The sequence below is a fragment of the Dicentrarchus labrax genome, unplaced genomic scaffold, assembly GCF_905237075.1.
Source record: "Dicentrarchus labrax unplaced genomic scaffold, dlabrax2021, whole genome shotgun sequence".
Taxonomy (NCBI): domain Eukaryota; kingdom Metazoa; phylum Chordata; class Actinopteri; family Moronidae; genus Dicentrarchus; species Dicentrarchus labrax.
This window is the reverse complement of record NW_026136701.1, coordinates 23,711,559-23,855,737: the sequence shown is the minus strand read 5'-3', so window position 1 is coordinate 23,855,737 and position 144,179 is coordinate 23,711,559. Positions and strand designations below refer to the sequence as shown.

Genomic DNA, 144,179 nt, shown 5'->3' with positions numbered 1-144,179 from the left:
ATAGGTACATACACAAATTAATAATATTGATAATGGAAGCTACCAATCCAAAATTTAAAAGCTGCACTAATCAGTATCTACCCGTACCAATATAAACCCAGTATTACAGCAAAGCGTTTAATACACACGCCAACACACTGTGGCAGTTTCACGTGTTGCTTCATCTAGGCATGGCAGTGTTTCAACATGTGGTCATTCTGCAGTCAAGTTAGCAATAAATATGCAACGTCTGGTTACATTTTCAAAATAAAGCTGGCTGAAGTTCCAGTTTGCTTAGTTTTACCAAAAACTACTTGGTTAAGTTTTCGGAAAAGTTTGAGCCATACATCTATCCAAATAAACACTGGACATTCACCCAGGAGACTGGTGTTTGTGTTTGTACCTGTCAACTCAACGTTTACTTTGGTTTCATATCAGACTCAGACTTAGGCAAGGCAAAACATGATGCTGATATGGTATCTAGGTATCTAGTGGATTGGTGGGTTTGTGACATGCTTTGGAGTGAGACTGGGCTGTATTAACAATGGGTCAAACGTAAAAAACGTCACTCCCAGGAACACAACCACAAAGAACCATCCCCCAACTTTGCATTTCCCTCAGCAATGCATTTAACCTCCTTAAGCTCATTGTAAAGTTGCAGACCATAAAACCAAAACAGTTTTTATCGCTCTCAGCTCATTTTGAGCAGCAGCCAAAAGCAGTTTTCAGTGAAAAAGCTAAGATAAACTCCTTCCAGGCTAACTGCCCAGCTGCAAATGACAGACAGACAAAGTTAGTAACTACCTGGTTGAACACAGCGGATCATTTAGCAGATGAAGAGTCAGCTATTTCCCTCAGAAGTTGGTGGAGACCAAAATAGATTGAATATTGGGCTTATATTTGATGGATTGCAAGACACACAACAAAAAATCAATGCTATTGTTGCTCTGTGTATGATAAGCATTTTAAAGTCCCTGCTATATGTTCACCATATCAACTTACACAGTTCTCTTGTTGATGCTGAATAAATGTTCCAAATAATGTTCGCTCGTCTAGTACCAAAGAGATTCTTGAGCTTTAAGAATTTCTAGTAAACCGATATGCAGTATATTTATACAGTAGATGATAATCAATTGAGCTATACTGTAGGCCAAATAACAGCTATATGATGTGAATCTGCAGTAGCAAGAATAATAATGGACATATGAACAGGAAATGCTGTGAATGAGATACAAATACTGTGCATGATCGCACTGTGGTTTCTGGTAAAAACCCTACCCCGTTGAACTCTAAGCAACCACAGTTCAAGACATTTGAAACTATAATGTTATTTCCTTGTGTGATTATAAAATGTATAACAATGGTTTCTATAGAAAATGGGTGTAATAAAAATCCTGGAAAGACATTTTGAAAGCTGAGACAATGCACTTCAGAAATTCAAAACAGCTGTGAAGTGACCACAACTTGGACAGACATACTGTACATTGTAACTGACACACAGATACACACAGTTGACTCCCTCCCAGCACACAATTGCACACATTGTCTGTCGTGATGGCAAAAATAAATATGCCTGCAGGAATGAATGCAGACAGCAGCACAATTACTGTACAGTATGTATGACAGATTATGCTTTAAAACATGACATGGGGGGTTCACACAAACACATACACAGACAAACACACACACACACACACACACACATACATACACACAACAGCTGTCAGCAGTACACTGAAACCCTGTGTGTACAGTACATGTTTGTGTGTGTGTTTTCCCCTTGACATCTCCATAAGGAAAGTGAACACGGCTGCCTCCCAGCAGATTCTCTGCACCACATAAAGATGTCATCAGACAGACGCTGTAAATAATTCTGGTGAAGCTCTTCCTTTCAGTGATGATGAATGAGGCCGATTCAGGACCGATACCATAACTGTACAGTCACATGACACGATTTGCATGTTTCATTTATCTATGGTTAAAGTAAAATGTAGACTCAATTTCATGTTCGAAATGTAGTTAATGGAAGTTAATTTGGTCTTCTGTCTATTTTGAGCACATTGTCTAATTCCCTAACATCAGATAATGCTGCAGTAAATCTTGCACATGGAGCCAAAGTCGGTGAAGAAAGGAAAGAAACAGACAAAACAAATCTTGAAAAAGACAACTTCTGCATCTTTTTTTACTGTCACCTGAGCTGTGACAGCTATCATTCACTCAACCACATCCACTCCGCAGGGTGCAGCCCACAGCAACGCAGCAGTAGATGTCTGTACAATCACAAACACACTCCGTTTCTATAACAGGAGCATTAGTCACTGTCAGGTAAGACCTCTGCCAAGCCACACAGAGGGGCTGCAGATGCCTGGTTGGACTTTGTGTATGAATGTGTTGCAGGTACCTGCAGGAAGTTTTCATTGTACTGCTCTATGCTTAAGACATCGTCATCTCAGGTTTCACGGGCTTGAGCCACCATAGATGGAGCCACTTTTGGCTTTGTTGAGACTTTCCAAGCACTTTATTTTTTATTGCAACACAGTTTGGGTATAAAGACATGTCACCTTTGTCACCTTCTACCACTTTGTACCAAGAAAGTAATGTGTTTCGTTTCACTAGCAGGATTTCTTTAGAATTTAAAGATAATGCTTTATTTAATTTTGGCATTTTATGCATTTATCTCTTTATTTGAACTCTTATGGTTCGTTATCTCTGTCTTAACCCCTTTGACACAGTGGTGCCCTGGCAATGCAGTATTTTACAGGTTCTATATTTTCCTACAGTTCCTCAAACTGAACAGAAATTCATATTTACTTAAATGGAGAAGCTCTTTGAAGGAAATTGATCTAAAAATGTAAATATTGTTATAAACTCTTCACAAGAAACAAAACTCAAGTAACTGTCTAATTAAATCAGTATCTACTATGTACATTCAATTCAATTCAATTCAATTTTATTTGTATAGCGCCAATTCATAACAGAAGTTATCTCAGGACACTTTTCAAATAGAGCAGGTCTAGACCGAACTCTTTAACATTAATTACAGAGACCCAACAGTACCACCATGAGCAAGCACTTGGCGACAAGGGCAAGGAAAACTGCCTGTTAAAAGGCAGAAACCTAGGACAGATCCTCCGGCTCTAGGTGGGTGGTCGTCTGTCTCGACCAGTTGGGGTGAGAGAGAGAGAGAGAGAGAGAGAGAGAGAGAGAGAGAGAGAGAGAGAGAGAGGACGACAGACAGACAGGTGCACAGCAACAACAGTATTGGCAATGGCAGTCAAGCAGGACCATGGCAGGAGGCTCCACCAGGATCCATGAGAACCTGCGAGACGAGAAAGCACAAGAACTCCGGGAAGAAGTGGAGTTAGTAACATGCATTAAAGGGACATGAATGAGTGCAGAAAGAGAGAGGAAGAGAGTAGCTCAGTGCACCATGGGAAATCCCCCGATAGTCTAGGCCTATAGCAGCATAACTAAGGGATGGTTCAGGACTCACCTGATCCAGCCCTAACTATAAGCTTTATCAAAGAGGAATGTCTTAAGCCTACTCTTGAAAGTGGTGAGGGTGTCTGCCTCCCGAACCACAACTGGAAGCCGGTTCCACAGGAGAGGAGCTTGGTAACTGAAGGCTCTGGCTCCTGTTCTACTTTTAGAGACTATAGGAACCACAAGTAGCCCAGCATTCAGAGAACGTAGTGTTCTAGTGGGGTAATAGGGTACTATGAGCTCTTTAAGATATGAAGGGGCCTGACCACAAGAGCTTTATAGGTGAGGAGGAGTATTTTAAATTCAATTCTACATTTTATAGGGAGCCAATGCAGAGTAGCTAGTACAGGAGAGATGTGATCTCTTTTTCTAGTTCCTGTCAGTACTCGTGCTGCAGCGTTCTGAATTAATTGGAGCGTTTTAATGGACTTATTGGGGCAACCTGATAATAAAGAGTTGCAGTAATCCAGCCTTGAAGTAACAAATGCATGGATTAGTTTTTCTGCATCTGTCTGTGATAGTATGTGTCTAATTTTTCTAATATTACGTAAATGAAAGAAGGCAGTCCTAGAGGTCTGCTTTATGTGGGAGTTAAATGACAAATCCTGATCAAAGAGAACTCCAAGATTCCTGACAGTGGTGCTAGAGGCCAAGTTAATGCCATCTAGAGTGACTATATCTTTAGACAATGAGTCTCTAAGGTTTTTGGGGCCAAGAACAAGAATTTCGGTTTTTCTGAGTTTAACATCAGAAAATTGCAGGTCATCCAGGATTTTATGTCCTTAAGACATGTTTGTAATTTAGATAATTGATTAATTTCATTGGGTTTGATTGATAGATATAACTGCGTATCATCTGCATAACAGTGAAAGTTAATGGAGTGATTCCTAATAATGTTGCCTAAAGGGAGCATATATAAAGTAAATAGTATTGGTCCAAGTACAGAACCTTGTGGAACTCCATGACTAACTTTAGTATTTATGGAGGATTCATCGTTAACATGTACAAACTGAGTACGATCTGATAAGTATGACTTAAACCAGGTTAGGGCAGTTCCTTTAATGCCAATTTGATGCTCAAGTCTCTGTAAAAGAATATCATGGTCAATGGTGTCAAATGCAGCACTAAGATCTAATAATACAAGTACAGAGACAAGTCCATTGTCAGAAGCAGTCAGAAGGTCATTATTAACTTTAACCAGAGCTGTCTCTGTGCTATGATGAACTCTAAATCCTGACTGAAAATCCTCAAATAAACTATTGTTATGTAGAAAGTCACACAACTCTTTGGCGACTACTTTCTCCAGAATCTTAGAGAGGAACGGGAGGTTAGAAATCGGTCTATAGTTGGCTAAAACCCCTGGGTCAAGAGTAGACTTTTTAAGAAGGGGTTTAATTACAGCTACTTTAAAGGACTGTGGTACATATCCTGATAATAAAGAAAGATTAATCATATCCAGTAAAGAAGTGCCAATTAAGGGAACAACTTCTTTAAGCAGCCTAGTTGGGATCGGGTCTAACAGACAGGTTGATGGCTTCGATGAAGAAATGATTGAAGTTAACTGATGAAGATCGATAGCAGAAAAACAGTCTAAATATACATCTAAGTTTACATTGACAGAAGTCCCTGAACTTGGAGAGCCACTGATAACTGTTGATGGCAGTTGGTGATTAATTTTTCTCTAATAGTAATAATTTTATTATAGAAGAAGCTCATGAAGTCATTGCTACTTAAGTTTATGGGGATATGTGGCTCGATAGAGCTGTGACTCTCTGTCAGCCTGGCTACAGTGCTGAAGAGGAACCTAGGGTTGTTCTTATTTTCTTCTATTAGTGCTGAGTAATAGGCTCCTCTGGCATTACGGAGGGCCTTTCTATAAATCTTAAGATCATCTTGCCAATTTGAGCGATATTCTGATAATTTGGAAGAGCGCCATTTCCTTTCAGATTTCCTAGCTATTTGCTTTAACTGGCGGGTTTGGTGGTTATACCAAGGTGCTAGTCTCCTATGTTTTAATAATTTCCTTTTATAGGAGCGATAGAGTCTAATGTTGATCGTAGTGAGCCTGTAGCACTATCGACAAGATTATCAATTTCAGAGGGACTAAAGTTGTTATAGGACTCTGTTAAATTCAGACATGGCATTGAATTAAACACTGAAGGAATCTCCTCCTTAAATTTAGCTACAGCACTGTCAGATAAACATCTGCTGTAGGAAGTTTTGCCTAATGGCTTATAATCTAATAGTATGAATTCAAAAGTTACTAAATAATGGTCAGATAGGAAAGGATTATGTGGGAAGACTATTAAATGTTCAATATCAATGCCATATGATAAAACAAGGTCAAGAGTGTGATTAAAACAATGAGTTGGTTTATTTACACTCTGACAGAAGCCAATTGAGTCTATTAATGATATAAATGCATTACTAAGGCTGTCATTGTCAACATCCACATGAATATTAAAATCACCTACAATAATTACTTTATCTGATTTAAGGACTAAGCTTGATAGAAACTCTGAAAATTCAGATATAAAGTCAGAGTACGGTCCAGGAGCGCGGTACACTATAACAAATAGAACTGGCTGCAGTGTTTTCCAGTTTGGGTGAGAAAGACTAAGAACAAGGCTTTCAAATGAATTATAATTTAGTTTAGGTTTAGGGTCCATTAAAACGCTCGAATCATATATAGCTGCTACTCCACCTCCTCGGCCTGTGCCTCGAGGAATGTGAGTATTAATATGACTGGGGGGTGGATTCATTTAGGCTAACATACTCCTCGTGGGACAACCAGGTCTCAGTAAGACAAAGTAAATCAATATCATAATCTGATATTAATTCATTCACTAGAACAGCTTTAGAGGACAGAGACCTGATATTTAACAGCCCACATTTCATTCTCTTATTTTGTGCTACTGAGGAGTTGGTTTTAATTTTTATTAGATTTTTATGTTGAACTCCTCTTGTTTTTATTTCTTTAAATAGTTTAGGTGGTCGGGGGACAGACACAGTCTCTATGGGGTTTTGGGTGGGTGACTGTTCTAAAGAAAGCGCAGAGGAGTGTGAAGACAGCAGCTCTGCTTCCTGGTCCTAACTCTGGACTGTCAGGTTTTAGAAATAAACTTCGCCATATTTCTAGATAAGAGAGCCGCTCCATCCAAAGTGGGATGGATGCCGTCTCTCCTAATCAGACCAGGTTTTCCCCAAAAGGCTTCCAGTTATCAATGAAGCCCACATCGTTTGCTGGACACCACCTCGACAGCCAGCGGTGGAATGACGACATGCGGCTATACATGTCATCACTGGTCACATTGGGGAGGGGTCCAGAGAAAACTACGGTGTCCGACATTGTCTTAGCATAGTTACACACCGACTCCACATTAATCTTAGTGACCTCCGATTGGCGTAAACGGGTGTCGTTACCGCCGACGTGGATAACAATCTTACTGTATTTACGTTTATCTTTAGCCAGCAGTTTTAAATTTGATTCAATGTCGCCCGCTCTGGCCCCAGGGATGCATTTAACTATGGCCGCTGGCTTCGCTAACTTCACGTTTCTGACTATGGAGCTGCCAATAACCAGAGTTGGTTCCTCAGCGGGTGTGTCGCTGAGAGGGAAAATGTATTAGAAACGTGAAGCGGTTGGTGGTGACCTGTGGGCTTCGCCGTTCTAGTCTTCCTTCGCTCAGTCACCCAGCCTCCCTGTCTTCCCGGCTGCTCGGGAACTACCGGGGGATCTACAGAGCTAACAGAAGCTACCTTCGGTCGGACCGCACCGGCTACCGGGGGCTGGCTAACTATAGCGGCTAAAGATTGGCTCTTATAGTGCATAAGTAGCACATTTCAGACCTAAAAAATGAAATCAAGACCAGGAACAGATCTTATGGACATTTGATGAAAAGTTAAGCCTTAAGCCAGGGAACAATTGATTTGTTTTTGGTAAAGCAAACCAAAAATTTAAGTCATGAGGATAGTTTGAAAATCGCTGCAGTCACATTATGAATTCTACAGAATTTATTTTTATTATCATTATGCGGTCAAGGTAAATCTCCTAAAACGCTGCGCATTTAGAATTTTTTTTGTTAGACCATGGAGTTTGAAAGACATCTGCATTTACCAGGCACAGAGGATCTGAGTTTGTAAGGATTTCCATTAAAAACTCGTCCCTGATATCACCAAGGTTATTTTCTTAGGCTCGACAAACCTCCTCCAGAACCAAAGAAGCCATGCAACTGTTTCCATAGGCTGACTACTCCTCTGACTCTGATCTGTAAAATCAGTTCCCCTTTAATAAACTAATTGAGTGAACAATCCATGTTTCCCACTTCCTCAACAGCTGCCCTTGAACAGAGCATATAGCTGTTAAACTTTCTGTTGAGTTTCACAATGATCAGTATTAGACTGCAGCTGGTTTGGGCAGCTCAGGTGTGGAAAGTACGCAACTGCACTGAGCTGAGGCTAAGTGCTGCTGAAAATAAGCACACATTTCATGCTGAGAAAGACCTGGATAAACAAAAGGTTAAATTAAACTCATTAACAGTGGTGTCCCCGCGACTGCAACTGTCGTCATGGGTTTGACATTCAGATTACAGTTACAGAGGCCTCCATTTCACACCACACTCACACATGGTATGACGCTGGGGAATGTACAGCACTGTGCATGTCTGAATGAATAAAAATAGCTGGGACCACTTTAGACAAATAGGAATTTTTTTTTTTTATAGTCTCCAATTTTAACTGCATCTGTTTAAAAACTATTCTGGCTCTTTGTCCAGCCCAAACAAAACTCAAAATATCCATCAGCATGTATGTTTTATATGCAAAGTAGTTGCTATGGCTTTGTCCATATACATCCATTTAACCTATATGTTTATCCAGAAAAGTTTGCGTAGAAAGTGCTAATTTGTAATAACACCTACTACATATCTATAGTACCAAATTTTAACCATGGGAATACATGATACTGCACACCCTGTCACCGAAGTTCCATACTTAGCCCACATGATTATACCATTGAAAAACTGGTATAAAAATCTGAGTTAGGCTACAGCTACATCACACATGGCCACAGGTTTGAACCAAAACGTTTGATATAATATTGAGACTAATACACTTCAGATATTTTTACCTGTAGTGTTGTTGTATTATTGTATTGTTTCCAAATGAGTTTTGAGTCTAAACTGAATTGCAGTATTTTAATCATCTGACCAGGACATATACACCCCCCTAATGTTAAGTAATTACATAATTCACCACCATCACTTGCTTGTTCTTTACTAAGTTGCCTTGTGTCAAAACTCCACATTCAATCCAAAACCCAAGTGCATAAACTGATGAGTCATACCTCTTTCAAACAGCAGACAGAATATCACTAGTTCCTCTCTAATCATTTTTTCCCCTTCATTTGCCTTCTCCCTGGGTGTCCACAGAGTTTGTTGGTTGACTGGTCTGCAAAAGGGTCAAGTCTGTTGAACTAGAGCGCTGTTCTGAGCCAACATAAGCAGGCTCTTTCCTCCCAGACCCTCCTTAGCAAATTGGCCCTCAGCAGAAGGCGTTCATGCTCTGGCTGCATGCTGCCCTCCTGCTAGCATCCTTAGCTTTAGCATGTGCAGCCAAGAGAAACTGTCGCCATTTAGGTCTAAGAATAAGACATATGTGAACTTGAAATGGGTTGATTTCCTGTGCAAACACACGGCCCATTATTTGGGTTTCAAGCTGTAAGGTTGCCAGCTTGTGTGCTGGTCCAATAGAAAACAGAACAGCTATGTGGAGCACAGATGGCACAGCATATGGGTGAGTTTAAGTATGAAATGACCAAAAAAAAAATAATAAATCATATCCCATTTGTCCAAACCCTATTATTCAACAAACAGAACAAATGGAGTATGAATCCACTTTTTTCTGTGTGACTCATTTTGGGTACCACATGTTACGGTATGCTGTGCTGAAAAACAGCACAATTGTAGCAACTGTTCATGATGCCCTGAAATCTCCTACAATTTTTTGTTTCAGGTTATTTTCCTATAGCAAAATGAGAGAACTGGGTGTCCAGGATTCCATGAGTGAGTCTTTATTTTCTACACACAGTATTTCCAAGACTTCAATGCTTATACTTTGCAACTGTTTCAAGTGTCAGATAGCTTCATTTGAGAAACATAATGAAAAAACTTCCATATAAGACATCAGGGACCACTGAATGGTTTAAGAAAGCAAATGATGTGATTTACATGCACTGGCCTTCACAGTCACCTCAACCCAACTGAACATCCATTGGAGACTTTGGAGTGATAGATGTTAGACAGCGCTTTCCATCATCATCAAAACACCAAATGAGGGAAAATCTTTTGTAATAATGCTTTTCATCCCAGCAATAATGTTTAAAGAGTTTGGAGATTGCCGCCTATAAAACCCATAATAAAACATTCAGCTGTTTATGTCAGTTCATTTTCATATTCTGGTTCAGTTTTCGATGAATTCAGCAAATCTGGTGCAGTGTTCTGTTTCCAAATGCAACAAGAATTGTGAATTTGCTACAGTTCTCTTTCTCCATGATTAATGGAGAAACTTTACAGTGGTAGACAACTCAATGACTGTTATATTCACCACAGTTGGATCGTACGATCCTTTTAATTTAAAATATAGTCCTCCCAAACCCCAGTGATGTTGAAAAACTGCTTTGCCTCCTGACATTTTGGAGATTTTCAACAGTAGTGATGTTTTGTGGTTAAAAGTAATAAAAATCTATGTTGCAACCTCTTGAAATGATGAGCCTAATTCAAAACATGCTCTTTTCTTTGAATTTTACAGGCTGCAGAGGAGTTGAATAGCAGAAATGTATGTATGCAGATAGTGAGACCACAGAATGAACAGGAAAATGCCACAACGGCAGCGTGAGGCTGGTGGCTGAAAACGGATAGGTGGCTTCTTATCTTGGTGCGTGAAGCTATTTGATCTTACCTCAAAGCTCCCAAACCACTTCAAGTAAAGACATTTCAGATTGCATTAAAGAGATGTGAGTACCCATGTACCCCCTCAATCGCTTTATTGATGTTTCAGAGTCAGACTGTGATATCGAACACATGCCAGAATTCTACACAGGATTTTAGCTGGTTTTTATTTTACATCGAGGGGCATTTTTACAAAAGTCAGTCTGCTATTGAAAACTTAAAAACCTGACAAAAGCTGTGACTTTTTATATGTATTAGCAGCTCTATTGCTTATGAAACATAATTTTTTGGTCATTGAAAGTTGTGTTAATTGATTTTTGCAAGAATAGTGATACTGTTAGAATTAGCACAAGCAATGATCCATCGAAGCCACAGACTGACATTATCACTCGTAAATTTATATTCCTATATATATAGTATATTTCTTGACTATCTGGAAGTGTTCCTTAGATGAGAACTAGATATTTGTTATTGCAGTTTAGTGAACTAGATTCTGTGATTTTGTCATTGTTGAAGCATAATATGCACCTTCCTATTTAAAGCACCCTTATCCAGATTTGATGTCTTAGTGGCATCTTATGTCCCAGTCACGCTTGTCGTTTAAAGGACCAGTTCAATTGTTGCGCTGATCAGGGATCAGATTAGTGCTACAACAGCTTGATGCGCGCTTTGCATGAACATATGTTTTGGAAACGCTGGAACCGCTTTCTTTCAACCTTACAGCTTGAAACCCAATGACAGCTGATTTTACCTTCATTTCAGTGTCCCTTAAGCTTGAAATATTGCAAGAGAGAGACCCTGTGAGGGGTAATTTCTAGGACAGCTGAATAATAGTTACATTTCAAAGGAATAAAGATTATGAATGTGTCTTAGAGCGAACGATGCATTTCCACTTTTTTGACTTCCAGCTAAAATGCATTAGCTTTGAGCCTTTTTTGAAATAGTTCTTTGTTGCGTATTGGCTGTCCAATCAGACTTTATTTGTATAGCACTTTCTTACAAGCAAAATCTGCCTGGTTGATTGTGTCTAAGACGCATAAAGTGACAAGATGTAAATTGGGTCTTGGTTCTATAATGTTGTTCAGACTAATGCTGGATCACAGAAGATACATTAGTAGATGTTTAACAATTTGCATTGTTATGCATTAGAAATAAAAAGTATGTCAAAGTATAAAAACCCAAAAATGAAAATCTCAATATTTGCCACTCTGCCTCGCTCTTTCCTTTTGACTTTCTATCACTCTCCCTGCCTCTCTACCCCCCCAAGACTGGAGGTTTTTTATGCCCAGGCAGATGGCTTCAAACACCAGGTATCCCCCATGGGAGCCTCACGAGGAGGTCCTGGACACTCCAGGCCTGCCTGAACGGCAGGGTGGGGCATGTGCAAAAGAACGGACCAAATGGATTTATACATAACTCAGATTCCAGCCTTAATGCACAGAGTGGCTCAAAGCAAATGGAACGCAGCGTGAGGGGGAGTGCTGGGGGAGCCAGGGACAGCGAGTGGGCGAAGGAAAGACGGGGAAAAGGGAGAGGGGCAGATACCAGGAGAGCACATTTCTCACAGATCTCACTACATTTGTGTGATAAGAAAGGAAATAACGGCTTCAGATGAGGGAAATTGCAAAGGGACACGTATCACCTTCCCTTTACATTGTGAGAGGCGGATCACAGGAAGCACAGAGCAAAAGGAATGAGAGGCAGTTCTCGCAAGGATGTGAGGAGACGTCTTGAAATGTACTCCGGATAACCTGCCTCAGAAGTGTATTTGTATAAAATCCTATTGAACATTAACACTTTTTTCATACTTGAAGAGAACAAATTTAAGTTAACATCAACACTTGTTTCTACATTGTGAATCAATTTTATTTACCGGGTGAGATAACTGCAGGAAGGTGACACTGATGCAGACACAAACTGACAGTTCATGGAGTTTCCAAGTAAATTCTGACATACATGCTACAGAGCAAACAGGCCCTGAGGCAGAGGAAGTGTGTAGAAAGACCACCCTGCGACTGCGAGTTAACAGGCTTGATCCCTGCAATCGTCATGTGCGCTCATCATTCCTCAGGACAATACCAGTGGGTTTGCATATTTTTAGCCTGTTGCCTTGTGGTTTACAGTGCTGCAAATCTAAGCCTATCTCAAGTTTTAGAATGTTTTTACTTCAATGTAGAAAATGTTTTTGAATTCAGTGTGCCATGAATATTCAAATCAACTTAAAATTAGTTTGAGTTATTCAGAACATGACTGAATGTTCTGAATGTCTCTAAGGTCTCAAGCAACTGAATCTAACTCAGTCATATTTATGTCATGGTAACGCTGTGTGAAGCAACTGTCCTTGATAATGGAATCAAAATCAAACTTTTGAGAATCAACACTGTGCCCATGCACTGTTATCAGAAACGCACTAAAAAATGGAATCAATGTTAAAGGATGAGGTTTCACCTGTCACTCGTTTACTTTGGTTGTTGTTGATGAGAGCCATGAGATTCAACCATACAGTGCAGAAGCTTTAGGAGGCCAAAAGTTGCGTAGAGCTGCAGAGCTGGTGTAAATTCTCAGCGGGTTCAACACAACAAGTTACAGCTTCACATTCCAGTTTTATTGAATTCAGTGAACAGGGGAAGTGAAGCAATGTCTGATTTTACTGTAGCCCACTCCTCATCTGTTCTTGAGGCTGGAGACTACATAACACAACAGAATTTCTGACTCAAATCTCGGCAAGTTGCATTGTGTTTAATGTAGGAGACCGGCTTTGAATGCATGGAATAAAAAAAATTTAAAAATCTCTCTGGTTTGTTGCATCAATTTTAATACTTTTAAGTTTTAAACACTCCATTGTGAGTCTGACAATGTTACAAAAGTGCAGTGCTTGAGAACTGGGGGGTGGCCGGTTCAAGTCCAGCATGGGCCACAGTATGGAGATGGCGAGGTGCTAGTTCTCCTCCTGGGCACTGTCGAGGTGCCCTTGAGCAAAGCAAACCCCTAACTGCTCAGGGGGTGCCAGCCCCATCACTCTAACATCTCTGCATGTCTGAGTTTGTGTGTGAATTGTATAATGGAGTAAAAGAGAAATATTTACCATTTAATTATAAAGTTTTATTTCTTATTCTCTTAAACTCAACAGCTTCAACAGTACACTTGTCGATCTACCCAGCTGATAAAAAAACTCATAAAAATGGGACGAAAGAGGTGAAGATCTAACATTTCTCAGTCCCATTGTTTGTAGCACACTGTGAAACAGAATGTTTTTTTTCCTTTTATTTAAAGTCCAAATTTGTCATTAGGCTGATAAAACAGGCTGAAAAATGATCAGTTTAACATGTCTTTCATTATGAATGAAACCCCAGATGACACCGAAAAGGCACTCTATATTTGCGAAGTAGTATGCAGTGGTGATAAATTTCACTCTTCGCCTTGCTTCCACTGTTTCAACAAATCGCTCCCTCTTTAAAAGTTAGGCCAACCAATTGCCTCACATAGATCTGTCTCCTCTAGCTCTTGCCTCCACCCCGGTGCCTCAGCGCTCGTTTCACAGCCACAGCTGTGCAAAAGCAAATTTATTATCAGCCTTAGTATTTCTGACAGGCTATCCGGCAGACGCTCGGGGTCCTTGAAGTGCAGAAAGGCCTTCCCATCGCTGCGCTCCCCTGCCTCCCAGCAGGTCTGCGAAGTGAATTTACTGCCACTGTCGAAACTTCTGTCAGTTCTCAAAGGAAGAGAGGAGACAGAGAGAGAGCGAGCGAGAGCAATATGGGACTTTTTTTTTTTTCCTTCCACAGATGCCCGGACATGCAGTCTCTCCAACCCAGAGGGCCTTTGAAATCAGCTTGCTCGTTAATAGTTGTCTCATGGAGGTTCCGAGAGAGGAACGCTTGACAGAATCTGAATGGAGACACCAAAGCTCACTTTTGTCAAGTAGCCTACTGAAATTCTCATTTTCACCTTCTCACCGTAGCATAAATAACTGTTTCCTGCTGCATTTCCTTGCCAGTGCCCCCCTCCATCCGCCCTTTAGTTTATGTTGCAAATTCAAGTCAAGTCAAGATGGAGTGAGCGTATCTTCAGTCGCTGATGAGAAACACAGTCTGTTGCACTACAAATTAAATGTTCCATGTTTGACTTATGATGCAGTTTTAAGAAAGCACACAGATTTATTATCTTTCTGTTCCAAGTATGATAATGTGTACTGTTCCGTTGTGTCTTTCATTTAGTTAGTGTAAAATGTAATGATGAACAACTGGTAATCCAATTGTGTATCATAAAACTTTATGTTTAGGACATGATAAATCAAATTTAGCATTTTCTCCTGATGTGTCCTGTTTGCTCACAATAGAATGGATGTTTTAGTATTTTAGTGAACACATGATACTGGTATTAGGGCCATCTAGGACTGCAACTAATGATTGTCTGATTATTTTGTTGATTTTTCAATTAATCATCATCATTCTGTAATTAATAGTGAAAGATGCCCAATGCCCAGTCTCCCTTGTGCCCAAAGTTACATCTTCAAATTGCTAATTTTATCTGACTAACAGCAAAAACCTAAAGATTCCATTTAATAAGATAAAAACTGTAAAAAGCAGGAAATGTTCTCGTTTGATAAACTGGAACCAACACATATTAGGCATTTTTGCACAACTTAAACTAACCCTACTGTCCATTAATTGTCAGTCCACTAATAGTATAAGACTAGATTAATGTATCTACCTGACAATGTATGTACAGTTCTTCATGTACCTCAGTCCTAATTAAACAGACCAACAGGATGCTTTTATAATGAATCTACTCAGCCACAGAGCAGTGCTGCTGCTCTGCTCTGAGGAGGGCAGGACACCCTGGGGTGAAAACAACCCTGTACTTTAAAAACAACTCAAAAACGTGAAGCCATTCATCCTTGAGCTTGCACTCTCAGAGCCACATACCTTCACGTCCCGTCTCAAAGGCATCCAAACATAAAGGCGGAGACAGAGAGACGGGGCAGCACTAACAAAGGGCCCCTGAGAAGCCTCGCCTTTCACACAGGCCAATATAAAACCACCAGGTTCCCAGTCCAAGAAGAGAAAATAAATAAATACCCTCTCCACCTCCTCACCTCAGCCCATATTTTGTTTCAATTGCTTATTATCTACATAATCATCCCAGGGCGATAGCAATATGTTCTTGCATCTGTTCTTCCTTCAATTAAAGCTGAAGTGAATGGTAAACTCGCAAATAAAGTCTATTATTTATTATTATTATTTATTTGCTCCTTACACAAATGTATACATTTTTTGGCAATTTTAATCAACTATTACAGCACAATGTATATTTACATTATCTATAATCTTCAATTTAAGCAGGTTTTTTCAACAACTTCACTGGAAATTGGTAGCAGGCCAAACAGATATACATGGTGCCATGTCCTTATCTTTCAACCTCAATTTTTTGGGGTGGGGTTTTGTTCTTGCAACAATTTTTTAATTACATTTCACTTCCACATGCTATATTTTATGCTGCTTTAATGTGCAGTCACCAGAATGTGGTACAGTAGCCAAGTCCATTGGCGCGTCCTCATGAACATGGGCTAGAGGCTTGGTGACGTAGTAGCTTGTTGGTGTTCTAGCCCTGCAAGTACAAACTTCATCCAAGTAGTTTGACTCTTAAATTAATTGCAAAATGTTGCGGTTTTAGCTGTTCTTCTAGTTCCTCAAACGGCCACTTGAGGCTGGCTACAGAAGTGAGTCAATTTCCATAAAGGTCCCATATTAAAATGCCCAACTTAACAGCAGAAATACACGTGTTTACAGCCTGGTACATAAAACGATTTTGGTCTCTACAGCTAAATTCTCCGTTCATGGCAACTTAACAAGGCTTAAAGTTATGCACACAAGGGCATGGACGCTCTGAATGAAAGGTGGGAGTCGTCACAGGTGGCTGTTTTCAGTAACCAGGATACATTCAGCCCGCCTCAGCTCCACCCATGATCCACGTCTTTGCCCATTTGAGCCGGCAGATTATGGACAGCCGAGACGGCAACGGCCATAGCCGACCACACTTTGAGCTTCACAGCTCCTCAGAAACCATCACAGAGACTATGTCCATTTTTTTTATTATACAGTTATGAACTGACACTAAGAGCTACTCCATCTTGGCCCATTTCCACATAACTTTTTAAAATTTTAAGTTAACTATTCCTCCACAGGAAAAAAAAAAAGCATTAGCCTACTTTGTGTGAATCGTGTGAATGTCTCAATCGCCGCTTGATGATTCACAAAGTTATTTCTTACTTACTTTCTGTTAAACTTATTCAACAGCTCTGGTTATGTGTCCTTTAAATACCACAAATAGGATAACAAAGCGTGGTGGGGATGGGGGAGAGATGCCTTGAGGCGACCTTGAGAATTCACAACAGCCAGAGCCCATTCACCATCAGTAACACTCCACCGACCCCGTTCACAATGCCAAGGTCAGCAATAAAACTCTTGATATTAAAAGCTTGGACAAAGGGGACTTTACGGGGTTGCAATTTATGGTCATTTTTGAAGTGAGCTCTCAGACGCTGTTGTTACTTGTGAAGGGCGGGTGCTTTCATCACTTGAAGTGGAAAAAAAAAAACTTTGCAAAAGACACATTTGTCATTTCAATGAGTGTTTTAATAGTAGTCCAAGGGGAAAAACACATGTAGCATCTGGTAAACAGTAGATAAAACATTTGTAGTTCCTCACCCAGGATTAAGAAAGTTAATACCAAGATTTGATAAATTCATGAATTATTTTATTAATTTTTTGGCTTTCTGCTGGTGCCGTTTCTAAATGCATCTTTCAGGCAGTCAACATTAAAATAAGCTTGAAAGGCTTGATCACTACACAAGAATACATTTTGATTCATTGCCAGTAAGTGTTCCAAACCTACCAAACATACTGTAGTCTCACATCAGCAGTTTGCTCAGTAGTTATTGGTTTGGAACAGTGAAAGGCAGACGTCTGCAGGCATGAAGACTGTAGAAATGCAGTGTAATGCAGAAATATGAGGTTTGAAGTGTGGCATCCTTTCTCGTCTCCCCTGTCTTCAAAACACATTTAACAGCTATTTTACCATATTTTTCCAGTGTCGACTCGCTCGCTTACTTTGGCTGTGCTTCCCTGCGCTAATTTCCCCAGCAGATGTTCAATTTCAGCTACGTAGAGGAGGAAATGTGAAAGAAATACTGATCTGTCATAACTCTGAAACAGGAGGTGAGAGTACTGTAGCCAGTGTAGAGCTCCTACTTCATATTTCATGCCTCCTACTGTGCTAATGCTGCACTTTTCCGTCATGCACCATGAGGAAGTGTTTTAACAATTTCAATTCTTTCTCCCCTTTTTTTTGAAAAAGGTTTGCTCTTATTTTGAGCAGGGGCTAACACGGAATGGTGTATGTGACTCAGAAGAATTATTTCAATTTTATGCACAAATGGGATGCAAGTATGCATGAAAAGAAAAAAAAAATGTCTGCGAAATTAACATTTGTCTAGGAAACGTTTTTGAAGCCCCCAGATTTAAGAAAAGATAAACTGTGTCTCAATTCCAAAAAGTTATGTAATCAGTAAACTGCACATTCGATTAGGACGAGAGAGGAAAAATTCGAAATGCTTGTGAGTTATGAAGTTTCCCTTTTGTTTACATTTTTATCCTGGATTGTGTCTATGATGGAAAAAACACAAGCAAATAATATGCTTGTAAAAGAGACTTTGCATGTGATGTCACCCAAAATATGCAATGTCCAAATTTGCACAAGTTTTCCAGTCAACCACAAGGATTTGTGTGACTGCTGTTGCTCTTTATCAGCTTAGAAATAAACGATTCAACAAATGTTGGAATCTTTGCTCTGCTACTTATCGTTTGTTTCTTTAAAACCTCAAACATAAAGGCGCAGCCTGCTGTGCTGATACCTGCTGCCAAAGGAGAGCCAACCTAAAATGACCTGCCTTTGTAACTTTGTGATTGTCCTCCTTTACAGGTGTTTTGAGTTATTGTGTAGACCTCTGCTCAGGTTGAAGTTACTTGAGGTCACCAACGACCATGTTTTCTTTTGCTAATGTGTGTGTGTGTGTGTGTGTGTGTGTGTGTGTGTGTGTGTGTATTATTCTCAGTGGCCCTGTCATGTGTCCTTCAGCTCAGAAATGACTACATTTAGACCTATTCTGTTACAACAATGAGAAAGTCATAAAAGCTTTTGTAACTTTATTGTGACTTACTTGCATATCTCACTTTTCAATAAAAAAAAGGTTAGTTTCATTAACTGACTTTCAGCTAATCCATTCATTTCAAATACACCTTTAAATTATTCTTCTAACATTTCCTTAAAGTAATTCAAAGGTCTGGCACAGCTGTGATCCACCCACACAGGTGCTTTCATTTATGGCGCCCGATTAGACCTTTCCTCAGGAGCATGTGAGCCTGTAGACTGGGCTGGACTGTAATCACTTTTACTTGTTTTTATACAATTTAACAAAAGCGGGCTAGTCGTGTTTCTTTTTCATGTTAGCTCGGAGATGTCACAAAATGATCTGTCCCTTTATGACATCAAGAAAGACATCCAAGCTGTATCTAATTTCCAGGTTGGATTATTGTAATGCAGTTTTTACTCACATATCTCTTCAATAAGCTCAAACATTGAACTCATATTTCTCAATGTTTAATGCCATTACACTTTGCCAGTTTGTTAACTAGTTTTAGAATAAATGTAAAACTTCCTCTAAAATGAATATCTAACAGAAGAGAATCAAGATCAATCAAGAACACGCCCACACTGAAGAAGGAGAGGTCTGATGATCGGGCATCACAAGTGAAAACACCTGTGTGAGTGACGAAGGCCAAGTGAGGCCTTTCATTGATCTCACAATGAGCTTCTCCATTTATTTACTGACTTATTTCACTTTGAGTCTTTGGGATGTCTTATCATTTTGTATAACCTGTGTAGATTCAACAATGTTTTTCTTCAATTTTGGGGTTGATCAAATGCAATAAAATCCTGTTTGTGTCATTTCTTTAGAATTAACTACTTTGCTCCTGTTTGTGTGACCACTTCTAAGGTCTGACAGCTCAAACAAGCCACATTCATGCACCTTAATGCCTCAAATAATGGAAACTCTGTACACACCCTGCACACAAAAGTGCTTCAGATGGCAAAGCTGAGGGAAGACAAACAAACAAACATGCAGTTCAGCATGGGGGAACCCTCACCGCGTAGACTACACCTTTACTTACAGCCTGTCAAAGCTGTCGGTCTCCTCCCCTTGACCCGGACCCTCCCCAGGCCTTGCTGCTGGAACAAAGCCCCCACTGTGTGTGCCTGCTCTGGGGAGTCAGCCTGGGAGAACGCTAGGCCGCCTCCACCAGGGCTACGATTGAGGCCACTTGGGCAAGCTGAGGTTAGGAGGGAGGTGGGGGGGTGAGGGGTTCGGCGTTTGTCGGGGGGGCGGGATGACGGATGGGGTGTGTGTGGGAACCATGCCCCGGCCCGCCTGTCCACTTGTGAAAAGGGCCAGTGCGCTGCCAATTTGCAATGCAGATCTCCCTCCTTGCAGGCTCACTTTGGGAAAAGGCGCATCAATGGTTGGCATAAAGCAGGCCTCCGCTGATGGCAAATGTCATTCCCATTTTGATTCTTGACCCCCTTTTTTCCAAACTCGGCCTGCTCCTCAAAAAAAAAGAAAAACCCTCCCCCCTTATTGTGTGCTGCAGTCACAACCCGCGCTCCGCTTCTGGATTGCCACATTCGATTCCAAGGAGAAAAAAAGAAAACAAAGTTCAGAGCTCCCTTTCACATCGGGGGCAGTAATTGTCATTCACATTGAGATGGTGTGAAATACGTCAGGATAAGAATGAGAGAAAGGAGCATTGGAAATTCCCTCCTCTGTTCGATGAGAAGCGAGCGTTGTTAACTATCGCGGTCATTATCGTTACACTCTAATTTGTCACTAAGCCATTTAACTCCGGCAGCTAAATAAATAGATAAATAACAAAGCCAGGCCTGCTGTAACTGGTGGCCGTGGCACTGTGGAGGGGAGAGAAAAGGCCTTTCACATAACTTGTCCACTGAAACGCAAATAAGGACAAACTGGGAATGAGCGAAAGCCTAAATGTTCCTCCTCCATGGAATTCTAAATCCTTTCAGGTTCTCAGAGACACAAAGAAGTGGTTGCACATACAGATGAATAAATTGTTAAGTTTAGTGTCCGCCAGCTTGCACTTCTAGAAGAAAAAAAAAAAAGTTCAATTAAGCCAGAAGGAAGAGACACATTTTAGGACATGTGAACGTTTAATGATAAACTATGTATATTTGACCACAAGCTCCCATTTAGACCTTTATCAACTCTGGTTTTCACCATCTGAATTTGGTTGAACATTCAAGGTCTGGCTTCAAATCTACAGAAATGTTTCTGAATTCCATCAAACTTCAGTGAGGAGAGCCAAAACAAAAGCAGGTGGCAATGAGCTTTATGATAGTGGTAAAATCCCAATTTCACAAATAATATTAAACACTGCTCATTGGAGTTTTTAAAGAGCTTTAACATACATATCATTTTCATCCAAAATACTAATTATGGCATTTCAGCTACAAGATCCCCCATTGAATCTTCAGAAAATAAAATGTGAGTATAGTGCAGCCATTATCACAAAATAATTGATCAACTTGTACTGTTTTGGTCTGAGATTGATGCAGTGTGTCATGATGCCAGTTTTGAGTGCAGATGGTGTTAAAGAGGAACGGCGAGCAAAATTTGGGACGCCACAGAGCTTGTAGTCTTTTGTTTCATGGTGATACATGCTGCTGTGTCACAAGGCCCAACATTTCCAAAATAATGGGAACAAATTCACATATTTCATAAAACTTAGAATAAATGAAGAAATAACCTACCACCACTGCAGGGTCGTAATGGCTATACTGTATACTTTATATACCTAAATGGATACAGATTTGTTTGCTTAGTTATATTAAGGTCTGTGTCAACACTTTCTGTCATTGTTTCTTCAGAGTAGTTTAATTTCAGTGTCTAAGTTATCCTTGGAAACCAGAGTTTTCCCAAGGATCCATTACAGTGCATGGCTGTAGCCCAGTTTGTTTTCCTTTCAAAGTTTGGATGAAGTCCTCGCTGAGCCCCCCAAGATGAGGTCAACATACAACATAATCAATGAAAAAAATGTCTAGAGCAGTCAGTGGCCTTCGTACTCACAGCGTAATCAGGAATTCACTTATTGCTGTATTCTTCTGAGATGCATACTATGTGTACATTTCAAAAGAGAGGTCAGCTCTCACGGCCAGCAGCGGATCGGGATTCAAAACCACGTCAGCTGCTCTGTGAGTTGAACCTGAACCTGTACATCATAAAGCGACCCAGCTTCCCTGCTGTCACAAAATCAGACGTGACAGGATGTTAAAAGTGATGTACAACTTCAGTTTATGAAAGAGATTTGATCTCCGATGGGCGACATGACTGATTTTGTTCATTTATTCTCTTCTTGCCTCAACTAGGTCAAAATCATAACACATTTGTAATGAAAAATGAGTTTAGCCGCAAACAAAGTTTAAGTAAACATACCAAAAATTTCAGTAAACTGTTCTTTTATATAACAAACATTATTATAACTTTTAGTTTTAATGAGTTGAGGAAGGTTTGTTACCAAGCAGAAACTAAGCTTAATGTGCCTCATAGCTCCAAAAGCCAAAAAGACCTTTTTCATGATTCAGTAGCAGAAATAAAGTGTCTGTGAACTCTGCGAGAAGGCAGAAGGATCTATTTTCACCTCTTAGAAGTGCCATCATTTGGAAGGTGGAAGAACACGCTCTAAATCGCATCCCGGTGAGCTGTGTCGCGGCTTGAATGTCATCACCGCCAACAACCCAGCATGGCTCTTCAAAACTCCCCTCGCTGCCTCCTGTTACAGACTCCGCTCGGCACCATTTGGCTTCCACATCATCATATTCTTTTCAAGTGTTTGTATTTGGCTCAGTTTGTCTAGGTTACACTTTGGGTGCTTTGAAGCACTTAGGGAATAGATGAATATGTTTTTCCCCTCATCATTTGGCATCTTTGGCAAGAGTGAAAATATGGTAAGTATGCAGGATGTCAATAATTTAGTAGACCCCTCGCTAAGAGCTTTAGCTTTAGCTATCATCCGGACGTGTCTTATGTTTTGATCTGAACCTTTTTGTAATTGCTCTCAAATCGTAACTTATTCTTCTTCACTGTGAAGTTTTGCCTTCCCGGTCCTGTCAAAAAAAATGCACTCCCATTTTCATCTTGTGGAAATATGTGTGTGCTATTAGTGAAACCAGATTATTGAGATATTGGCCGCAGCTAATTTGTGAGTTGCGACCATGTCAAAAATGCTTAGACAGTAAATAACTCCGAACCGCAGATAATAAGCCCTAAGTTCCTTCTTACAGCAACACTACTGTCTGAGCTGCTTAACTCAATTACTGCAACATATTTCTGCAGTTCTCCCCCATCACTTCCCCCCGGGACCATCCAGGGTTGGACGTTCACTGACATGCATGTAATCTGGAACTTGTGCAAAGGGATCATGTGAGTGTTTGAATATGAGGTGGAACGAATGTAAATTGTGGCGAAATGGGGGAGAAGAGGGGAGTGGAGATGACTTATTTCTTGTGAACGTTTTCTTAAAGAGTTTTTAAGAGGCTAAGTTACTTTTTGTTCCACTGCAAGGTAATGGAACAACGATGGCCTCAAGATGCTTTCGGGAGGCAGTCTGAGCTGTGCTGTCAAGCTGTGGCGGGGGGGAGTAACATAATGGACCTTTGTGACCTCTGTAATAGGCGCATCACTCCAGAGTCAGTAGGACACCAATAAAAACATCAGTCACACACAGGAGGTCAAAGAGGAACCGCAACAGGCCAGCTCATTTTTACCAGAACAGACAAGAGAAAACATCATTGTAATGGAAAGTACAATTTTAATAATCGTTTTCACCAAATGAAAAAGGTTCAACATCGTAATACTGTCAGTTTGAAGACTGATTTAATGATTTCATGATCTTTTCCACAGTTCTCTCGAGTTATTTTAAAAAACGCAATTGCCCATTTCTTAAAGGTTCGAAGACAGACATACAGCGTATAACCAACAGTTTGTGTCTGAGTTTTTATCATGCGCCAGATTACATCAGTGGCCTCGTGCAATGCTGTAATAATGAAATATTTCATTGAGCTGGCATGGCTACTATAAAAACCAACATATTTTTACAGTGATTGACTTCGATATATTAGTTTGCTTTGGTGCCAGACTCCAGTCAGCCCTGAAGGGTCTGTTTAAACATTGTCATTTGATGCCAGATTCAAATGAATGGTATACCTGTGATTTCTTGAATTTAAGACACAAAAACATGGAGTTGCGCCGGGTACACATAAACCAGAGCAGAAGGTACAGGACAACAATTTAAAAAAGTGGTTGTGGTTTCCAATCTGTTGGTCCCCAAACGGAAGTTAGTCCAAAGTTAGCATTCTTGTCCAATAAAAAGCCCCCAAGAACTGTGCAGGACTGTGCAGCAAATCTGGCATAGTGGCCACAGTCAGAATTGCAGGTCACCTGAAGTGAAAGAAAAGCAATGACAGAAAATTAAATACAAATCCCTCTCTGTGAGTCTAAAAAAGCCATAATAATTTATTTTAATTTTTTTTAGTTCATTGGCCCAAATATCTGAAATTCTTCACTTTTTTGACATATGAAGAGTGAGCAACGTTGACTGGAATTAACTAGGTGCGATCTTTGAAAAATGGTTTCTATTTCTCACAATACATCAGTGGCTATCCATGTTCAAAGACTCAATGCTAGACTTTCATTCTTTTCACTAGCTGTGGCCCATGGCGTCTGTAAGCTGTTGCCAGTTAGCTGACCATTCAATTGATGCATGGTTGAGATACAGTCAAGATAAAGCTACTATAACTAAATGGTTAAAGTATGGGTAAAGAACAAAAATCACTTGGTTAAGATTCAAGAAAGATCATATTTGTGGTAAATATAATGAAAATGTCAACGTTCTCCAATAGTTTGTGACAGGATATGAACCTAGGACACCAGCACTTAAGCCAGATAACTAGATCTATCCACATACACATAGACATATGTACACAACACTTCCCAACACAACACTAAACTTACTGTAACTCACTAATGCAGATAGCTGCACATGAACGTAATTCTTATGAGACAAGGTTGGAGCGGGGGCTGCTTTGCGGGCACAGTTCTGCGTGTGTATGTGACTGGTGTGGATGGCGTGTCCCAGTGTTGGCTGAGTGTGCTCACAGGAAACGAGGAGTACCCCAGGGCTCCGTTCTGGGCCTGGCTCAGACTCCAGAAGGGGAGGGGGGAACTCTCCAAGTCTGGAAAAACAATTCCCAGAGAGCTGCAAACAGCCAAAAGCAATACGGCCACAAGGAAACTTTGGCCACTCTCCAAAGCTAACAATTAAAATGAGCAATGTGTTAAAACCATACAAGAAGTGGCAAAGTCCCATTAATTTACGACAATGCGGTTGGTTTTCAAGGAGAGTGAGTGATATATCTTTAAAAAGACACAATAGTTACAAAACCCAATGTGGGCCATAGGTAGCAGCAGATACAGAGAACCTTGCATACCCTCGATATCCCAACTCAGCAGTTTAGCTGATGGAAAACTTCACACATCTTTGTTTGATTGCCTCTATGCAGTATAATTTAAACATCACAGGTCCTTCTTGAAACATCATTTCCACAGGAAGAATAAGATTATCATAGGAACACAGTGTCACCTCTGACACTCAAGCATTTCTTGAAAGTCTCAGAAGGAGTTGAATAATATTGATTATGCAGAAGGGTTTAGGATTAGTGTAGTTTTGATGAACAGTACTGCCAAACAAATGGACTCGGTGAACTGAAACTGGCATCAAAAAATGTCCATGCATGATGCATGAGGAGTAAAAGGATGGGGACGAAGCAGAGTGTTTGAAGAAAAGGGTAGGGTCCAACTGCATCAAAATAAATCATCTCCTGGGATTATTTACATAATTTAAGCATATTTATTTCCGAATCACAGCTCAATTCAAAGAAACTAAATCTATAGGTGCTTGTGAATAAAATGCAATGATTATTTTAAGCAACATAAAAACCCAATCCGCAATTGATATTCTGCACTCTTTGATCCCATCATTGCATTATGTTAGCTACACAGTCTGCATTCATTGTGTTTAACAGTTGAAGCTAGGTTGGTGAGACAACAACAATCAACAGGCAATGTCACTGGAAATCTAAAAGAAAACAAGCATCAGCATCATTTGGTTATTTTGTAGTGGAATCAAAGCTAAACTTCCAAAGGATTTTCTAATTACTTTTGCAAGTAAGTCATTTTTTTATTTCTAGTATTTGCTTGCATAGGAAGCTAATTTCAAGTTGCTTGCTGTCATTAAAGTGCTTTACTTTGTGGTACTCAGCTCTGTAAATCAGTTACGTATGCTATATAAGTCAATTCATTATTGTTAAATTAATTATTGTGGCTTTTAGTTGTGGATGGAGTTTTTAGATTTATTTGTATTTGTGTTGATCAATATTGTATTGATAGAGGAATGTGTGCCACCTTTGTGCACTGAGCACTGGTTGCTTGTAATGTTGGTAATTTAGAAGGTTTAACTTCTATTAGTTGCTTTTTTTAGACTTCTAAAGTAATGTGCTAATGCTAATATTCTAGAGTAATATGCTCAAAATGTAAATTAAAGTATTGACCATCTCAACTCAAGCAGCTGAATTATGTGCCTCTGTTTTCTTGTCTGAATGCTTAATATGCTGGTGTGATGTTAAGGCACCTCTAATATTAAGTTCAGAAAGGCTAAATGCACCAAGTCACCTATAGCGCCATCCTGTCTCAGAGAAGTTGAAATAAAAAACCCAAACCTGTTTTGTGACAGGCTGTTAGAAAAGTTGGCTGATAGACAACAAAAGTGGTGTCAATCAGTTGATGCAAAAGTGACTTCATGTGCCAAATCAACCCACCGCTCTACAGAAAACCCTCCCTTTAACCCGTGGCAGCGTTTTCTGAAACCGTTTGAACCCAGCCAGGTTTTATAAGAGAAAAATAACACTGTGGAAGAACTTTTTCATGACTGATATTGATGATTATTTTCTTTATTTTATTCATTTTGAAATCACACCACAAGTTAAAATAAATGGGCTTGACATGCTCATTGCATCCAGACTTGGCCAGTGATTAAAGGTATGACTTATTGTATTATGAAATACCCAAATGATTGTTTGTGGCTTAGCCAAAGAGCAGATTTACTTCAATAAACTTAATAGTTTGTGCTAATCTGGTGATCTAGCCATTTACCCTTACTTTACCCTTACCTGATAACAACTTCATGAAGAAACACTCAAATGACAAAAAAAAACATCACCTAGTAATTGAAATAGGAGTTTCCAAACTTTTAACATATGTTTGAAATAAATACAAAATCTTATTGCACAGTAAAATGTGGATCTCCCCATCTGGCTCTCCCCCCAGTCATTGCCTTTGCATGGGAAATATATCTGGAACAGCAACGTCTGCTTTTCACAGGTACAATTGAAAAAAGAAAAATGTATTTAGATGACTCATATTATTTGTGTTTATCTCAGTGCCGTTAGACCAGCAACTCCTGCAGCAGTCAAATGTAGTATTACAACTTACAGCCTTGGTAGCATACTGCACTCCATCCACCTGTGCAGACAGATTTTAGATCAATCCTGAACCTCACAGTCAGATACACACACATTTTTGATGCTTTATTTGTATCCACTGACACACATACACACACACACACACACACACACACACACACACACAAAGGCACATGCAACATCTGTCTGGCTCCCTAGGCAAGCAGCAGCCCAACCAGACATGCCCAATGAAATATGCATGACACGCATGTGATATGTCAAAAAAAACCACCATCTACTTCGCCTCATCCTCCAGCGGCTCAGCTGTTCATTCATTATACATGGCTGCTCCATGCACCTCCACTTTGTGCATATTACTGTTTCTACCCATACCTACTGCATCTGCCCTGCATGTATCACACACTGCTGACCAGAAAATCACCAGAATTTATGCTCAGGACATGTTATGTAAATAAACACTGGACCTTCCCTCAAACTGTAAAATATATAACAAAGTAATAATTTAACCTATACAGTTCAAGAAAGCTTCTACATTTAGAGTTGTACATTTAAAAGGCAGTGTCAGGTCGGGCACACAGGAAGGCACCAAAGCGGCAGCAATAACGATTTATATTGGAGTCAGTTCAAGAAAAATGGAGATGTCTTCAACAGAAAAATGTATCAAATTAAATCAAAGATTCTCCCTGCTTCCAGTCTTTGTGGTAAGCTAAGCTAACCCTGCTTGCTCTTAATAAGGGGTACAGATATGAGAGTGGTATTGATCCTCTTATCTAACTCTCAGTGGGAAAGTGAATAAGCGTATTTCCCCAAAAAGTCAAACTACTGTGATACTCTTTCAACCAAACCGTAGCCACAGAGGATCAGAAGACATATTAGAGGTTGTTTTTGGAGGAGTCATATGGGTTATCTGGCAAGACACCAACAAACAACCTAATTTGCCATTTAGGCACAAGGACTTGGTGAAATTACTGATTGACTGCATCGTATAAAGCCATAAGGCCACCACGGATAACAGACAAAGACAGGCAGCTGGGGCTCAAAATTCATCAATCATCAAGGAAACCTAAAGAAGACATCACAACAGCACCCGCACTGACCTCAAGGAAGTGGGTGCAGAAACGTCACCGCAATGAGCAGAGAGCAACGAAAATAAACACACACACTCTCTCTCTCTCTCTCTCTCTCTCTCTCTCTCTCTCTCTCACACACACACACACACACAGATCTGACAGATGTGCCCAATGTGGCACAAGTAGAAGTCCACTCCCTCCAGCTTTTCTTCCTTCACTGAGGCAGTGGAAGAAAAGTATGGAGACAGTATGAGATATGACAGGGTTTATTCCCAGGCCTCATTTGTTTGCTGCTCATGTTAACATCAGCTGGTGCAGGGAATTATTTGACTCAGAGCCAAAGCCTCGGTGACTCGCTCAGCTCTCTCAGACACAAACATCTCTCCCCCTCTCCCTCCCTTCCCTTTTTTTTTGTAATTTGAGTGTTGAAAGTAGATGTGACTTCTTCCAGATGTGTCAGCCATTTGCTTAAATGAAGTGAGCCCAAAGTCAGACAGGTAACTCATTTGTCACCATTCTAGACATTCATCTTTAAGCTACTTAGTTCTGTACTTAGCATCTCGTTTTTAATATTTCTCCGTCACCTAAAGAGAAAATGACCATTTTGTGTCAAAATATTTGACAGGAAAATCTCAGAATGAGAAATATTTCAGCCCCACTCCGACAGGTGTTACATTTGAGTTACAACTCAGAGCTGCAAGCGTTGCATCATGTTTTGAATGTAATGATTAATACAAGTGGGACAGAAGCAGGAATTTTTCATGTTTTTTTTGCTTTTGCTATAAAAAGGTGGATATCTTCCTCAGACCTCCTGGAAAATTAGTTTTGGGGCTTGTGTGATAGCTTTTGCGTGCTTGTCTGCACCTTTCATTGTCAGTGTGTGTGTGTGTGTGTGTGTGTGTGTGTGTGTGTGTGTGTGTGTGTGTGTGTGTATAATAATATATATATATATATATATATGTTTGTCTGTTAGAGTCCATTGGTGGTCGCTCAAGCAGGAAACATCCTCCAGATCTGACAGATACATAGTGAGAAATAGGAAGTAAAATGCAGATCCTTGTAGTTACAAACAAACCCCCCCCTAACTTTTTCATGATGCACGTGCACTGAGAATATCAAAGGAGAGCCTGAACATCACTCAAGAGCCAATAACACATGGGGATAAACTAGGGTCAAAGGTTGCAGGAAGCAGAGGTCCAATCATAATCCTCTCATAAATATACACACCCGATGATGGACGCATACCTCAGCGCAATCCTGACATCTGCGTGGGGTCACTGGGAGGGGGTCTGTATCTGTGGAGGTACATTGCCCAAAATGTATGTTAAAAATGTATAAAAGAAGAGATTACAAATGTGTGTGTTGCTACCTGTGGGTGCAAATAGTAATATCACCTGTTCTGGAGTTTTTTTTCACCTATTAAAGTCTATATAGAAAATTATTATTATCATGTTGTGTCAAATAAAAATACATTGTCCACACTGGACACCATATTGGATAAATCTGCAGCTTTTGATTCAGTGGAACACTTTTGTCGTCTGCAAGCCCTCTTTGATTTTCACAGATAAATCATGCATAAAATACCTTTTAAGTATTACTTTTAACTTTCAACACACTGCATAATTAACACATGGGTTAAAAGTCCTTGTAAAGTGCCACCCAGTATAAGTATCCAGCTCGCTCCTCTGGTCTGTCTGCACATTCATCCATCATGTTATCATGTGCCGACCGTGGATAAGGCAGCTTTTGGCCAAAGCTGATCCTGTCATCGCCATAGGGTTGGGGTCCAAGATAACCGCCGCGTGGTCCAGCTGTTACCAGCACTCAGTGAACCCACAATGGTTTGCTTGTGTTCGGAGCGGAGTGGGAGAATTGTGCTTGCAACATTTAAGCCCTTCCTCGAGACCTGGGATTGCGTCAGTGGTGCACAGCTGTGCCGCAGAGAGCTGATGGACTCTGTGTGTAATAACAGGTTTCAGGGAGAGAGTGGGTCGGAGGTGTGTATTTGTGTATATGTTTTCTTCTATTTTTCGACAGAAATTTTATTTATTTGGACAAAATGTTCTTTACAATGATAAAGGGAAATCTTTAAAGTGAGGGTTCTAGAGTTAGGACTGACAGTGGTACTGACATGACAGCGGGGTATGGTGGGAACTTTTCAGGAAATAAAATCATATTGCCATTCAGATTCTTTCAAATGTGTTGTACCATGTTTTTATTATTGCCCTTGTAGTTTTGGTAGCGCAACGGAGTGATTTGTCATATTGGCCAATGAAATGTCAGCACTGTAGCACACGTCATCAGCTATTGCACACATGGAAAATATGGCTTCAAAGAAATGTCCAGAGTTGGAGAGAAATTGCTGCTGCCCTCAAACAACCTGGTGAGCAAAATGTCAGCCGCCTGACTGAGACTGACTGAGATCAATAATGCAACTGGCAAACATCCCCATCTCTCCCTCTTTCTGTGCATGTGTGCATGCGGATGGAATAACAGAGAACACTGCTGCAACATAACAATCATGTATCCTGATTTTCATACAAGCATATGCTGTGACTTCTCCATCTTGTTATGTGCAGGGTGTCAGGGGGAGTTTGACTCCTCTTAATATCAGCTCCCCTGAAAACATGATTTGTGAAATTTTGGGGGGGCTCTAAAATACTGACAATATGCTATTTTTGTATGTATATTCTTCATTATCAGGGAGAATGCATTAAACAGGGGGGGCAAAAGTACACACTCTTCATTAGGACATTTCTGCCAGCTGTTCTCTCATCTGTTAAAATATTGATAATTCCTCTCAAATGCATTACAACTAACAAGTAACAAGTCAGTTTTGAAAATGCTTGGAGTAGAAAGTACATATGTGTGTAAAAAGGTAAGTATTTGTGCTTTATTACTTTTTATTATCATCTCTGGCATAAAATTAGGCTATTATTGATGTATGATTGATGCATGGAGGTTATTCATCACTCCAGTAATTCACTTTAATACTATAATGCATGTTATCCCTGGCAATACCATCCAAGTGTGCTGACAACAATACAAACTTTCCCACTCAGTCTGTAACCAAATTGCCATTGTTTATTTCATTGTTTTGTGGTCAGCATACACATAATAAGAAAACAAGGAAGCTTACTTACAAATTTTGGAATTACCAAAAACTCAGCAAAGCCAATCAACTCTGAGAAACCAGAGGTGTCTTCTCCCGCAAATTATGACAATTGACACTGACGCTACACTTGCTGGGACTGCTGTCAGCACTAACCCCCCCCAGGAACAGGAACAGCCGAAGGAAGAAGCTGGACATGGTTGTAACAAGTGCATCACTCTGCACATTGTCACATTCTGTGAAAAAAAGTGGGTTCCCCCGAAAAAGCTGCACACACTGGTCATGTGTGGCCATGAGACATGAGTTAGGTAGAGTTTAGAATAAGATTGAATTGGTTAGATTGATTAGATGTTTGGCTTTTGTCCAAAATTACTTCTGGATGGACGCCACATTTATACACTGTAACTGTCTAGATAAAGGACACTTCACGATGTGGACAGGTGTACAGTAGGTGGGGATCAAACCGCCGACAGTATGATAATGCCCATTCTACTACCAAGCACAGCCAATGAAATGGTGAACTGTACCTTTTTTAATGACTCTGCAGAGTGTGCAAAGCGGTTCAGAGAGCAGGAGACACTCCTTAGTTTTCTTTATATGCGAATGTGTCATAGTGTACATGTCTAAGGGACAAGAGGTTTTGGCTGCACACCCAGGAGCGCCTTACGTCACTCTTGCACCTGGAGATTTTATAAGTTGTGTAGAGGAAAAACCTTTTGTTACATGCAAGAGTGGACAGTGGCCACTGTTAGGTGTTACATAGCTGGGCCCTTTGAAACGATGACTCAGGAGCCTAAAGGAGGTCTCAGTCATCAACTGCATCATAAACCTTCGACTCTCAGAAGCTTGCTCTAATTTATGTCCAAATACAAAAGATTTACAGTGGGTTGATGAATTTAAGAGAATACAGTGGTGCATGTGTGTGGAGATGTGTGTGTGTGTGTGTGTGTGTGTGTGTGTGTGTGTGTGGGGGTGTGTGTGTAAATCTGCAAGTATGTGTCATTTTCTATAGTGTTTGCGGGACACATGGAGAGCATGCAGTTTAGTCCATGTGTGTGTTAGTGTTATGACAAAATTGAGTGTCAAGCAGGAAAAATTTGATTAGTGAGCCGGAGAGATACCAGGAGCTGATTTAACTCATTTCTAAATAGGAACAGCGAAGTTAAATACATCTCTCTCACGGCATTTCAACGTTAACTTTCTGATTTCACACCCACCAATCTAGCAGCAGAAATGGGACTTTGCCTCCGGACACGGCGGTGAGATGAAATGGACAGATATTCCTAAGTGGATAACAAACCAACGCCATGTCTAATCAAACCTTCACTCAGTGTAAAAAAAGAAAAAACTCACGAACCGTGACATTCGAACAAATGGGTTAATTACTTTTTAAAAAGCTGGCACTTAGACACATTTGTTTCTTTGTAAGTGCGAGTCGTAAAGTTCCCGTCAAGGGTTGCTGGGGCCATAAGATTCACTCTAAATGTAAATAAGTGGTGTTTTAAACATCTGTTAGCCACACGCTTGTTAGAGCAGGAGATAAACCGGGTAGCCTGTTCTCCACGGGGTCAAGTCCCTAATTAACCCAAAACGACTTCGTCATTTTCTCATTCGATTATGGCAAATAATTCAGTGCTGCAACACAGAGAGATAAATACGAGTTACTTAAGTCTCCTCTGCTTCTGCCTCATCCTCACATGGCTGATGTATGACAGATAGTGGTGGATATAGGTGGTGTGGAGATAAAACTGCTCATTAAGAGTTTAAAGTAAAACTAAACAAGTTGATCAGAGATAAGGGGTTACTTTCCTCCTGCAGTGACACCTCAGGCTCAGTGTTGTGTAGGAGAACAACAGGAATGATGGGATGGAGGGAGATTGAAGGTCATGGGCTGCAGAGTGGAAGAAGAGCGGTGAAGGAGAATTGTGAGGAAGCGCAGAAGGAAGAGGAGATAGGTGTGGAGAAGGAAATACACGATTCAAATCTACGATAGCGCAGGTATGGGGATGTACAGTTTTTTGCCTTAACCTGCTGAGACACCATTCCTCCACCTGGGGGGAACAATCTAAATTGCATCAGAGAAGCGGTAGCACCATCGAAGTGGAAATCCTGATCGAACGCCAAGATAAGAAAAATGGGAAAGTTTGATAAGGTGGAGTAGATTATGTAATGTCCTGCTACTCCTTACAACTCAGATAAGTGTGCATGCGTTTAACCTTCATTCATCTCTGAGAGGAAGTATGTGGAAGACATGGGAAGTCAGGGAGGAGACTGCAAAGTGAAAAGAGAGGAGGAAGAAGAAAAACAGCAGTATGAAAAGGAAAACAGGGACACTGAAGGCTTGTTAAGTTTCTGGCTGCACAAATAGAGATGTTAGGGCAAAGACACTAAACAGTATTTTGTAAGGAAGGACACCGCTGTGGTGTTGTCAAACTCAGCCAAACAGAGATCCCCTTTAGGGAGACAGCCCTTTGCCACAGGTGCTGGAGGATCGCTAAGACGATCGCTGGCTGACCAAAAAACAACAGCAAAAATCGGCTTGTAAAAGTATTCACTTTCTATGACAGAAGCGTAGTTGCAGCTCTCATCACCATAAGAGGACCTGATTTTTCTGTAAAGTTATGCTTGATGTCTTCTTTACAAAAGGGATACAAAAACTTTCTAGAGAATAAATTTGAAAATCTGTTAAAACCAACAGGGGCATAGCACAAAAATGACCCTGTACATCATCATGCTCTATGAATCCCTCCCAACATCCACAGCTATTCATTCTAGTATATATTTGGACCCTCCTCACATGAGGGTACTCAGTCTCCTTGACCTCTCCAGTGGTTTTATCTTGATTCAGATTATGTTCTGACTCAATGAATTCCAAAGCATTCCGATGCATGCCACCCACGTTTGGATGTCATTGTTCTTATTTGCTCAGACACCACAAATTAACCAAAGAAATACTCCACAGTTCACTTCCTAAGTGCTGTTCAGTCCTTATTCAGCTATAAAAGAGGGGAGGGGAGGAGGAAGGCACGCTGCTGGCTTCCTGCAGGGACGTCTTACAAGGTGCAAGAAACCTCCCGTGTCCGCCCACGGTTCGTCCCTCTGATGGGAAGTCCTGCCGAGAAGCCATTGACCCTGAACAGAGCAGAAAAGCAAAGCCCGGAAGAGAGAGCAAGATGGGTTAGGGAGGAAACTGCGAAAGGATTGAAGAGTGAGGAAGAGGATGTTAAGATATGAATCAGCTGTTTCTGTCTTCTGGGATAAAGTGAACAAATATTTTTTTAGAAAGCCACACATTTCCCCACATTACCGTTCTGTATTATTGCACGGTACTGTAAATCAAATTAACAACTGAGTGTGAGTTGATGGCATGTGTGAAGAACAATTTAGATAGGCATGTTAGTAAAGACTAACTAAAGTTATTGTGCTCATTACTCTGGATTCAAGTGCATAAAAATGACACACAGTGGACTGTTGGTGCATGATTCCAGGAGTTCCACAACATTTAAACAAGAAGATTCCTGAAAGTAGTTGATTTACATTGTAAACAAGTTGAACTTCAGTAACCTTATCCATTAGAAGTATTTATGTATGTCAGGATTAAAACGGATGCCTTTTAATATAATCGCTCAGTAACAAGGACACTGCATTAGAACATCATACCCACAGAGAGCGACAGTGTGTAGGAGTTCATCATGACTAGCTGTGATGAATTATAGCAGCAGCAATTCTGTAATTCCCTCTCTGTCTCTCTCTCACACACACATACACACACACACACAGCCACACTTGTGTGTGATGAGCTGTTCAGTGGACTTTCCTCTCAGCGGGGTTCCCCTCTCCCTCGGCACTGAGCCGACACACGCCGCAGAGCGCTGACAGCAACACGCTGATGTCTGTGTCACGGCTCCCTTCCTTCTGCTTCCTGCTTCATCCCGCCTGCAGCAGACCTCCAACACGCTGCAGGTCTTTATCAATATGTGTTCTTCTGCTTCTGTTTTTCCGTTATGCATTTGATTTATGTAATGCATGATGCTAAAGCAGTGACAATGGATGCTCTTTAGGTTATCTTTAGAAAATCTTTTGGATTGGTCCTTTTTTTTTGTCTCTTTAGTGTTGTATCTAATTCCTGATCACTTCCATATGGTGTAATGGGAGGGTGGAGAAACAAATCTTACTTCCAAAACAAGCTGGCAGCATTGTATATTCAGAGTGAAGAGGTGGTCAGTTGCAGAAAAACATTTTGTATGTGGAGTCTTTGCAGCCTTCAGACCCCCACATCAAAAAGCACAGCCTCTCCATACTGTAGATACTGTACTCACAGGTACAGTAGGTGCACTCACAAAACAACCATTTCATCACGGCAACTGCAGCAACGGTGCCTCTTTTGGACACTATCCAACATCTAATTTGTTCTTGTGCATTCTGCAAAATGCTGGTGAATCCACAAAACATGTCACTTCTTGTGATGTGTGTTTATCTCGTGAAAGCTGCAGAGCGCTTGTCTGGCATCGGCAGAATAATTCACAAATGCAAGAGCAAATGACACATCATTCGTCTGGTTCCCAGGCTAGCAGAACACACTGACTGAAAGAAATCTAAAGTTAGAATTAACTGGCTTCAGTTTGATTGGCTGTGGATGTAAATACAGTGGTGGCACAGGGTGTGTCTGTATCAAAATGTGGGTTTTTTTGTTTGTTTTCTTTTATCAGAGACCTAAAAAACAACCCAAAACAGTTGCAAAATAATGCAGAACATTTGGATTATTCTGAAAGCCTTTGGTTATGCATGACTGTCTCAGAGTTTTTGTGTAAATATAACAGAGTATAAACTAGGTTGCATTTATTTTTTAACACCTGACTTTTTCCACAATTCTTTAAACATGTAACAATCCAGCTGCTGCATGTGGCACCGGGACAATCACTGATACAGGCAGAGAAACACATGGTATGGCGTGTACATACTGCATAATGTAGGCTATATCTATGAGAATCAACATTCAATAAAACAACAAACATATACAGACAGACGGATAAGCCCTCAGGTGATCATACACCCCTGCCTCCAGGTGGATGCGGCTTTAGCATCTGTTTAAACAAGGATAGCCACCGTGAGAGATTGGGATTTCATGCTCAGCTTCACTAAATCCTTTTAAAGATGCTGCAGCTCCGGCTAGCTTCCCCACAGAGAAGACATGGCTTCAGCGTAAGCAGCGAGGTCGTTCCTCTGTTCTGACAGGACAAACGCAGAGCATCCAGCGGCTCATTAGACAGCAGTGCCCCGAGGGCTCAGCTCCACCTCTCAGACGAGACGGAGGAAAGACACTTAACCACATGTGGACTGAGTCTCTGAGGTGTGTGTGTGTGTGTGTGTGTGTGTGTGTGTGTGTGTGTGGAGAGAGCGAGAGAGAGAGATGGAGAGATGGAGAGACAAACAAAGGGAGAGACATTGAAGAAGACAGTGAGAAAGAGAGAGAGAAATAGAGATGTAGAAAGGAAAGGGGCTGGACAGAGCACACACACACACACAGTCTCAGCAGAGAGAAAGTTCCCACACAACAACCCCTCCCACAATCCTCCCACAGGACAGGGCAAGACTGAAATAAAGGAGCATGTGAGTGTGTCTACATACTATGTGTGCATATGCATGAATATAGAACTAGATAGGGTACGTAAACGTGTCAAATTGTGTGCTTATTTGTATGTTTGTCCTATTATATGTGGGTGGATATACATCTCTACAGTATGAACAATGTGTGGCTTCATTTGTGTGTCTGTTTTACTGAATATATCTTATGTAAAGCCAAAGTAATCCTGTGTCACGGGGGCAACTTTTAAACTCTGAGCTAAGGGGGGGGGACTGACATGCTTGGCAAGCACATTTATCATACAGACTTCCAGAGAGCAAGTAAGTTGTTCAGGGTCTTAAATCAAACAATAAGAATGACCTGGTCAACTGACGGATTATAGTTGGTGTGTGGAGGTAGATTTATAGAAGTAGATTTTCTTTAGATTATAGAATTTTCTATAACCTTTGTAAATAGGTTGCTCTTTAGAGGGTCAACACACTCCCAGCTCATTAGATACCGTAGCTGTCCCTCTGCTTTAAAATGTGACGATGTAGGTCATGGGGCCGAACAGCTGTCTCCTGGGTTAAAATCTTGTGTTTATTTGAGCCATCCGTCCACTGCACCACCTCTGTATGCAGACTTTTGCTGCTAGTTAATTAATGATGCTCGAGTTACACCTACAGCGTCATATTTTGAGGCAGAGATCAAGCTGCCATATTTGACGACTCGCGAGTGAGAGCGGGTTGGTTTGAGGATCATATATGTGCTTTGAATGGTAACTTGTGTCTGATATTCCCATAAAAACTTCAATGACCTCATTCAAAATTCTTAAAATTACATGGACTTGTTTTTTGTTTTGTTGATGACAGAATCCATGAATATGCAAATACGTTTTGGTTTCAAAACTGGACACAAGATGTCTCGTATAGTTTATTGAAAAATTCCACCATCAGTGAATGTGCACTGGAGGTTCCAAGTCTACACTTCACATGTGTAAGTTTCCTATTGGGCCGCAAATGGCTTTCAGACTTGAAGTCATGCTCATATGTCCGCATTATTCTGAAATGTAAGGTGATCACAGAGAAACGTTCCCCCTTCCTGCACATACATTATCCTGCACAGTGAATGTCAAACATCCAAGTAACAATAAGCAAGGCTAATGAGGCTTATAAATATCTCTGGACTTATGAGATCATTGTCGGCGATTTTGCAAATCAGTGATGAGAACTGCTTTATGGCAATAATTGCATGAACAGGTTTCTTTCATCGATGTGATAAAGTACCTTGGATGGTCTGTTTTTTTTTACCTGGATTAGCCAAAAAAAAGGCATTCTCATTTGCTTATTCTATCTGTGATGGATTCCAGAATCTATACAATACTGTACAATACCGTTATTGGGATGTAAATGTACAACCCTGAAATGTAACAGATTTCATCCACACCCGCCCCTAGATCTCATATGTAGCTGTCCGTAGCCACTAACGTTTAAACAGGCAGATACTCTGGTCAATGTGAGTGTGTGCTGTTCAGAGTTGGTTGTGTAGTTTGCTGCAGCTGGCTCGTCCTCACCCAACACGTAATCTCCTCGTCTGTCTTCAGTCCTTCAGTGAAGCTGTAGCTAACTTCCCTAATCAGCAAATGGACTAATAATCCCCAATTTGCTGTTCCACCCCAGCTGCATTTAGTCCCTTTCAATGCTAACGAGGCGCAAACAAAGAGGAGAATTAGTCAGACAGCACAATACACACCAAAAGATGTAAACACGCACACACTGCCTCTGTATGTGTGGTAATGGTTATTACAAAGACATACACTGTTCTGTGTATGTCTGTGTGTGTGCTAGATAACTGGTTGCTTAATGAAATTTGTAATGCAAACTGTAACAACAGTCTCATTCAGTCTCAACTAACGGTGCGCTTTTACAGGCCATTCTGATTTATTCATAGCCAAACAAATACACTGAAACTCTTCCACTCCAGAGACAACGTATAGCCTGAAGAGGGAAAATTCCATAATTCAATTTAGCATCCTTCTCTTTAAAGAAAACATCCAGCCTTCAGCCACACGAATCACAGGTTTACAAAAGAAGCAATGAAAACACAAAACTTGTTTTGCTGACACACATTTTAAACTTTGCACTCATGGGCAACTTCAGCAGGTATGTGTGGGGAATTGTTCTGTGTGAATGTAAAATTACAAGATGATCTTTGACATACAGTTCGGAGGATGGTTTTCAGACCGGTGTACAGTACTATGTGTTTCCTGTCAATAATTTAGATGGACTTAAATACATAAATTGATGGATGTGTGTGTGCGTGTGTGCGTGTGTGTGCGTGTGTGACACTGTGCTTCTTATTGAACTACATGTATTTGATAACTTATATCACTTTGCGTATTCAGATTAATATTACAAAATATAGTCAACAAATAAGTAATGATGTATTATTATAGATACAGATCAAACGTTTTATATTTCATATATTCAAATGCTGCAACACTGAAGTGATGAACACATCATGCATCCATGATTATAATCCAATAACACAATATATATAATTTTGAAATGATGCCATTCTGCATAATGGGCACTTTTACTTTTGGTACTTTAAAGCATCAAAAAGGAGCTTCAGTTTTTTTGTTGACTCTGGCGGCCCCTGTGGACAAAAGAGGTAGTGTTTTTACAGCCTTGTTTCATTGATTTCAAGTGGAATCCGAGCAGGTGGCAGGCATTAAGAATAAGTACATAGAAATAGCCAGTCTTCTGGTCTCATTTGCTTATGTTGTTCATAGAGAGGCCTCAGTATTAAATTCAGACTGTAACATAACCTGTTTGGGTGCAAACTACAGGCAAGCCAGGGGGAGTTTGGCTGCTCTTAATAAGACATGAAAAGATGATTTGTGAAATTTGGGGGAATTTCTAGAATATCAACAATATGCTTTTGTTGCCATGCATTTAAATTTTTCTATATCTTCATCATGATGGATCATGTGTAAAATTAGCCTATTATTGATGTATGATTCATGCATTAGGGTGATTTATTACTAATTCACTTTAGTAAATATATTTATTCTTGCCATCACCATTGAAGTCTGATGGCGCAATATCACTGACTTCACTCACTTTAACTCATTATTAACATTATTTATTTCAGCCCCCCACCCACCATAAAAACAGCAAGCTCCCCCAAAAGCCACTTTGTTTTTAAGTATGTGCAAGAATGTTTTTCTACACTGTGGTATTAGTACTTTTACTTTAGTAAGGGATCTGAGTACTTCTTCAACCAAAGAAAAAGAGTGTTTGCTGAATCAACAACAGCCCGACGCTTTGTGCTGTGACGCCCTATGGGTTCATCTTCTTCCTCTGTGGTGGTTTTTTTGGTACAGTATTGGGGAAAAGAAAACAGAAATGAGGGGAAAAGGTGACAGGAGGAACAGCGGCTACCTGTTTCAATCATGTTTCACTCACTTTTTCTGTGGTTAACTTGGAACAGAGCATGCAGAGACACTCTCAGGTGTATCTATACTTTTATTAAATCCTATAAAATAAGTTAGCATGAAATTGCTCTCATTTGGCCGGACAGCCAGCTGTAAGACAAACCTTCAACCTGAGCAAAAAGCTGATTATTGGAAGTGTCTTACGGTGCAGTGAGACAATTTGACTAAAAATATCATGCAGCGAGGCAGATAAGTCGGGATACGAGATAAGAATTCTTGCCAAGTTTGTCTTTTTGTCACGGCTGAGAATGATTATTATTATTGAATGGCTTTGTTTTCCCGCGTTCCCTGTGTCACTTCCGACCTCTAACCAGCTCCACCTGCCAAGTCAAATCTATTTAAAGGTTGTTTCAGTTTATCGTGACAAATGAAGGCCATATCTTTACCATCAGTGTTTGTCTACCTCCCTCTTTCCAAATTCAGTTTTCCTTTCTCTCTCTCTCTCTCTGTCCCTTTCTTCTTTCCCCCTAACCCTTTCCTTATGTTTTCTGTCCGATTAATTGCCTACACTCCTCACCTTCACTCTTCATTTCCATTCATCATTCATCATTCATCATTTGCAGGTTATGTCATATAGGCTATAAGCACCTTTTGCCCTTTGCCTCCTTCACCTCTGTCTATTTCTCTGCTTTTCCAGTTTTTCACTCACCTTCATCCCTCTGTACACCCCTCCAATTCTAGCTTTTCTTTTTCTTCCTCCTCCCATCTCTCTTCTCTCCTCTTTGTTCAAGGTCAGTGGCTTCTCTGTGGGATTTCCCATCATACACATGGAGTGAGGCTGGAAGCAGGAGGCTGGAGATCCTGATTGGCTCTCCCTGACCTCATGGTGTTGCCCTCTCAGCAGCCCACTTCTCCTTCACTCCTTCTTCCCCTCCTCACCTCCCCACCTTCTGCCTTTCTCCTCCACCACTTCTTGTACCCATTTACCTTCTCATATCTTGTTTTATCTTTTTGTCATCTTTTCTCCTTTTCCTCTCTTCTTCTCTGCACTGACCTCACTCACTTCCTCCTTTCTCCTCTGCCCTCATCCCTTCACCTCTCCTTTTCTCTGTACACTTCATAACTTCTCTCCTTTCTCACTTCATCCCGTCTTGTTCCTGTTTTCACCTCTCATTTTAGCCTCCATTTCTCCTTCCTTTGCCCCTTTCTTTTCCATCCTCTCCACTGCCAGAACAGTGCATTGTAGGTGAATTGGACCTCCACAGAGTGTTCAACCCAAACCAGCTAATTCATTAATTCTGTTACAGGAGAAGCTGTGGTTTATTCTGTATGTGTAAATGGCAGTCTGTGACTGGCGTGGTTTTGTAATGTGGTGGATTTCATTTCTGTAACTGGGTGGCCATGAATTGAGCTTTGGCTGGAATAAGGTTTTCCAGACAGTGATGTCTGTTTTTAGTTTAATTTAGGTTTGATTTTAAAATGAGACACTGGTGCATTCAGAGTTATTGCATGCACAAACTGTTACTACAGACAGAGGTCCACTTAAGACAGATTGTTATTATTTTATTTGTTTTCATGCATTTAATTTTTTAATTTACGTTCATATAATGCTTACTACTGCAGCATCTTGTTGTGTGTGTGTTTGTGAGAGAAGTGTGTGAGTGTGTGTGGGCTGGAAAGGAGGGATATTTAAGGAAGGGTAGTAGGCACAACAGCCTGAGATGATGCAAAGCCTTTTGTAGTTTTTGATGGTCTCTGTCTTTTTTTAAATGTTATATATTTAAAATATTCCTTCTGTGATAATTTTTGGAAAACGTTTGAATCTGTTTTGGATTTCAGAATAATGTGGGGTTTTTTTTTATGTGTGACAAAGTAAATTCTGCATCGCAAATTCTTTATATCAAACTTTGGGATTTCTTTAAAGGTGTTTTCAACCAGAAAAACCTTCAATAAAGTGTGATCTACAGTAAGTAATTGAGCACCTGATCTTGTGCAAAATTGCATTGATTATTTTTATTTATTGCTAAAAAGATTTTCACTTTATTATGCTTTATAATATAGTCCTGCAGGTGTCTGCTTAGTGCAGCCACAGCATTCCACTGTTTGGACACACAAAACTAGGGGAGTGTCCTCACAAATACGCAGCCTCACCCAATACGATGTCTTTTCGAAAAAAATCTCCGTAAACACGGTGTCGTTTCCAGAAATATCTGCGTCCACACGGATTCACTGAAACAGTCCCAAAACGTTGTAGTACATATGCCAGGCCTGTATGTGGCGCTGTGACACCGCCACACCAATACACTAAAACTGGAAGAGAATCCATGGAGCATGCGCTTTTTACAAACAAATAGTAGTAGTCCGCCATTGTTGTTGTTGTTATGACGCGTCTAGTGGCGGCGGCTGAGGTTAAAGGCTAAAGGCATAAAGGGGCTAAAGGGGCTAATACATCATCGTTTCGGGAAAAATCCGTTTTCGGCGTCCAGATGACTCCGGGCAATCTGCCGTTTTCGGATTTTCCCACTCTGGGACCTGTTTCCAAAAAATATGCTGTATCCGTCTGGACGCGAGGCTGATACGATAAAGTATTTATCCGGATTATTTGTGAGGACAGACCCTAGGTGTCTTGCTGTCTTTATTATTTGTGAAACTGTCCAACTATACTAAATACATTTCTATGTTTCTGATACATGTATTCATGCATCTTGTATATTGTATTTTAGAGGATAAGAGTAATTTAGTGATAACATTTTTGTGATAAAGTGAAACACATGGACATTTGTGTAATTTAGGGGGATGTAAAATGTTGTTTTATAGCTCAGCTGATTACAAATATGCTTAAACAGGAAATCTCTGCATGTAGGCTACCAGAGAATATATGAAACTGCTTCTAGACCCACAAATCAAGTCATTTTCTGCCTCAGGTGCTGACCGACCAGGTGACCCACAGTGGAAGACCACACAACATCACAGCTGAGCGGGGCCAGAAATGTGGCCAGTGAGCCTTTGGCTTCCCCTCCATTCTGTAAACAGAAATTTGTCTCTGTTTCCAAAGTAAACTGCCTCTCTCTAACTTTCACTGCTGTTGAGATGCCTTGAACTTTTAGTGACTTGCAACTATGTCACAGATAAAACATGTACTAGATTGGATTTTTTTGTCAACCTTTAACATTTTTGTGCAAAAAGTTAATAAATAATAAACAATGCAATAAAAATAAGATTTGCTCTAAATGCATTTCATAAAAGTAACACACACTGCAAAGAAAATGCATGTTATAAGCCTGTTTGCAAAGCACATATTGAGCCACGATTTACACAAAGACAGGTAGGGAAATTGCATCACTGTTTATCTTTACAGTGTTGGCCAAAAAAAGATATGTAATTATTCAGGCGAGCCACACACGTAGAATTTGTCATTCTGGTTTGTGGCAATTTGGCAAACACGTTTTATTTCAACGCACAATTATCCTTAAACAAAATACAAGATAGGAAAAAAAGTAATAACACCGTGAAAGCTTTTTTGCAATCCTCTAAATTTGACCTTTCATTGAATTTCATGTTTGTTTTCATATACAACAAAGAGGCAGGATCTTTCTTTCTCTGAAAACCTTGGCTGAAGAAAGGTGACGGTTGCCACGAGACATTTATAAACACAGAAAACAATTGCAGCGTTCAAAAACCTCACTGTGATAAAGTCATGGACAAATGATCCTGTGTTCCTGTGTTACTGAGAAACATAAATTGAGTAACACTGGACTTTTTCTTGTTTTTTTTTTTCTAGGACCACGGTGGTGCCCATGTTTTGTCTTGTTTTTACAGGCCAGGATTTGAGGAATGACCACTTGGGTTAAAAAATAAAGTAAAACAATGACAGAAGTTGTGCCGGTCACTTGTATTTGTCATATTGTAGATGAATATTCAGTGAGATGCTGAAGACCCATTCGACCAAAACCCCATCCCTGTGTATGAACAGGTATAGTGGGTTTTTGTGTGTCTGTCTGGTTTATTCAGACCCCCTTCAAATGATCATAAACCCTCATATTTACCCACATTCTCTCAAATCTCTGGTGCCTGCATGCTGTCTGTCTATACTACAGAGTCTCTATTCATCATGTCTGGGAATATATGATTAAAAGGACTCAGTAGCAATTTGCAGCTTAATTATTTAGAAACACACCTACACTTTTTAAAATGATACACTTTTTGCAGCACACAAGTGTGCCTGGTTTGGGAGAAAACATTTCTGTAACTAGCATGTGACAATTCAAAGGAATTTAATTTAGTTCTTTAAAAAACGCTTTTAAAAGAGTGTAACTCTGAAAGCCTGTACCACAAATAGTTACTGCTCAGTATATGAGGATTCTCACATAAAACTGTTTCAAAAACTAAACCATAAACAAGATTAGTGTTACCTGGGGATTTATTCTGTGATTTGGAATACTTCTCCAATATCTCAACCCTGAGAGAACCAAATGTGAATCAAAGCTAACCTCCCAAAATATACCGTGAATTATGACATGGGAAGTTGGTATGAGTCATTAAATCTCTATTCTATATTTTGGAACTAAGTCCGTGTTGCAGGTCTGCAGTTTCCACTCTGACAGCAACACTTTGGCTCGGTTTGTCTTGCAAGGTAGCCAGATGCCAGGGCTAGCGAGTCATATTTTTGGCAGCAGGACAGCAGCAGACAGCTGGCTGACAGTGGCACTCTGAGATGTTAACCTGCCCAGACACTTCCCTTCACCCCAGGCTTATAACACAACCACTGAGCCCAGCCGCAGGGGGAGACTCACACACATCCTTGAAAGAACACATTGAAAACAAACTAAAAAGTAGATTAGATATAGTGTATTTCACACATGCAATACACTTGTGTCATTTCTTCTTTTCCTTCAGTTGTAAGACGCATGTATTGACCCAAATATCAGTTTGAATATACATTTTATACATAGCTATTATTTCTCTGATCTCTGTACTTGGCTTTTACCTGTTTGTTTACTTATTTATTTATTTATTGGTCATCTACAAGTCGAAGCTGATTTTACTCTGAACTCGGTGAACATCACTCAGGATAAGTGTCAGCTAACTGTCTCACATGTAATGTAAAACATTTCCACCACTGACAGGTTTCTTTTGAGAGAGATTGTAAGGCATCAACTCCAGACTTGCAAACATTAATTTAACCAAGCAATTAATGGCAACCTGTGATAGACAGGCGGGCAGACAGATACAGTCAGGCAGGCAGCCAGAAAGACAAGCAGGAACACAGACAGACAGACAGACAGACAGACAGACAGACAGACAGACAGACAGACAAGCAGGAATACAGACAGGCAGAAAGACAGACAGGTTCCACATTCTCTCCTGGCAGCTCTGTTGGCTACATAACATAGCCTGGAGCAGGGCTTTGTGCTTGTGTGTGTGAATGTTGCATCCATAGAGCACTGTGTTATGTGCTTTAGGAACTCTGCTATTTGGTGTGTACCCACATTTTGATCATTTATGGATGTGTTAACTGACCTCCTCAATAGAACTATACATTTATGTTAAGTGACAAACCCCTCTAGTGGTCACCTAAACATGTAACGTTATTATAGGGTGGTAAAGGAGAATTTAGAGTGAATGTATCGGTGAAATGACCACGATCGATCCCTAACCTTAACCACGTGGACATTACCATGACCATGACAATGAAGCTCCCCTAACCTTATAACAAAGTGCTTATTTCAACCCAAACCACGATCTGTCCCTAACCGTAACCAGGTTGTTTTTGTGTAAACCATAACCATAGTATTGTCACATCATAAAATTATTTTTCAACTGTAATTTGTAATTAATTATTTTTTTTAATGAACAGACACATAGTAGCGTTCTTGAAGACATGAACAAACAACGTATTTTGGCATTTTATTTGGAGGACTAATAATGGATTAATAATAAATAATAGAAAATGTACCATCTCACATACGTAACTTCTGCAGTAACTATACAATCTACAAAATAATGTAAGTGATTGTAAATCTATATATATGCATTTTATTTCATTGCTTATCATCCACCTCTCGATTTGCTACCAAATGTAAACCATGCTGATATGTGGGATGATAATCTGGCTGAAGGTTAGGGACAGAGTTTACTGCTGAAGTTGAGATATTGTGGATTCAATATTTTACAATTGAGCTAATTTAAGACTAAGAGTGAGGAGCTGAATTGGTTGGGGCATGTTATCATATGCACCACTGAAAGAATATGGTCTAGAAAATCCTGTTAGAGTGATAGATCCACAAGTTTGAACACTCATCAGATGACTGTGATTTTACAACTCTGGAAAGTTTTCATGGTAACAGTCATTTTATCTTTTGTTGTGATGATTGCCAGCTACAACAGTAGAAATACCAAGGTCATGTTATAATCCATCAGAAATATGTGCCTGCTTGTATTCGGTTGGCCAATGCAGTGGAACAATGCAACAATTTTGGTCAGAGCTCAACCATAACCATACCAAGAAATATCAAAGTATTAGTATATTCTGGGTACAGCATCTTCCTTTAAGCCTCAGATAATCCAGTCAGCTGTTGGCTTTCTTCCATTGCTGTGACTTGTTGTCCTGCATGCCACAGATGGATCAGCCCAAGCTGTCTTGAATGCCAAAGCTGTGGCAGTCATTGGAGGTGCTAAAACTTTACCTGTCAAGGCAAGACATACATTCTCATTTGATGATGACATTACATCAGGTTAATGTAGAATTACAAACAGAATTGAAAAAGAATTTGTAGACTTTACAGTTCCAATGTCAGAAGTCTGAATTTGGATATTTAAAAATCAACTAATTGTGCATTACAATGACAAGCAGTACAGGGAACACTATTGTGTTTAACATTGGTGGCTAAGCTGTTCGAAAGGTGCAATTTCCCTAAAGTTTATGACCCTGTGGTTCAGCTTCATCTAAGGCTTGTTGGGTAACGGTTGTTGGCTAACGCAGGTTATCTTGGGTAGACTGAGCCAAGGATCCTTAGGGTGTTGTCACTATGATAGAAGAAAGAACAGAAAATGCTGTTTGAAAAGGTCAAACGCAATAAAAACAACGTTGCATGCAACTTTGGATCAAACACACATGCAATACCACAATCACAGAGTTTTGAAGAGACCTTGTAAAGAAATCGTGTTTATTCTTAAAATGCTGCAGTAAAGTAAAATAGCAAAGTGATGCATGTGGAAAGTTATTATTCAGATAGCTTTCAGATTCAGATAGCAAACTATGTGGCGAAGGAGAAGACCAAAGCTGAGGCTGATTTTGACTTAGCAAAGGCTAAACAGAGTGCCCAATTATTCTTCATAATCCAGAGAAAAACCCAGCATACAGTATAGCACACACTATCTGACTGACAGGTGATCTCTGGGTAGTGCAGTGGGAAAAAAAAACACTGCCGTTTAATCACAGTTTAAGTATCAGTTTGACTATCAGTCTTTTAGCATTTCTTTTAAGGCAGACATAGAATGAATATTAAGATTGAATCCTTTAAGTACTGTACACAGAAAGTGATTCTTACTTCCTCCTGGCTGGATTAAAGGAGGTTTGGTATCTAATATTAGCAGTGAACCATCTATTTATGGGTTTTATCACATCCGCTATTCTGCCAGTACAAACAGACATCGTGCTCTGAGAGTGTTTGGCTTTGTTTTAGCATCATTGTCAATGTACGTCTAACAACTGCCAATTTTCTAATTTCGAGCACAGTCTCCATCACAAAAGCCACCTCTTCTGAGCTGGAGTTGAAGCAGCGATGCAAATATTTTTTATTTTGGCCCTTTTTCCTACAATCCTTCACTCTGCTAACTGAGTTATTGAATGGGACTGCCATTAGTCATGATTCTGTTGGAAAATACACGTTGATGTTAAAAAAACATGGACAAAAGCTGATTAAGATAAGATGATGGCTGGCTCTTGATAGTGGATTTGGTGGTCTTCATTTGTTCATATAACTGACCAAGTCTCTGGTCTACAGCTCTGGAGCAAACCAGAACAAATGCACATCCAAGATGAATACAGTATGTCATCCAGTCTCTCCTGTACCCGGAGTGTGCAGGTGGAGCAGAAAGACACATGTGGAGACTCCAGATCAAATGTCTCCTACTTCCTTCCTCCTCCACTCTCAGTGTGAGAAGACTCCACTTGGCCTCCCCTGACAGGCCAAGGTAGCCAAAACCAAATATATTACCCTTCCGCATATTGTTTAGTTTACAGTGTGACTGATCTGGTTATTAAGTTTCGGTCAGTCAACTGGCTGACATTGTAGAATCACAGGGGGATAAGGGTTTAATTTTCACAAAATCATCATCTTCTCGCACTGAGCTTGTTCGGGTATAGATGAACATTTTAGCATCTCCAGTTCCCTTGCCTCAAAGTCAATGGGTTCTTGAATGGCTTTTGGTTAGATGCCTGACATAAGGTCTGGTTAAAACAGGAACTTCTTCCCTTTTTTTAAAGGTATTTTTTGTAAATTGAGATATTGTGAATATAACCATCTGTACAGTACCGTGTTAAACATTAATGTTTTCTGCACTCTTTTGAGAAATGTTCATAGTATTTACCGAGTCATGCCTGTCCAAGATTGTAACAGTAAACATCCATTGAAACTGAAAAAAAGAGACTTCACCAAAACCATTTACCATTAAGAAAATAAAATATATCACTGACCAATTGCACAACTGAGTCATTGGCAAGACAATTGTTATGTTTGTGAAGACATTATAAAACCAATAAAATACAGAAATATTCATGGTTCCACTATATATATATATTGCCAAGGGGCCATTTGTATAGATGCTTGCTTCAATGTACCCCTACAGGCTTTGGGGTCAATCATACAAATGGCGAAGAGGCAAAGACCATCGCTGTGAGCAGGATTTGAACCTACGTGGGGAGTCCCCATTGGATTTCAAATCCAACGCCTTAACCACTCGGCCATCACAGCTACACATAAAAGCTGTCTTCCTCCATCACGCCTCAAGAGAGCAAACATTTGTAGCGGCAAAAAAGCAACTTAACAGTTAATGGCAACGCTTTTATCTGATGTTCTCATCCAGAGCCACTGCTGAGCAGGGAGGAGGGTGGGTGTGTGTGTGTGTGTGTGTGTGTGTGTGTGTGTGTGTGTGTGTGTGTGTGTGTGTGTGTGTGTGTGTGTGTTGGTGAAGGACACTTTGTCAAGACAGATGGCTGATAAAAATGAAGCTCAGAACTTCCAGTTCCAGAACAGCCTCTAATGTTGCATTTGCAAAATACCAAGAGTGTAACAAAGATGTTCTTTGTGCAGTAATTGTTACACATTTTCAAGAAAATTTTAAAGCAAAATATGATTATGCAGTACAAGGATTTAATTCAGAATGTAGGATTCACTCTATTCACTCATTTTATTCCTGTTTATATCAGTGTTGCTAACAAGATACAAGGTGAAAGTAACATAATTTCCGTGCTGTTGGAAGTGTTTGGTGTTTGAGCTAAGAGCAGCATAACAAATGCAAATGTTGCATGTCCGTCATTCTTGTCCATTATTACTGTCACAAGGATGGACAGCGCAGGTAGCAGGTTTCTCATTTCCTATCCAAAGCATTATTTGGGTCCACTTGTCATTATGTGAATCACCCGCTATGGCCTTCACATTTACCTCCTCCGGAGTTCCAGAAACAAGGAAGCTTTTTGTAACGGTCATTTGTAACGCTTTTGGAAGGCAGCGGCAAAACATGTTGTCCTGCTGATAGTAAAGTCGGCAACAAATGTTCAGCTTTGGCTGGATGGACTTTGTGATACATTACCAAGACCGTTGGTGTGGATATTCTCTTTTAACTTGTCACCCATCTGTATCTCTGTATCAAATTCACAGAGATTAAACTGGTATTCATTTTCTCATCTAACTCTCAGAAAGCAAATAAGCTATTCTTTCGAGATATAATAATGGGACTTTATTGTTTGGTTTGTGTGTGGGGGTTTTCCAATAAATTCTACTGCTGGGTTCTTATTTCTTTCACTCAAAGGGAACTTTTGGTTTTACCAATGTTTTGCTACATTTCAGTGTTGATGAATCACGCTGACAATGGAGGTTCATCACTCTGACTAAGGGTTAAATATAATTCTGACATTATGCTTTAAACTCCATGTGGTCAACACCAATAAACTCTTTGTAGAGATATTTATTCTATATCCATACTTATATTCTTATATATTTGTTTTGTCAACAGATCCTGTATGAATATTCAAATACTTACTTACATTACAAAATCATGTAGCTTTCATTGATCCATATCACGTATCATTGTTGAACTCCCTCAGAAGCCGATTGCAGATTGGAAACTTCTTCATTACTGCACAAAATGGCTTTCCCCACATCTGTTTTACAGCTGAGCTCGCCCCTTTGCAGCCACTGAGCTCCCTCTTTAATAGTTTGTCACTGGAAAATTCATAAATTAATATCTTTGCAGCAGAGATCGAGTTTGTTCTGTTTAGCAGAAAGCAGTCCGGCTGGTTAGCTGAATCCCTCGGAGGTGAAACGTCTCTGGAAATTTGGTCCATGTCAAACCTGAGCCTTGGAATTCTGGGAAATGCATTTAGCACTACTCCCACAGTAACAGAGTGAATTTCTGAGTATTAGAGTCCATCCCTGCAGTCAGTCACCAACTCCCTTCTGCGCATGGGAGACCGTTATTTGCCCTGTAATTACATTAAGCACAGACTCTCCCAGAATATTAGCTGAAATGGAGAGGAATCTGGAGCACTCTCGCACGGCCACCCCAGCATTGTCTATACTTGTGAACGCCGTGTTTGTTTTCAATTGTATTTTCTCTAAACCAAAAACACTGGAGCTTCTCAAGGAAGAAGAGGAATGGCCACAGCAGGCTGTGGGATCTCTGCTGCTGCAGATACAGATGTTTATCCGATCAACTAAACACAGATATAAGGTTTCAGGGAAGGGAGAGGGAGGAAGACACATCGTCAGCAGTGAGGTGAACTGCACAGAAGGGTTGCGAGCTTCATTCTAAATGTTTAATTCTAAAGTACAACATCCCATAATACCCCACACAAAATAATTTCTTAAAACTGAATAGTATTAAAGTTATGAGCCATCATAGTATCTTCATGTTTTCATGTAGTCATCATGATTTTAAATCACATGGTTTTTTTAAAAAAATACTGACAGCTCAATTTCATTTATATAACATCCTGGAAGAAAACCACATGCACCTGCAGTGATTTAGTGCTCAATAAAAAAGTAGGTAAACCTTATATTCAGGAAATGTATCATTACCAAAAAGTGAATGAACTTCGGTTGCAAGAACTATACTGAATTGGCAAGGAAAAACTCTATAATCTGTCACAGTGCATTGTAATGGCATTATTAAGATTTAGCCAACAAGTTCTCTAAATAACATAATGAAATACATTATTTTGTCCATGCCCCAGCAGACAGCGTTTTACACACCTATTGACAGGAAAAATGGGAAAGATCATGGTTTGCAAGTACTATGTTATGGTTAGGGTACCTTCGTCATCATGGTTGCAATAATAAAGATATACTTAAGGTTATGGAAAGATCGTGGTCACGCTTAAACAACTTTGACCTGTGAATGAATAGCAGTCTCCAGTGTTAAAATCCAACCCCGGCTGGCTCCTTAGGGGCCGATCACACAGAGACGCACTGCTACAGTCGTGGCCGCTTAAAAAAACGTCTTGCGAAGAGCGTTGGGGAAAAGACAGCTGGTTCGCCTGTGCATGGGACCTGAATGCCCTACTGGGCGATTGTATATTATTCATTTATTACCAAGACATCAAATCAGGAAGAAAGTGATCAGGTAAAACCGGCCTTTTGCTTGAGTTGATTGGCTGTTTGGGTCAATTGTGACATTGACGGTGTGACTCCGCAACACACAGCGCAAGAAAGAAGAAGCTTTGTAGACAAAGGTTTTGCAGGTGTTGCGTTTCTAGCAGTGCATCTTGGTTGCTCACCTGACTTCCTCTTTTGCTTCAGTCATAATTACCATGGCCACCAGGGGGGTGTGCCACTTATCATATTGGGGCATTCTCCGTAAAACATACATTATCTGGATAATGACATCTGATCACAGGCCTTTGGTAGTGGTAAGTGTTTTCATTGTATCAATTGTGCTGATAATTAGGTAATTTTGCCTTGCGAAATATGACTGCATTTTGAGTGGATGGACTGCAACACCTTGCTTATCAGTCTTTGATTAGTTTCAATCACATGTTGCTCTTCTGCATTGTGAATCATTAACAAAGCAAATAATAAATTCAAGAAAATATTTAAAGACTGTACTTGTTGAGTGCAAACAGGTTTGCTTCTGTTAGGAAATGACTACACCTGCTGGTTTTGACACACCAATTAAACAAGGTGGAGGTGGAACAAGGTGACTCCTTCTTAGATCACAAGCGGGGCTTGATTACCTTCCTGTAAATGGGCAGGGTCATTGTAAGAGAGAAATGTTGTGAAAACCAACAAAACCTGAGAGCTGGACAGGATTTATCTGAAAGGAATACATTTATTTAAGCAGAGGAGGATGTTACTCAGCAGAATGTCATGAAAATACCGAGAATTAATGACTCAACATCTGCAATCCAGTACTGATGGATTTAGTTTCATTTCATTTCAAAACTGTTGTCCATTCTTTTCCAGAGTGACTGACCTCAAAAATATAACAAATGACTCAAGTAGACAGAATTATACCACTCATACAAACTTTACCCTCTATGTTTTTACGTAACTTTAGGTGATGATTAAAGGAAAGTAAGGTGGTGTTTTGGAAACGCACACTGCGTAGCACACAGACACAAGCGTCTGTCTGGGACTTAATCCATATTTGCACAGAGAGCGCTTTTCACATGTCACTCCCATATAATTACACTACTAAGTGTTTCAGAGGGAGACAGGGGAGGAGATCTGGGTGGTCTCTTTACTTCCTCACTCCCTCCAGCACATCGACCGGAGACCTGTGATTCACCGTCATTAGCATTCCACCACACAAAAAACTATCAGGATGTGAGAGAGGAGCAGCCACAACGTCTCCATGTCTGACCCCAAAATTAACTGTTTAATATGATTATAACGAGGTCATCAGTTTCATTTGGGTTGTTTACTTTTTAATAGGACTTTATGGAATTATCTTGCGTAAAAGAGATTATAGGATTCACAGCATGGTTTGGATTTGTTGGAAACATACCAAGAATTCAGAAGAAATCAAACATTTGGATTTTGGTGAAAGTGGACCTGATAAATAGTTTTTAATGTTGTGTTTACCCATGAAGTCAGAAAATTGGTCTTTCTAATTTACAGTGTCTACGCACCTATGTTAAAGGTCTGGTGTGTAACATTCAGGAGGATCTTATTGACAGAAATGGAATATAACATGCATGACTATGTTTTCATTAAAGTATAATAACCTAAAAAAATAAGAATTGTTATGTTTTTGTTAAATTAGAATCAGCCCTTTCTATATACAGACGCAACGGGTCGCCTTCCATGGAGGCCACCATGTTTCTACAATGGCCCAGAACGGACAAACCAAACACTGACTCTTGATAGAAGCATTTTTCACACATTTCGTGGCCACTGTGTTTCCTCATTTGTGTTTGGAAGAGGAGGGTGAAGCGAGGGAGTTGCAATCTGCAACTACACTGATCACTTGATCCTACACTGGAGCTTTAAGAAGGGGTTAAATCATGTTACAGATAACTCTTTCATTGACTTGCAGGTATGTTGCAGGTCTTTACTACACACTGAATTATAGTAATTTAAATGCTGTTGAAATTAAGCCAGCTAGATGTAGTTATCCCAGCAAGTGCACACTGGGAGGAGAGCCTCATACATTTGTTGCTCAGTTCAGCCACTAAGTACAACTGTGATGGAGACACATGCAATCAATTTGCTATTTTACAAGCTTACATCCTGTCAGGTTTGGGATATGTTTATGCTGGATTGAGAAGTGGATGTTTCCCTACTTATTCACCTACCAGGATGGATCACAGTTCAGGTGATGAGAATACAATGTCAGTCTCTTCCTGCTGCGCAGACAGACATCCAGCACTGACAGAGGTTGCAACACAAACTCCCAGCAGAGACACAGACATCCTCCTCATGACCTCTTCCCGCTGCTCGCCAAAAGGTGCTCGCTGTTAACACTGCGACAGCCTTGTCAATCAGAATAAATGCCAAATAAATACTATGCACAGTAGTTCTGCATACCAGGTCACTGTCGGGACAATTATTCCCTTGTTGAGTTCGTCAAGTACGAGAAGCCAAGTCCAGTCACACAAAATTAATGTTGGCTTCATGCAAATCTTTCTACCTCAGCTCCTGTTTCCTGTTGTGGCACTTATCTGTCATCTGTGATCATTTATGACTTGATGCTTTGACTGTGTACTTGGACTCTTTTGCTGCATGTCCAGTGAATGATCTGGCATTTTAAGTTCTGTGTCACTCATTATTAAGTTGCTCTGGAAAAGAGCATCAGCTTGATTCCTCACATGCAATGCAAAATGTAGGCTTGGCTACCTAGCTCAGATGCTTTAGCCTGGAGCCATATTGACTCCTGCCTGACTACCGGTCAGCATGGCCGCAGGCACTATTCACGCCAGCTCATGCCTGAGCCTGCACAGAGACATCAGACTACAAAGTCAGGCTCACTTCTGATTGGATGAGACCAGGGCCAGAAACTCAGACGAGGTCCCCAGGGACCCACAAGGCTATGTTGTAGTGCCTTACTCATGCTCTCAATAACCCTATCTACTGCTGTTTCTGAATACTGATTTCATATTGATTGATTCAATTCCACAGCTGCAGCCCTAGATGACTGTGACAGTTTGGCCTTAAAGCAATGTACATGTAACATACAAAAATATACCTGAGACATTACAGATTTGCACATTCATAAACAAATAAAGTGGAGAAACAGACTGTGAAGTATACCATACAAAGTAAATTATTCACTTAATTGAAAGTAATTGTTGGGACGCTTGACTGAGGCTAGTGCCAATTCTGTGCGAGGAGGACGCTTGTCAACATGAATCCATTAGTTTGACTATCCCCGTACATCACACAGCTGAAACCGCAAAACATTACTCCGTTGAGCAGGAGTCGAACCAGCGACCTACGTATTTGGCACTGCTCTATTACTTCTACAGTCGTCTGCTCTACCAACTCCACCATCAAATGGATTCACACACTCTTTATTGTGGACAGCACAAAACAACAATAATCCTGTGTGTAGAGAATAAACCTGGGTAAAGTTAGTGATAGTAATTATGAGATGACAGTAAAATTGGAATTTAATTCTTAAACTTGAACTGAGAAACATAATATTATATATTATATACATGAAAATGCTGCCAATAACACTTTTATACCCAATATACAGGTGATCCCCTGATATACAGCAGTATTATCCAGCAGGGTCTAGTTCAGTTCTGTATTTAAACATAGTTCCTTGAAGGACCAGTGTGTGGGATTTAGTGGCAACTAGCAGTGAAGTTTCAGATTGCAACTGTCTGAACCGCTGGCGTCTGTATGTGCCAACCTGGGTATGAGAATGGGCTGTGAAGGGTGTAGGAGAAACTCCGGTGGCCTCGGAACTAGTGGAAAATGCAAAAGGCCCAGTGTTTAGTTTGTCTATTCTGTTTCATTCTGTAGAAACATGGCGGTCCACCATGTTGTCTGTGGATAAAAATGGCTCATTCTAAAACACAACGATTCCTATATTCAAGTGATTATACACTGATAAAAACATACATATGAATATTTATTCCTTTTTTTCCAGTAGATCTGCCTAAATGTTACACACTGGACCTTAACTACTTACATGCCTGGCTGTAGTAATGACGCAATGTCACATCGACAGTGTGGAAATGCTCTGTCAGGTGGATGCCTGCCAATACGAATGAATCAGCATGTCTTATTTGTTTTACACCGCCTCTGTGATGTCAGAGCGACACCCAATAAAGCTTCCTCCATCTCTCCTGCATCGAACCAGCATCCTAGAGATCCCAACGCTGCTCTTCTACAGTCTACCAACTGAACTACTGACGAGGTTTACTTGAGTTGAGTCAACAGTCGCACTGTGCTGAGAGAAGATGCACCTGTCTCCGATGGTGTGTGCGTAAAGCAGTTGTTGAAGTGCTGTTCCTGCAGCGCTGGGACAGTTTAATCTCGAGATTTCCTTTTCTTTAGTTAAGAAAAAAGACGATGTTAACTCGCTTTTCCAGAAAGATACAAAAAGACCTTGTAAATAATATTATATTCATGTACCAGCTCATCCTTCTGATATTCATACATACATTCTTCTCTTATCTCATCATTTACCATAGGTCCTTTTCATTGTTATTGTTTAATATTGACTATTGAGTTCTAGTATCCACAGTAAAAGCTAACTGTACATCCCTTCGATAGCTCAGTTGGTAGAGCGGAGGACTGTAGGAGACTAGTGCTGACATCCTTAGGTCGCTGGTTCAACTCCGGCTCGAAGGAGGAAGGTTTTGTCAGTGACTGCATTAAGGAAAATACACAATTCAAACTAAACTGAGGACAATAATACAACACCAACACAGTCGGTCTAGTTTTAATTATGTATTTTTGGTAACGCAGTGACTGACACTATGGAAATGTATTAGACAAAACCTTCCTCCTTCGAGCCGGAATTGAACCAGCGACCTAAGGATGTCAGCACTAGTCACCTACAGTCCTCCGCTCTACCAACTGAGCTATCGAAGGGATATATGTCAAGCTTTTACTGTGGATACTACAACTCAATGCACAGAACAAAATTATATTACATTTTAATCCAATATGGGAAGTAATATCAGCCTGCCAATGACTCTAGTCATACAAATGCATACTGTTCATAACAAGACACACAGAAACATCTTAAATCAGAAAGTTGAGCTACAGAAGGAAGGAGTACCACATCAATACACAGTTTAAGTTTTATCAATTGAAGAATGAAATGAAATTTTCATTTCATAGAATTGTGTAAGCATCAAAAAACATGGACTCTTGTGTTTTTATTGTAAGTACAGGGTGAGGGCGAAACTTAAATTTAAAAGGTTGAAATTAACTTGCAAAGTGTTGTCTTAACTGACAGTGAGAGAAAGCTGATACATGACCAAGAAAGTTTATATTTGGAGGACATTTAAGTGCAGAACAGTCCTCTCATGCTGCTTTTGAGTCTGGACTTTTGAAAAACCTCTGGCTTGGTCTGTTCTTTATTCATGTCCTTTGCCCTCTGTTGCAGCGTGCTTGAGCAAAGCCACCGTGTCTTGACTTGACTTGACTTACCCTCCGAATGAATCGTGGCCCAGCTGTTGACTAATAGTCCACATTCACCACTAAAAAAACACCATGTCACCACTCCCTGTGTCCAGAGTGTGGGTGGTGGGTGCAGGGAGGGGCTGGCTGAGTAAATAGGATGGGGGTTGGGGGCAAAGCAGGAGTTGTAGCATTGTATTGTTTGACTGACAGTGGGACAGCGAGGGGGAACGGGTGGTCCCAGCCCAGAGACAATGCCTGAGAACACGCTGCCTCTCAGCTAAGCCCCCTTTGTGTGGCAGGGTGGGAAACCCCTTACAAATAGCCATCACTAGCATGATTCATGCCTTTATCATGACTTGGGAATATGCTCGGTGAAAACATGGCTTGGTCGGGTATGTCATATTGTTGTGCTCTGTCACAAGTACTAAGGAGGATGTTGAAGCTTCCAGCAGTGTTGCAGAGAAAAAAGTACAGGCCGAAAAAAAATCCCCTTCTACGAAACAAAAGCAGCATTCTGTAATTTACAGATGTTTGCTTGTATTAAAGAATAAAATCTGTCAAGGGAAAGTTCTGTTTTTTTTAAACTAGCATAAAAATCACTGTGCTGCTAGAAATCACTATCTGGGACTAGTGAAAAAAGCAATAAAACCTTAAATTAAAGTGCTTGACGTGAGATTATTATAGATTTTATCCTCCTAAAACAAGATATTATGACTTCTATGAATTGCTCTTTTCACTGCGTAGAAGGGGTTTGTGGATGTTTTAAATGGAGGTCATCGACTTAGTTTATAGGGGAAATAGTTTGAGAAGGATGCAGAAGAGTGTGCTGAGAACATTTATGTCAACAAATACAGAAATATAGAAAAGTTATTAATGACCCAGGATAGAAAATTAAACCTTTCCTACAAAGAAATATCATATTCAGCTGCTCAGTATAAGAATATTAGCAATCAAGAATTCTTTTAACCATATTTTGGTAACTTCCCTTAAGAGCACCGATGAGAGAACAATATAGAAATGGCATTCACGATTGTTTTTCAACATACAGATTTAAATGTCTTTGGACAAACACAGTTTAGTATCTTTAAATGCTGCACAAAATACCTTCACTCTCATTGACCTAACATCCATACTTTCAAACTGTCTCTTTCTATTCAAATGGTCAGGGCAGGATCGTTATAGCTTTGTCGTAAAAGCTCTAACAAACACACTGCTCATCTATTTTTTTGTTAACTTCACCTAAGAGGACTAACAATGTGAAACTCAATCCAGGCTTTAGGAGGAACACCTCCTGAAGCCAAGGCTGTTTATTCAGAAGCTTAGAATTGTATTCAGCGAGGAGCTGCGAGGAGGGGGAAAAACACGTCACAGTATCTGCTTACATTCGGCCCAATTAACAAAACAATGGTGCAGGGATTTGCAAAGAATCAAGTCTGCCTATTTGTCAGCATACATCTGTTAATTATTTGTGTAAATTAGGTCCCAAACAATAATTATCACCTAGAATTAGGTCAGGTGAAGAGGAGAAGGAACTGTCATTAATTGTGTTTAAAGTGCTGACAACACCAATTAGCTGCTAGATTCGTCCCTGCTGCCGCCCAAAGACCGCTGTCCCTGTTGTGCAGATGAAACTCATTACGCTCCCTCCAATACACACAGTGCCCAGTCATACTGGTTCAGCTAGTCGGCCATTCAGCTCCAGCACACAGAAACACACAGGGCTGTAATATAATCTGACGTGAGGTCATGAAATTTGTGGGCAAATCGTTCTCAGTGTGGAAAATGATACAGAGGGACTGACGCTGATTGTAAGCCTGTGAGAAAACAGAATAAGCACATGACCACTGAGAGTGCAAATGAAGTAGCATTTGGAAAGCCAGTGTGTGTTCTTAAGTAGCCAAAGGCCCTGCTGAAGTGTCCTTGAGCAAGACAGGCAACATTGTAGCTGCTCAGTCAGTGAATGCTGCTCAGATAAGATGGTAGAAAGGAGAAAAAAGTACACACACACACACACACACACACACACACACATACATTGATCTCAACAACAACAGGTGCAGATTAAGATCCTAACCATGAGGAAGAAAGGGCAGTTCACTCAAAGCACCCCCAGTGTTTAGGTGCTAATAAACTTGCACACCTTGGCAGCAGATAAGAGCGTGCAGACTCTCCCTGATTCATCATGCTCCGATGGGACTGCCAGTGAAATGCCCGCAGTGTAACATACAGTAAACCCGGCTGATCTAAACAACTTTCAGCCCAAGTTGCTGCGAGAGAACTAGCCCAGTTAAAACCAAAACAGAAAAAATGAGTTGAGAAAAGCTAACAAGCTGAGCTGGTTTGGGGGGTAATTCCATAATGCACATAGTCATTATATCCATTGTTAGTGTAAAAATATTGACCAGCAGCTTTAAAGTCATCATGTAAAGCGCAGCTTTAACCTTTTTCTTTGCTGGGCTAACATTGGAATGCCTTGCTGAAAGACACTGCAACAATCAGACCTGAAGGAGGAGACAGTTTTTCCTGCTGACTTTCTACACCCAGATTTTCCCAACCAGTCTGCAAGTTTGAACTTGTGACTTGAACCTGTAACCTTTATCGTTATGAATGTCAGTTTTATTTACTGCTTTGCTTCCCAAGCACAAATTACTTGATTTTTTTCATTTCAAACTAGTTATATCAGCATACTGCATGTTCTATGACTATTTTATTTCATACTGTTCTTTACTTCTGGTGAAACTGGCTAGTTTTCTTAAACACACTGATGAGTTAAAGCTAAGTACCTCAGGTGAATCATAACTTTGATAACTGTAATTTTCCTAATTGCATCATATGTATGAGTCAGATTTCTTGATGAAATCTATGATGAAACTTTGTCCAACTCTTTTTTTTTTTCATATCACTAGCCAGCAGAGTTGATGCTTATGACCAAGAGGTCCTCAGTTCAATCCCCAGACTGGCAGGATAAATTTGGATGGGGGAAGTAAAGAAGCAGCGCTTGCCCCTGCCTCATTACCACCAGGTACCCCTAAGCAAGGCCCTTAACCCAAATTACTTGAGTGCAGATTAGACTGTGGTTGTACTGGGCAGCTTCCAGGTATGAATGTTTGTAACTGTAAATGGAATCAGCGCATTTCTGCAAAAGAGAGGCTTCCTCTCAGTGAACCTTCCCTGAATACATCATAAAAAATTAAGGTTTTGTGTCAAGAAAACAAGTTTCAAGTTTCCAAAACCTCAATCCAAGTGAATATTGATTTGATCATTTTCAGGTCAAAAGACCATACTATGCACATTAAAGTTACATATGATTATTATCATTATTTGAAGTACATCCTATTACATGTTAAAATATCGTCAATTGAATGTTGTTAATCAACAGTCATATGTAACCTGAACATCTAAATAACGCTCTCTGTCTCCAAACAACAAATGTTAGCACATTTTTCATCTTCATCAACATCTTTAGACCTGTGAGTCACTAAATCAGGACAAGATAGTCCATCCAGAACATGAGCTGTAAATTTAGTTTGCATATGCTGAATTTAAAACAGATTACTTGTTGTATGACCTTCATCTTCTTCCGCAGTCGAGGAACCACCCAGTGCTAAGCTTCCTCTTAGTGAGCAAGGCAGCTCTTAGCCAAAACGTTTGAAGGTTCTTTCAGCAGGACAGATAAGATTTTGCACATTTTGCATAAAGGCATGAGTTTATGGCCATGTTTACTTTGATCCTAGCAGTTGGTTGAACATTAAAAACAATGAACTATAGATGATTCAACATTTGGATTAATATCCAAAAACCTCTAACAATGCAATACAGAATCCATTCTTCTGTGTGATAATAGAGTAAAAAGTGGAAGGGAAATCCATACAATTATACATGCATAATACCTACAGGCATATCAGTTATTGAGCTACACTAAAAAAAACCAAAAATAATTAAAACAATGGGCTAAATTGGATATCACTCCATTGTACCGATGCAGCTAATTCAACAAATTAACAAATGAGCCCAAACACGGCACAATACTGTGAACCGAGTTAATTTTCATTAAATGATAACACATTCCAGCCAATTCAGGTTTTTTTATTTGCGTATTCATAAATTCCGGGCACGGGCGCATGAACCTCAACCTTTGTTAATATGAATATATTGTGAGACATTTGCATAATCCACTTCATAATCCACTGCAGCACTCGGCGGTAACAAAGATAAGGAGGGGTAGCCACTGTTTCTCCTGGGAACGCTACACAGATAAACGGAGAAAAAGAGACCCACTTTCTGCTCCTATTATGAGATAAAAAAAAGAGGAAGGCTTTGCAAAGTTTTCACTTTCCAATGCATTTCCCTTTTAGAGACAGATGGTGGTGGAATATCATTATTTGTCTGGGGTTTTTTTATTTCACAGACACTGAAATTTACTGAATTTCCTCAGAGAAGAGGTGCATGGGTTATTTATGTATCCGCCACAGACGCAGCATGCTGATTTTATTACCCCGCTGCTGCTTCACCGAGACACTGAAATATGTTTCTTGCAGAAAATGTTTTTCACACAAAAACTGAAAAACTCTGCAGCAGGAGGAATCACAGGGCGACAAATGAGCAAACAGAAAGCAAACTCCCTGCTCGTCCTCAACATCACTAATGAGAACCCTTTTAGTTTCAATGTGGATAGAAAAGTGTGTGGCTGCACCTGTGTGTGTGTGTGTGTGTGTGTGTGTGTGTGTGTGTGTGTGTGTGTGTGTGTGTGTGTGTGTGTGTGTGTGTGACTTTGTGTGTGCCGTGACTGAGGCAGTGAAAAGCTCTCTTAAGTCCCCCAATCTTTCCAAATTGGCCTCTGGGATGACGCCACCACACAACTACATCCATCCCCGCTGTGCTGCATGCATTCCTGGTGGTTGTGTGTGTGTGTGTGTGTGTGTCTTTGCATGTGTGTGTGTGTTTGGACAATGGCAACACTTCCTTTTTGGCCTAATAGGCAGGGAGCCCCAGCCATTGTGGCCTGATTAGGGCTCCCATTCAAGCTCTCTGGGATTTCTAATTGCGAGGCCTTGTGCGGCGAACTCCCCCTCACTTCCCACCCCGCTACACTCCCCTCACGACTACTGTAAGACTTAATGAGACACAATTACTGCCCCCTAGGAGTCCTACAGCGAGCCAATCACAAAGAGAGACAAAGACCCCCAGTGAATGGCCACTCAGCGGAAAAAGAGACAGAAAGAGGGAGCAGGAGGGAGGGGAGAATCACAAGCCCTCATTGTCCAGAGAAAGCTCAGAGAGAAGCCTTTTTTTGGAGAAATATAAATGTTTTTATTTAATGCCGGCTCATAATTAGGCCCCTGAGAGGGAAAGGGAGAGCCAAAGGAGTGGAGAGGGCGGGGAGTTCAATAGGGAAAAAGGGCTGTAGTTACAAAAGACGAAGAATGACATGTTAGACGTGCGGAGGAGGAGGAGGTAGCGGAGGAGGGAGGGAAAAGGAGAAAAGAAGAGGGGACAAATAGATACTGAGGTGAAAAAACACAGAGGCAAAAAAAGAGAACAAAACCAAGTGGAAAAACTTGACAGGACTTTCTTCTTTTCTTGTTTTTTTTTTTTTTTTTGCATTCTAAGCCTATTTGGCGTGGGAAATGGCCTGACATTGAATGATGTGTGCCAGGCAGAGTGAAAAGCCGGGACAGACACTGTGTTTCGTAGGTTTGGCACTTCACGTTTGGCTCAAGAGGTGAAATATTCCTCGATTTGAGGAGCTTTTCTGCCAAAACTGTGTGGGAAGCAATATAACGGGGACTACAAGAGTTTGGATTCAGAAGGAGCAGCAATAAAAGACGAGAAAGGCACAGTTTGCAGACAGCTCTTGACTGTATGGGAACATTTACTGTATTATTCCTCTAGAACAGTAGTTGAGCTGTCATGTCTGGGGATTTTGAAGCATTTGCATTGATAGGGGAGTTTTTTGCAAAAGCTATGATGTTCGCAGACAAGGAATATCTGAAACAACAGATATCACTGACCGAACAGACCACATGTCAGTCAGTTCTCTTGAGAAATGCTGCATTCTTGGCTAAATTCACTGTGCAGAACAATACTCACCCAGCAGGAGAGACGGCAGGTGTGACCTGACACACACAAAAAAGAATAGATCATGGAAATAAAAGGCCTTTAAAGATGTCTGAATTGATTTTCTCAAGATGCACTTGTGGACAGAAAGCACTGCACACAACATTCTCAGACTGTCTGGAAGGAACAAACTGGACAATCGTTGTCTTTTAGCAAGAATTTAATCTATAAAAATCTCAGTCACACTTCTTGCTCTTGGCTAAACAACCAGACAACAATGTCAGTGCATGTTTGGCCTGCACACGCACACACACAAACACACACACACAACCACAATTACACCTTTATATAAGTAAAGGCAGCAGCAACACAAGGTTACATGCGGAGATAGAGAGAATAAATGCATGTGTTTTACCGCCTTATTCAATCACTTTAATAAATGTATTATCTCAATAATCCTCTATTATAGTCAAGATTAGTTTGATAAACTAGGAAACACTGTGAAAGAGACTATTTTAATTCAGTCTGTCACTCTATAAAAACAGGTTTTGCAGTATGGGCAGGGCAAAAGAAGTTAAAAAACTAATTATCGTGACTAACAGTCTCTCCATGTATTTCCAGTGTTAATAAATATATTATAATATTCACTATAAAACTTTACATACAGGATGTGAACAGGAATTCCCACGTCATTCAGTACTTGTGCACTGTCAGATGTTGTAAAACAGGCAGCAGAATTCATTATTAAATAAGGTTCAATGGTACAGTTGCACTGTTAGAAGCTGAGGCGAGCGTCTCTCAGGATCACGATGGTTGTTACGGCTTCAATGTAACAACCATCAGCCTGTGAGAGGACAGAAAACACTCTCCCTTCTTGCTATTATGGCTTCTTTAACTCAGCACTGTTTTCTACAGGTTCCAAATTCTGCAAATCAAATGATATGTTATGTGATGCATCCAGTGCGTGTAGCTTTTTCTGCAACTCAGAAATCAGTTCTCTTCTGTTATAGATGCTGTGTGTTAAAGCTGCAGTAGGCATTTTGAACATAAAGTTTTTTTCTCTCTGCCTCATATCATTCTACTAAGCCCCCTCATACCAAACCCACAAGTTTGAATGCCTGTAGAAGGTAGGCCTGCGAAACCTCATGCTTTATAGGGCCCGCTTTCCATTTCTCGCTAAGACTACAGTCCCTCTCACTGCGACGGTGACTTGTCTTCGCAAAGACGCCCCTCCAGCGGTATTCGGCCCCGGGGCAGAGCTCCCCAGGCGTCACAGGCAGCTGCAGGACTGCAGCAGGATGAGAGGATGGCCCAGACATCTTTTTCAACGGCCTCAACAACTCTTGCAGCACATGATTTCTTCAGGGGGTGGGGGTTTATTGGACTGTCACACTACCTCTAATAGAGAAATTGTACCTTCTCAGCTTATACGTGCGTACCCCAGCCTTTAGTGTCTGAATGAAAAAGGAACCTTTAGATTTTAGATGTTGTCATGTGCAAAGACATCAATGTAAAAGTAGCCGCATCAATTGTAACTGCAGCAGTTGCAGCAGTCATCAGAAACTCATGTTTCCTCTGATGGCACTTTAAAGGGAAGGGTGGCTCGTTTCACTAAATACAAATTTCCTGGATTCCTCTTTCTTCACATCTCTCCCTAATGTCTTAGAGTGGAGGATCTAAGACATGAGGGAAAAGGCTTAAGTAAAGGAAGCAAGACATTTAAGACAGATGAGACAGATTTTTTCTTCTAGAAACATTTGTTGAATTAAAACTCCAATCTGCAACATGCTCTCTCTCTCTCTCTCTCTCTCTCTCTCTCACACACACACACACACACACACACACACACACAAACACACAAGCGCTGCCTTGGCCCCATGTTCCTTTCAGTGTGTGCAGCCTCTCAGCTACTGACTGAACCCCCTTTGTTTGGCAGTGACCCTCTTAAGCGCAGGTTGAAGCCTGCAGCCATTCCACTTTGGATTTGGACCCTATCGCGTGTCACACAGCTAAGTCGACCAGGACCGGGCCTCTTCACTCAGACACACGGCAACAAGTATCCATTCACATTACAATGAATGCTGCAGCAGGGTTTAAGCTTAAAATGACTAGATCACCAAAAGTTATGAGAATCCAGAGTTGAAAGCTGTGCCACCTCAGTTAAGGATGCAATAAAATGTACTGCACTGTTACAATGAGTTTTAAAGTCCTCTTTTCCACAGTAATGCCAAAATGAATCTACATCTTGTTGGAAATGAGCAACTACATTCACAAACATGAACACATCGTAAAACATTGACACAGCCACTAATTCTTTAGTTGTCCTTCCACAGCTGCTAATGCTAGGTAACCTGCAAGTACAAGTAAGACTGAACTGATGCTGCTTTACCATATTCCTGTTCCTGTTTCCTATAGAGTGAGTTACTGTTTCTGTTTTACCTGATATATACAAAAGGAGTTGGACTTACTTTATATCTATAAATATGTAGAAATTAATGTCCTAATGGTATTGATGTGTTATTGTATCGATTTAGTAATAATTTGTAATAAATACTATCAATTTATAGCAAAATAGTTGCTGTTGCTATACAGGGCTGTACATGGTGAATATAATAAGGTTAATCAAATCAACACAGCACTTTTGAAAGAATCACATATATCATGTTAGTTATAAAAAAAGTTTTACCATACCACTAATGTGTTAGAAATATGCAGATCACTGCTCAGGTGTCAAGGTGACGCCACATGATGCAACATGATTCTTGATTCAGTTTCATTTTCACTGGAAACAAGTGAACTTATCTGGCAGATTTTGTAAAGAGTGAGTATCAAAGACCTGTTGAGATAGTTTATTTTTGGAGCTGCCTTTAACATCTGCCTTTATGCAACTGTCAGCCTGTTGCTGCTGGAACAACACCGTCTGACACGTACAAAGTGGAATGCGTCTTTGTCAGTTTCAAGTGGCTCTCTGTTGGTTTCATCAGCCTAATCAGGTCCAACTGTGACTTAGATTGACAGGTCATATGTAAAACGTGAGTGTTTCACAAAGCAGCACATATTTCCTGGAGTTGCTTTTCAACCTCCCTGTATTTATCCAGGAAAAGTTTGCTAATCCTTTATGCGTGTTTCATTGCCCTGGTTTCACTCATTCAGCTCCACACAACTGGGAGCAGCTCAGTGCCACTGCAAAGATGTGAAGAGCAAGACTAGAAGTAATAAGAACTATTTGCGTTCATTATGGAAAATGCATAGCTTAACCAGTAGTTAAACGTCCAGTGTGTAGGATTTATAGTGGCATCTAGCGGTGTAGTTGCAGATCGCAAGTCCCTCACTTCACCCTACCCAAGCGTTGGTGTTTACTCTAGCTCCAAGTAACAAATATATTGCTGCGTGCAAGCACGTGTAGCAGCGTGGCGTGCTTAAACAGTTTCTGACTGAAATACAGAATTCATACATAAGAAATACTGTCAGAAAGATAATGATGACTATTGAAAACAGAGTGGAAATATGGAAAGTGGAGTGAAAATGGTCAACCTAGAGCAAAGTGAGAATGCTAGAAGTACCTTTAACGCTGATTAATATCTGACTGCTTCTGAGGTATTTTCTACTGTTTCCACAACAGTGATTGTTAAAATGTTAATCCTCCATATTCTTCCTATAAATGATATTTCCATCTCCCCTAACCTGTTTGTTACTGAGCACTCACGACTGGTGTTTCTGCACCGCACTACCCACAGATTACCTGTCAATCAAACAGTGGGCGCTAATGTGGTTATATTTCTTTTTCTAGATTTTCTGTTATTGAAGTTTGACTTTCTTTTCTCTGTGCATTTTCTGTGTTCTCATTCTAACTGCTATTGTCTCATGGTGAACAGCATAGGTGTAACTAAAAACATTTTTTCCACATATCCCAGGAAGTCATGCCATTGAGCCATTATGCACATGCTGCTGACAAACCTGAATGCAATACGACGATTATTAATGTTATGAGTTCCATCAGTGTTTGACAAATCAAAATGTCTCCTGGGAGAAAAATGTAGTCCAAACAAAGCAGAGACGTTAAACACTGAATTCCCTTTTTCTTCTGTATACATCAATTCTGCTAAAAAAAAGAATAATTCAGTCATTTCTATTTGTTCATTGTCACAATCATTGTTTTCTGTGGTATACTAGCAGAAAACCCCAGAATACTGTTATCTCTTCCTGTCTTTGATTCCTGCAGACTACAGTTAGTACAGTATACAGGAGAGTGGAGTACACCCCATAAGAAAACATTAACAAAGTCAGCATGATAATTCATTACAAGTCAGTAATCATTATCCAGAACAGCACTAGTGTAGTGTAGGTTTGGCAGGGAGACTCTCAGGTGGTCATATGAATGAATTATTATAGTCATGTGATGCTTTTAGATTTTAATTAAAGTCGCAATCATGTTTTATGTTTTTATTTACTGCGAACTTATTGGTCATGTGCAGGTGAACCACGAACCTCATGCAAAACCTGCGATTCATTTTTTAAAAATCAGACGTTAATTTAAAAATAAGAATGCATTTCATGAGTTCTTCTTGCTCAACTTTGTGAGGATACAAGTGTTTTGATCTGACAGCAGTGAAAAAGGCCTGGAGCCAGTCTGAGGATCAATCTTCACTTTGACTGAGAATGCTGTCCTTTTAACATACAGATGCAATAAAATGTTACCGTCTCATGTCACTTTCTGTCACTTTGGCTCCAGCAGTCTCCTCACAACAGCAGCACAGAAAACACTTTCTGAAACAGTTTCATTATTTAGACTTGATTGAAAAATTCAGGAACAAATCAAATCAGTTTTTTTTTCGAATCCATGGTAACACGCTATATGTTAGAAATCTTGAATACTTCTGGAAGTATTTTCTTGTTCTTCAGAAACAATCTCCTATTTTGAAGCCACAGTCATTGTGTGAAATAGTTCAGCACAGATTGGCCTTTAGTAATTATTATCCAGCATTTTAAATCTTTAAATCCCAGTCTGCATATCAGCCGTTAGCTTCACTGAGCATGTAAAACATTTACTAGTGCGCCAGCAATCGAGACAATTTATTATATGATACTGTCACTTTTTCCCCTTCGCAGCTCAATCAGAGAGATAAGAAGGATAATATTTGAATCCTGTGGAATTTTTATTAAGCTGTGTTCCAGTTTTATGAGGTGTTTTTTTATTTCCTCGATGCAAAAATCTTTCAAGGTTGAGTCGTTAGTATAAACCATTGGTATAAACATGGACTGCTTTGCATAAATGTCTAGAAAGTGGTTAACTTTAAATCGGAAAAATAAATGTTTTATAGTCATAACAATATTGATTTTAATATAAACCTGATTTGTTGGCAGACAAGACCTGTTCACACTTTCTATAATTGACTGTCAAAGTACAGGAAAGTAACACACCCTCATAAATGTGGCTTTATTATAGTTTACACCTGCAGACACATGGTATTGTTGATGTTTAACACTTTATCGCATTTGATTGAAACTCATTGCACAACTGTGCCAATCATAAGTCAATGAATGTTATATTAACACCACCTTGGGTTACTAAGGTATCAACGTGCAGCTTTAGTCTTAGCAGCAGAATTCTTTTAAACTGGATCAGAAAAAATAAAAATGTGGCAGGTGTTGTGAGGTGTATTATATTGAACTTGTGCTGCGCTGTAGTTATAATATATATATACATGTATATATATATTTATAGTCAACTGTCATTTAGTGGAAGAAAAGGTTTATGATAAGGGGATCTATATTGTAAACATGCTGGATTTTCTCAGCCATTTCTTTTAATAAACATTTAAACAAAACCACAAACACATTCAACAGGTTACTGAAATGCTTTATTGTTGTGCACAAGATTCAAACTGTTCGGAGCCAATAGCCTTGTTTTGATGAAAGCTTACGGTACAAAGGTCACAAGGATAAAGCACCAGTACTCGTCCAAAGGTCTTCCTGTTCCCCTCCTTGCCGTACAACTTAATGCCACATTGGATGTTGTTTCACCACTCCTTGTTTGCTCTTCGCTGGCCGGATTTGGCTGCTACCTACACAAACAACTGTGTAATTCAAGATAATCAGTGAAAACTGTCTGGTCATGGACAACGACTGTGCCGTATGGGTCTGACAGCCTTCAGTTTATTTGGCATATAATTTTGGTTTTAGATCTTAAATGAAACATGTGAACTTTGTTGAAACTGGACTGTTAAGTTGCTTTCCACGGCCTTACAATTGGACCTCTTAAGAGGTGATGGAGAAGAGTAACTTTTTGTTTTGCTTTGTTTATGGAGAGCTGTGTGGTTAAGGCATTAGACTTGAAACTTGAATGCAGGTTCAATTTATACTTACAGCCAGGTAGTTTGAAATGCTCAAACAACCTACATTTTCCCGACAACAGACCTCTTGTGGCTATACGCACGTGTGGTCTTTCCGTCATAAAGGCAAAGTAGCGTGATATTGATATCCTGCCATAAAATGTCCTATAAGGTCATAGTAAGTGGACTGCAGAGCTGCTCAAGGACACAACAATATGTGGACAGAGCCACAGACGCAGAGAGTATTTTCATACAAAGTGTCCGACTTAGACGCCAAGAATTTGGTTTGCATCCCGTCTCATACAGTCCACTTTGCTTTCTTTTAACCATGAAGCCAATCTCGCTCAACCATAGAGGTGGTTATCGCTCATATGAGTCATTTTTGGAGCCGTCATACAGTATATAATTTAGGCATGAGGACTTATTGCCTTAACACAACTCTGTGTTATCTTTTGCAATTCCTTAAAGTATTGTACGGGATAACAATATTCCTCTAATTAATGAGGGAACAAAATGAATCATTCGAGGGTATGAATTATTCTGTAGCATGTCACTCATTTACACTCATTATCTTTCTCTCTCTTCCACTCTACTTTCCTTCTCTGTCATCTTCATCCCCTCTTCTGTATCTCCTCTACTCCCTCAATTGTTCACCTTTCTCCCTCCTCCCACCTTCTTCCTTGTCCCTCTGCCTTCCCCCCTCGTTCTCTACCCTCCCCCCTCATCCCTCTTGCCTCTTTCTCTCCCCCCTACTTCATTTGGCTGAAGCTAAATGTCTTGTGTGAGATAACATCGCAGTAGGAAATTCCGCCTGTGTTGCCAGACTGCTCAGTTTTCTCCCCAGGGCTGGCAACAATGTGCGTCCTTCATAAGTGCCTCTGCAGCGCTCAGGATCTCCACTCATCCCCTGTGAGCCCGGTCAAAAGACCCGCCGGCGAAACCCAACGCCGTGCTCCAAGCTCCACGCCAAAGCCACATCAGCTAGCCAGCGGGATTAATGTAAAGACACTGAAAAGTCCGCCCTATAGTCGCACATTTACTTACATCACCCCCAATATGTGCAGACACCAATTAGCGTAACTTGTCATTCTATGCCCTGTGTCTCAATTCTCATTTCTTGTGCAGTCCAAAATCTCTTTTGCGAGTATGAATGATCTTCTCAAAAAAGCTAAATAAACTTAATACAGTTATATAAAATGGACTTAATTGGTTTCCTAAGTGTCTTTACAACTTAAAAGTTGTCTTTTAATTATTCCCTTTTAAAGGAATACTCCGCTGGTTGCCTGTCAACCCCAAGATGACAACACTTCAGGAAGTTACTGCGCCCAGCTGAGAAATATTCCAGGACTTAACCTCCTGTAAAATTACAATATCATGGCAATCATTTTTAATCATTTCAACTTTGTTCCTGAAAAGATACGTATTTGACACTGATGGGTCTCTGCTGAGGTTGCTATATGGAGAAGACGCCTGTGAAAGGTCCAAATCAGAGCTGTGCAATGCATGTAACAGAATTTTAAGGTTATGTATATATATATACTGAAGCCTATAGCTTTGAGTTTTTTAATCAAAGAACCAGACATTTTCTGGTTCTCATTATTGCACATCATTCAACTGGGAGAGTGCCAATCAAACATTGGAAGTGCTCCAACTGCCAGCCAAATTACACTGACACCTCCCTCTTTGCAACTGTATAGTAACTCGTTGAAATGATGAATATGGTTGTGTTTGTGTCTATTTGGCCCAAGATGGTCCATCTCAGGCATGGATTGGTACGATTTGGCAGAAACGCAAATCAGCACGGCATGGTTTGACTCTTTGTGTCCAAAGTGTGCCAGTAGAAAACCCTTAAGTTTATAGGTACCAAACCTTGGAAGTTGCATATAGAACTGAACGTCCTGTACCGAACAGTTCAGGATAAATACACATACTGTTATTGAAGACTCACGGAGCATTATGGCTCATGGTTTTGAAATACTACTCTTGATAATCCATCACATACACTGACCTTTCTTCTCAAGCTTTTGCATTGTAATTCATCAAGCAGGTGAAGAAATAAAGACGAGGAAAAAGAAAAAGAAAAAGTAGAAAAATGTTTTTTAAATACGCAGAAGGGATTTCCCCAGAGACAAATCTATGTGTTTATTTTGTAAGATGCCCCTGAGAAATAAAGCCCACAGCATTTCTGGCAAATGCACAGAAGCTGCAGAGGCTCAAAGACATGGAGATGCTATCCTGTAAGTCTTCAATTGTGTTTTCAGAGATGGAGGCTAAAGCGGGCAGTCAGTGAGTAAAAAAGATTTATCTCTCAGGGCTTTGCTATATGGCATACCATAAGAACATACAGTGCAATGGTCAGTTTACCTTCCAGATGGTTGTTGTCATCCATGAAGGGCCAAGAAAGCTCTGAGCCTACATCATTTTAGCGGACGATGTCATATAGTATTTATCTATTTCCTGCAACGTAAACACTGATTTAAATCCCTATAGTATTTATATAGCCTGCACTGAGGAGCACCACAACACACAGTGTTACCACAGTAACTAAACAGTTACCTTCAGCTTGCTGAGATTAGTGGGTTGTTGTCTGGGCAGGACGAGATGTTTGCGCTCCGTATGGCATAAAAAGCTTTATGTATTTAGGGTTGTGTCTCTACATTTGGAGCGTCTGCGCCATAAGCGATCAAGGCTGTTTGACAGAAAGGAAAGGAGTGTCTCGCTGTGTCAATGTCTGTGACCTTTGGAGCCGAGTTCAGGGGCCGAACTTTGTTGTTCTTTGCAAAAAAAAAGACGTCTATAACAACAAAACCATTGGCAATGTGCTATAGGGGAATGACAACTAGGCATAAATCCCTCCTGACAATGTGCTCACTAGCAGAAATATAAATCTTAACAACCAATAATTTTAAACCCCTTTTTTTTGTGCATGTGTAAAATGTGCCAGAAAGTGGATAAAATCAACTTTCCGTCCCAAATTATACAAATCATATAATTGAATACATTTCAGTAAATTGAGTTATGTTATCTTGAAACAAGGCCAATAAAATCAAAATAATCTCCTGAAAGTTCTGAAATAGTCAAAGCTGGACTGTAAACAGTTGAAATGACCGCCCTCATTTGCAGACTAAATGTCATTAGTCAGCTATACAGACTGACACTTTTATGGGCGTCTGAACATTCACAGCCATCTCTCCTCAGGGTTGGTTAGCCTTTGACAGCTCTATCTCACAAATGAGGGCTCTTGCAGCTGCAATCCTTGGCGACTGCCGCACTAAATGCACCTGTTGTCAGACTTATTTGAGGTGAGATAAGGTTAATTACGCTCTGGTGCGTACTTTATCATTCGCTGACTGACATACCTGGAGTTTGTACAGGGGCTGCACTTCCAGGGCTTCAGGAATGCCATTCAGTAGATGTAGTGCTCTTTAAGAGATAACTGAATTGTCATAAAAACATGCTTCGCCCTCACTTGTGATATAATCATTTACTGCGAGCCAGTAGCAAACTGCAGTAGATGTAGGAGAAATATAGTCAATGTAGTTTACACATTTATATATTTATAGAAACACTACACAGTATGTCATTCTCGTACATGTTGAGTTGATGCAACAAAACGTAAGTAAAGAAAATACAGAATAGCATATGATAGGTATTTGTCGACTAGGAATAGAAGAAATTCAATGAGGAGAAAATAAGTGATATATAGTATATAGTTATTTAGTGGTATAAATACGACCAGAACTAGCAGCAGGAGGAGTAGTTATCATTTAAGAAGTAGAAATATTAGCAGGAGAGGAGAAAAAGTCCTCTAATAAAGTAAAATCTCTATTTTCCTTGTCATTATTCACTATTATTTACTGCTTTTTCTTCAGTGAAATTTGAAATTTATTTTTTCAACTTAATTTGTGAAAACACTGGCACACAGCTAAAAGCACATATATCTAAGCAAGATTTGAAAAAAACAACGAATATAGTAGACTTAATATCCATACAACACCATCAAGAGTAGTAATTGTATTAGTTATGTTTGTAATTCATTATTCTTCCAGGTTTTACTGACAACAGCATATACTGAATTATGTGTAATGCCACTAAAGCTCTGTGAGTTAAACTGGATATTTTCTTGTTTATGTCTGACTTACCTGCGTGTCACATATTTAATTCTTCTCCCTCCTCACACCCACCTTTCCCTCTTTACACCATCGGATCTCCTCCCTTCCCTCCTCTTCCCTCACTCCCCATATCGACCCATGTTCACCCCGATAATTCACCCCTGTCTGTCTGGGGGAGGCGGGGGCACTCTGGGTTTACTGTGAGCCTGTTGATGTGTGTGTGTGTGTGTGTGTGTGTGTGTGTGCGTGTGTGTTTGTGTGTGTGTGTGGGTGTTTGTGTGGACCGAAGGATTTGGGTTGACAATGGGTGTGGGAGGGTCGACAGGTTGGGTTGAGGCTGCTGCCAGGTTTCGTCTGGGTCAGGGTCGGCTCATCACCTTTGTGTGGAATGTGTCGATCCTCCAGGTACAAATACATGTATGTACACTTGCTTTCAGAGAGCAGCCAACACCCTCCACTCTGTCGAAGGAGGAATGGGAGAAATTCTTTGCATATGTTCACTATTTGTGCAGAAACACACATAATATATGAGACCATATACAAATAATCAGGCATATAAGACTTTAAATGTATCATACATTTGCATGCCCTGGTATATCTGCACACATGCAGAGTCTGAGTTAATGCTGGAGAAACTGTTACTTAAGGGGCTAACATGGGTAAATATTAGCAGGGTGTGTGTGTGTGTGTGTGTGTGTGTGTGTGTGTGTGTGTGTGTGTGTGTGAGATAGAGAGAGAGAGAGTGCATGGCTGACTGTTTACCCTTGGTACAGATGTGTGTATTTATGTGTGGGATGTCTTTCTGAGTGTGTGTCTTCCTAAGTGTGTGCACGTGTGTCTTCCTGTGTGTGTGTGTGTGTGTGTGTGTGTGTGTGTGTGTGTGTGTGTGTGTGTGGCTGAGTGTTTATTAACCTGTCTGTGCTAATGTGTATGTTAGTCGGATTTTTACCAAATGAGTAAAACGAGGCCACTTAAACCCTCCAGGAAATAAGCTGAGCCTTCAGACTCACATGCTGCGTACATGTTATTTTAAGCCCAAATTACACATCATCTGATATCCGTCCTAAATGGCTTTTCCAGCTTCACTGCTCCAAGTATTCTGAGGTAGAAGGACAGCAGTAAAAAGGGGCCAACAGGTTTACCAGCAGTATAAAGAAAAGAAGAAAAAAAAGACAAGGCCAGCTCCACTAAGATGAGGGAAACCTGCCAAATCCCCAATTCCCTGAGAAGGACAGGACAAGGCCTAGGCACTACAGAGATGCTAGGCTACTTATCTCTTTTTCAAACATTTACACTCACAGCAGTAGTACTTCAGCGAAGTTGATCTTCCCAAATGTTCAAGACTCCATTTGATGAAGTGGTGGATGGTGGATGTTTTCAAGGCAATGATAAATACCTCTATTTGAGTCGCCCCACATTTGTGTCCAAGAGGTGTCTTTTATAGGTTATAAGTAGTCCCTCCAGGATTTCAGGAGCTTTTTTAAGATTGTTTCAGATTAAAATGCCTGAATTCACAGCAACTTTTCTAAACAATTGCAGTGTATGTCATTCTTAGGCTTTTGTTGAGGGAGGGGAAAGTGAAAATTGCTAAACAAAATAGTTGCAAATGTATTTTTCTTGAATAATTCATTAAAAATCTACATGGCTCAATGGTTGGTCAGGTTTGCGAAACAAGTTGTAAATGGACAAAATTGCAAGGTCGCACAGAATTCACAGGGATTGGTTGAATTTGCGTTAATTGTTGGAATCGCAACATCGAAACGTCATAGAGGGACTAATAAGCTGTAGGTGGGTGATTTCAACACACAGACACAGTGAAACATACATTTGAACATTTATAGGGGAAAACCTGTTGAAATGTCTGGTGTTTGTGTGTGACAAGCCACATTCAGCCTGAAAGTTCACTGTTGATCTTTGAAATAGTAGTTTAGTTGAAAGATTTAAGGAAAAGTTAACATTGTTTATTATAATCATGATAAAAAATAAATGAGTATGGTGTAGATTTTAATGTGGTAAAAATATACACATTGTTAATTCAAAAAGAGCTTTAAATAGTCCTAGAACAACTTCTGCTTTGTTTAATTACACACGCTTCAATCAAGAACAGAGCTAATTTGTTTAAAATGACCTCTGACACACATGGCACAGCAGTCAGATGGAGAAAGGTGCAGTGTGTCACCTCCATTTGCCACAGCTCACTCCTGAAGGCCAAACACTAATGGAACACTAATGGCTTTCAACATGGGTACATTTCCCACCTCGTCACTGTTCCTACCCTCAGAGCGGCCTCGATGACAAGCTCCCTCTGAGGTGAAAGACGCTCGTAAAACACAGCCAAGGAGTTAACCGAGCTCCGAGGCTGTCGTCACAGCTCTTAATGAATCCTCGGGTCTGTGCAGGACCAGAGTCCAGGCCGAATGAGCGTGTTTACCACGGACAAGACGTCATCTCTGCCGAAGAAAGAGCGTAATTATAAACATGCCACTGCTGTTTCCAGTGGCAGCAATTTAAGAACAGGCCTCCTGTTGCTCCGGGGCCTTAATGACGCCGGGGGAACAAGTGGCAATTTAGAAAGGCTCATGCTAACACCCTCAGTGCGGGGCTGGCACCCTCCAAATTTAAACTTTACAGTGTGGAGGGATTATGCAGGGTGTAGGAGACAAACGGAGACAAATGGTCAGACTTTGGCAGCTGGTTTCACCCCCTGAGAAAAGCAAACACTTAAATATTAGAACGTATTCACTTGCCATTACCTTTCCTTTCAGTGAGCCAATGTTCCCCAAGTTTATCAGTGTTTTTTTATGTATCAAATCAGTAACTGTCCGTTTTGTAATAACTTCAGTCTACTATCAGTCAAGTTATACAAATGGTTGTTGAAAAGATAACGTATTATTTTCATAAGACACCAAACCAGGTGTTGTTTAAAACGTCTCTGATTGCTTGAGTTTCTTGCCGTTGGACTTTTTTAACAGTGTTGCTGTGTTCCCATATTTCGTCAATTAACCCGATGAGTAAATTGCTGCTATTAGTGATTAAACCTTAGAGCCTTAAGCTACAACAGTATGACCCAAATTAAGTGAAACTGGAATTTCCCTCTCAGTCCAGTAGTTTTATTTGTGTTCCTTAGGGTTATGATCTGTTAAAAGGGATAATGGTTGTTGATGTAAATCATCCGCTCATTCAGCGATATTGAAAACAGGTGTGCATGATTAGCTCCAAGCACTGGGCACCAGCAATTTGTGGAAGGAAGGTTAAAACTGTGATTCAGCAGATATAATTCTATTAAAGTTGGTGCACTTGTTTGTGCTTGTGCGTGCCCATGGCTAAATCCAGGTGTCATTGTATATTCTTTAAATGCTTGCACCTGTTTAAGTCAACCCCATCCGTACCTGAGCAGATGGTAGATTCCAGTTCAAGTGAGGCTGAGAAGCTGAAACGCTAGTGTTGTCTGTAGAAGCTGAGAAGGTGGCAGCTTGCTGTGGGTTTTGTTCTTTTTGTTGAACTTTCATCATGTTTTTTTTGCCATTTTTGTTAATAATACTGCACCTTTGTTGCATGCACTTCCTTTGAAGGTGTCCCAGTGCTAAACTACATCTACATCATTCAGTTCATTTGATTTGAAACACCCAGCAATACCTAGTAAGACAGATTCTTTTAAAGATCTTGCTGAGATTCTGCCACCACCACAACTCAATGAAGGCTGCCCTTAAAGCATTCAATTAAAAGAAAAAGGACATTTTTAATTTAATTTTAAAACTCAAAAACTTAATTTTCTGGAAACAGAGTTCTAAATACACTAAAGTGAAACCCTATAATCCTCTATGCTCACTTGTTTGATACCTTCATCTGCAGACCTTACAAAAGTCATGAAAAATATTCATTGTATGCCTTTAATTACCTGCTACATTTTCAACTTTATCTCTATTTTTTCATTTAGTAAGAAGAATGTCAGGCTTCATAACATTACCTTGGTTTTGTCTTATCTCCGACCTTTTTCACTGGACTTCAGCCAATAAAATGTTCTTTTTCCCCACTATGGCCGTATGTTAAAATGAACCAGATTAGCTCTTCTTCCAGCAAATGTTTGTGTAACTGGATGTTAGTTCTGGGGATCTTCAGTACATATAAGCCTATTTTATATTTTAGACCTCTTAGCTCTTATCTACCGGCTTAGAGTGTGCGTGTGTGTGTGTGTGTGTGTGTGTGTGTGTGTGTGTGTGTGTGTGTGTGTGTGTATGGTGTTAGAAGTTTGGGTAACAGACCTGGCTGTCATGATCCGGCCCAGCAGTAGACTGATTGGATGGGAGGGTTTTGTGTCACTGTTTGCTCTGGTTAATGAGCGGAAGGAAGGTGAGCCAATACAATACACACACTCTGTCAACAGAGGGACACTGTCAGGGGTGTGTGTGTGTGTGTTTGTGTGTGTGTGTGTGTGTGTGTGTGTGTGTGTGTGTGTGTGTGTGTGTGTGTGTGTGTGTACGCGTGCTGTCAAGGGTGACTGCTTTAAGCCTCACATCCTACCTCAGGCTGATTAGTAGTTGGTCTTTAAGTAAACACACAGCTAACTGCGGAGGAATCTAACCTGTGGAAGGAAGGAAGGGAGGAATCCTCCATCCATCACTGACCAGGAGCACCAAAATGGACACACATGACAGGGAACTCAAATTTCCCCCGGCCATGGCCAGAAAATTAAAGACTTCATCTCCATAATGAGACACAAGTTAAAAAAACACAAACAAACTGCTGAGAAAGTAAGTAAAAATGAAGTTTCACGGAAATATTAGCAATTTGAAAAACATGTCAGTCAGGTTTCTGGCTAGGAAAAAAAACAAGCTGTGTTAAGTGAGTTAACATCAGAATGGATTCAATCGTTGCATATTTTTCCCAACATGGATGCACCGATTTTTCTGAAACTTTTCATATAGTTATTTATACACTGATTATTTATCTGGCCGGTGAGAACTCGGTGACAGCAACGTTCCCTCCGAGATCAAGGGTGGCGTCTGAAAGACTGCGTCCAAACTTAAGGAAAGTAAACATCTTCTGAAGTCAAGGGGGCCTCCACGTCTTATCTTGAAGTCATACATCAGATCTAATTACACTCAGGCCTCATCTCCGATACACACATGAAGTTCTAAATCAACTAAATTACCCTGGGGACCGAGGCGACACTTTATTTAAGTATTCATTTAATTGCCAGCTTCAGAAAGATATTCAGGAGGAGTTGTGGGGTTCAATGAAACTGGGTCAGGTTGGTTAATGGCGACTGCAGGAAATCAAGACTTATTTTGATGTGTTAAGGTGATTGTATCTAAAGCAATGTCATTCGCTCTGTTTAAGAATCTGCACAGGAATACATTTGGCGAGTTTGAAATATAGCTGCTAAAATCTCTTGAGGGCTTAATTTCCTTCTCTGGCTTGCATCTGTTTTTGAAGTGGTACAAAATTGTGCGACAAGTTGAATGAAGCAGGATCTCAAACGTCTCTCCTTCCTTCCATTAACTTCCAGCAGAGCAGCTGCCATTAGGGAAGGATAGGAGGATGGTGGCACTTCTAGCAGTCAGCATGACATCATTTAACGCCAGATGCATACACCGAAACATGAGAGGATGAAGTCAAGGTGCGGTAGCAGGTCAGAGAATGTAATTAAAACTGCTTTTTTGGAGAGTGGGTGTGCTGACGTTTGGAAATAGGACAGCAGCATATCCTGATGAGTTGACGTGCATCATCCCACAGTGACACTCGTCACGTAACCATCAAAGTTGTGCTGTGGTTTGGACTGGCGCTGGTCTGTGTTGCCCTTACAATCTGTCACATTGGCTGACCAGTGTGTCCGGAGTGTCCCCAGCACCCGGTTTAAAATGAAGGAAAACATCAGTGCTCCATAACCTCTTACCATTAGATCATAGATTTCAATTGACATTTTCAAAAAACTACTCAATCTTCTCGATTATATTTCTTTTTGATCTAATGTGTTTGATTTTGGTTTAATTCGGTTTTGTTTAAAGGTTTGGTGCTTGAACTGTAAGAACTGTTACTTTTGTAAAATGCTATTTTAGGCAGCAAGAGAGGTATTATTTTGAGCTGTGTGTCCCCACAATGACACAAGCCAGTGTTAATCAACTGAAATTTAGCATGTGATGTTACAGGAAGGATAGTTTGAGAGTATCACAAGGCCAAACTTCCCATGAGGAGGCTACAAAGACAAACATTTCTGGGTTTCACAGCACGCCTCAGTGACTCTGTGAGAATCCCCCCACCCTTCGCCTTTTTCTTTGGCGTCATGAACTTTGAGAGCCCTGGGAGAATCGGGGGGGAGGCAAGACGGGAGGTTAGATAGAGGAGTGGTAGCCCGGAGAATGCAGAAATTGACTTCTAAACAGATGCAGTAATTCCATTTCCACCCCTTTAAATTTGGTATGCAGGGGGCCAGCTCGTAACCCTAAACCCACTATCGCCATTGCACACAGAAGGCGGGAGGCGTAGTCGACAGTTGGTGGCTGGGGCAGCCGAGTCTATCAGCCTTGTTAATCAATACGGGTTCCACTCTGATAGACAGCGATTGGTGTAACCGATGCTCAGTCTGCTTTTCTGTTCAGCCTGGTGGGAAGAGGAGGCACCTGTTTCCTGCGACTTTCACCTGCGGTTCACAGCTCGGCTGGAGACGGCTGGCCCAGCGTGAGGCATCTGGATCAGCCCCAAAAAGTCCCTGCATGACCATGGGAATGTCTGAGGAGTCTCATTTCATCATGAGAAAAATGTTCCACCTGTTCTGTCAAAATAATTGCTGGTAGAAAGTAAAGTTAAATAGGGAAAAGTGGGGAAGTTGTGAGCTATCTGGAGCCCTGAAGCTGCACAAAGATCCACCAAAATCATAAATGAGTAGCTGAAAATGCTATAAAAACTGCTGTAAAGCCTTTCCACCCAAATTATATTCTTGTAACATATGTACATTCTATGTGGTCAGGAAGCTAAAACTCAAAACCTACAATAACTTCACCTCTAATGCAAAGTCACCTATAGCTTTATTTTAAAGATAATAACAGTTTACAAATTGCATACGTGTGCATGTTTATTATATGTTGAGTAGTAAACACTGGAGAATTCTTTTTTTTTTTAAGTATAGATTTGAGAATACTGTGAACCTTTTCCTATTTGTGCATGTAGACTAACATAGCAGGTTCACCAACAATGTGTTTGTTTAGCTTTTGGCCTAAAAAAGTGAGGTCAAATATCCGGGAGACATACATGATGTAGCTGTTGAGCATAGCCATGATGTTGGAATTGGTCAGACATTTGATTTAAGTAGTTTAGTTAAAGTCAAAAGCAAGTCCCAAATCCTATTTTCTTGGGCAAGTCACGTAAAGTCATAGGTTGTGTCAAGTCATGTAAGGTCGAGTCCTTAGTTAAGGAAAATCAAGACTGACAATGTTGAACATTTTTAATATTTTATATTTAAACTGAAAACATGAAATGAACACAGACAAGTCAAGTCAAGGGTCTTTAAGTTACAAGTCGAGTCTCAACTCAAGTCAAGTTGAAAGTCACCAATGAGGTGACTCGAGTCGAATCACAATGACTTAACGTCAGCATTATAGAACAGAAACAGTGCTGTGAGGGAAAAGGTTACACCTCCACCAAACTCAGGCAATTCCAACACAGAGCCAGAGAGAACTGCCAGGACATCTCAATGGAGGAGAATACACACTGGCTTCAGCTTGAGTTCTTGGATGATGGTTTGGTGTGGTGGTTACTATGGGGACTAGTTGTACAACAGTTTGGCAGGGTGATAATAGAGGCTGCCCAATCTCTGACTGCCAGAGCACCTGTGAGCACGGGAAAGCACACATTTCCGTCTAAACACTTCAAATAATTAACTATAGATGGATATGTACGGGTTTATGTGTTCAAGCCAAGATGAGTTACAGGTGAACATTGCTGTGAAGCATTTGTGTGTGTGTGTGTGTCTCTGTGTGTGTGGCATTCGCTTGCAGTATCTACAAATTTTATATGTACTAGTTAGGAGATGGGAGATGAGAAGTATAACTGTAAAACGCTGATATAAGTTTAAACGTCCCTCTGCTGTTTTGACATACAACAACATCATATCACTCCTTAGAGGATACCAATAGCATTTTTTTTTTTTTTATTGTTTTGTCTGACTTTTCAGCCTGATAAGTACTGTACAGGAAAGTATCCGACATTTAATTTAGAAATGTTTGTGTGATTGCCAGCTCACTCAGCACCCTCAGAATTATCTTTTCACAACACACCCCACACAGCTGGAACCCCAAACTGAGCAAGAACAAGCATCCTCTAGCAAATATTGGAGTTTGAGGCTAATTAGTTCTGATAAAACCTGTGCATTGGAAACATGCTGCCCGTCTGCCAAACTGTCTCAGCTCCATTTGAAGCTGATGAATCCAATAATAAAAATCCGAAGTGTGAATGACTTTAATTAGTGCTATCACAATGCTGTATCTGCCCATGTTAGCTTATTTTCTTTAGGCTGAGCTCTGAAAACTGTTTACCCACACACACACACACACACACACACACACACACACACACACACACACACACACACACACACACACACACACACACTGTCCTGTTTGTTGGGCCCAGTGGTGTGTCACAGTAATCGCCGGCCCAGCATGCTCTGAGTGAAACATTGGCACCGGCGTTAAAACAAACAGCACCCCCTCCCTTTAGACCAAGACGACCCCCCGCTGTGGGCTAACAAGAACACATTAACCTCCCTTACCACACACACACACACACACACACACACACACACACATTCTCCCTCTATTTCTCCTGCATGCAAACAGACATATTCCTATACTGTCACACATGTAGACACATTTTCTGGAATTCTTTAACGCATGCATCCAACTCCGAGGGCATATTTTCACACACTGTCAGATCCACAGAGGAGACAGGAAGTCGTTGACTTTATCGGAGGGGGACTGGCGGCTGTATCAGACTAGTGCTGAGAACCATTTGTCTATGAATGACTGATACATTGGCTTTTCATAAACTTTGCAGCCCAATGAACCGTCATCTTAAAGGATTGGCAAATCTGTTTGTTCACCTGCTTTTACTCAGTGACTGAAGCAAATGTTTTCCTAACTACACTTGGTCTAAATTGACTATCATAGAACCGGCTTTGGAGAAAATATATAAAATAATTAAATAGAAAACTAACAATGATTGTGAAAGTAGTTGGCTGCATATTACTCTCAATACTCGACCATCAGAACAACTGGAGGTGAGAAATAGAAGATAGGAGGGACTTTGAATATAAATATCTCTTATACTCACTGAAACAAAATTTAAAAAAAGTACTTATTAGTGTTTCTTTAATATAAAAAGTTTTCATTTCAAGTAAACTACCAACACAGGCTGCAATAGTTTGCCTTAAAAATGAGAAGAAACTCAATGATTCAATGTTTTGTAGACATTTTTGGTGTTGACATGCACTGTAGCTATTGCAGGATTTAACCCTGTCACAGACAAATCTTAAGAGGACAAACACAGCGAGGTGCAGACCAGTGCGACACCTCTATCACATTCAATTAAGAATGGTATCTTGATGAAACTCATTGCTGCAACACAGATGAGTTGCAGCAGTATACTCAGTAAACTCCCATGTTAATACTCAAATATTACTTTATATATTTAACTTTTAAAATGTTCCTCTCACTCTCAAGTTTGAGTGGCATTTTTGTTTGTTTGAGAATTATTAAGTAATGAAAACGGCAATAATAAAACGATGTGTCAATACATTTTCTAAAAGCAATATGGACAGAGAAAGAGTTGAAGTGATGTGTGAATAAATAGTTAATGTTGATGAAATATGACCAACAGTTGTTAGCCAACAAAAAACATACAAAGCATTTATTTTTTCCCCTTTTCTCATAAAATTTGCATCATTGGTGCTTTGATGCATTCAGCCACATCCTGTATCCTGCTAGCCTAATAGGTTGGATAGGTTTATGTTAGTTTATTCTCCACTGTCTGCATCCCTAATTACATTTCTTCCTAATGTCTCTATTGTGTTATAACTCCCCCTCTCCTTGTTTGTAAAGGGCTGTGTTGTGTGTGTGTGTGTGTGTGTGTGTGTGTGTGTGTGTGTGTGTGTGTGTGTGTGTGTGTGTGTTAGGGGGGGTAAAGAGAGACAAAGTGATTATAACCCTTCCTCCAGGGTGAACATTTTAAACAAACACCTATAGAAGGAGCCCTTGATTGACTTATTCTCCCTCCCCGCCCATGCTGGGGGAGTGTCCTCGCTCCTCCCGTATAAAACCCAACGCACCCACCAGCTATAGAGCATGTAGAGAGAGACACGGTGCTGCTACACCGACACAAAGGGAGAGAGAGGAGACTGGCAGTATCTCAGTCTGTGTGAAAATAAAGCGCTTGTTTTTGGGATATTACAGACACCACACAGCATCACAAACTACCTGCGCTCTAGCATGAGTTCAGCAGCATCCCTGGATTAATCGGACTCTGCAGCCTACTTGCAAAGCGCAAGTTCGCTGGCACTTTGTCGAGGTCGAAACCGCGCACAGATCACAACGATGGAGAGGAGCATCCCGGGATGGTGCGTGCTGTTCACCCTCGTCCTGCATGGAACGGGCTGCATGGCCGCCAAGGAGCTCCAGTGCCAGGAGATCTCCGTGCCTCTGTGCAAAGGCATCGGCTACAATTACACCTACATGCCCAACCAGTTCAACCACGACACGCAGGACGAAGCCGGTCTGGAGGTGCACCAGTTTTGGCCGCTGGTGGAGATAAAGTGCTCCCCGGACTTGCGCTTCTTCCTCTGCAGCATGTACACGCCGATCTGCCTGGAGGACTACAAGAAGCCTCTACCGCCGTGCAGGAGCGTGTGTGAGCGGGCCAAAGCTGGCTGCGCTCCGCTCATGAGGCAGTACGGCTTCCCATGGCCAGACCGGATGAGGTGCGACCTGCTGCCCGAGCAAGGCAACCAGGACACGCTGTGCATGGACTACAACCGGAGCCAGACCACCACTGCTTCTCCCGTGGTGGCGAAGCCGACCAACCGGCCCCTGAAACCGTCCAACCCCAGGAAGAAGATCACCTACGATCGCCGCATCCCTGGGAAAGCACAAACCCAGTGTGAGCCGGGATGCTTCTGCCGTGCGCCCATGGTGCCAGTGACCAGCGACGGCCACCCGCTGCACAACCGCGTCAAGACGGGTCAGATCATGAACTGCGCCATGCCCTGCCACAACCCCTACTTCACCCAGGAAGAGAGGACTTTCACCGCCTTCTGGATCGGTCTGTGGTCCGTCCTCTGCTTCATCTCCACTTTTGCAACTGTGGCGACTTTTTTAATCGACATGGAGAGGTTCAAGTACCCAGAGCGCCCCATCATATTCCTCTCCGCCTGCTACATGTTTGTGTCCATTGGATACATTGTCAGGCTGATCGCCGGACACGAGGAAGTGGCCTGCAACAGGGAGAACGGCGCTGAACACATCCACTATGAAACCACGGGTCCTGCGCTCTGCACCATCGTGTTCCTGCTCATTTACTTCTTCGGCATGGCCAGCTCGATCTGGTGGGTGATACTGTCACTCACTTGGTTTCTGGCCGCGGGCATGAAGTGGGGGAACGAGGCCATCGCCAGTTACGCACAGTACTTTCATTTGGCCGCCTGGCTCATCCCCAGCATGAAATCCATAGCAGTTTTGGCTCTGAGCTCTGTGGACGGGGACTCCGTGGCTGGGATTTGCTACGTAGGCAACCAGAATTTGGATAACCTGCGAGGTTTTGTGTTGGCGCCGCTGGTTATCTACCTGTTCATCGGCACCATGTTTCTGCTGGCCGGGTTCGTCTCGCTGTTCAGGATCAGGAGTGTTATCAAGCAAGGTGGCACAAAAACTGACAAACTAGAGAGGCTGATGATCCGGATAGGGGTTTTCACAGTTCTATACACCGTCCCAGCCACTGTCATAGTGGCGTGTTACTTTTACGAGCAGCACAACAGACAGACGTGGGAAATTACGCACAACTGTACGTGCTTGACGGACCCGAACAGGCAAAGGCCGGACTATGCTGTGTTCATGTTGAAATACTTTATGTGCCTCCTGGTGGGCATCACTTCAGGGGCCTGGATCTGGTCCGGGAAAACCTTGGACTCCTGGAGGACTTTTTGCACGCGGTGCTGCTGGGGGAGTAAAGCCTCCGCGGGCTCCATGTACAGTGACGTGAGCACGGGACTGACCTGGAGGTCCGGGACTGCCAGCTCGGTCTCCTGCCCCAAACAGATGCCACTGTCGCGGGTGTGAACAGGGAACATCCCGCTCAAATGCATCTTATGTCATTAGACACTAAAGACTTAAAAACCAGCGCATATCAGCTCTTTTTGGGGGACAAAGTGGCGCAAAGGCGCATTTATTTGGTTGGTTTGGTAAATGATTCAAGGTGAGTCACCAAACTTCCAGTTTAGATGAAACGTTGGCCACGAGCACTCCCCTAATGTGAACTCTTTGAATTTGTGGTCATGTCTGCTTCATTCTGCTCACAAAAGTTAGAAAGATGAGTTTGGAAAGTGCTCCTTCCTTGCCTTATCCAAATGACGTCCATGGGTTTGAATAGAGGGGGTTGGGTAGGGGAGGGGGGTGGGTTGACTAATTGTGTTGGGATTGTCCATCAGCGTGTTGTAATTAGCACATTAATGAGCGCCTAATGGCTTCTCTTTAAATAATGAGACTGTCAGCAGCAGAACAATGTACCTGGCACGAAGAATGCAGAGTCTTATCTGGGCTTAATTGAATGCGTACAGCTGACAAGATCCCCCTTGTCGAAAGGTTACACGGTATAGCTGAGGCTCCCCTCCTTCTCCTTACTGTAAAGAACCGCTGTGTCTTAAACATAAGATTCACAATGAGACTGCTCTGCTTGAAATGAGAACGTCGCTCGGCTGTTTTTCTCCACAAGATGGATTTACACGTACATCAATCAATGCCTTAATACTGTCTCATACGGGTTGCATTAGCGCGTAAAGTGTATTTATATAATTATTGCTGTACATATATTGTACATTTGTATATGAAAATTTACGAGATTGTAAATATGTATAATTTCCACTTTGATAGAAGATTTTATTTTGAGAATAAAACAACTTTTATTGACATTTTCCCTCGTGCGTCCTGGTCATTCTCGCCAAAACTTTGTTGTGAGGTTTCAAAAAAAAAAAAAAAAGTTATGAAGCTGTTGTTGTCATGCATGCTGTCTTCATATTGTGGACTGGTGGCGGAAAGCACAAGCTGGTAAAATCTCAGTATCTGTGTGCGTTCTGGATTAATTCATTTCTATTTAAAAGTATGGTAACTTGCCTGTGTAGCCACATGGGATATGTAAGCTTTATTAAACCTCCCTGGTGCAGCAGATTTGCATGTTGTGACACGCAGGGAACAAAATCGACATGGTAATAGGGGCACTACAGGTGGTCTTCTCAGTTTAATGCCCTCCTGCGCTTTAGTCTTGTTATTAACTCTTGACTCTTGTCCTCTGTTAAACCCCTAATCTGGGCTAACTATGTCACATTTTAACTCATCCTATTTTAGAAGTCCATTCATTTCTTAAAGTCTTTTTAAACAGGTGGATCAGTGCTAGTCGAGATACATCATTCATCTTTTTTCCAGTGTTAATCCGCTTGTTACAAGAACTTTTTGTTCAAGAAAATCATTGAAATACGTGGGAAGAAAATATTCTGAGCACAGCAACAATTTTAGATCAAATACTTCCGTCATACATGTGCAACACATTCTTTAATTGGGGCGTTCAGGTTAATCTTAATAAGGTGGATTTTCCACAATGTTAAGATGCCTGAGGCTCATAATTAAGTCGTCAGTGAGGAGGGACAGACGTTGGAACCGCAGGCTGACACGCTCTCTGTCGTGCGTAAAGGTAATTACTGCCGTGCAGAGTGTGGCCCACTTACCGTGTGACACTCTTTAAACTGCCAGTATCTTCACTAAACTGTGGTTCAGGGAATGTTTGTGCGTAATGGCTGCGGGGGCGCGCAAGTGTGGTCTGTTTTCGCCTCTAAAGTAAAGAAAATCCGGTATATCCTGAAAGGTTTTAAAACTATTCATGGTATTTCTGGGTCATTCAAAAACTCAAATACGCATAACAAAAGCTGATACGCTCCAATCTCTGGAGGAGACTCTGGACTCCACTACGTTGAAGGGAGACGTATAAATTGTATTGTGCTGCCACCTTGTGGTCTATCGAATACCTGCAGCCACCAGTAAAGCACAAAAATGTTAATTCAGCAACTGAATAGCTATAAAGTGTGTTTAATGTCTAAAAATATATTCAGTGTTAATCAGAGTGAGAAAATGTCCCTTGTTTCTGATGCAAGTTTGTGTTATCAAATTCTTCCTTTTAAGTAATTAAACTTCCCCTAATATCCTTTAAATGTTTTTGAAATAAAGTTTTCAACTCTCTCTGTTCTTTCCAACACTATTTGTTGGAAATATTCAAATCCAAAACCCTCGTGTTTTTATCGCTGCACTGATACATCAAATTCAAATATTTTATATATCTTGTACATTAAACTTTTCCTAAAATTATTATTAAAATATTATATTCCAAGATATATATATATAGAGAGAGAGAGATGTATGGGGGAGAAAAGGCTCACCACTGAGGGTTTGAAAAGTGCTACATATTGGTACCTGGTAGGTGAGTCAGAGTTGAAGAGGTTAAAGTCACTTCACTGTTTTCTTCCTGGCTTCAGCATTCAGACAGTGAAACAAGTGGAAATTCCTGACTTTGACACTAAATGGCCAATTTGTTGCTGTGGATACCCAATTAATTGTGATGGAATACTATACACTGAAGTAAACAAACCAGTTGCTTCCTGCAGACGTCTAATTGTTAAAACTTTGACATATGTCAAATTTGTCTCCAGACAGCAGGTCCTGTTTGCTCTCTTTAATGAGAACAAATTGCTCTGCAAGTGCTTGTTAACCATGTGACAAGTTTGCTTCCTCCTCCAGTGGAGTGTGTGTGTGTGTGTGTGTGTGTGTGTGTGTGTGTGTGTGTGTGTGTGTGTGTGTGTGTGTGTGTATTTGTGTTGTGGCAGGGGGTTGGGCATGATTCCTCAAGCCCAAAAGCAAAAAAGATCAACAGAGGAAATGGGTTGAGAGGTCGTGCCGGATCCATCTCCTTCGAATATAAACAAGGCGCTGACTTGTTGGTTCAGGAAGAGCTCATCACAGAGAATCCTATTGGTGAAATTCAGATAACTCTTCTCCATTGGTTCCAGTTAGGATGTTTATGAATGGCATCTTTGTCTAATGATCTAATTAGTTGTCTGACTCCGATTGGTTCGGGAATAAATCATGTTAAGATGTCTGAATGGCTTACATGTGCTGTTAAAGGTCACACAGCAGTGGGAGCCTATAGGTTCAGAATGTATACAGAGCAGGCTGGGAAGCATTTTGCCTTCAATAACAGCTATTGTCATGTCATGGCTGATTTACAATGCCGTCTAAAACAAATATTTCTTCTAGGCCTGACATGCCTCGTGATGGACAGATGACCACGCTGCTCTCTGCCTGCTGGGACACACGACGACCAAGAAGCCAAAGAAAATGAAATAATCAAGAGTACACAGTTAGGGCTGTGCTGTTTTCTCCAAGGCAGCGCAATAACTGATTTATTGGCCATTTAGGGGCAGCGCAAACAAGCTACACACACAACACAGGAACTGATATGGCTAACTTGTTCGCAAACATGCTGTGCATTATTCATTAGCCACCTGGCGTATTTAAGTCCAATATTTACTGTTTTTAGCGTCCCGTAACTCCTGAGGAAAATACAGTATACCAATAACGAAGCATGTGAGAGTGGCGAGAGTCAACTGTAGCTACAGGCCATAAAACTAACACAAACAGTACTAAAACAAAATGATTCATTGGCATTAAAAGACGCAATAAAGCTTAATAGAGCTAAAGTCTGTCACTGCGAGCCAACCCTGTCACACACACGTAGTCATGGGATCCATTGTTCATATAGAAATATTGATTATAGCCTCTTTAATGTTACAGGCAATAGCACAACAGTACATGTATACAGTTAGCATGCCATTAGGCCTATTGGTTAAAGTTTGAGGGGTCTTCTCAGGAACTTCGGTGTTGGACATGTGGAAGTTTTGACCCGCTGGTGGCGATGGATGAAAACCATTAAGATAAAGGCTCATTCATCTCACATGTATATGTAAAATGTCATGCAGGGTGAGGGGTGTAGAGGTGAGAGGTCAAAGGTCATGTTTGTCATTTCTGGCATTTTCTGCAGGGCCAAAAAAAAAGCAGCCCAAGAAAGTTCTTCTCATACCTTCTCTTAAGTTCTATTACATGCTTGCTCAAGTGTAATTATTAGTTTTAACTTGTTGTTTGGGACATATCTGATTCTCTGGTCAGTGTTTCCAGACTTAAAGAGGGACATGAAAATCAGTTTACTTACTATTCATTGCGGTAAACACTTGTTAAATGTCTTCTATGGGTCAGCCACAATGTACAAAAACATAATCACATAGATGCCTGATCAGCCCACCCCAGCATCCCTCCCATCCACCCACCCACCCACCCCTACAGGTCAGACTATTCATTCCTTAAGAATATGTACCCATTCAAAGAAAAAATAAAGGAAAAAAAACAGTAGAGAAACAAACAGGATAGTTGCAGAGGGGGGATCAAATGAAACAACAATAACTATTAAACAAACATGTCGGACTCACACATGATAGTTAGATTCAATATTTCTGTGAGTATACCAGGAGTACTGTCTCCAGAAATGTTAATAAATCTTTTAAACTTCTCCAGGCTGTCCCTCCAGGTTGTACATTATCCTTTTATCTGTAATACATGACTCTAATTTATAAGTCCAGTTGTTCATCTTTCCATTGCATGGCTTTACACATGGTGTTAATGAGGGCAATTCTAATAAATAGGAGTTTATTTGTATTGACTTTCATCACAAATGTGTGTTGGGCTTTGATTTTTTTAACAGAAAGCCTATGTTAGGAACTGTATTCTTATGAACTGCACTTCACAGGTAAGGTTAAAAGAAAACTGCTGCTGAGTTGCCTTATGGGAAGTGTAGGATCCAGTATTTTCATTCTAAAAAGTGAGAATAGCTCTACCTCTTCAGTTTCAATTCTGACCATTTTATTTTAACGGGTCACTCCAACACCCCCCAGCTTTATGAAAATGGCATAATAAGTCACAGAAGTACTCCTTTGATTGAATAGCAGAAACAGAACTCATGAGTTTTTATCTGCTTTGTGAGAGTTGATAAATGCACCAAGGCTGTAAAATTAATTTAATTGGTTTTTAAAATGGCACACGCAAGACTTTTAGCTTTCTCCGAGGTACAGGCAAGGAAGATTTAAACCCAAACAGCTTTTCAGTTTCAGTTTTTATGGTGGTTGTTATTTGCAGAAGTATAATCAAGAGAAGCATATTATTTGTCAGCTACCTTGAAGCCCTTCAGCCTTCCTTTACACAAAACCAGCACTCTCGGATCAGTCTTTCTCTTTTTCCACCATACAATCCCTCCATCATCAACATCAAAGGGAGACAGAATGGATTTTGTCTTCCAAGCCATGGCCATCCGGGAAAAACCCCAACCCACCCCCTCCATCTCCATTCATCTAAACTACAATCTTAGAGGTGAGGAGGATGCTGGGTAATCAATATTTTTGATGCCTCTGACATCTTCTCTGATGTGCTGTTGTGGTCAATGTTCAGTTTTCCCTCCTACTTCTCAATCTCCTCTGTCTGTCACCCATGAGATCGGAGCGTGTTATTGCACCTGAGGCGGACGCAGGTTGACGCATTAACTTCAGTTGAGGAGGAGATCGATGGGCAGCGAAGGCACCGACTCCTAATATTCTGCTCTGTATTGATGTCTGAACACAGCTGTACAACACAGAGTGCACGTATGAGCCATTTTGTCTCTGAATGAGATATCTAAGTTAAATACATTTTTATTGAAGAAAACTCAGATACATGACAACTTTATAAATCATAGTAAGCCTTTAAGGTTGTAAAAATCAAAATCCCTTTGGAAATAACTTAATAGGCCTTAAAAATTAACTTTCCATAAAGGGATTCTGAAAATGTCTTTCATATTTGAGTGGTAAACAAGGTTTATTCTCAAACATGTATATAAAATATTATATATGATCTTTTTTAGGTTGGTAAAGGCAACACTAAAAGTCTTATCATTTCATATCTTTACAGAAAGAGTCGCCGGTCTCCAGAAATGTTTTGATTTTCAGCCAAGTATTTAAGGTGCTTTAGCTTTACATTATCATTATCGATGATTATTTTTTAACTTATTTTAAAACCTATCAAAGAATCAATCCATTCCACCAGGATACTTGATGTGGTATGAGGAAAACAGTTTATATCCTCAAACTGCAAAGTTATGACTGCAATAGTTATCACTGACCACTAGATGGCAGTAAAAACAACATTAGCCTTAGGATTGAATGCAGGCAGAGATAACCCAGAGAAGCGTCCTACATGTACCAACATTTGAAGGATTTCTTTGTGGGTGTCATCCACAAAATTCTGGTCAATTAAATCAATTAACTATGTCGTACCATGTAGTATCTCTTTTTTTCAAACCTGTGAAATGTCAATACGACAATAAAAAGTTCTATATATAAACCTGTGTTCTGGTGCAAGCAAATTGTTCCATATGGTCTTATTATAGATCGCACAACAAAGGGTGCTTTCAACATGGCTGATATCATGACTACACCATGTGTGAAGACAGACATGGTGGCTGGGATTTGGCCAAGGACACATAGCTAACAAAATTGTTTCGTTGTGTGTGTTTAGTGTTTGTGAGTGTCAGCCACTACAGACGTATACTGTTACTTTAGGGACACTGTTTCGTGTGGATGTTGCGTGACGCATGTGTAAGGGTCACTGGGTTTGCTTATCGGACCTCTTGACCTCCACCAGTGACAGTACAATCCTTTCTCTGAGCAGCCGACTGACCACTGGCCACCTTGCTAATGTTTCTGCACCTCTAAGCTGCCCCAAATACCACAGCAGAAGAAGAATGAGAATGGTATGGAGGCATGTGTTAGGGTCAAGGCTACACTGGAGGTAATGGTGGTGTGAAGGTGGTCCTGTTGGATTGTCAGTTTTAAGCAAAGTTAAAATTTATATTTACAACAGTTACTGCAGCCGAGAGTTTTTTGGTCCCAGAATGATGCTTTCGACGCTTCTGAAAATAAAGAAAACACTAAAAGCACACAGCTCACAGTGATTGCAGAGAATTCCCACAAGAGGACAACTGATTAAAAAAGAAAAACAACTTTTCCATGGGGAAAATGACTGAAAGATGCTGAAAACACCCTGTATGAACATAAAATATCCTAGATACACTGTGAAATCAAATGGGATTATGATCATGAATAACTTGCTGTATCAGTTAGGTGAAACGGTAGGGACTCTGCTTGCACTGTGAGTTAATGTTGAATGATGGTGGCGAGAGGGTTGAAGGTCTTATGTCATCCGAGCAGGGCTGGCTTAAGTCAGGTCATGGCTGGGTCGTTGAGCGGTCATGCGAGAGGTCAGAGGTCAGTGTGTCTGTTGTGGCTGCCCGAGATTCAGTCATCCAGACAACAGCTGAGCACTGTAACTGCTTCGTCAAGGTCAGCCTCTGTTTTTGAGGGTGACTCCTTCTCATACAGAAACAGCTTAGAGTGTTAAACAAACAGATATATCTTGTTCAGTAAAATTAAAACTGATCACTTTTTTTGTACAGTCCAGAGTCTGATTTTTATTATTAGAAAAAATAGCATTCAGTAAGCATGCATCAAGAAGAACTACACATCAGTTTTGTCATGTGAGAAAAAGAAACAAAAAATGTGAAGATTTGAAACAAGGCTGTTTTTTTATTAACTGTTGAACGTGTAAAGTGTAGAGCTGTATTTTACGATATGAACATTTTGCAGTCTCTTGACTGGACTCTCATGAGTCCTTGAGGTGTTTGCACAATTTAAAAAGTTTTTTGTGATAATCTAAGATAAGTAAAGTAAATATGCATTCATTGACTTTTTGAGAACTTGATGGCAGTGGAACAAGCTGAAAACATGTAATGACTTACACTCATCATAGGCAATGGTTTGCTATTCACCATAGCAACTTTATATATCTAGCAGACATTATGCAACTTTACTATTGAGGTCATTTTTCTAGCCACCAGTACCTCAAATACTCGCTCTCCTTTCAGGTCTGTTTTGGTCTCCACCAACTCCTGAGAAAAATCTCTTTAGCTTGCTAAGCTATCCAGCTTACTAGCTAAATGTTGTTTTGTCTGATTGACTTATTAATATTGGTTTAAGAAAACTTACTTAACTTTCACTCTGTAATTCCAAAACAGTGAGTGAATGAATTTGTGGGTTTGTCACTATTTGCAAGACCTTTCTCATTATACAAAATAATAAAAAATATTCATTAGTGCAGCTTTAAAATTTGTAGCAAACCTTCCTTTATAGTGCATCAACTCCTTTTATAAATTCATGCTTAAATATAGTTAAAGTCCTTTAAAGGTACAGCAGTTTTTATCCAATAACTAACCAATAACTGGCAACCAGTCAATCACACCCATGCCCTCTTGTCTTGAGAGTCACTGCCATCAGACTGTTGGCCTGAGTTTGCCCCAACTGGAGCGTACTGGCTGGGCTTTTTGACACCCATAGGTGTTGGCACCCTGGGGTTTGGTGGTGGTCCTGTGTCGGGGCGAGGGGACAGTGGAGGTCTCAGGTGGCTATGGAGGACAAAGTGAGTTGGCACCGGAGTGCTCATGGGAGTGGGTGACCGAGATGTGTCCAACTTAGCATCTTTGCTTTCTGGCCTCTTGTCATTAGTGGATTGAGCAGTTTTAATTATGGTTCCACCATTCACATTTGCATGAAGAGGTTCACCATTTTGCACAACAGCTACAGCATGCTTTTCATCTTTGAGACCATTCTTTGAGCCTCCACTCAGGCTGGTTCTTCTGGTTAAAAGAACATCACTGTCTTCAGTCGTAGTTGTTGTAAACATACTGCTCTGCTCTCCTTTATTCATCTCCTCCATTAACATCTCTCTCTTCCTCCTCCACCTCACCATCGCCTTCATGGAGCTCACCAGGTCAACCAGACTTAGCAGAATGGACAAGGAGGCAACACCCAGCATGAAGTTGAGCATTAAGGTCTTCTCAGTTGGTCTGGAGATGTAGCATTCGACCCCAGATGTGCAGGGAGCTTCGTAACAGAGGAAGCTCTTAGGAACGGACAAACCAAAGAAAAAAAACTGTCCAGCACCGAAAACCACTTCTAGAAGGATCCGTAGAATTACAACCAGTAAGTAAGCGCAGTAGAAGCGCGGCAATACCCATTCACGTGGGAGGTAGTGAAGTGGAGCTTTATGCAAGGACTGTTCTCTTGAGGAGCTCGAGTTCTCAAGGGTGAAAGGTGAACCACCTCGGCTCCTGTCGCAGTAGAAACCTCCGGAATGGGAATATGACAAAACTTTATGCATGACGTAGGTTACAAACAGCACATGGGGAAGGCAGAGCAGAATAAGGTGGAAGAGCCAGAGACGGAAGACGGATACAGGAGCAAATGCGTCAAAACACAGGTTAGAGCAGCCTGGCTGGATGGTATTGCAGATAAATCTTTCCTGCTCGTCACTGAAGAGGGTGAAGCCAGCCAGCAGGAGGACCAGCAGACGTAAAACCAGCATCAACATCCACCAGGTTTTACCTATAATGTAAAACAGATGATTAGGTAATAATTAGATTAAATCAAATTTAAATAATCCCAGTGGGTTGTTGTAGCAGCCAATTACATTACATTACATTACATTATACTGTATAATAATCAAATGTATTAAACATGACATAATGAATGAATGATGACGAAACAGCAGAATAGCAAATAATAAAGTACATAATGTAGGATTGTTTACAAATACATGAAAATCAAAAATGTATTACAATAAAAACCCTTAATATCATGACAAAATTCCAAAAGCAAAAACATACATTTTGACACAGAGAGAAAAGAATCTAGGACAAGTATGGCAGGAAAATCATGATGAGCACAGAAATCCTACCAGCACTTACTCAAAATACATTGCTCTTAATTAATTCTTTAAGGCATCTACCTTAATCATACCTTTGGTTGAGAATAGAATTTTTACAGATGTATTTACACTTGTTCTCTACACTTACTATAGGTTAAAATGTGTAATTGCCATCATATAGAAAATATACAATATGCAACACTTCTTAATGTCTAACATTGTTGTAAAAAAGAAAAAATTACCCATAAAGGAGACGCTGTGACTGACAGTGGTGAAAAGTAGATCTATCGCTCCCATCTTCCTCACTGTTGAGCGCTGACCCTGATCCCATAAGAAAACAACCCCAAAACTCAAAAAGCTTCTTTAAAACAAAGAGAGGGAAGGAGTTCCTGTCCCCGTCAACACTGTCCCAGAACTACAGTGCTGCCCCTCACAGCTTGCCACTAAATACAGTCACCTCTAATATTTTCTTACTGCTTCACACTCTTGTCTGCAGAGGCCAGGACCTGTGGAGAGAGCTATTCTTACCAGGCTATCATCAAAGCATTGTTGGCATGTCAAGGTACCAGTCAACGTTACTGGAAGCTAACAATCATACGTAGGCGAGCTTGTAATAGACAATCATAAACTTAAGACAGACAGCTACAGCTTCACATGAAGGTAATAATCACATCGCAAGACAAGTAATGATTATTATTTTAGTAGACATTTAAAGTCAGTGGCAGCTTCATTGTAATGCCAGTGCTGTTAAACAGAACACTCCTCTTGTCATTGTCAGAAATGTGTAAATCACTAGTTAAAAACACTGAATTATTAGACAAGAGCATTTTCTTTTATTAAAAACACAAATCAACACCTCCATAAATAATTCACAATGAACCCGTCTCAGTTTTTTCAACTCTTTATACATTGTACAAAGTTATTTTGCAAAATAATTAGATTTTAGTGCTTTAGACAAATGAGAAACAAACATGAAAACCTGATCAGTTGTTTGCCAGTAGCAATTAGATTGGAATTAAATGTACAACGGAAACACAAAATAATCAGTTCCTCAGCAGTTTCAACACCTTTAAAGACTTGGCTCAGCAGTCGGCTTTTGTCTTGATAGAAATTAACAACAGATTGAAAAGTGTTCTCTGTGCTGAAATGATTTCCAGTTTTTTTAAATGTTTGTCCAATTTGTGTGTGTTCAGCATAATGATTCTGGGGTTTGAAAGTAATGAAAGTATACCTTTGTGGTGAATGAAAGCACACTTCATGCCTTACTTCTTTTAGAAATCTGAATTTAGAGGCATACACCATGGCTGGTCCTTTTTCTTAAGGGCAGATCAACAGGACACACTGGTGTTACTGGTCACACAGCAGATCACTGCAAGATCTCTTGAATGATTTGTGGTCTTTTATTATGATCAGACTCACCTTTGTACACTTTTCTTTGGTCGAGACTACTGTTGAAAAGTTAACTTTCTGTTCCCTTCTCCTTAGCAATGTGTCAGCCTCCTATGAATATTTAGTTATTGGGTTTTAGGAATTTGGGAAAGCTGTTCAAAACCCTTTAACCCAGGCGTTACAGGCATGGATCTACTGTCTTCCTTCAGTCTAAGTTAAATGATCAACATCAATCAAACAGCACTGTGAAGGGGTCAGCTAGGAAATAAAGACACTGGGTTAGCAGCCATTGAGCATGAGACTTAATTGATGAGATACTTAATTTACAATTTTCCAAATGTGCTGTAGATGTAATGTACTGTTATCTAGCTCTATAATACTGAATAAAAAACCAAGCAGTGCTGTGTGGCCTTCTCACGCCCTCTACTGACCAGCATCCACTGCAGAGTGTGCTTGTCAGACCAGTACATCCAGCTGTTTGCAGCAAGTTTTAGTTTTACAGTAACAGTAACAGTATATTTTGGTGCTAAATACATTTGTAAGGTGCAAAATAACCCTCCACACTGAAGTTTTTGTGTTAGGGTATTGTAGTGGAGGCAGAAAAGTAAATTCCAAGAGATACCACAATACATTTTTTGGAAATTTGTGTGTAAATGAACTAATAGATTTTTGCAATGATCAAATATCCACTAGATGTCAGCAGAGAGGTGGGCTTACTCTACTCAAAGCTTCTACGGGGCTTTTAAAATTTTGAATTGGACAAAGTCAAGTTAAGATGTAACCAAAATCAGATGAATATTTAATCTAAACGTGCTCTGGTCTATATTTCATGTTGTGCAGTGTTTGAGCATGCTTGTGATTATGCCCCCAAAGTAGGAATGTATTTGTGCCATCTGTGGGGAATGTTGTCACAATGTTTTAATCATTCTGGCTCCTTCCATCTGCAATTTGTCACTTGTCATAATTTGTGTTTCGACTCTCAGCATCACAATAAATCAAAAGAATGAACAGGCTACCTGAGTATTGAGAGGTACGCTAGAAATACTGTAAACGTTGAATATAAAGATTTCCAAAGGAGAAAACTTGCTAACACTTTCATTATTCTAAGACCTGTCAAAGGAAATAAATAACCGGTAGAAATTCCAGTGCTACACTAGTGTATTTGCAGGTACTATGGGGTCAGGCAGCTGCAACCGTTCACATAATCAAGTAAAATAAATAATATGTTTCATTGTGAAGTTGCAGGGCCATTTCAAAGGCAGGTTATATTAAATCTTTCAAATTAGCCAGACACAGATTAGTCTGGACAAAACCAGAAACCCAGAATCTTAAGACAGGTTCAAAATGCCATGTCCCAGGTGGCTTTCAAGGCCGCCTTGTCCAGGACTTTCTCGATTGGTCCAAAGCTAGATCTTTCTGAACAGCTGATGTAACAACCTGGAACTCCCTTCTCTCTTTCATGAACAGAATGGGTGAGGCACTGTGAAGGCACCAGGTTAAGTTAGAAACCTCTCTGGCATTCACCTCATCTCCTCAGATGGTGGTTTCACTTTCCTGCCTCCAGTTTGAAGGTGTAAGGACCAGAGCGTGATTTCGGGTTCCAATCACTGCTTCATGTCTTTGTAATATGTGGGTAGTTTTCTCATCCAGCCAGTGTCTGTAGCCTGATGCCAGTGTTCAGTACGTGGCAGATTAATAGTTGTTAGGAGAGGATTGCAGGAACCCATCTGATCCCACATAGATTGTCCATGCTGGCTGAGCGCTTCCTTGCAGCTCTCCGTACGTCCTTGTACTTGTCGTCACATAGCCTGGAGATAGCCTGAGGAGAGGACATGGAACGGATTATTAAGAAGGAACCAAAATTGTACTTTCAGCCATGAACTGCATGCTTGTGATGAATCTAGATTAGTAAGGCCCCTATTTGTAGAATTTTATGCAAATATAGCATCTTTAGAGTTATTCTGATGGCACATGCTTGATTTGGTCAAAAATGAGACAATCCTGATGAAGATCAGTAAACTCTGTAGCCCGTTTTTGACCAATTCTACATCAGGCACCTAAAAATGTATTTTGTTTGTATGCATTTCCATTACATCAAAATAAGATTAAGCTTTAGTCTGCTAAACTATTAAAAAATGAGGAATTTCTTTGCAGTTTACTGTTGCACTTCTGCAATGTTCAGATGAATGTTGCAAACGGAGACTAAAAACCCTACAAACACAGAATTTCTGCTTTAGATTGTAACCACTTTGTATTAATTAGAAAACAACGTTTAAAGATTAGCAGAAGGAAAGAGCAGCATGCATTGCTTTATAATACATTGTCTTTTTTTAATACTACCACCGGGGGTGCCAAAGTAAGAAATCTTCAGATTCTACACATAGTGGCTTTAAATTTCACTGGCAAAATGCAAAGGAAAGGAAAAGGAAAGGAAAAAGCTACAAAAAGACAAAAAAGACAGCTGAATGGAAGCACCTCTAGTTTTTGGGCCTTGTCTCTGCTGAGCGGCTCCAGGGGGAAGCTGAGGTTGTTGGACTCTGAAAGTGATCGCAGGTCAAAGTAGTACTTGGCGTAGACACTGGACGGCACGTTGATGTTGAACTGCAGCAGCTCCAGAAACTGGCGCTCCAACTCATTCCTGTTAAGGAGGAGGAATAAGCTAGAGGTTCATTCAAGAAATCAAGATTTCCTGCACCACTGCTGGCTTTCTATAATAAACATCTCCCTTCTTACACACACAGTATGTAAAATCAGAATATCAATACATAAGTCCAAGTCGTTTATCCAGCATTTGACGATGTGTGTTCATGACCTGTCCTGGTAACTGGAAGGTTTAAATGCTTTTAACAGTTTCCCAGTGCAAGCAGTGTGCTGTTGACCACTCAAGGGTCAACAATAGCTGGGCAGAAACATTTTCATTTCCTTCACACATTGTTTTAACGTGTCCAGAGATTAATACCAGTAGTTGGTCAAAATCCAATGTTTTTAGTCTTCTGTCCCTGTGATGATGAAATTTCCCATTTAAGGTCAAATCTACCAGAAAACAATTTTGAGGGATTCATCTTCATCGTCCCTTTTGTCCCAGTTCTGAGACCTAATCCTAATATGAATCTTAAGTCTGAAACCAATTCCATTTCTTATCTGGTAATAAACTCACATGTCCTCTACAGTGATATCCTTGAGGATCTGGCAGTAATCGACGTTCCAGACGGCCTGGTCGTCCCAGACCTTGGAGGCAAGCAAGATAGCACCCAGAACGATTCTCTTCCAGTTACCCGGACAGATGTCGATCTCTGCATAGGTCAGGAGCCTCTCCAGGTAGACCTGCACAACAACACGGATAAAGGAGACATTACTGAAAACTGGGCATGAAGCGTTTCTAAGGTTATGAAAAACACAATAGTTACACCTTTAACATCCTGACCTAATAAGTTCTCAAAATGGTGTATCCAATCTGTCCAACTCATTTATTTTCATTCGCATTAATTCTTTCCTGGATGACATCCTACATTCATCACTAGTCTCTGCAACCCATTCACATACGACAAGACGACGTAGTATTTTAGATGCACAGCCTCATCACCAATTTACACACACATCCCTGGCTTGTCTCAACACATCAGGGTGCAGTTTCCCCTCAGGCCTAAACAGAAACTGTGTGTGTTTGTGTGTGTAAGGGCACAGTTCAAGGCAGGTTGCGCCTTACCTTTGTGGGAAAGCTTTGTGAAGAAACTTGCCAATGCTTTTTCTTTTGTTTACTAGCTTGTTTTTCATATGGCGAGCCAGCCAGGATGTACATTTGAGAGTTCCATGTTATAGTCCATGGAAAATAACAGGAGGATGGAGGAGGTCGTAAAATCTTACCAGTGTGACGATGGCACACTCAGAAGTGAGCTGAGCGGCACTGAACAACGTCCTGACAAACCGGTAGATCTGCTTCTGCTCTGGGTCATGCTGGTCGTAGTCCAGCGGAACCTCGGATTTCTGGAAGAAGGGAGGAGAGGGTGGGGAAGAAGGGATTGGAGGTAAGAGGTGAGGAGAGGAGGGGAATATATGGGTGTGAAGAAGGTTAAATAGAGGCAAATGTAACAGATAAATAAACCAGAGAGGTAGTTGTTCAAAATGTGAAAAGCAAACCGATGAAGTCTTACTGAGAGAGGATGGAGCTTCTCATCAAATATATCTAGCAGCATCCCTCCTTCTGTGTCCCTGGCATGAGGAAAAACAGTTACAAGGTTAATTTGTTAAATAATTAATAATTTAACAATGAAATAAGACTTAATTTGCTGCTTCTATGTGTTAAATTAGGTCACTGTATTAGAGAGGGTTAGGGGTTAGGGTTAGGGTTAGGGCTAAGGTTAAGCCTAACCCTAAGAGAGCAATTTCCCTGTGTTATCTCTAAAACATACCTGATTAATTAAAACTTAGCTCCTTTTATTTTCAATAGCATGTACTGAAGCTTTTCTCTATATTCATAATAGTTGTATGCATACAGTGCCTGTATGTTTGCTCTGGGATTTACAGAGAAGACTTTTCACTGACAGTATTAAAAATGACATGAGAATCCCCACCTGTTTTTTATATGGTAGTAAATCGCCAGTGATACACTGTAAAGAGAAAAAAAAACAAGTTAAATATAACAGATCTGTCTATAATAAATCAAACATCTTCCTATGTGATGGATAGTCTTTATCATGTCTTTTACCATTTGATGGTGTATTTGAGGTTGGGCTGGCTGGCTGTGTTGTCATCTAGGAAAATAGTGGAGCAGGAGCTGTATTTCCGCCTCAACGTACCATGCTACAGACACAGACACACACACACACAGACACACACACACACACACACACACACACACACACACACACACACACACACACACACAGTGACTGTTATTAGAGTGAACATGTTTTTGTATGACCCACATAAAGCATGGGTGTCATGCACAGAGGGAATGAGAATCAGCGTCATGCGACCTGAGAATGTGATGTTTTACATTTTCAGCTTCCTTTGTGTCCAGCTTCAAGTCCTTTGACAATAACACAAAGGCCAGCTGATTTTAACTGAAAGCAATGACATACAGGTGAATCTGAGGTTTAACAGGCTATTTAAATAAGAAGTGGCATGATTGTGAAATAACATGGTGTTGATTTGAGGACAGAAACAGAAACAATTGCACACTTACATTATGGATGAAGAGGCTTTTTCGTTTATCCCGCACTACGGAAAGAAAGACAAGGGTGCTTTTCAATTTCTCACTCACAGCAGCACAATTATAGAAAATGACAACCAGCAACACACGCTGTTATCACAAGAAGCAAAACACAGCAAGGAGTGAACACACTTCGTTATGTGAGTTGTAACACAGGACAAAAGCAGTCTGTAAGCGTTGAGAGGTCACAGTTAAACAACGTTAGAAAGCAGAAACACCAGAGCTGCAGCAGACGGAAGAAAGGGTGCTGTTACTCCACTAGAGGGAGGTAAAGTCACACGCAGGGCTACTCACCATTCCTGTAGGGCACCTCTGAAAAAAAGAGGAACCAAAAAACCTTATTCTGTTTGCAGCAGAGTTACTGGTTCTCAGCAGAAATCTTTTCAAACATACAGTACTTCACCAGTAGTTATCAACCTTTGCTAATGTCATGCAAACACAATCCAGATTCTAATGGAGAGAACATGCAGTAAGCATTAGCAATGTAAGCACAGCTCAGAGAATATATTCAAATCAGGTTATATTTCTGTATCTGCCTGCTTGGTTGTTAAATGAAGCAGTTACACAAAATTGTTTCTTTTCTCACTTGTTTGCCTTTACCTTGTAACGCACTGGAGCATAAACATGGAATAAAACAATTCGCTCACAGACAGCTCGTAGATATTTGCAACCTGTGACAAGCAGACACAAGCCGAAAAGGTTGGAAACCCAGCAGATTAAAGGATAAGGCCGGTGGTCAATAAATAGCATGAAAAGACCCAAACCAAAGCCAAATAAAACCACTTTAAAACTTTATTTAATTACATTTTGTCATGGTTTTCATTCAGTCATTCTGGTTTGTCATTTGTTCATCTTTGAACTCTGCTGTCATTGCAGACCCAGCCACTCCCTCCAGCCAGTGTTCTGATTAGAGTCACCTCACCTGCTCACCAAACTCACCTGTTTGTTACTACGTCATTAGCTCCCAGCCTATATACTGGTTCACATCCACTAGATCCCTGCCAGACTGTCTGTGTGCCGTGTTCTGGAGCTTTCCAGCTTTAGTATCTGCCTGTAGATTTCCTGTCCTGATTCTGTTTTAGGAGTTTTCTTTAGTCTGCCTCAGCCTAGCCCTTTTTCATCTTGTTTGCCTGCCTCAACATTTGCATGTTTTTTAACCACAATGGAGCTCAATGGCAGAAAGACATGTCAGGCTGTGACTCCACAGACAATATTTGCTAGTAGGATTAATTCACTGGTACATTGGTCTCTTCAGGGGATTTGTTGATTAAAAAAATAAAAAGGCTAGAAAAGCTTTACCCTTTAAAGCCATGAGGAAGAGGGAGGAAGAGGGAGGGAGGGAGGCGGGCTCACCAACATGTGACTTTTTTTCCCCAAGATAAGACTAAATATTGTAAATGAAAATCACTCCATGCTCCTCTGTTTATCCTTTTTCTGTTTGTTTGCAGCACATGCAAATTCTCTGGATGAAGCCCAATATGATGCAGTACAGCATCTGATATCTGTACGATGCTAAGGATTATATTTAACAGGAAAAAGCATTCATCAGATGCTGTTTTCATCAGCATCACAAAGCTTGTATTGTCTTGCTGTTTGTTCCCCAGGCCTCTAAGAAAAACAATGAGCTCATGCTGTGGTGTTTACGGCTCTAAGACACATGTTAACATTTCCTCTGTCACTGTACGGCCGAGCCCCCCCACAGGATGCTGAAGCTCTCAGTCAGATGCCTCTGGGCAATGGCATAAATTAGCAGACATCGGCTAGCCACAAAGGGATCAGAGCTGCCACAGTATTTCTCCACGGAAAATCCCAGACTTTCTTTCCAGAGCCTCATTATCTTGAATGTATTTAATGATTATGTTAAGTGTGTTCTGTGTGGTACAAACACGTCAAACTAGGGCAAATGTGTTTTACTCAGACTAGCTTGGTGAAACTGGTGAGTTTAAATCTGGTTTGCATTAAAATGACCATTTTAAAACCGATAAATTAGTCAAATCCTATGAAACAGAGCTACTCACCGTCGTTCTGGGATTTGCTGAGGAATATGGTGCTGGCCCGCGGATGGTCCGATGGATTGTACTCCATGTTCAACTCTGTGAAAACAGAAAGCAAATGTGTCACTTTGGCAGCAACGATCAGAGAAACACTCGTGCAGTCCTCTCTCCTTCAGTGGAAGTCCAGCAGCATCCATTGATTTTGTTTTAGAGGGCAGTAATGTACAAATGTTACTGGCTCATCAGCAAATGGCCTTGTTAGGTCTCAGGATTGACAGGATGGACCATCACTGCCAGTGACTCAACAATTTCCTCGCCTTGAAGATTTCGAAACATACTTTCTCTAAAAATGTGTTTTGCCACACTAGCAGCAGGGCTCCGGGGATGCCAGTAAGCTGATCCAACATTTTGGTCCGAGCCGTAATATTTCAACACATTTTGATGGATTGCCATAACACAGATAACAAAGATGCTCTGAAAACGAACAACTTACTTTGATCTATAACCAACCTACCGAACCTTCCCATCAGCCTCAGCTTTGTGTTCAGTGCTAGTTAGCACTAATGTTCGCATTTGATAGTGACATAGCCTACCTTCTAAACATCAGCATGTTAGCATTATTATTGTGACGTGTTAGCATTTAGCTCAAAGCATGCCTGCTAACATGGCTGTAGATTCTTAGTATTGTCTTATATGTGACATCAAATAAAATAAGAAAGCTAATAACAATTATTCATGAGGTTATTTTGTGTTTAATATGTTTTTTGCAGTCACACACTTTCTCTGTTGCTTCATGTGTTTGTAGGGCTGTGTGCTTATTTATTGTTCCCCTGCACTCACAAACACATCCAGGCATGATTCATGTTGCCATCCAAAACTAATCTGGTCTGCATCATACCCTGAGGGCAGGAGCCACTGATGCGTGCGTGTGTGTGTGTGTGTGTGTGTGTGTGTGTGTGTGTGTGTGTGTGTGTGTCTTATCACACAGGGAAGCACTCAAAATATGTGCCATACATGCCAAAATTCATTGTTGCCTTTGTTTCCTTGTAGATAACAGTAGCTACTTTGATAATGGTGGTTGATCTGAACTCAGAATGCTACTTTCTCTCCTCACTGAGTGGCCTTTTTCACAGTGGGCACTTCTATAAAACAAAACATGCCACAGTGTTAAACTGTGATGTACTCTAATTGCGCAAAGACACATTTTCCACTGAGATCCTGCTGAAAAAGCAGCGTAATTAAAAATGACAGGAGAGCATCCTCTGTGTTTTGCACTCATAGCCTGAACTGCAGTCGTGCACTCCATCAAAGTGGTTGCTTTTGGTGAAATCAGCATTTAAAAATGCCCGGCATGCAGTGTGCATTGCCAAACTCTTTTGACTCCTACGATATGACTGTAACAGACCCAGATTAAGATCCAGGCTATTTGATTACAACGCAGGCATTGGAAGAGCAGCGTGGCCGATCATCTATCTCAGTGACAGCAGCTGCTGTGAGACCACTGACTGCGGGGGATTTAAAATAAGAATATCAATGCTGTTAGCTAACAGAAGTGTGCTAATAATCCTATCCAGAGAAATTCACTAGCATTTCTTTCTGACGCCAAGTTCTTGCAGGCTCCATTCAGCTATGTCTTCCCACGGCTCTGTCTGCATAGCAACAATATGTATAGACCTCAGAAACACAACAGTCATGTTAGTCATACAATATTTCCTAAACAGCTTGGTTTCAATCTAACTAATTAACTACAGTATTAAACTTCTTTAGTTGTGTTTTGAAAGATAAAACACGTGTCCAACAGCGTAAACATGTTTTATGAATGGAATTAATCCATTACTGTGCTTAGGTGGCACAGTGGATAGAGTGATGGATGAATCCTTGCACAGAAGGCTGTGGGAATGATGGATGTAATGGGTGTGAGTGTGTGTATATTGGTACAGCAACTGAATTTGTAAAGAATGACTAGAATAATAGCTCACATTAAAATATTTGAAATGCTTGTGCAAATGCTTGTATGTGGCTATATGGACACAATATATAGAATGCGTGTTGTTTAATATTAGGCTGTGGCTCAATGAGACTTTGAGTGATGCAACTCTGAAGACACCTGCCTTACCAGAGGGAGCCACTTGAGAAACCTGCAGGTGATGAATTAATTGACGCTCTTTGTTGGTGAAGGCTTATAAAAGACTCAGTCAGAGTGGCTGTTGCACATTGAAGAATGCACAGCTGAAACATCTGTGCATTCTCCTCCACCGAAAAACAGAATTAAAAGAACATTCTGATTGATTTTGGTGGACTTGCTAAACTCATTTGAACCCAAATGCCACTTGGTCCCCTGGCAGCTGACCCACTGCTGGATGGTTAGCCAGAACCTGAACACAGTTCCCCCTTTTGCTATTTTCAGAAAAACACGTCTGATTAGTTCTGGTTGAAGGCCTCAGCTGCCCACCAGGATGAATGGACTGAGCTTGGATTAGACTTGTGTCATTTAGCACCTTACGCAACAGTGATCCGGAGTACGGCTGCGTCCGGCTGATTTCAACACATTCACATTAGAGCTGAAACAGTAAATGAGCAGGTATTCGGATCAAGGGCCCTGTGGGGTTGAAGATGTGAATATTAGTCCTTCAAATTGACTAACCATAAAGCATTCTGGTCTACTATTTTAAATTATATATTATTATTCAACAACTTATTATGCATCCTTAACAAAGTTTGAATGTAGCTTCAAGATACTGATTGCTGAAATCAGTGATCCAGTAGATTCTACAACTTACCTATGCACTATACAGCTATAGATGTGTATATGCTCAGTCTAATAATACTGAGCCATTGCTTCCTTTTAACAGATAGACAGTATTTGATAAGAATATTTGAGTATTTAATCATCCTATCTGCTCTTATTTTGATGATCCTGCCAGGATACATTCAATTACATGAATGAACCACACTGTTATTTGTTGACATTGCAATCACATCCTTATACACTGAGTTTAAAATGCTCCTATTTGCATGGGCAGTTCCAGAGGGGAGGCCTGGGGTGGCCACCCCTAAAATCTGATTGGCCACCCCAATTGCGACCCCATTATCCTCACCTCTTCCACACCACACTGTCTTTCAGAGGCTCCGTTTTAAAGCTAGAGGAGAGACCACAACCAGTTAACATGCATGCTGTTGCAGCATGTTGGGAAGGAGAAAAAAAAAACTTTAAAAGTAGGCTAAAATTTGGCGATAGAACAACTAGCATTGCCATTTTTTTTCAAAGGGGTCCCTTGACCTCTGACCTTAAGATATCTGAATGAAAATGGATTCTATGGGTACCTATAAGTCTCCCCTTTGAAGATGCCCACTTTATTCTAATGGCATGATGTTTTTGGGCAACAACCATGCAGTTTATTTCCACCTAGTGTATTTTCTCTACATACTCTACATATTGCTGTAACATTTAGAGAGATTAATGGACAGATTTAATTACACATCAGGAGGAATCTTTATGTGTAGATGAACTGTTTTCTATCTAATGGAACGCACACTTCCTGTCACTGTGGAATCATTTCTGACAGGTGCCACGGACATGTCAAATATATGACGCAGGTGTCAAACAAGAGTCTAAGGCTGCCAGTCACACAGAGCTGACTTAGCTTTTCACTTCAGTCAGCACTGCTGAAGACTGTGTGAGGAGCCTTTCTGGAAAATAAATCAGAACTCAAAAGCTAGGCAATAATTATTATTATTTAATCAATAATCTAATATAACATTTGGAAGGTTAGACTTTCAGATGTTTTCTTTTAGCTTTTTTCAACAGCAGCAAACAGTCATTTAAAACATTTAAAGCCACAACACAAAATTAAGAAAAGTTTCAACCATCCAAAAATATAATTTCAGATGATTGGAGGTATTGTTATTCTCACTTTTAAACTGTTATCTTAATGCATTTGCATTCTATGCATTTCTATGTCTTAAAACAAGACTTGCTCTTGTGTTTGAAAGGTGTTACACAAACAAAGTAACATTTCCTCACATGCTCTGTAAAACATTTTCAATAAAAGCATTTCTGAATAAATCTGATAGGACTTGACCTACTAGGCCTACCTACTAGAAATCCCAGAGTGCACAGCAGCTGGTGTCGAGTGGTGATATGTGATATTCACCACCTCAAGTAAACTTTAACGAAGACTTGCGGTCAGCATCTGCACAGTGAAACAGGAGAAGCTCGGCTAACCTATCAGCTGGCAAGCCAACCAGTCTGCCTTACTGCTCTTACATAATGAATTAACAACAGGCACAGCCTGCTCTTAACGGCCCAATCCATAACTGCACTGAAGTGTTTCTAATATTGTATTTATTTGGTTCCTTTTAAAAATGTCCTTGGACCCTCTTTAATATTCGTTGTGCATAAACCAAATGATGATCAGATGGATCCCCACTTTACATTTGTTTGTATGTTGTACGCACAGGGCTGCTAATGGACAAGTGTTCATGACAGACAACATTTTGCAGTATTTGGACGTGGTTTGGATTCTGTGTCTGCTTCTTTCACGCGTCTTACTGCGTCAGTGTCTCCATCCTTAAATGTCTCAGTCTCAGCGACACAGTGCTGCTATCATTTACCCCAATCTGTTCTGTTGTGAGGATACATCAGTCCTAGATCCATTTTCCCTAGTTCTTCACCTTAGGTCTGACCATCAAACGTTTTTCAGGGTTTTTCAGATGAATGGAATCAGTTTTGAGATATGAAGTTTACATGGTGACGAACAATAACAGGTCCAATATTTTCTTCAATGGTTCAAAGAGTCAGGTGGACCAGAGGCCTCCAGGCCCAAAAACATTGCCTAAAAGTCAAAATCAGACATCTTAAAACTTTAAAAAGTGCTTTAGGTTTTTCTACTGAATCTGCCTCTTTAGCTCATAGTTTTGGCTCTAAAATAAACACACAGCTCTTCAATTAAAAAAAGGTTTTTTTTTCTGATAACAAGCCCATACAGGCCAAGGTTACCAATCCGCTAAAAAGAGAGCGAATATTGTACTTACATTTGTTAGGTGGACTGAAACAAAACCCTAAAGTGCTCTGTGTGCCGGATGTGTGAGTAGACAACTGTAAGCTAAAATATTAGCCACTATAACTATTCCCTTACTCTACAGTATCACATGCACATTAGCTAGTTGGCCTTCCAGCTTGCCTTACAGTGAGTAAGACAGCTATTAAAGTCACAAATTAATCAAAAATTGTTGCTGCGATGTATATTTTAATTAAAAATCTAGTCATGGTTCTTTTTTTGCATTGTAATTATTAGGCTTCACCTACTGGGATTGTTTCCGCCAGTTTTAGTTACACTTATGGATGTGCTTCCATATGAATGTGATCTCAGTGTTATTGTTGGAGTCGGTGGTAGCATGAACTCCCATACAGTCAATGAACATGTTCACTGTTCAGTCATGTGTATTGTTCTTTGCTGGTCTCATCTGGGTGAGTGGGTGATTTTCTTGTGTAACAGAACTGGGCTGAAGGATGTGACCTGAGCTCTCTATTACAGTAAACTGTCACATGTATACTGATGATGGTAAACAACACGTGACATTTCTTTTCTCAGATTGCTTGACTTATCATATAGTATCCCGATTCATTACAGAATGCCATTGGTTGTTGTAGCTATACAGTATTCAAACCATTTACTTATTGAATAGTGCAATATGAATACATTTAGGTCAGTAAGAGATTAATCATGTTTTTTAAATTCTTGGTTGATTGTTCTCCCCTACTGCTAGTGTTGCACATTTGTTCCATCTGCATTATCATGTCACCTGTCAAACAACAGGAGGATGTTATCCTAACCCCCCTTATACTGTTTCAACACACACACACACACACACACACACACACACACACACACACACACATGAGCATAGGCCTTGAGTGGTAACGGACCTAGCTTAAAAAAACAGAACTGACCTGCATACACACGCACATGGCCCCATATTCCTGGGAGCGAGAAGGAGAGCTCCCTGGGAAAGCACTGATCACACACATTAAAACACAATCACACCACTAGTACGGTGTCTACTATTGTTGTAATATGCCCGCCACCACCATTGTTTTACTGCTACCACAACTACTCTATAAGTAACCCTACTGCTGCCATTACCACTATTCCTTCCACTAATATGACCACTGCTGCAATACTGCTGTTAACAACCAAACAAGCAGTACAGATATAGATACTGAGGTTTAAAATAACAATTTGGGGGCGCCATGGTAGCTCACCTGAGAGTACCAAGGCTGAGTCCTCACTGCAGCTGCCATGGGTTTAACTCCCTTTGCTGCATGTCATCCACTCTCTCTCTCTCTCGCCCTTTTCCTGTCACTCTTCAGCTGTCACTATACATTAAAGAAAATTAAAAAACCCAAATAAATAAATAAAATTACAAATTGGCCAATAGCCGATGCTGATACCAATGTTTTTCTGTTGTTATTTATTCGCCCTTTTGTGCCATGGAAACAAAAATCTACAAAGATAAGTACACTGCCTGCGCAAACAGAAAAAAACCACCAGCCACTGATATCAGTGAATACCATCTTATTTGCTAACAGGCTGATGTCAGTCAACAAGGCGAATATCAGCCAATACCAATGTTTGGCCGCTAGAATGCCTATTACATTTTAATTTCGTCTTCTTCTGCTAACACTGCCATTTCTACAGATACATTTCTTCATCATCATCATCATCATCATCATCATCATCAGTCATATTTCACATGTATTGCTTTGCACCACTGTCTCTGTATTTCTCTCTCTAACCCCAGCAGCTTAAGGCAGATGGCTGCCCACCAAGAGTCGGGGTCTGCCCGTGGTTTCTGTTTAAAAGGAAGTCGTCAAGTGCTTGCTCATGGTGGGAATTGTTGGGTCTGTGTAAATAATACAAGGAGTATGTTCTAGACCTGATTTGGCACTATACAAATAAAACTGAAATTGAATTAAATTTACCATAACTCCGATGATTAGGGGTGTAAAATAGCATATATGTTGAAAAATATTTGATTTAATGAAGAAGCTGCTTTATTTAAAGATTCTATTATTTGCATAGCAAACCTTTTTAGAAATACATTTTAAAAACAGAAATACTGAAATTTAAAAACTTTTTTTAGGCCACAGTTTCATATCCTGACCATATCAAACCGTGATTGTTTGGGTTCCACTCCTAGTAATGATAATGGTTTCATCACATTGATGTTATCACAATAGATCCTGAGACATACAGAATATAGCTCCTTTCTAGTCCTGAAGCAAACATAATCAATGAATTGATCAGCTAAATTCTACCAATTATTCTATCTCCCTGCTGGGAACATCTTCATAATAACTGTACCACTGATCAATCGATCATCTCTAATAGCAAATGCAGGGTTGCTGAGAGATCAGTCAAAGCAGTAGTAAGCTCAGTGACAACAAACATTTGACCGTGGTTGGGAGCAGGTTCAGCCCAGACGACGCATATTCAGCTGTGTCAGTCTGAAAGTGGTTTTGGTGTGGATGGGTTTTGTAATCAGAAAAGACACTCTCCTGTAAGATCTTGTCCTTATTAATGTAAATCAGATTGTCTTTTAAGTGTTTTCTGCCTTGACAGCTCAAAGCCAACGGGCCTTTGTGAAGTGATAATTAGCAAGATAAGGTGGTCTTGGTGTGGACTGAGTAAATTACTCTCCCATCACTAGTCAATAAATCAAACAAGGACCCTCTCCTTTGAATTACCTGACCCTGAAAGGAATAATTCATCACCAACAAAGGGAGAACAAAGAAATAGGTTTCTATTTTCTGGTTTCTGGCCATTGATTTTGGGTGGTTTTCACAATATTTCCAACTCTAACCTTTAACAGAGCTGTTTCCTCTTTGTCAATATGGTGAGCTGAGCCATTCATCTGCACATGGCTGCTGCTGCTGTAAAAATAGTAATGGGGTCTGATGTGGCTTCTACAGAGGAAAGAATTGGCTGTATTGTGCTACTTCAGCAAAACTGTTTTACATTACTTTATTCCCCTAGTACCAAACTTCCAATTTTCTATCATGGCCAAGAAACCACACTGCTGCAACGTGATTAGTTTGTTTGGGGTTTTTTCAGATAATTTTCAGGATATACAGTATGTGTTTTTCAAAAGGAGAAAGAAGGAAATCAAACTGGGGGAAAAAGGTCTTCTTTCTTTTGTTTTCATCTCTTTTTGCACTTTGTTCCTCTGTAAAGTGTTTTATGGCAGGCCTGGCTTGTTAAAAGCTCTAAAATACTGTACATTTCTCACTCATTTGTAAATATCTGTATTTTTAGTTTACTGATGGCACACCTGTATATAATATGTGTAACCTGTGTTATAATCATTTATCTGACCATAAATCCCCTGCACTCTAATTGCAATTTTGATTCTAATTTCAAAGGCCTGCCACCAGTAGTCCTGTGTACTTTCTATCCTATCTCTACACACCTGCCCCCTATGTTAGACTTTCTCCCCCAGCCAACATTCACCTTGCTGTCTATGTTGCCTTTAGTTTTCCAGTCCTTGGTCCGTCCAGTTGTTTGAACAGCTGCCTGTTTTTGACCACTACCTGCCTGCTTTTGCCTTATTTAATTTGTTTGTAGATTAGATGTAGATTGCCTAAAACGTGTTGTTGACTGAGCTTTATGTCCTCTATTACTCTGCCTGTCAAGTCTGCTTGTGATGCCTGTTCTTTGATTCTGAAACCACTGCCTCTGGACTACAGCAATTACAGTAGTTAGTAAAAGAGCGAACTACAATTACTTCAACAGAATAGATCCCCAACATTACAAGTGACACAGTACACATCCCTATGTGAACTGATTGATAATGTATAACAGAGAAATGGAGGAATAAGGGGTAAAAGGTAAAGGCAAGATAAGATGAAATTATCTGAGATTTCAGCTACGTAAGTAAGACTACTGAGAACAGAGTGTCTGGACACAGAGGTGGATAACTACAAGTTATCAGTTTCCCATTTCCACTGTTTGCTGCACGGTGCTGCCACTCTTGGTTTATTGTGCAAAGATCAAAGATAAGAACCTGTGATTGTAGATATCACACTACTGTATTACTTCACAAGTGGACTCAACCCAATGGAGAGGGGAATAAATAAAGGCTTGAGTTCATGGGTAAATGACCTACACAATGGTGAAATAATACTTCACTGTAAGGTCCATTCTCAGTAGATGTGCATTTATGTATAAGCTGCATACTTGACAGGGATTGCCTTCCAAACTACCGGTATTTGTGAGTTATTATGATAAATTGGTCCACTATGTTTTCCTACTGGTGAACATAGGCTAAAACTAAGATGAAACTGTTGGGAAATCTGAACGTGAATTTAAATGTTGAGAAGTTGAAATAAACAGTATGCTGCGATAGAGGAGAAATTCTCTACATGGAGAGACACCAACGCAACTGACTACTCACACTGGAGGTGGAAGATGGATGGAGAGAGAGACACAAAGCGGTCCTATGATCTGCCTTTTCTTTGACAAAGCACGCTGTGTTTCTCTCTTAAGATGACTGTAGTTTCTGTGAGGCATCACGCATCAGCTGATGCTTTTATATTTAGGTACAGTGTGTGGAGGGCTGCTTTTGTGAACCTTGTGTTGTGAGAGTTACTCAGCTATTTGGACTGAATTGAGAGTTGGTGGGCGTTGGCTTGTTTTGCTATGATGTATTTTCACAGTTTGAAACTAGAAAGTTGTGGAAAGTTTCTATGTTTTTCTCAGTATCTCCTTTATACAACCCTGTGTTGTAAAATGATAAATAAATCAACCTTGTACCTTGTACATTGACTCATTTATGCAGTCACAGTCCAATTAATAATTTCTTGACCATATACAACGAATGAAAGTAAAGATAACAATGTATCGTATTTCATACATTGTTGTGTACCTTAAAGGGACTATGTAACTTTTGAAATAAGAAATAACATATTAGTCATCTTACAAAATAAAATGAAATTCACAAACAATAAAACCCACCCCTGCTGAACACTCAGGGGTTAGGCATACAGTCGTACTTGGTCTTGACTAGTAGCTTACGCTGGCTAATGTTAGCTAATGTAAATAAATGGTTTGAGTCCTTGTACAGTTTTGAATTTTGGTGGTGGTACCTACCATTAAGTTTAACATTTGGATCTCAGATTGTATCCTTGAAGAAACTGATTGCAAAGGAAACTGGCATTTTCTGACTTCCTGTCAATGCACTCCAATAGAGAGCACTTTGTCTATATGTCATATTTTTAACACACAGCCCCAAGATTTGTTGCAGGGGCTTTAATATCTAATAAAACCGAATGCTTATCTCTATAAGATCTTCACCCAGGCACTTAACGTCCAATAGCTCCAAAGGACAATTACACATGCTGACAAAATCTCTCTCCAAAAAAAACTGCACCTCTCAATGAAAATATGAGAACCGTGCAAAACAGCAAAAACCTTCATTCTCCCAAACTAAGCTCTTTTCTGAAACTCTATCCAGCGGTTTAGCTCGGGATAGGCTCCAAGGCCCCGGGTCATTGAAATGATGGTGTTATGTAGTGAAGCGATTATCTGTTCTTAAAATCTGAGGGCTCTGGGGGTCATTTTAGGACTCCAAGACTAAAATCCCCCATAAGTGACATAATAGCCCACACTGATAGAGACACAACTGTCTGCTGTCCAGCATGACAGGAAAACATCTGTCAAGTTACAGTACGGTGTCTGCAGTTCCGCACACAGTTTACTGACTGAAGCCATTCAGTGTTTATCTCGATGAATCAACTTCTGCCAGCCGCCAAGCTTTGGTTAATATAGTTCAAATTCTACAGTCTTTCCAGGTTTCCCATGACTCCTTGAGCCCTCTAATCCTTTTTATATGTGACAGCTTGTCCAAACAAGATATAATAATTCCCTACTAAGCAGCTTGTAAGACTCTGATCAAACCTAAGGCAGTGCTTTGAGTACTGTACATCCTCACACAACCTTTTAGCATCAGCACACCTTTTTCTATTTCCTGTCATTTTCTCCTGGTTTTTCACATCCCTGCAGGCAAACTGTGACTTGGTGTTGTTCGTGTTCTTAGGCATTATAGGTGCATTTTGTGAGCATGATAATTATTATGATAGGCAAAATATGACAAATTCAGTCATTATTGTTTATTGTTTATTCAACATTAATCATAGCAAGTGCTTTTAGTTTGGTTGGGAGGGTTACTTTAAGTCTATAAGACAACAGAACAATGTGACTTTAGAAAATAAAATGGAAATGGAGAGATTATTAGCATCAGCAATGTGTCCTCTGCTCAGAGTATTTTTAAAGAAAAAAGTATGTATTTTAAAATTGTAATCCTGCTAAGTAATCCCAATTTTTTTACTAAATGTAAATGTAATCTGATTACATCTTTGTTTCTGTAACTGTAATGGATTACCTTTTCTGTATCCTGATTACATAACAACAGTTTTCATAGTCAATTAATCGTTTCAGTCATTTATCAAGCAAACATACCAAATATGTGCTGGTTCCAGGTTTCATGTCATTGTAAATTCAATATGAAGATTAGGCAAGCAATGTGAAGAAGTTGCTTGTGGCTCAGGCATTTGTCACTATTTAATGTCATTTTATAAACTTAACAACTAGTTAATTAATTGAAAGAAATCCCCCTTTGTGTGTTCAGATTTGGCCATGGTCGATCTCTCGGTGGACAAAACTGGCTGCCACTGAATGGGTTGAATGTTGGGGACACATTCCAGATATCTGCAAAATTCAAATGGCCTCACAATCTACTTGTACTGCATCATAGTTACGCTTAACTTAAGTCTCACTAACTTCTTCACGCACAATGGACAGCCCATTCAATTAGGAACAGATGATGTCTTTGAACGCAGCACGTCACACTCTGTATTGAGGCGTTGATTCTTGGCAATCATCCGTCCCTGGTGGCTTCTCCTATCTGCTCTGACACAGGCTCACAGCTGCCTCTCTGGGCTTTTCATTGGGGGGTGAAGAGGTTTTTTTTCTGATGGTTGCAGATCGTAATGAAGCCCACTAATCTCCATCATACTGTCTGTGAACTCATAATAGAGCCAACACATTAGACACGCTCCGGTTTCAATCACCACACCACTGAGACAGACGGCGTCTCAGCACAAGTCGTCTTTATCCTCGTGAAGAAGCACTGGACGACTGTCATTCATTAGTCTTTGAACCTTCTTCATGTGACTCTTTCTGCTCTGTTAGGAGAGCATCTGGCTCTGCACTCAGGCAATATGTGCATCCTATTAAGGTAATGATCCAAAACATAAAAAACCCAAAACATTTCTACTTTGCTATGTTATGTTACCAATGATATGACTGCCAGAGATACTGGAGCCATAATAACAATATAAACCCCCGTGGTAATACAAAGCACTCCGGATAATAGCAATCACAAATGGCATACAGAATCTAAATGGCATACACTCCTCAAGTTTACAAGAGGAAATTACATCACTGGTCAATGAAAAGCATGTCTTTCACCATGCTGACAGTGCAATTAAAGGAATCCTCTCAGTTTGGATAACACAAACTATTGCTTCACCAAAGTGCACCAACAGTCTTTATTCATGTGTAACTGGCACTAAAGGACAGCAAAGACAGCGTCCAGCATTCACCTCTTCTTTTTTTACTAATAAAGGCTAGAGGAACATTTCTAGAGTTTTGTTCCAAAGTGCTATCTAGACCCAGGAAACCCTTAAGTTTTGCAATTATTTCCTAACTGCACAGTCCAGATTTTGTTTTTACACCTAACAAAGTGTGAGACAGTCCAACAATAACACCCGCAGCGGTTGGACAGCTGTTTAGGGGTTTAAACTTCCCTCTCAAGCTCTCTTTTTTCCATTTTTCAAACATCTACTTCAGTCGATTGCCTTGTGTAGAACAAGAGCAACAGCACACATGCCTTCAAGGAAACACTGTTCATGTTCAAATTGCTTCAATTCCCAACTTCTATTGGTACCAAGTCTTTGAAAAGAGATCAGGGAGGCAGTGGGATGCAGGAGGAGGATGTAATGACCGCAGGCTTTTCACCCTGGAACGGGTACAAACACTTTCACCTTCTGATGTCAGACAAGGCATTGTACACCCTACTTTGTTTCAAACATGCTGAATCCTTAAAAGAGTAAATAACTACAACGAATATGGTTTGAATGTGGAAGGTAACAGAAAAGCAGTTGATCATTTTCATTTTTTAATCAATACTATCATACTGCAACTACAGCCGAATAAATAGATCAGAAGATGTTTTACATTTCTCTTTACCCAAGAGAAGTCTATCCACAGTGCAGCTTTATTTATATTTCGGCTCCTCTTAAGACTGATGTGGCAGCCCACTGATCTGCAGACCTTTAGAAAAGTGGATACCTACACTCCATCCCTGCCTCCCTCCATAAGGTCCAACTCCTCAGAGCCAGCACGGAGCATATATTTGAGGCTAAAAGATGTTACTTAGTGTTAGCAGCATACACACCCCAAGACCTAAGATCTAAGACGTGAGTGAGTGTATATATTGATTCAGTTACAAAATACAGTGTCCAGTGATTATTGGCCTGATATAAGTAAACTTTTCTAAAGGTGTATTATTCAAAAACTAATTCTAAACCATGCTGGCCTGTGACAGAGTCTGTATTTCTGGAAAAGTGTCTTATACAGTTTCTGAGAAAATCCATTTATGTGTAATGGTTGGCTGCTGGCTGAAAATAGGCAACCCATTTAGTAGACACTTTCCAGTGTGAATGGGTCAATTGTAATGCATATTAGCATGTGTCAATGGAGGGGGCTGCGTTCCATAGTTGCAGTTTCTTTCATGCACAGGCTGAAAACAAAGAGCGGCACAAAGGAGTCTGCCCTCATGAACAGGATGTTGTATGCAGCTCCATATCTCTATGCAAGGACACATGGAAGTGAAAATGCACACATGACTCTTCCATGTGCCTGGCTGTGCTGATGGCTGGCACAATACAGTTCTGCCAATATTGCAGGGAAATGAGTGTGAAAGCAGGCAGCAGCCATTTCTCCAGGATATGAGAAAGGTGCAGATTTTATTGAGATAACAGAAGAGGTCAAAAGTGATCATCCGAGATTAAAATATGACTGTAATATCTTATTTTGAAGGCTATGGTGGCCCTGTTTGGATTTTCTGCCCCTTGGATATTAGTCACCAGGCTCTAATATGCTGACTATCTATATTTAATATTCCCATATAAGGCCTAACAGTGTATCTGGTATTCAGTATTGAGTTGACCTTTTTTTTTTTTTTGTTGTTTTCATTGTTTGATGGTGCTCTTACGCTAATGCTCAAATTATTTGTCCTTTTGTGATTTTATTAGCTTTTATCTTTTGGTGAGTTAAGACAATTTCGGTGTTGTATTTCATTCTATTAGTTACATTATTTGATATTTAGAAACCACACAGCATCACAAGCATTCCTTATAATATTCCTGGTGTTTCCTTTTGTCTCTATAGTGGTATTCCTATAATTTGACTCGCAGGAGCCTCTCTCTCTCTCTCTCTCTCTCTCTCTCTCTCTCTCTGTGTGTGTGGCTCATGATATAGTTATTATGTTTTATGATATTCTTTGGTTGGATTATTCATCTTCTATTAAAAACGTATGCTACTCCATTTACTTTTTCTATTGTATTCCTCCTATAACCTGCACGCCATCCCAAAATCAATGGCGGGGTGACCGTAGAACTTTATCACTTTGATCACATGTCATGGTGAGGCTGATCATTTTTACCGTCGACGTTCTCCCTGTCGCTGATGTGCTGCAGGTTGCATCCCGTCTCCTCCCTGCTCAGCTCCGACTCTTGGTGGTACGACTCCAGCCTGGAGTGGGCATTTCTGCGGAGCTTGGGGCTGGCAGACACGCAGCAAGAGGTCGTGCTCCCCATCGTTCCCCTTTAGCGACCCCCAGGGGAAGGGGGGGAGGGTGTGGGCGATCCTTTCCGCCGAAACAGAGGCTTGAAACGACGGGTCTCCCGCTCCACCGAGGCGCGCCGGTCACCGTAGATCACCAGAGCGCATAGGGTGCATCCGTACCGCAGCGCCCCTGGATCCTGTCAGTCGTCGGTGTCCACGGAGAGACTGTCACAGAGGATGGATGTGTCACTTCCATCTGTATGTAACGGGCCGACCTGCCACAGCTAGGCCAGGCGTCGTGAAACTGGACGCATCCCGCTCCGGGCAGAGATGGGCGGCGATGGGCGCACAGAGGCGTGTGGGTCGGTGTTGTGGCTGGCTGTCAGGGCGATAGACCGATAGGGAGGGCTGCAAATCCCGAGAAAAGGTTCCGGTTCAAGTGGGTGGTTACAAAAGGGAGAGCAGAGAGGATAGAGGAGGAGCTGCTTTTATGATTTACTGCTGAAATAATTAGATGTACTTTTGTTTTTTAATGATGATAATAAGATATTGGTCCTACTCTCTGTGTTCTGTATGGATACATATATGTGTGGCATCATATATATATGTCAACTAAGTGAAAAAGCTATGGTGTTTACCTGTGTATGTGCTCATTTAGGGACTCAAATGGCCTCATAGAACGATAATAAAAATCCAACATGAGTATATTAAAGAGTACTGCTATCCTCAGGGCCTCTGTGAGACTCAGTGTTATGGTTAGAGACAGGGTTTTATAGATAATGTACTGTAAAAGGTGGTCAAAAAGGTGTGATAAACTGTTAAAGTGCTTCAAGAGATGCTGTAGAGGTGCAATAAATTTCATTGGTCAAAGGACAATAACCCCAAACAATAAATAAATAAATGACAGTCACATGTTTTTTTCCATTAAGTTATAAATTGTGGATATAAAAAATATAATATGTGGAGTGGATTTCCCTATTTTGGATTTTGATTATTTGGCTGCCACCTAGCTCATCTAGACAGCTGTATTATGGTGGTCCAAAGCTGCAATAGACAAACAGATTTAGGAAATAGTAAGAGGTCAGACTTTTGGGGTCAGAGTATAAACAGTGCTCACACAAGAGAATCCCATCAACTGTATTTCAGTTAAAGCCTTCAAGAAAATCCTATTGTTTGCATTACATTTCCATTGAATGTCTCTCTGAAGCACTGGGCCACACACTGTGTTCTGAAAATAACAAAATGTTAAAATGGTGACATCTGCTGGCCAACCCATGCATTTAGTGATTGAATATAATATGAACTCATGTCTGTTATTATTAATGTTCAGTCACTCAGTAAAGGTTGCATTATATAATTTGACCAATTAAACTGTTATGGCCCTCCTTTAAAATACTGTTGCATATATTAACGGGCGGCAGTAGCTCATTGTGTAGGGACTTGGCTTGGTTCAAGTCCCACAGACCACAAAATATGGAGTATGGACTGGTAGCTGGAGAGGTGCCAGTTGCACCTCCTGTGCACTGCCGAGGTGCCCTTGAGCAAGGCAACCTAACCCCAAGAAACTGCTCATGGGGCGCTGTAAACGTTGCAGCCCCATCACGCCACCATCTCTCTCCCTGTTGCATGTCCACAAGTGCATGAATGTGTGTATTTTAGCCTCTCTCTGTGTGTGTGTGTGTGTGTGTGTGTGTGTGTGTGTGTGTGTGTGTGTGTGTGTGTGTGTGTGTGTGTGTGTGTGTGTGTATAAAAAAGAAGAAAGAAAGAAAAAGGAATAATTTCCCCTAGTGGATCAATAAAGTATATCTTCTTAACAGGCAGATCCTATATTCAGAAAACTAGTGTCACATGTCCCCAGTGCATTTGTGATGTTAACCTCATAATAAAATATATTTTTACCAAAGCATACATGAAGCATGAATCTTGTGCACCTGCAGGATTACAAAGAATACCACCAGGTGGAAGAATGGACCAGCCATCCATTGCTAACAGCATAGTATCTTGTTTTAGAACGTCTATAATTAAACATGGTGACACCTAAGGATGGTGCAACAAGCTCTGTAAGTTTCTCTTAAAAACTTTTCTTCATCCATTCAGTCTGAAACGGACCTTACTTATCATCCTAAAATACTGCCAATTTTGGCTTAGCTGCATCTCGTAGATGCACAGTGATAAATATGAGGATGCATACAACCAAGGGGGTAGCCATTAAAGCCATGCACACACACACTTGTGAGCAAGTATATCAGCACTCTAAAGTGGTTCAGTTTGCCTCAGACAAACTGGGTTGTATGACGTAGTTCAACATACAATGTGCCATCTTATGAGGGTAAAAGAGTGTATACTGTACTCACACTTGAAGGTGGGGTGTAGTCATAGCCTTCCTGAATTCTGTGAGTTTTGCATGTCTGTATAGTCCCAAAGAATCGTGCAAACTGGCACCATGGTGCACACTTTTAGACAGCCTCTCCTGTGAGGTGGTTATGGTGTTGCACTTGGTTGCGCACACAAAAGAAGTAGGAGAGAGCTTGAGAGAAGTTCAAACCCTGCCTTCATTTTACATCTGGGCACACCTGGCCAATCAGAAATAAAGTATGAGTGAATATCAAGGTGTATTGTTGTTGGATGCAGCCCATCGATTCAGCCAGTGGAAAGGGGGTTTGAAACATTGTGAGGCAATTAGGTGGTGTATATATAGTGGTTATGTGATTTCTGCATGTTGAAGTGAGACATCAATACATCTTTTAGCAATACTTTCAGCTTTGAACGTTGTCTGCTTGAGGTGTTAGTGGAATGTTCAGCCTATTATTGTGCATGAAGAGCAACCAAAACTGAAACTATGACGTAAATATTTTTTAGTATATTTTTAGTTTTTTGTCAATAAAAAGTAAAAAAAATACATGTAAGTTATTGTTTAGTTTCTTTAGATAAACTCAACTGCCTGTTGCAGTAGCCTGTGTTGGACAGCAGAGGTCCTCCTAGACTGCCACAGTGGAGCACAGTTGATGTTGTCAAGGTAGTAGGCTTCATCCCACAGCTTGTAGGCAGTTAGTCTCTAGGTGGAAATTTCCACTCCAGCCACACTGGACCAAAGGCCATGAAGATGTTTGAAAAGCAACAAAATGAAATATTAAAGAGCCTCCCACACTCTAACTTTTCAGTTCTGGTTTTAGCTTAAGCAGCAGGGAAAGATGGTTGAATGCAGTGAATTTAGAGGTTGGAAAAATACGTTTTGAAAAATAAATTGTGCACCCTTGAACCGCAATTGTCTTCATACTGACTAATCCATAACACAGAGCGAAATGATCCCAGCTGACTGGTACTTCACTCACACCTACAAGTCAAACAGTGCACAAAATATTGAATTAAACCATTTCAAATGTTGGTTGAAGCTAGAAATGTATGTAACATTTCAAAAGAACCATAATGTAAAAGAGTGTGTTCAGTGTTAATGGCAGTTTCAAGGTTTCCCTCAGAGGCATTTCTCTCCCTTTCAACTACCTATTCACCACTGCCTGTGTGTGTGTGTGTGTGTGTGTGTGTGTGTGTGTGTGTGTGTGTGTGTGTGTGTGTGTGTGTGTGTGTGTGTGTGTGTGTGTGTGCAGAGAGGAGAGAGAGTTGTATTTATGCAGTGAGTGTCTGTAAGAGATAGAGAGAAGCCAAATTCCTGTTTCTATGGGTGTGTTGTCATTTTGAGAGAGAAATGTGTGTGTGTGTGTGTGTGTGTGTGTGTGTGTGTGTGTCTGTGTGTGTGTCAGCATGATAAGTTTTATTAAAGAGGGTTTATGTGCATGTATGAGAGGGAAAGGTACATCTAATAATGTACTGCTTATCAACCACTTCAGGGTCAATGTTATACCATCAGGGGTTGCTATGGAAACTCATTTTCATGTTCGTCCCCCTTTCAAAAACGAATATCATTTTACTGGTTCCTAAAATCTTAGTACGCTTAAAAACAACCTTCCAGTTTCAGTTCATTTTCACTTGTTTTGTTGCTTTTTAAAACATTTTTATTTGCAAGTTTGACCAAAATCATTTTTATTTGTAAAATACTTGCAAAGCTGATGTTCTGGGTGCTTATGAACACATCGTAGGAACTTGTAACATGAAAACTATTATTCAGTGAGATATGAAGCAGACAAAGACATTTATTACTTACCACAAGGGAGCCAGTATTGTTAGCGGAGTAAAAGAAAACCCAAGGTTTGAGTGTCTTTTTACTTGGACGTTACATAACCTGTGACCTTTAGGGACTTGAAGAAACTTAAACAACACTCCTGATAAACAAGTTACGGACAAACCACCCCTCGCATCACCTGGAGCTACGTCTTTTGCATGAATACAAATAAAATACAAAGTAGCCACACTTTGACAAAGGAGAGGATTAAATATCAACAGTTTGGTGCTCATAGAACTTTCCTTTGTCACTGACCTTTTAAAAAACTTCATGTAGATCTGAGATATTTTACTTTGAAGGCCAGGAACTTGATCAGGTGGCCTATTAATTACTGTATCTGTGTTATCAAAGAACTCTGTCCTTTTTCTTCATGTTCATTCCCCTCAAGCTATCTGAGATAGTAACAGTCTTTAAGTACCTGTTGTTACCTGTAACATTTAACTGTACCTCCATGAAAAGCTGGCTAGAGTCCTGAAGAGGAGGAGGTTCTGTGAGAATTGGGTGAGCAATAACTCACAAACCATATCACATTTGAATATTTTATTAGATAAACAAAAATAGTTTTGGTTTTACAATTCAAACAAGGAAGTACATTGGGAGGAGAACACCTGGTAGAAGACGGAGCCATTTGAATTGGCAATAACCGACGTGCAGAGAAATTCAGCTCAGTTGATATCAAAGAAAACCTGAAGTTTATTCTCACCTGCCTTTTCATAGAACTGAACAGAAGCATTCCTCTGTGGATACAAACCATTACGGGTGATTTGGTTAATACACAACAAGACTGCCACAGGATAATTCATGTTGTCACTGAGCTAAACAGTAGTTCAATACCCAACTGTTACTTAAAGAGCTTTGGCAGTCATAGGAGGTGGGCTGTTACATTAACAAGTGCTCTTTCTAACATTTTCTCCGAACAATAAAATATAATTCAGTGGAACAAACGCAACAACTACACAGAAAACAGAAAAAGCAAGCAGTTTTTCAAAATCACCAGACACATTAAACACAAGATGATATATTAGCATTAAAATCAAAATTTCATTACACTAAAAAAAAAAAAAAAAAAAAAAAGAGAAAAGAAATTGGCATCACCCTTTAAACAGAGCATTTTAATATCTAGCCATAATCAAATACAGTTTTATACCACAATGGATATCCATCACTGGAAAAACAAAACTGACGCTTGCATGACAGTAAAGCACAACAGTTATCCTTTGAGCTACGAGTCATCTTAAGATGTTGCATTACAAAACTGTAGGTTTTTCAGGACAGAGTAAACAACTGCATTTTTTGAACAAGTAGTCAATTGGTTACATTTGCTTTGTAGAATGTATATAAACTTGTGAAGTGAAATTCTGCAAATAAATGTAATAGAATATAAACTCTGATATCCACACTGACACTTTGGTACTTTCTGTGCTTTGACGTAAGAGCACTTGGGCTCTGTCATTTTAAAATATTACAATCAACTCACTGTAGTGAAGAAAAATAAAGGCTCTTTTGGACTTTTTTAACCAAGTTCCGATTCACATCATGCCCCTTTATATTGGCTTGAAATATATATTTGAAGCTCTGTGCGTTAACTCCCAAACATAAGATAATTTACATATTAAATTCTTGTAGTTCACTCTCGAGAAACCTTTTAGACCAAATCAAGAACTTCTATACAAATTGCAAAGTTGATGAGATTCAGTAAATCACTTCACTGACGAGATATTTTTCCTTAATTGTGTTTTTCGGCTGAAGGAATGCATGGACCGACCTAAAAAACGGCAGCGTGAATGACACAGATGACATTATCAGGTAAACACGGTTGGGTTGCGTCGTTGCAGCTGGTGGTGGATCTGCGTAGCTTTGTGTGCACCTCGTCTGACCTTAGAGAAACTTGCTGGTAGCGAGACCTGGCTGCCCCGCCAAGGACTTTTTTTTTTTTTCCATAATCTCTACTTGAGCGGTACGTTTTCAGGAAGCACCTGTATTTCCTCTTCCTGTTCCTCTTCTTTAGCTGGCTCTCATTGGCTGGCACAAAAGCAACAGCAAGCATAGTGTGTACGACACTTGAGTCTTCACATGCAAAGAGCACAAGATAAGAACAAGAGCGAAATGGCGAGCTCAAGCTGTTCGAATTCCCCGGGACACATCTGAGTTCGGCGTGAACCAGGCCTGAGTGAGCAGAGAAACAAAGACGGTCGAAGCAGTATTTGTTCCAGAGTCTTTTCTTTTTTTTTGTTTTCCTGTAGCAGTTTGTAAACGGCACCGTCTGCAGCCCGTGACCACAAACAGCCGCCGCTACTCGGCTTTGTGGCAGTAAATGTCCTTCAGTGCTTTCAGCTCTTCAATCAGGGTCTTGTTTTGGTTTTCCAACACAGCCACACGGTTTTCCAGACATTTGACGTACTCTTTCTTTTTCCTGCGGCACTCGCGAGCTGCCTCCCTGGAGAGGAAAAGAGGGAAAATATGTTTGACGAAAATTTAATTTAGGCTCCTGACAAAGTCCAAGCTATGCACAACCCATGGGAGCAGACGTTTTTAAGTCTGTCAAGTTTAGGTTTTACAAGTAAACTGCTTCCACTTTTAAGTCCATATTTTCCCAGACAACCATTCGTTTGCCTGCTGCAGCATTGCTGTGTGAATCATGAACAATCAAGGGGCACAGAAACATTCCAACGTCTATAAAAGCAGTACACTGCAGATCTCTGCACTACTTGACTCACTGCAGCAACCAAAAAAAGTGTGAACATCAACCTCCAACTTGTTGTTTTATTGCATCTTTTAAGCTGATTTAGCAGTAGCACAACCATTTTTTTTACCCCAAAATGAGATTCAAGAGTGACTGCAGGATAGAAAATAAGATTTAAAGCACTCTAAATACTCACACTACTGCATTTGTGAATTATTGTGCAATGAACATGAGCTTATTTACTCGCCAGAAATAGTTACATACTCTGGTAACCCCACTCACTTTCTTTCTGATCCCTTCAGGAATGAACCAGGGTTATTTCCTTTACATCATGTTTAAGAACTTAGAGGGTCAGTATCGGATTAGAGATCTCAAAATAATGATGCCCAGAAACTTCTACAGCTCCGTCACCATCTCTTGCTACTGGCACCAGCTCCTACCTGTTTTTCATCAGTCGGACTTCCCTCTTGCGGGTGATCTCTTCTGCGTGCTGTGATGAGGGGCTCTGCATGGAGCCCGGGGACGCTGCCATCACAATGCTCTGGGCCAGGCCTGAGTTGGGCGACCGCAGCTGGTAGGCGGGTATGTCTCCTGTGGCAGCTATGTGGGAAGATGGAAAAAAAGCATTAGGACTCCAAGTCCCACAACTTTCTTAACTTTTTGTTGTCCTCATTTACCTCATAAAAATACAGCAAACAAGTATTTCATCAGAGGATGTTAGACAGCAACTTCAGCCAAGAGAGCTTATCCGCTCTCCTTCCTGCCCTAAAAGATGAATTTCCTCTGACCATTACTGTCCTTGTGAACAGGTATTTGCTCTTAAATGACTTGTTGGAAAGAAAAAAATATGTTTTTTGCCTTTCTGTTCCTTTTGTGTCTCTGTCAGTGGTTATTATGCAGGTGCACAACACAAAGTCAGAGAGTGACATATTGTTGATTATTTTGTACCTTATACAGCTTGTTACAGGACAGCCAGTAGGGACTTGGAAAAACATGTTAAATGTCTGACAAATGTACAGTCATCAGTATCTTATTATAAAGTGTAAAGTATTTTTATTTAATGCATTAACATGCAAGAAGCAAAACCCCTTGTCAGAATTGAGACATGGCATACACTGCAGTTTCTCTAATGACCACTAGATGCTGGCTCAAAAACAAAAAACCGAGACTCCCCAACTTCTCTTTGAAATCTATTGAAATAAATAATAATTTCTTCCCCCACATGATCTTTACGCAGCACAAGAGGTGAACGGAGTATGTTATTTGTTTACTTGTGTGCACTAATTAGTGATTTCTGCTCTAGAATTACTTCATTTGTGCACACGAGTTAGTAATTTATACTACAGGATTAGTGTCAAGTGGCTGTAACAGTAGAAACTGAAGTTACTGGTTTTTGTGACTACTGTTGCCAGTTAGGGAGGAGCTCCAGTGTTAACAGCAGACTCGCAGCTTTGTTCTGGAACAGAACCTAATTCATTCTATCATATTAATATTGTTATCACATTTAATCCATTAAGCAACACTGTGTTATGTTTGACATCTCGGAAACATATGGTAAAGTGTTAACACTGATTAACGGGATGTTCTGTTAATTCATGCGCATACATTACAACTCAAGAGAAGGAATTTAGATGTTTGGTCTCCTGAGACTTGCCGTAGGTCTCACTCAGTAGGTATTTTCACTTGTGTTTGGTGTGAGGTAATGTTGTGTTTAGCGCATTGTGAACCACTGTAAACCAACAGTTTATTGCATTGAACAATGATTCTGGTAAAAAAAAAAAAAGGCAGCTTTCTGGATGTGGTTTGTGTGCTGTTTGAGTTGAGTCATCAATAAGATGACTCAACTGTTAACCGCTCTGCCTGCTCGCTCTCGCCATTTCAGTTTCTCTTTTTCACTGTGTTCCTGTGAAGTTTCTATCTTCTCCCCCTCTCTTCTGTCCACACACACACACAACACACACTCATTCAAAGAGACACAGCAGGTGCACGTGCACACAAACACACACACACACACACACACACACACACACACACACACACAGAGTCTCTCATTGTGATAACAGAGTGACTCGGGCTGTGCTGACGTCAGTGTGTGCGTCTCATTCGCCCGTTTTGCATTCTCTCTTCCCTGCCTGGCCTCTGTTCCAGGAAACTGGAGTGACGTCAAACCGACGACTATCTTACCCTCCACCCGCCCCCCTCCACTGCCACCCGCCCCTTTACTTCGTACTCCCCCACCACCCCCCACCTTTCTGCCTGACAACCACTGGAGTGGTTCAGAGAGCTGTGTGTGTGTGTGTGTGTGTGTGTGTGTGTGTGTATCAGTGGGACACAGACTGACAGGAACAGAGTTTAGCAAACTACCCCAACACTTCTTGGCCTGTTCAAACTGTTTTCTCCCTTTTTTTCTTTTTTTTTTTAACAACACCACTCTGAGCTGTCAGAGTGCTTTTCCTGTGTTGAAATGTGCGGGACAGCTGTCCAATCTATGGCATGTTCCTTCCTCAATTTCACAACACATGAGGTTAAAGACATTTAAAAGTAGTTTAAATGTCTTACATATTTCTCTGCAAGAAACAGATTTGCTCTTACAGTTGGATAAATAAAAGGTTTGCTCGTGCAGTTGGAAAACAAACCATCTGCAAAAACAGGTGTACCCTTAGAAATACTTCTAATCCTCAATAGAGAACATATCTGACAGCATATGCAATACACGTGTAAAGCTTACTCAAGGCAGCAAGAGTAGAACAAGCAATCTATTTCACATAACACATTAAAAATATGTGTAAGAGAAGCTCTACCTGACTCGGTCTCATCCCCAGTTACAGCCATCTCTTCTTTCCAATAATCCAGCACCACGGCAGCAAAACACCTCAGCACAAAAAAAAAACCTCTTCTACCTTTTACTCCTTCTTTTACTGGAACGTCTCTTTCTCCTTCTCCCTTTCCTCTCCCAGCTCTCTCTGAATCAGAGTGGACACTCGTCAACTTTACAGACTGATTACAATTACAGGCATTGACATCACAATGACATCACTCCTGCCCGCTGAAGTCAGTAAAACACCCTGGATTAGAGTTCCTCCCACCCTCCCCTCCCCCCCCGCGGATCAGACGCTGAAATAGAGAGACACAATGTGAGCGGGGCGGGCAGGGAGGGAGGGAGGGAGGGAGGGAGAGAAGGAGGGGGAGCTGCAGGGGGGGGTGGTGGCAATAGAGGGGTTGTATTTTTAGCACTAGTGACGCAACTAGAGAGACGCTCAACAAACAAGAGGATATTGTGTCCCAAGTGGCTGCCGTGCAAACTGTTGAGCACCCTGATTGGAGTTATTTTATGTATGTGCGTTTGTTTGTGTCTTAATAGGCGGGAGGAGATATGACAGAGAGAATTAGATAATTGAGGTTTGCTTGTAAATCCTCTGCCACACAGGAAGTGACGCTTATTACATTTTGTGGAACAGCAAAATTCTTTGTAATAAGCAGGAAAATACCTGGGTAGTTGGTGGGGTGGAAGGGAAGCCACAGACTCTAACATAAGAGCTAATGTGGTTAAAGTCATCAGCGCCTTTGATTACAATGCAGAACCACCACAGGTATGAATGCTCAACTTGAAAGGCGTTGCCAAAAAAACATGTACACTACCAAATAAACACGAGATGGAGAAACTAAGTGATCAATGAGCAGAAGTCAAATCTAATGAAGGCATTACAATGATTAGAGGCCTTGAACAAAAGACAAAAGAGTCATTTTAGTGTTACTGTGATGTCATTATCAGGAAAGCAAAAACAAAAAATCAAATTTCATCTTCAGTTTCATTTCTTCAAAACATTTCTGAGGTATTGACACGATAAAAGCTAAATGTCAATGAACAAAACACACGATGTTCACAAACTTTAAGCATGAAAACAATGGTTCGTTTTAAAGAAAGCACATGATTATTGAGATTTCCGTGTAAGCAGGGTCGTGGGCCTTTTGGGACTTTCTGAGTGTATGGCCTGATTGTCATAAAGATATAAAAGGACATGATTGAAATCCATACTGTTTTTGTTTTGTACACATATAAACCGTACATACATACATGTGTTTCAATTAATTATGTTTTCCTGTGTTTTGATCCTTAGTTTAAAGACATTTTTTATTCCCATCTGATTCTAAATGCATGTCGAACACACTGGCACAAAAATAACCATTATGGCTATTAAGCTTCTTTTTATTGTTGACGTTAAAATAATTGGCTCCATCGCAAAAAGCAGAATCCGCACACTGCTCTCTGCTCTCACTATATATTGTATTTAATTCACTGTTGTTGTGCAACGTTTCAATCAATCAGATGTTCCTCAGGCACAAACAGCGCTGACAAACATCCATTAAATAAACAGTACATGTCTCATAACACCTGTTGGCTTTCCAGTTCAATCACTTGTTGTAGATTGTAATCATTTTTAAACATTTAAATGTTGTGTGTAATATAAAAAAACATTGTGGGAGCAGACAGTGCTGATTCTACTTTTTCCCATGATGTTTTTTGGCTATAAACAAAACCAAAAATCAGGTGACTCCCCAGGGAAGAATCCAGGTTTCAAATCAGGATTTTCATACTGAAGCATAACATTGCTATCAGCAGTCTTCCACTGCATTCCATATTTGTCCTTGTTTAATGCATTTTTCCTGCATTCCAAGCAGCCACTAGGTTTTATTCATTTGTTACCATGCAAAAGGAAAGAAAGGAGAAAAAAAACCTTGTATACTGGTAGTATGGAAACTTGAATAATGTAACCGTAGTGTACATGCTTGCATATGTACACATATGTAAGTTTTGGCATTTTAATATGCTACTGGAAGACTCCAATACCCAGAAACCTTTGTTCATAAGCTGTTTTGATAGAAACTCAGACCATTAAGAGAAGCAAGCAAACAGAAAAAAAGATAATTTGGCTTCTTCTCCTTAACTTGGAAATAAACAGATGCTAAGCATATACTGCCTCTTTAAAATTGCCCTTACTGTAATTAATTAGGCTTACTGCCTTATCTTTATGGTCTTTTAGGTAGACCAACATCCATTCTGTGCAGACATTTCCTTGTTCCCACTAATTTCAGTTAAAAGATGGGTGTATACAACATGAGAGCAGAGTACAAGAGCAGACAAGTCCATTTGTGGACACCAAATACATACTGCGTGAGAAAAGAAACACAGGGCCCTTTTTTGTTGCATGAAGCAACCTGACATTCACTTTCACGTACAAATGGCAGATCAAGGAATATTTGGACCCAGAAATGCTTTGCTGTTTAATCTGTCTAGGTCTGAAGGATCCAGTGACTATTCTTTGTGGGCACAGCTAGTGTTTGAGCTGTATTAAAAACCACTGGGATGAAGAGGATAAGAAAAAGTGTGTGGGCAGACCTTCACACCGAGGCATTTCCTGGTAAAAAAAAAAAAAAAAAGCATGTCAGTTGACTTAGTGGAGGAGCTGGACTCATGATGTCTGCACTGGGAGAAAGCTGAAGCCCTCAGGTCCTGTCTGATGTGTAAGACTTCTTACTGTGAGCAACATTTCTAGCCTTGCTATGAATCCATGTTGAGCATAGATAAGCATAAAGGCTAAAACACAGGCTCAGCTGCAGAAGAAAGGACGGAGAGGCAGCGAGAGCTTGAGGTGAGTTGGCTAAATATCCAGCAACAAATCCAGAACTAAAAGGAGGACATGAAGGTCCTTCAACAGGAGGTGGAGGGTCTCAATCCCTCTGCCGATAAAACAGTAAGGGGACAATGAGAAGATCTTTACTGAGTTAACTAGTATGATTGAGAAACAACACTGTGATGTGAAGAAGCAGATCAGATCCCTGCAGAAGTGAGTCGGGCCAAAGAGCAGGAGGTCGCTGATCTGCGAAGGAAAGACACGGGGGTGGAGCAGCTCTCACAGCGGATAGCGCCTGTTTTCTACATCGGAAGCCTTCACTCTCCTGTCTCCATGAATCCACACACTTGCCTAGCTCCAATACCCGTCCTCTTCAGTACTTTGAAGATGGGATACGGCTGTGTCAGAGGTAAGAGATAAACTTCATGGGACTCTGAATGAGGGATCGCCAAAGATCTCAAGGACAGTGACTGAAGTTGATGTTTTATAGATACCTCCACAGCCCAACTAGAGCTTAAATTATAGTATTCATGTCAAATCGCACTAGATCCAAACACAGTACACACATATGTGTTGTTATCTGAGGGGAACAGTAAGGGAACACTGTTGAAGAAACCTCAACTACATCTGCGGCACGCAGACACATTTCTAGTAAGGTGGCAGATCCTGAGCAACAAGGGCCTGACTGGACGTTGTTACTGGGAGGTGGAGAGAAGTTTAAATAGCAGTTGCATATTAGCAGAACAGGGACGTGTGCATTTGGAAACAACTGTAAGGCTTAGGGATTAGCTAAAAACAGTTTCACAACAACAGCGACACTCCTGTCTCAGGCCCTTTATCATCCAGAGTAGGAGTGTACCTGGATCACAGTGCAGGTATTTTGTCCAACCCAAGATCACATTTGTTTTCATAGGCTGCAACTTTAATGTATAACCTCTAAAATACTGTGGCAAGTGGGAAATGTCTTTTTGTTTTGAAAGCATTTCTTTTTTTTTATTTTTCTGGAAAAGGAGTGCAAGGGGATACAATAAAGAGACAAGCTGTCAACTGCTCATGATTAACTTCTGGATGTATGTTATTTATGCTGTAAAACTATTTGTTCAGATTGTATGTGTATATTGTATTTCTTGTGTTTAGTTTTAGTATTTTATTATATTTTGTATTACTTACATTATTTTGTATGTTCTGCATTTATAGTTTTAGGAATTAAGGGTACATTTATCCAGACTCATTTTCAAGGACAGGCTAAATGTCAGGATTAAGAGTTAGAGAAACCATCCCAAAACAAAAAAGGCATCAACTGAAACCCCATCCTTTCCACAACACAGTGGACACAGTCTGTGGCTGTCTGTGTCCTTGAAATGTTGCCTTGTAACCACACAGTCTAAAAGGCTGCCCATTAGTCAATAATGGCTTCACTGTCTCTAAGAATTCAATTCAATTCAATAAATCAAATTTGAATTCATAATGAAACAGTTATGGACTAATGGGCAGCCTATTAGACTGCACTCTCATGGCAATAGATGAGCAATGTATGAGTCATTGGTATGAAAACCTTGCCTCCATTGTTTTCCGTTATGTGTTTATGTTTTCATTAATTAGATCTTATATCCATACATGTTGTAAAAAACAGGTTTAAGGAAAACTAATACTTACAGAAAGTACGGAACCTGGCACTGAAGGATAGTGTATGACGGGGGGGCCTTAGTTAACACAGCATTTTACAATACAATAATGTTCACTTTTAATATTTTTTCACATGTTATTTAAGTACTTTATCATATTAAAATTGCTACTCATACTAGCATGAAGTTCAAATGTTTTTCAGTCGTGCTGGTAATAAACTGGCCCCTGAGACAATCTGTGCTAGGGCTCTGAACACCCAGGGTTGTGGGTGTACCACGTACATTTTCTTTTACACAATCCCGTAATTCTGTCCAGGTCTTAATCCCATGATTTAAATTGTGGATTATCATTTTAAATTTGATTTACACAGATTTTCATCTTAGCCTCAAATTATGTCCCTGTAAAGATGAATGGTATTCCTAATGCTGCCAGATGTCAGAAATTTTCAAAGTACCTAAGGAAATTGTGTATTTTCTATTTCAGCACTGTATCATCACCAGACCTGCAAATTACCATTCCAAACGTTTTACATATGTACAACATAAATTTCACCGAAAGCAGTTGAAACCTACCTTGGATGAGCACCTGCCCTCCCTGAATGTAGTATTGCTGTGGGGAGTCTCCGGGTTGAGCTGCACACTGCAGGATCGTGGCTCCTGGCTGCAGGGTGGGAGAGCTGGCCACCGTCAGGGTCTGGGCCCCCTGAAGGTCTTCAGCTCCAGGGCTGGTCAACTGGATGGCTCTCCCCTGAGTGAACGCAACTGTGTGGGGTCAAAGTTCAGTTATAACTAAACATAACAACTTCATTAAAGAAGTCAACCACAACTCCCATGGAGCACTGCAGCAAGACATATTCACCATATTTATCACCAGGCTTAAATGTTCCTGCACAGCTAATTTGTGACAAATGCGGCAACAATGACGCTGTTTATTGTTCCTGACTGACTCATCCAAGCTTTTTGAATACGCTGAAGCTTGGATTTGTGCTCATGGTTGTACTCCACGTTCTCCGTAGCAACAGCACTGAGGGACCTGCGCACAGTTGTATTTTAAGCCATCTACCACACTCGACTGACAGAACATACCATTTGAAAAAAGATGATATACATAACTAATGTGTTACATTATCCAGGAGTCTCATGTAATGCTAGATGGAAATTTATATGAAAAACCTCCAAATGGAAATTTACAGGAGGGAAAAATACTTCCCGAACCCACACTTCCATCCATGCTACCCTATACAGGAAATAAAATATTTTGGTGGACACAAGGAACTCTATTTAGGGACTAAACTGAGGCTGCTTTAAGTTCAGCCAATGTCCCTGTTCATGTGTGTACTGACTATATTGTCCTGAGCTGGTCTGGTAGATGGAGGTCGGCACTGATGCTGAGGCTGCACTGGAAACGGGCACTTCCTCCTCTGTCTTCTCTTCGTCGATTTTGGGAACTGCCGGTGAATCCGTTGAAAGCTCATTGAGTATTTTTCTGCGGGAGAGGAGAGTTCCATAAACTCCACGCAGACAGCTCAACATTATCAGACTTTACACACCATATGCATTTTTTATCATGGTCTTGTCTACTGTTGACGTCTTCTCACCGATAAGATGGACGCCTGGAGAGAATCTCCCGCCTCTTCTGAGTGTCTGTGACTGACTCGTCATCCTCCAGCTCTGCTACAGTGGCAATCTATAGACAACAAACAGTGTTTAACAAGGGTGAGTGATCCGCAGTAATGTTTTTTTTTATTTTTGCTTTTGTGAGTGAATATGTTTGATAAATTGTAAAAGAGAAGGATGATGTCAAAGAAGGAATCCTTTCAACCCATTTAAGGTCTCAACAGTCTTTACAGAGCTCTATATACTGTGTAATTATTTGTGAATGTGTGAGTCAATGCCTGCCTTTCTCCAAGCATAATTTCATTGTGTTCAGAGGACGATGTCTGGGCCAGTCAAAAGACATGTCTGATTTATGTCAGGTTAAACAGAGGTGTGTCCACATCCATTTATTGGAAGTTAGGCCTACGCTTTTTAGATTTATGCACTCAAAAGGTCTCAGAGGTTTATAAAAGTAGCACAATGGTTGCTGCTGCGGCACACAGGTTTTAGTCTTGACACAGTTTGTCAAGAACATGTTTACAGAAGCAAACATAAAACCTTTAATAAACTTTAGCTCTCTGTTTTCAGAATCAGGGATACAGGGAATTTACTGTACCAATGTAATTATTACAATGAAAAGTTCACCACAATGAAGTCAAACTTGTTATTGATGAAGCTCACTGATAGCACAGAGTACTTTGAAATCAGTTAACAAGACCACATTGTGGTTTCCATCTGAGTTTTCACTGTGCAGTTCACAAGTCTCTTTCCTGACCCGTTTCCTCGTAAAGATACTCTTCACGAAATTAAGAAGTAACCTGTGCACTGCACACCAAGCTGCACTTGAGAGAAAACCTGCTGCAAGATCTAACTGATCAAAGGAGGGGAGTGTTATTTCATCCAAGTTCAAGTGCTGAAAACAATGCAACATCCGTGCATCCGTCTGCACCGCATTATTCAGTGAAACCAGTCCTTCCAGAAAAATGCAGAGTTTTTTTGTGATTGTTGCGCGCAAAAATCCTTGATTATGCGGCACCTTTCTTAAAAAATGCGATGGAATATGCGGGATATTTATGCAATTTTATGCAATGAAATTGAGGGAACTTGCAAAAATTGCGGGAACTTGCAAAAACTGCAGTTTGATGAAAAAGAGAAAAAAAAGTGATTCCCCCAACACCCTGTTCTCACTAGGCTACTACCTTAATGTAAATAGTCATTTCTTATTACTTCCTACGATAAGCAAGCATACTACATCACAGAAAGTGCTGGGAATATTTAAGTTCTCATCTTGTTTTATTTCAGACCTTAATAAACACATGGCTCAAACTTACAAAACATTGATGAGTCAAACAAGTTCTGTAGCTTTACAAAAGGAATATGCTACAACTTCTGTAAAAATGAATAAATGAAATATGAGACTGATTTGCGGGCTTCATCATGGCTTCATCGCGGGGTTTGCAGCTTTTCGATGATGTTCACGTTCGTAATTACGTCACTTCATAACGTTCCCATGGCAACAGGGGGAAATGGCTGCTTTTGTGTGAAGTAAACGCAACATTTTTCAAATTTCTCAAGAAATTTGAAAGATGACGATGGTGACGAAGATTTTTCAAGATATATGTGACTTTTTTTGCAACGAAAATGCGGGGATTATGAAATCATGCAAACCCTGCATATTTTGCGCGGAAATCTGCAATTTATGCGGTGAAAGTGCGGCGTATTTGAAAAAATGCGGCCCCCGCATAAATATGCGGACTTTGGCTGATTATGCATTGAATTATGCGATCGCATAATCGCGTTTTTCTGGAGGGACTGTGAAACAATCACATTCTGACTTTTGGCCAGCGTCACACAGCTTCACCAGGTCAGTGTGTTGTCTGGTGTGTCTGTCCTCCTGCCCAGACACAACAACAACATCTCCTGAATTTGAAGGTTAGACTGATGAGCTTAAACCTCAGCTCCTGCTACTCACATCAATCCTATTAACAGATGCACTGCATCGGACCACATGCATTCCAGAGTACCTCCTACACATGGTACCTAACTAAATCCTCATTCACTAACCCACTACTCTGACATCACAACCTGTAAATCCTTGTGCGAGTACTCATGTGGACAGTTTTTCCTGTTCAATCTGTGTTCACAACAGCTCTCTTTTTTTAAATGGTGATACCAGAGCTATAGGCTGGAGCTATGGGCTCGAATTTGACTTAAGGCACCAAAATGAGGACTTAACTTGGAGTTGTCTTGTATGACTTGAGACTGGAGACTTGCTCCGGCAGAGTCAAGACTTGAGACTTGGCTAAAGACTTGATTTAGACTTGATTTCAATTACTTTAGACTTGCACTGACTGATTTGACTTGTACATGTCTCGAATGATTTCAGACTTGAATTGGACTTGTAAACTAGAGACCTGGCTTAGACTTGACTTAAAATACTTGAATCAACTTGAATTGACTTGACCAATGACCTGGGCTTGTCTTGAATAACTTGACACTTGGCTTGAAGCTTGCTCTGATAGATCTGACCTGGTCTTGTCTTGGTCTTGTATGACTTGAGACTGGGGACTTGGCATGGACTTGACTTCAGTGACTTGAGACTTGAAACCTGCTATGACATAATTGAGACTTGATTTGGACTTGCCTTGAATGACTTAAGAATTTACTTGGACTTTTCTGAAACTTAACACGAGTAGAAATCCTGGCAGGGGGCATCTCATGCTCTCACCTGGACAGTCTGGACTTGTGGTGACTGTATGACGGAGGTCTGAGGGGCCTGGATGACCCCTTGGACCTGCACCGTTTGACTGTCAGACAGCTGGACAACAGTAACACCGGGAGACTCTGCAACCACCGGCACCTGCAGACACAAATCAATACGTTCACGCCTAAAGCTACAATTGTAAAAATGACTCTGTGTGTGGTGTAAAAGAAGAGAAAGTCATCTTTAGTCAGCATTTCAACAAGTTACATATCTCATGCTGCAACGCGTATCCATGAGCATCCAAGTGCTGCTGTACCTTCTCTATCATTTTAAATGGCTAAATAAGACTTTATAACAATGTGTGTGTGTGTGTGTGTGTGTGTGTGTGTGTGTGTGTGTGTGTGTGTACCTGAGGAGGAGCTGCAGGAGATGGACTGGTTTCACTGTGGTTCTCCTCTCCATCTGTCACTGAATCATTTAAACTGCTGTCTAACTGAGGTGAGACCGGGGTATCCATATTCAGTCACCTAGGCAGAAAGACAGAAAGACAGACAGACAGACAGACAGACAGACAGACAAGCAGATTATTACCAATTCTGAGGCCGACAAAGGCCTTCCTTTTATTTTCTACTCTTCTCCAATATCTTTATCAGAGATCACAAATTTTTTTATTTGATACCAAACCAGACAGAATGTGCCTTTTGTTAAAAAGGATTTTGCTTCATGGATCACACCCAGCTCTTCCTGCCCATGGCTTCATTAAAAACCTTTATACCTTTAATAAACTTGGAGTTTCTTTGTTTTCTGAGTCGCCTGCCAGCTTTAAGTATTTGTATCTGTTTTAATGGAGATTTTCTCACATTTAAGGTCTAAAGGTGCCAAAAATGAAACAAAACTACAGTAGAATACAGGTTTAAAGTTGTTTAAAACAAATAAACTAATGTAGTAATAAGTGCAAACCTCTCCACAAAAAATGTTCTTAGAAAGAAGTTTATATCAGTTAAAGTGTGCCAGCGTCACAGTCACCAGCCAGAATGCTGTTCTCATGAGAAACTACAACAGGGCGGCTGTGTAATAAAGATTGGTTCCAACCATGATCTCAAATGCTGTCTACTATCTGCTACTGAACATCTGATTAGGAAAATCCCCGGGTCCAAATATTCAGAAGAATTTCTGCAAGCGTGTCAAAGCAGAAGACAACAGACTCATTTCACTTTCAATCTCACTAAATGGAGCAAAAGCCCAACTTGTAAACACAAGTCCTACAGCTTTTTATTGGTGTATTTCAAGTAACTTTCAATTATAAAGTTCAGGACATTTCCCAAAGACAAATGTGACTTCCCTATTTCAGTGATACAGAGTGAAAATAAGCTGCACTGCAACCCAATAGATTTCATTTTTACACTTTTATTTTAAAACGGTAGATCATTTTATTAACACAATTTAGAAAAAAAGACAGAAAATAGTTTAGAGGAATTTGGAATAAAGACGGAAGCATTGATATTTTTCATGACAAGTTCTTTTACATATTTTATTTTGAAGAGAAACCGTTCGATAAACTTCCGTCATCCATCTAACCCCGTCACACTTGACGCAGCCTAGTGAACTTCAGCAGAAATTTAAAAAAAATAAAAAGAACCGCTGCCTCCGAGCCCGCTGACAACATTTTTTTTTTTTTTTTTTTTTTCACTCCATGTTGCTCAGCTAATTCAGCTAATGCTCGCAAAGCAAAAACTTTTAATGAACAGTTCCGCACCGCAAACGGGTTTGCGCATTGTCCGCCGACTCTGCCGCGACAGGTGCTGAGCAAAAATGTGACAGCTTTGCAGTGACTTACCGAAGTTTTACGTAGTCTGACTCGTCACTAATTACGGTATGGGTGGACGGCCTGTGCCTCCGCTCACGTAGTTTCACGTCAGCGCTGATGATGCTGTGCCGAAAATGTCGACCGACGAGTCAGTTTAACGTCGAAGAGTGTCTGGGTGGAGCGAGAGGAGTCGCCCCCGAGCCGCTTCCGCGTTGTCTCGTATTTTTAATGGACAGTAAGTAAGAGCTTTACAGTGTGTGTTTACTTCTTGTGTGTGTTACTTTTAAAGACACTCTCTGTCCTGGTTGCTGCTCTGTTTTGAGTCTGTTTCTGTAGGCTGTTACTCTTTTATTAGGCACTCATTGTTTACTCACAGTAAAGTTCAACTCAACGGAAACGTGTGCGTGTGAACAGAAGAAGTATTTCAGTTTACTGAGGAAGAGGAAATATAGCTAATATTAAAGTCATATTAGCGCCAATAAAATGTTTTATAACGCGTCTGTAGCACTGTACACCAAATACACTTTCAATTAAAAACAGCGAAACTTGGATCAAGTTTGCAATGATATCAATTAGATTATATTTCATTAAATGAGCAACTTTCAAATGAATTTCGGATTTTTTTTTACTGAGTCAGTCACTTTTACAGATCAGAGTAATGTTGCCATCTACTGGCTGAAACAAGGAATAACACTTTAAACAGCAGACATGACACAAGATCACTTTATCCTGATACCCAGGCCTTTCTTCCATTTTATTTGAACACAGAAACTATAATGAGTGTGTAAGTAAGTCACAACTAACAGCAGAAACTGGGGTCTTTACTGATTCCACAGGCTATAAACAATCAAGGAGTACTGGATCTTTACTTCCCTGAACACCACTGGAAGACAATACAGGAATATAAACTTTCTATATTGAAAAAGCTTTAAAGATAAGTAGGTTTAGAGCTTTTAAAAGCATCAATTAACAACAAAACTCCCAAATAAATCCTGTTTACTATGTTGTGATTAACATCTGTATATTCTACATGTTGTCCTGATGCCATGCTTTCAGTGTATTATGTCATTCTGACACAAAGGTGTACTGTGGGTGTACTGGAGAATCTGTTCTGTACTCGCTGAATTCCTTTATTTAGATCTGACTCTGGCTGACCCCAGAGCCACCATCTGTCCTCCTGCGTGCCAGGAGAGGTCGTACTGTTCAAACACTGCCCCCGCTGTTATCAAAGAGCACTGCTCCACACGGCCAAGTCGCTCCCTTAATCTTTTAACAGTGTGACGAAAAAGCACCTCATTCAGCAACAACCGGGCCTGACGGAGGTGTTTTTTTTTTTACTGTATGATATTCATAGGTTTCAGTGCTTTGTAGGCCTACATTGTGAATTTATAAAATTGAAATCAACACACAGCCTGCAGTTTTGGAGGCAAAATGTTCCTTCAAGTGTATTATTCCAGCCTTAAATAAAGAAAACAGTCCAAAAATGTAATAAAGAAAAACTAGTTATGTCACTTTTTTTTATATTGTCTGCTTGTGTTCTCATTCTCGCATTTTTTCCTTTAATATTTGGCTACAGTGTTATTGTTATTACATTATTTCTATCCATGCATCATTTTGTTAAACTGGTCTGAATAATGGAGCATTATTGCATCAGTTATTCTGGCCAGTGTCCCCCTCGCCCCACTGCTTACCCTCTGGTCCTTTCTCCTCCCTCCCTCCCTCCCTCCCTCCCTCATCTCCTTGGCCTGTCCTGCGGTCAGAGGATGGAGGCTCCAGATGGTCGAGTACCGGCAGCAGAAGGGGGACCCTCGGGGGGCACAAAGGCCTGACAGCGGGGAGCCAAATATGACCTGAGTCAGACAGCTCTTTAGCACAAAATTAGCCTGGGATGAACGCGTAACACAATTACATGCTGTTAATACCATCAAAGAGGCATTTGTGGCGCCTGTTGTGGCCTTTGCAGCTTAACTGGCCTAATTTGGAAAAAATGTCACAGTCCTTTCAGAAAAGGTGACGGTTAAACATTTCTCAGAGGTCAAGCTGCTGTAACTTTTTCTCCATGATTATTGCCTACATCAAACAATTCTGCACAAAACAGCTACGAGGATATAGTCTGTATATCCTCCAGTACGACTTCCAGGAGCAAAAGATGGACATTGAAACGTCTGCAGTGAATGTTAGCGTCTCAGATCATGTCGGAGGCTGCAGGTAATGTGTCTAAGGACTTAATGTGGGGTTGTAGGCTGGTGTCCCACAGGGTTCCTGGCTCAGATAGCTAATGTGTTTGTTGTGCCAGACCTTCCACACAACCAAAACACTTTATAACTGAATCTCCCTGCTATTTTTGAATGCCCCCGCTGCTGTGTTATAAATTTAATTTGCTCAACACAAGCTGTTACAATGCCTGTACGATGGATCCTCATCCAAACTGCATCTGAGAAATGTTCCTGTGTGATACAGTGCTGGTATTAAACACATTTCCAGTTGGGAGTCTGGTTTGGGGAAAGTAAATACAGCTAATACATAACATACATTACACACAGACAGCATGGTTACACTTTTTATGATTAAAGTGTACAGGACGTTGTTATAAAATAAATATAGTCTAGGTGTGAGATTTGAATTATAATGAGAGGAGTAACTGTCCACTGTGCACCACAAGAGGTCACTACTGATTCAAATATGATGCTTAGTCAGACACAAATGTCACATCTGACAGGTGGCTATTTAAATGTGAAAGCTAGTCATTAGCTGGTTCCCCTAACTGGTGCAGAGTGAGAGATTTAGGGCTCATCTGTTCAAATACATCACTGTCTGCATCTTCCTTTCCAGTTTCACTGACACACTAATGTTCATCTTCTCCGTGGTTGGGTGTGGACGTTGAGCCTTAAACTGCAGTTCAAGGCTGGAATACAAAGCTTCTCAAAGGGATACCATCACACCGGAACAAACATTTGGGTTGCAGGGCCTCAAGCAAAAAATGTTTGAACTTTTTGGAGTAACTCTTCTCTTTTATGTCTCTAATATTAGTACATTTCATTTGAATTGGCAGGAACAATATGTTTGGTGAATAGAACTGAATGTAACACAAGGACTGGGTAACATTCTGGTCAGATAAGCATTTGAAATAATCCCAAATGGGGGAAGATACTTGCATCCAACTTGCAAATTGCATGCATGCATGAAAAATATTATCATATTAGCTGTGTCCAAAGAGGCCAAATGCCACATTTGGATGCTCTTGAGGTATACTGTAACAGAATGATGACTTGTGGTCCAAATACCTTACATCAGATGAAGCTGAAAGTTCATTCCCTACCTAAAAATAACTCTTATTGTCTTCCAGAGTGGATTCAGTTTGTACATATCACGTAATGTGCTGTTGAAAACTTTGGAAAAAGCCAGAAAGTGGCTTTTGTGGTCAAAACTGCATTATTTTTCTCAGGAAAAAAAATTAAAATCATCATTCAATATCACTGTGAAAACTATAAAATGGATGACCAAGCAAGTACTAGAACATTTTCCAGCTTGCACAAATAAATAATAATAGTATTTGGTTACGCTAACTGGGGTCTCATCTGGGAGAAGAACAAGAACATTTAATAAATTACATTTCTACGAGGAACTTAGGTTAAACTAAAGTCTGTCTTTAGGGAAACTGTGAACTATAAATCTGTGCTGAGTTGGTGTCACTTCCCCACTCTAATAAAACAATCACTGTGCAAGGTGGTTCTGACCTTTGCCCCTCACTACGCTACTTCACTGTTGCTTGTAAAACTGAGGCACGTTGTCCTGGTTGATTGTACGTATCTCTGTTCTTCTAACATCTGCTCAATGTGTAAAATGTAAAGTAACTCTGCTACAACACCTCCAACAGTGCCCTTCACTAAAAATAGCCCATTTATTCATCCTCATCCAACCGGCGTGATTGCACATTTCCTTCTTTTGTGAAAAACCACCACAAACAAGTGCTCATATTCTCCAAAGTGGAGGCTGTTTAATCCGTTGTGACAGCTGCTCTGGCTGTGGTCGGTGGCCAGTGAGTGCTCCAGCTGTGTTAAGAGTTAAAATAGTCTTGCAGCTGCGTGTTGGCATTAAATGGTGGAGCGATCCCATTTAACCAGTGCCCATGTAAACCACACACGCTTTCCACATAGTTGAAATTCAATGGCTCTTCTCTCTTTTCATGTTCTCACTAAACCTTGTGTTTCAGCTCTTTTTGGCCTCACGGACAATT

The 144,179-nt window shown here is 40.5% G+C and overlaps 4 protein-coding genes, 1 long non-coding RNA gene and 3 other non-coding genes across 10 annotated transcripts; 3 read left to right on the top strand and 5 right to left on the bottom strand.

The window, feature by feature from the left end:
• Positions 1-49,157: 49,157 nt before the first annotated feature.
• Positions 49,158-49,239, bottom strand: trnas-uga (transfer RNA serine (anticodon UGA)). The gene has a single exon. It is a non-coding gene; the product is annotated as a tRNA-Ser (tRNA).
• Positions 49,240-56,702: 7,463 nt separating this feature from the next.
• trnay-gua (transfer RNA tyrosine (anticodon GUA)) lies at positions 56,703-56,790 on the top strand. Its single transcript is given in 2 exon segments — positions 56,703-56,739; positions 56,755-56,790. It is a non-coding gene; the product is annotated as a tRNA-Tyr (tRNA).
• A 155-nt stretch (positions 56,791-56,945) lies between these two features.
• trnay-gua (transfer RNA tyrosine (anticodon GUA)) lies at positions 56,946-57,033 on the bottom strand. The gene is given in 2 exon segments: positions 56,946-56,981; positions 56,997-57,033. It is a non-coding gene; the product is annotated as a tRNA-Tyr (tRNA).
• A 27,362-nt stretch (positions 57,034-84,395) lies between these two features.
• LOC127366971 (frizzled-8-like) lies at positions 84,396-87,242 on the top strand. The gene has a single exon (XM_051406456.1). It carries the CDS (start codon positions 84,658-84,660, stop codon positions 86,392-86,394), a length of 1,737 nt encoding a protein of 578 aa, XP_051262416.1. The 5' UTR covers positions 84,396-84,657; the 3' UTR covers positions 86,395-87,242.
• Positions 87,243-94,013: 6,771 nt separating this feature from the next.
• LOC127366980 (gap junction delta-4 protein-like) lies at positions 94,014-97,026 on the bottom strand. Its single transcript, XM_051406467.1, has 2 exons — positions 96,456-97,026; positions 94,014-95,891 (listed from the first exon to the last, which is right to left on the bottom strand). The coding sequence occupies exons 1-2, from the start codon at positions 96,508-96,510 to the stop codon at positions 94,744-94,746; spliced, it is 1,203 nt and encodes a 400-aa protein (XP_051262427.1). The 5' UTR covers positions 96,511-97,026; the 3' UTR covers positions 94,014-94,743.
• Positions 97,027-97,098: 72 nt separating this feature from the next.
• On the bottom strand, positions 97,099-120,263 carry LOC127366983 (cyclin-Y-like). Of its 2 annotated transcripts, XM_051406482.1 has the most exons (11): positions 119,596-120,263; positions 104,833-104,907; positions 103,109-103,126; positions 102,788-102,822; positions 102,308-102,402; positions 102,174-102,209; positions 101,754-101,811; positions 101,467-101,586; positions 100,760-100,926; positions 100,078-100,240; positions 97,099-99,421 (listed from the first exon to the last, which is right to left on the bottom strand). In XM_051406482.1, exons 1-11 carry the CDS (start codon positions 119,747-119,749, stop codon positions 99,305-99,307), a joined length of 1,038 nt encoding a protein of 345 aa, XP_051262442.1. In that variant the 5' UTR covers positions 119,750-120,263; the 3' UTR covers positions 97,099-99,304. The 2 variants fall into 2 exon arrangements, with proteins under 2 accessions (XP_051262442.1, XP_051262450.1); XM_051406490.1 differs by lacking the exon at positions 103,109-103,126 and having other exon boundaries at positions 119,596-120,262.
• Positions 120,264-124,419: 4,156 nt separating this feature from the next.
• On the bottom strand, positions 124,420-140,115 carry LOC127366994 (cAMP-responsive element modulator). Of its 2 annotated transcripts, XM_051406502.1 has the most exons (8): positions 139,973-140,115; positions 138,545-138,662; positions 138,160-138,291; positions 135,434-135,522; positions 135,179-135,321; positions 134,409-134,597; positions 127,018-127,177; positions 124,420-126,331 (listed from the first exon to the last, which is right to left on the bottom strand). In XM_051406502.1, the coding sequence occupies exons 2-8, from the start codon at positions 138,650-138,652 to the stop codon at positions 126,187-126,189; spliced, it is 966 nt and encodes a 321-aa protein (XP_051262462.1). In that variant the 5' UTR covers positions 138,653-138,662; positions 139,973-140,115; the 3' UTR covers positions 124,420-126,186. The 2 variants fall into 2 exon arrangements, with proteins under 2 accessions (XP_051262462.1, XP_051262469.1); XM_051406509.1 differs by lacking the exons at positions 134,409-134,597; positions 135,179-135,321; positions 135,434-135,522; ... (1 more) ...; positions 138,545-138,662; positions 139,973-140,115 and adding an exon at positions 129,379-129,622.
• On the top strand, positions 140,078-143,253 carry LOC127367017 (uncharacterized). The gene is made up of 3 exons (XR_007885424.1): positions 140,078-140,177; positions 141,703-142,150; positions 142,775-143,253. It is a non-coding gene; the product is annotated as an uncharacterized LOC127367017 (long non-coding RNA).
• Positions 143,254-144,179: the final 926 nt, after the last annotated feature.

Bases quoted from the DNA above. Each gene is read 5' to 3' on its own strand.
- LOC127366994 (XM_051406502.1), bottom strand. From the start codon at position 138,652: ATGGATACCCCGGTCTCACCTCAGTTAGACAGCAGTTTAAATGATTCA. The intron at 135,322-135,433 runs GTGAGAAGACGT...CCTCTCCCGCAG, and splicing joins TCCAGGCGTCCATCTTATCG to AAAAATACTCAATGAGCTTT. The intron at 134,598-135,178 runs GTCAGTACACAC...GACCCCACACAG, and splicing joins GACCAGCTCAGGACAATATA to TTGCGTTCACTCAGGGGAGA.
- LOC127366980 (XM_051406467.1), bottom strand. From the start codon at position 96,510: ATGGGAGCGATAGATCTACTTTTCACCACTGTCAGTCACAGCGTCTCC. The intron at 95,892-96,455 runs GTAATTTTTTCT...TTTACATTATAG, and splicing joins TCACAGCGTCTCCTTTATGG to GTAAAACCTGGTGGATGTTG.
- LOC127366971 (XM_051406456.1), top strand. From the start codon at position 84,658: ATGGAGAGGAGCATCCCGGGATGGTGCGTGCTGTTCACCCTCGTCCTG.
- LOC127366983 (XM_051406482.1), bottom strand. From the start codon at position 119,749: ATGGGGAGCACGACCTCTTGCTGCGTGTCTGCCAGCCCCAAGCTCCGC. The intron at 104,908-119,595 runs GTAAAAATGATC...CTGTTTTCACAG, and splicing joins CGACAGGGAGAACGTCGACG to AGTTGAACATGGAGTACAAT. The intron at 101,812-102,173 runs GTGGGGATTCTC...TCCTCATGCCAG, and splicing joins TACTACCATATAAAAAACAG to GGACACAGAAGGAGGGATGC.